Source organism: Somniosus microcephalus, chromosome 6 (genome assembly GCF_052327205.1).
Source record: "Somniosus microcephalus isolate GS21.2 chromosome 6, FLI_Smic_1.0, whole genome shotgun sequence".
Lineage (NCBI taxonomy): Eukaryota > Metazoa > Chordata > Chondrichthyes > Squaliformes > Somniosidae > Somniosus > Somniosus microcephalus.
Genome location: NC_140992.1, coordinates 205,899,484 through 206,043,662, shown reverse-complemented (window position 1 = coordinate 206,043,662; position 144,179 = coordinate 205,899,484). Strand labels below are relative to the sequence as shown.

General features: G+C 44.4%; 2 protein-coding genes across 6 annotated transcripts in view; both read left to right on the top strand.

Annotated features, from left to right (window-relative positions):
• The first annotated feature begins 51,846 nt into the window (after positions 1 to 51,846).
• On the top strand, positions 51,847 to 106,074 carry LOC147116395 (leucine-rich repeat-containing protein 36-like). 2 transcript variants are annotated; one of them, XR_015078803.1, is made up of 15 exons: positions 51,847 to 52,214; positions 59,932 to 60,059; positions 62,096 to 62,288; positions 71,031 to 71,130; positions 73,515 to 73,615; positions 75,925 to 76,082; positions 78,450 to 78,498; positions 78,992 to 79,432; positions 81,179 to 81,543; positions 87,255 to 87,435; positions 89,171 to 89,358; positions 98,077 to 98,185; positions 100,497 to 100,611; positions 101,416 to 101,580; positions 102,794 to 102,929. XR_015078803.1 is itself a non-coding variant. In XM_085991281.1 (14 exons), the coding sequence occupies exons 1-14, from the start codon at positions 52,142 to 52,144 to the stop codon at positions 102,981 to 102,983; spliced, it is 2,391 nt and encodes a 796-aa protein (XP_085847407.1). In that variant the 5' UTR covers positions 51,851 to 52,141; the 3' UTR covers positions 102,984 to 106,074. The 2 variants fall into 2 exon arrangements, 1 of the variants encoding a protein (XP_085847407.1); XM_085991281.1 differs by lacking the exon at positions 101,416 to 101,580 and having other exon boundaries at positions 51,851 to 52,214; positions 102,794 to 106,074.
• Positions 106,075 to 119,808: 13,734 nt separating this feature from the next.
• LOC147116394 (BTB/POZ domain-containing protein KCTD19-like) overlaps positions 119,809 to 144,179 on the top strand; it is a 188,987-nt gene continuing 164,616 nt past the window's right edge. Inside the window, exons 1-4 of one of the 4 annotated variants that reach the window (XM_085991280.1) lie at positions 119,809 to 120,028; positions 125,025 to 125,092; positions 130,922 to 131,069; positions 133,085 to 133,276. In XM_085991280.1, the coding sequence (XP_085847406.1) occupies positions 125,048 to 125,092; positions 130,922 to 131,069; positions 133,085 to 133,276 (385 nt within the window). In that variant the 5' untranslated portion in view covers positions 119,809 to 120,028; positions 125,025 to 125,047. Of the gene's footprint in view, positions 120,029 to 125,021; positions 125,339 to 130,921; positions 131,070 to 133,084; positions 133,277 to 144,179 lie in introns of all 4 variants that reach the window. The other 3 variants (XM_085991278.1, XM_085991279.1, XM_085991277.1) reach the window with 3 other exon arrangements.

The following is a 144,179-nucleotide window of genomic DNA, read 5'->3' as shown; positions in this document are numbered from 1 at the left end:
TCCAAACAGTAAGGCGAAGGTTGGGGATGGCATTAAAAGTGAAATTAATGAAGCGTGCAATAAGGGCACAGCAGTCATCATGGGTGACTTTAATCGATTGGGCCAACCAAATTAGTAACAATACTGTGGAGGAGGAATTCCTGGAGTGTTTACGGGATGGTTTCCTGGACCAATATGTCGAGGAACCAACCAGAGATCAGGCCATCTTAGACTGGGTATTATGTAACGAGAAAGGATTAATTAGCAATCTTGTTGTACGAGGCCCCTTGGGTCGGAGCGATCATAATATGATCGAATTCTTCATTAAGATGGAGAATGAAGTAGTTGACTCAGAGCGAGTTGGGTAGGATTGATTGGGGAATGGCACTCAAAGGGTTGACAGTGGATAGGCAATGGCAAACATTCAAAGACCGAATGGATGAGCTACAGAATTTGTTCATCCCAGTTTGGCATAAAAATAAAACAAAAAAGGTGACTCAACCGTGGCTAACAAGGGAAATTAGGGATAGCATAAGATCCAAGGAGAGGACATATAAATTGGCTAGAAAAAGCAATAATCCTGAGGATTGGGAGCAGTTTAGGAGTCAACAAAGGAGGACAAAGGGATTAATTAAGAAAGGGAAAATAGAATATGAGAGTAAGCCGGGGAACATAGGGTCTGATGAAAGGGAGGAACTGAAAGAAATCAGTATTTGTAGGGAAATGGTGTTAGGAAAATTGATGGGACTGAAGGCCTATAAATCCCCAGGGCCTGATGGTCTACATCCCAGGGTACTTAAGGAAGTGGCCCTAGAGATAGTAGATGCATTGCTGGTCATCTTCCAGAACTCGATAGACTCTGGAACGGTACCCATGGATTGGAGGGTAGCAAATGTTACCCCACTATTCAAAAAAGGTGGTAGAGAAAAAGTGGGGAATTATAGACCGGTAAGCCTGACATCGGTAGTGGGGAAAATGCTAGAGCCTATTATAAAAGATGTAATAGCAGAGCACTTGGAAAGCAGTGACAGGATCGGACAAAGTCAACATGGATTTACAAAAGGTAAATCATGCTTGACTAATCTACTGGAATTTTTTGAGGATGTAACTGGTAAAATAGATAAGGGAGAACCAGTGGATGTGGTGTATTTGGACTTTCAGAAGGCTTTCGATAAGGTCCCACATAAGAGATTAGCGTGCAAAATTAAGGCACATGGGATTGGGGGCAAGGTATTGACTTGGATAGAGAACTGGTTGGTGGACAGAAAGCAAAGAGTTGGAATAAACGGGTCGTTTTCCGAGTGGCAGGCAGTGACTAGTGGGGTACCGCAAGGATCGGTCCTAGGACCCCAGCTGTTCACAATATATATTAATGATCTGGACGAGGGAATTGGATGTAATATCTCCAAATTTGCAGATGACACAAAGCTGGGTGGGAGGGTAAGCTGTGAGGAGGATGTCGTGAAACTCCAGTACAATTTGGACAGGTTGGGTGATTGGGCAGAAACATGGCAAATGCACTATAATATGGATAAATGTGAGGTTATCCACTTTGGTGGCTAAAACAGGAAGGCAGATTATTATTTGAATGGCAATAGATTGGGAGAAGGGGAAGTGCAAAGAGACCTGGGTGTCCTTGTGCACCAGTCGCTGAAGGTAAGCATGCAGGTGCAGCAGGTGGTTAAGAAGGCAAATGGTATTGTAAGGATCGGAACTCGGTGGACCCAACTGCAGTAAGGCAAACTGAGGCAGAGGTAAGGTTGCAAAATAAAGGTAGACTTTACTTGACATAAACAAAATAACAATAGTACAGAATACAGGCAAGCAGACCAGCACACAGTCTCTCCAGGCAGTGCAACTCAAGACTGAGCAAAGAACATAAAGTGAACACCACTTAAATAGTAGGCATCTAACAATGCACAGGTGAATACAATAATGAATAAAGAAGGACACAATTAAGAGAGTTCATGGAGCCCTCTGGTGGCGAGGCGAGGCAGAGTCTGGGTCATTCCTTACAGGACCCCGCCCCCCTAGGAACGGCCCCTGACGTTCCCCCAGAAGGTCCATGGTGACGACGAAAAAAATTCCGTACTAAATCGCGATCCAGGATGTCTCGGTCCGGGACCCAAGAGCGTTCCTCCGGACCATATCCCTCCCAGTCCACCAGGAACTGGAGGCCCCCGCGAACCCGGCGAGAGTCCATCAGGCGACGGACCGTGTAAGCAGGCTGGCCGTCGATGATGCGGGGAGCAGGAGGAGGCCTCGTGGCGGGCGCCAGGGAACTGCTGGCCACAGCCGGGAGACATGGAAGATAGGATGAATCCGCATGGAGCGGGGTAGCTGGAGATGGTAGGACACCGGGTTGACCTTTCTCAACACCATGAAGGGGCCGATGAAACGAGGCGCCAGCTTGCGGGACTCCACTCGCAGCGGGAGATCCTGCGTAGAAAGCCAGACCCTCTGACCAGGACGGAATGAAGGAGCCGGTCTGCGCCGCTTGTTGGCCTGGATCTGCCGTTGTCGAGAAGCTCGTTTCAAGGCCAGCCGTGCTCTCCTCCAGGTCCGCCGACAATGCTGGACAAACCTCTCCGCGGACGGAACCCCCACCTCGAGCTCCTGCTCCTGGAACAGTGGGGGTTGAAAACCGAACTGGCACTCGAACGGCGACAGTCCTGTGGGGGAGCAGCGCAACGTGTTGTGCGCGTACTCAGCCCAGACGATGTGACGACTCCAGGTCGCAGGGTTAGCGAACACGAGACACCTCAGGGTCGTCTCCAGGTCTTGGTTGATTCGTTCTGTTTGACCGTTCGACTGAGGGTGGAAACCCGAGGAAAGACTGACAGTAGCTCCAATGAGCTTGTAGAAGGCTTTCCAAAACCGGGAGGCGAATTGTGGACCACGGTCAGAAACGATGTCAAGGGGCAAACCGAATAACCTGAAAACATGCTGGACCATGAGCTCGGCTGTCTCTTGAGCTGAGGGAAGCTTGGGCAAGGGCAGAAAACGACAGGCTTTGGAGAAGCGATCTACGATGACCAGAATGACCGTGTTGCCTTGAGATGGTGGAAGGCCTGTGATGAAATCCACCGAGAGGTGTGACCAGGGACAAGTGGGAATGGGGAGAGGATGCAGCAAACCCTGGGGGCGAGATCGAGGGTTCTTGTTTCGTGCACAAATGGCACAAGCTGCCACGAACGCCTTTACGTCCTTCTCCATGGTGGGCCACCAGAACCTTCTACGAAGAAACTCCAGCGTCCTGGATGCGCCTGGATGACCGGTGAGTCGCGACGAATGCCCCCACTGCAGGACTTGTGAGCGAGTCGTGTTGGGGACAAAAAGGCGACCTGGTGGGCCATTGCCAGGGTCTGCCTCCCTCTGTTGCGCCTTTCTGACCAGCGTCTTGATTCCCCAGCAAACCGGTGCTACAATTCGGGAAGTAGAAATAATAGGTTCTGGTTGTCTCTCCCGCTCGGGTGGATCAAATTGCCTGGAGAGAGCATCAGGCTTGAGATTCTTGGAACCTGGACGATATGATAGGACAAAGTCAAAACGATTAAAAAACAGTGCCCAGCGAGCTTGACGAGAGTTAAGTCGTTTGGCCTCCTGGATCTAGGCCAGATGCTTATGGTCAGTCCAGACAATGAACGGGTGTTTAGACCCCTCCAACCAATATCTCCACTCCTCCAGTGCCAACTTAACTGCCAGTAATTCCCTGTTCCCAATATCGTAGTTTCGTTCAGCGGGAGTGAGTCGGCGAGAGAAAAAGGCGCAAGGGTGCAGTTTGTTGTCGTTAGACCGTTGGGATAAAACGGCGCCCACTCCTATATCCGAGGCATCCACCTCGACAATGAAGGGGAGTGAGGGATCCGGAATAACGAGGACAGGAGCAGACGTGAAGCGCCGCTTGAGATCCTCGAAAGCCTGCGCAGCCTCAGCGGACCAACTGAACCGGGTAGAGGCGATCCTGGTGAGGGCGTTAAGAGGGGCAGCAATGGTGCCGAAGTTTCTGATGAACCTCCGATAGAAGTTAGCAAATCCCAAGAAACGTTGCACCTGTTTGAGAGAGGTGGGTGGTGGCCAATCTCGGACAGCTTGGGTCTTGCCAGGGTCCATTTGGATGTTACTGCTGGAGATGATGAAGCCCAGAAATGAAACTGTGGAAACGTGAAATTCACACTTCTCCGCCTTGACAAACAAGTGGTTGTTAAACAAAAGTTGCAGGACTTGTCTTACATGCTGGACATGATCGTGAAGAGTTTGAGAAAATGAGAATGTCATCCAGGTAGACAAAAACAAAGCGATTCAGCATGTCTCGGAGAACGTCGTTGATGAGCGCCTGGAACACAGCAGGGGCGTTGGTCAATCCAAAGGGCATAACCAGGTACTCATAGTGCCCAGTGGGTGTATTGAATGCCGTCTTCCACTCGTCCCCTTCGCGGACGCGGATGAGGTTATAGGCGTTGCGGAGGTCCAATTTAGTGAAGACCGTGGCTCCCTGAAGTAGCTCGAAAGCCGTCGACATGAGTGGAAGAGGATAACGGTTCTTTATAGTAATCCGGTTAAGGCCACGGTAGTCGATGCAGGGACGGAGACCTCCATCTTTCTTACTCACGAAGAAAAAACCGGCACCAGCAGGAGAGGTGGACAAACGGATGAAGCCAGCGGCGAGGGCGTCACGGATGTACTCCTCCATGGCGGCGGTCTCAGGAGCAGAAAGGGAAAAGATCCTACCCCTAGGTGGGCATGTCCCAGGCAGGAGTTCAACGGCACAGTCATATGGCCTATGAGGGGGAAGTGATGTGGCTCGAACCTTACTGAAGACCTCTTTTAGATCCTCATACTCGGGTGGCACTCGGGACAATTCAGGGCGTGATGGGAACTCCTGGGGCTGGGAAGGAGACTTGGCACGAAGACAGGTAGTATGGCAGGCGGAGCCCCATTCCGTAAGCCGGCCGGTGACCCAATCTAAGCGAGGATTATGGCAGGCCAACCAAGGGTAACCCAGAATTAATGGAAACTGGGAAGAGTGGATAAGGGAGAATTGGATGGTCTCAAAATGTTGTCCTTCCACGCCCAAACACAGAGGGGCAGTATAATGGTGAACGGTTCCAGAACCCAGGGGTCTTCCATCCAGGGCAACAACAGTGAGGGGGTGATCAGGATGGGTCAGGGGAATCTTGAGCTGTTTAGCTAACCCCAGATCTATGAAGTTACCATCAGACCCCGAATCCACCATGGCCTTAAGATCATATTGTTGATTGTCCCAGAAAAGGGAGGATGCCAGCAAAACCCTAGAAACAGTGGGGTCGGAAGGAATGGTTATGCTCATCTCAGGTCCCTCCGTCCTGGATGAGCCCTGGCTTTTCCCACCAAATCAGGACAGGAAGAGCGGAAGTGGCCAGCTTTCCCACAACAGAGACAAGATCCCTCTCTCATTCGGCGATCATGTTCGGGCTGCGAGAGGCGGGTTACTCCCACCTGCATGGGCTCCTCTGGATCGGTCAAAGACGAACTCGGGATGGCTCGGAGGTTCTCAGATGGCTTCGAAGCAGGAAAAGCTCTGGTCTCTGGAAACGGAGTGAAAAAGGAATGGCGTTCTCTTCGCCTCTCACGGAGCCGATTATCCACACGAACGGAGATATCAAAAAGAGATTCCAAATCACTCACCGGATCCCTGGAAGCCAGTTCGTCCTTGATCTCATCCGTGAGACCGTGGCGAAAGGTGGCGATGAGCGCCTCCGAATTCCATTGGCTTTCAGCAGCGAGAGTGCGAAACTCAATAGCGTAGTCCGCAACACTACGAACCCCCTGGCGAAGCCGAAGTAGTCTGTTAGATGCTTCTCTCCCACTGACAGGGTGATCAAAAACCCTTCTCATTTCTTCCGAGAAAAGTTGGTAGTTTGAACATACCGGCGTTTGCTGTTCCCAGACGGCTGTAGCCCAGGTAAGCGCCTTGCCGGTAAGTAGCGAAATGATGTAGGCCACTCGGGAACAGTCACTGGGAAATAATGAACCCTGCAGTTGGAAGACCAGGGAACACTGGATTAGGAAACCTCGACATCCTCCTGGGTTACCGTCGTAGCGCTCGGGTGCAGGTAATCGGGGTTCTCTCAGAGGAGAAGGCGAAACCGTAGGAGCGGGTAACGGTGCAGGAGCGGCTTGGATCACCTGACTCTGTTTCTGGCTCTGATGGAAAGTGATGACGAGGCCCTCCAGCAGATTCTGGTATCGGAAGACTGCCGTGGCGAGACACTGCAGTTCGTTCAAAATAAGTTGTAGCTGTTCAGAAACTTGTCTTGGCCATTGGTCCTTCTCTGCTGGGTCCATGTTTTGGCTCAGTCTTGCTGTAAGGATCGGAACTCGGTGGACCCAACTGCAGTAAGGCAAACTGAGGCAGAGGTAAGGTTGCAAAATAAAGGTAGACTTTACTTGACATAAACAAAATAACAATAGTACAGAATACAGGCAAGCAGACCAGCACACAGTCTCTCCAGGCAGTGCAACTCAAGACTGAGCAAAGAACATAAAGTGAACACCACTTAAATAGTAGGCATCTAACAATGCACAGGTGAATACAATAATGAATAAAGAAGGACACAATTAAGAGAGTTCATGGAGCCCTCTGGTGGCGAGGCGAGGCAGAGTCTGGGTCATTCCTTACAGGTATGTTGGCCTTCGTAGCAAGAGGGTTCGAGTACAGGAAAAAGGATGTCTTGCTACAGTTGTACAGGGCCTTGGTGAGACCACACCTTGAGTATTGTGTGCAGTTTTGGTCACCTTACCTGAGGAAGGACATTCTTGCCATGGAGGGAGTGCAGCGAAGATTCACCAGGCTGATACCTGGGATGGCAGGAATGACGTATGAGGAGAGATTGTGTCGATTGGGCTTATACTGACTGGAGTTTAGAAGATTGAGAGGGGATCTCATCGAAACCTATAAAATTCTGTCAGGTCTGGACAGACTAGATGCAGGAAGGATGTTTCTGATGGCCGGGGAGTCCAGAACCAGGGGTCATAGTCTAAGGATAAGGGGTAAGCCATTTAGGACTGAAATGAGGAGGAATTTCTTCACCCAGAGAGTGGTGAACCTGTGGAATTCTCTGCCACAGAGGGCGGTGGAGGCCAGTTCATTAAATATATTCAAGAAAGATTTGGATATATTTCCTGAGGCTAAAGGGATCAAGGGATATGGGGAGAAGGCAGGGACAGGGTACTGAATTTGGATGATCAGCCATGATCTCATTGAATGGCGGAGCAGGCTCGAAGGGCCGAATGGCCTACTCCTGCTCCTATCTTCTATGTTTCTATGTTTCTAAGACCACTTTGGTTTCTTAGGGAGTGAGATTTTGGTGCAACAAGTCCCATTTACATCTGTTTTATACAGGCATCTTGTTATAATTAGTAAAGCATCTTAATCTTATCATTCACCTGGTTCAAATCAGGAAGTTACATATAAATTTTTGGTGTGCAGATTTAGTTATGGATCTAAGAAATGGGAAGGGCAGCTATCCAATAGTTACCCCTTGTCAAGAAGCTGTAATTCATTACCAGGAGCAATGTGGTTGCCTGCTGCCTCCTGTCACCTGTATGTAGTAAATTCATTACTTGAAAGGTCAGCAAAAACTCTACAAAACAAACCCACCGTAATTTGTTAACACACTCATCCTGTAGTGTTTTAGTTCCTGGCCACGCACATTGTCGACCTGCTGGTACCTCAATGATCATTGCTTGGGCCTCAGCTATTCACAATCTATATCAATGATTTGGATGAGGGTACCAACAAACAGTATGTTCATGCCTACTTCTTCTCACATCCCACTTCTCCCTCAGCCCACAATCGTTTTGCACTTTCAAGCTACTCATGCTGTATGCATGCAATTCTGCCTTCCTGCCCCCTCCCCTCACCATAACTCGACTCTTGTGCCTTTCTGCTTTCAGATAATCAGCAAGCACCTGAGCAGCCTGTCCCTGAGGGCACTGCAGAGAGCAAGGCAGGAGAAGAGGAAGAAGACTGCATCACTGTGTGATGAAATATATGCCTTCATCAGCCCCTGTGTTTTACCTGCTTTGTATTGTGTGTACCGCCCCCTTTTTCCTATTGTGTGTATTGGCTACGCCCCTGTCTTTTGTCATATAAAGGTCTCAAGAGCTGTATGAGTCATTCTATCAGACGAACCCGGTGTGGAAAGACCTGCAATGTTCTTAGTGATTAAAAGCCTTTAGTTGAATCCTTTAAACTCCTTGTCTTTGAGTTATTGATGGCACATCAATTTTAATCACTAAAACACCAAGATGGATCGACTCCTGAAACCAGAGCGCTTGGATCTGGACCCCCATGCCTCAGACACTGGTTCCAATGCTTCGAATTTTTCATCGCAAACTCATCCACCGCCATAGCAGCCGCAACCGCCACCGGAGACGTGAAACTGGGAATCCTGCGAAACTGGGTGAGCCATCGGGTCTCCCCTCTCATCCAAGATGCCACCAGCTACGGGGATGCCTGCACCATTCTGAAGGCCCACTACGTGCGGCCAATAAACGAGGTGTACGCCAGGCATCTTCTGACTACTCGCACGCAGCGGCATGGTGAGTCACTAGAGGACTTCATGCTAAGCCTAAAAGTACTGGGCAGAGACTGTAACTGTAAGGCCGTGTCTGCCATTGTGTACACGGAGGAGCTGATCCGAGACTCCTTTATTGCGGGCCTCAGTTCAAATTACATTCGGCAGAAACTGTTTGAAAAGGAGGGACTGGACTTAAAACAGGCTATGGGTATAGCGCGATCACTGGATATGGCCCAGAGGAACTCTGAATCCTGTTCCTCAGGCCACGCGGCCCACTCCGCCTCGTGTGCGCCGTGGGGGCCGCCATCTTGGAAGCCATCTTCACCTCCCAGGTCTCAGGCCAGCCCAGCACCATCGGAGCCCCAGCCCCCACCCAGGAGCCCCACTACTGCCGCGATGCATCGGGGCCCGAAATGCTACTTCTGCGGCCAGGACAAACACTCCAGGCATCTGTGCCCAGCAAAGGGCACCACCTGTTTGAAATGCGGGAAAAAAGGACATTTCAGCAAAGTCTGCAGAGGGAACCCCGTCTCCAACTCCACCACCGCCGCGTGCGCGCCGTGGGGGCGGCCATCTTGGACGCCATCTTGTCCACCCTCATGGAGTCCACCATCTTGCCCCGACTACACGGACCTCCAGGACCCACTGGTGGCCTCGATCACAGTGGATCAATCCAGGCCGCATCCGTTGTCTAAATCGATGATGGACATAGAGGTAAACGGGAACAAGGTTAAATGCTTGATTGACTGCGGGAGCACCGAAAGCTTTATTCATCCTAGCCTGGTAAAATGACTTTCACTAACGATAGTCCCCACACAGGGCAAAATCGCCATGGCTGATAAGACTCATACCTCAAAAATTACATGTTTCTGCGCGGTTATGTTGTCGGTAAAAGGCACTGATTACAGAGATTTTAAACTATTGATAATGCCAGATCTCTGTGTGAGCGTGATCTTGGGTCTGGACTTCCAGTGCCACCACCAAAGTATCACGCTTACCTACGGTGGGTCCCAGCCGCCCCTCACAGTGTGCGGTCTGGCTACCCTGAAGGTCAAGCCGCCCTCTCTGTTCGCCAACCTCGCACCCAACTGTCGACCCATAGCGACCAAGAGTAGGCGGTACAGCTGGGAGGACAGACGGTTCATTGCGTCAGAAGTAGAAAGACTCAAGCGGGAGGGTATCATCGAATGCAGTACCAGCCCGTGGCGCGCCCAGGTAGTAGTAGTTAAGGGTAGCGAAAAGAAGCGGATGGTGATAGATTATAGCCAGACGGTTAATCTATACACCCAGCTAGACGCCTACCCTCTGCCCCGCATAGCGGATATGGTTAACCAAATTGCGCAATACCGGGTGTTTTCCACCATCGACCTAAAATCGGCATACCACCAGCTCCCCATTAGGCCGGAGGACCGTCCATACACCGCCTTCGAGGCGAACGGACGCCTGTACCACTTCCTCAGAGTCCCCTTTGGGGTAACGAATGGGGTCTCGGTCTTCCAGCGGGAGATGGACCGCATGGTCGATGAGAACCAGTTAACAGCCACCTACCCATACCTAGACAACGTCACCATCTGCAGCCACGACCAGCAAGACCACGACTCGAACCTCGCGAGATTTCTGAAAACCGCCCTCAGACTCAATCTCACCTACAATGAGGATAAGTGTGTCTTTAGCACCACGCGCCTCTGTATCCTGGGCTGCGTGGTGGAAAACGGGGAAATCGGTCCGGACCCCGACCGATTGCGCCCCCTACGGGAGCTACCCCTACCAAACACTCCCAAGGCCCTGAAAAGGTGCCTGGGGTTCTTCTCCTATTACGCCCAATGGGTCCCCAATTATTCCGACAAGGCCCATCCCCTCCTGAAATCAACGTCCTTCCCGCTCACGGCCGAGGCCCACGCCGCCTTCAACAGCATTAAACACGACATTGAGAAGGCCGCGCTGCAGGCAGTGGACGAAAACATCCCTTTCCAGGTCGAAAGCGATGCATCCGACTTCGCTTTAGCAGCCACCCTCAACCAGGATGGGCGGCCCGTAGCCTTTTTCTCAAGAACCCTCCAAGGGCCCGAGATCAGGCACTCCTCGGTAGAGAAGGAGGCCCAGGCCATAGTGGAGGCAATGCGGCACTGGAGGCACTACCTAGCCGGCAAACGCTTCACCCTGTTTACCGACCAGCGGTCGGTAGCCTTCATGTTTAACAACAAACAGAGGGGGAAGATCAAGAACGACAAAATTCTCAGGTGGCGGATCGAACTCTCCACATTTGAGTACGACATAATATATAGGCCAGGGGCCCTCAACGAATCCCCCGACGCCCTATCACGAGGGATGTGTGCCAGCATCCAGGGGGACAGGCTACAGGGCCTCCACAATGGCCTCTGCCACCCGGGGGGTCACCCGGCTATTCCACTTTATAAAATCCCGTAACCTGCCCTATTCCATCGAGGAAGTCCGGTCTATGACCAGGGACTGCCGCACCTGTGCGGAATGCAAGCCCCGTTTTTTCAGGCCCGACCGAGCCCACCTGATCAAAGCTACACGGCCATTCGAGCGCCTGAGCTTAGATTTCAAGGGACCACTCCCCTCCACCGACCGCAATGTGTACTTTCTCAACATTGTGGACGAGTACTCCCGCTTCCCATTCGCCTACCCCTGCCCAGACATGACCAGTGCCACGGTCATCAAGTGCCTCGGCAACCTGTTTTGCACGTTCGGCATGCCTAACTACATCCACACTGACAGGGGGGCGTCGTTCATGAGCGACGAACTACGCCAATACCTGCTGTCGAAGGGGATAGCCACGAGTCGGACCACTAGTTATAACCCCCGGGGTGATGGGCAAGTGGAGAGGGAGAACGCGACAGTGTGGAAGGCGGTCACCTTAGCACTAAGGTCTAAAGGCCTCCCCACCTCCCGCTGGCAAGAGGTCCTCCCAGACATATTCCACTCGATAAGGTCACTACTGTGTACTGCTACTAACGCCACTCCTCACGAGAAGATGTTTGTTTTTCCCCGCAAATCAACCTCAGGAGTGTCCCTACCCTTGTGGCTCTCCACCCCAGGGACAGTCCTATTACGGAAGCATGTGAGGGGCCACACAATGGATCCCCTCGTGGAGGCAGTACACCTACTCCACGCAAACCCACAGTACGCGTACGTCAAGCACGCCGACGGGCGTGAGGACACCGTGTCCATAAAGGACCTCACCTCGGCAGGAATTGTCGACGACCCATCACCACCACCCCCAGAAGAACCTCCACCATCCCCAGGCTCACCACCCCCAGAAGTACCTGCAACACCCCCAACACATGGGTATGCCCAGGAGGGCACCACGGACTCCCGGTCGGAACCCGAGGTACTGTTGCGACGTTCAGGAAGGACTATCACACCCCCGGACAGACTAAATCTGTAGAAGGGGTGAATGTGATGAAATATATGCCTTCATCAGCCCCTGTGTTTTACCTGCTTTGTATTGTATTGTGTGTACCGCCCCCTTTTTCCTATTGTGTGTATTGGTTACGCCCCTGTCTTTTGTCATATAAAGGTCTCAAGAGCTGTATGAGTCATTCTATCAGACGAACCCGGTGTGGAAAGACCTGCAATGTTCTTAGTGATTAAAAGCCTTTAGTTGAATCCTTTAAACCCCTTGTCTTTGAGTTATTGATGGCACATCACACTGCATCTCACCCGCAAACATCAGCTCAGATACTGGCATACATTCTTTAGAGGCTAGTGTAGAAGCAGGATCTGCACAGGGTGAGGCACTGGGCATGAGTGGGCTGCAGCAAGGCCGGGGGAAAGGGTAGCTCGGGGGCCAGCTCCCTGGAAGGTGAGTTCGGGCGGGAGTTCTGCTGCACAGGACTCAAATGAGGACGTCGATGAGGAGCCATTTAGAAGAAGGGTGATGGGCATGCACATGCGAATGTTAGGTGCAATGGCAAGGCTGCCAGAGAGCCTCTCAGCAACAGCAAGAAGCGTGGAGGAGTCCGCCTCCAACATTGCACAAGGCTCTGCGCAGGGCATGGAGCCTAGCATTTCCAGTCTGCAAAAGATGGTAGACTCCCAGACAAACCGTGGCAACCCAGACGTGATGATGCGCATGATGGGCGATTTTGCAGCTTCCATTGCAACAGAGGTGGAAGCGACCCAACGTGTTATTGGTGCAATGGAAGCTCAGATTGCTCTCATGCATTCTCAACGTGAGGCCACCCAAGCTCTGACTGCTGCCATCATGGCTGGGTCTACCACCTTTGACCGGGGCTTTCACGGTGTCACAGCAGGCCTGCAATTAGAATTATTAAAAGAAGTAAATGAGATGCTGTCTTGACTGCCTGGAGAATTGAAATTATGTCAGAAGCCTTCATTGTCTGGCATATGAACATAAGAACATAAGAAATAGGAGCAGGAGTAGGCCATTCGCCCCCTCGACCTTGCTCCACCATTCACTAAGATCATGACTGATCTTCTACCTCAACTCCACTTTCCTGCACGATCCCCATATCCCTTGATTCCCTTAATATCCAAAAATCTATCGATCTCTGTCTTGAATATACTCAACGACTGAGCCTCCACAGCCCTCTGGGGTAGAGAATTCCAAAGATTCACCACTCTCTGAGTGAAGAAATTTCTCCTCATCTTAGTCCTTAATGGCCGACCCTTTATTCTGAGACTGTGACCCCTGGTTCTAGACTCCCCAGCCAGAGGAAACATCCTTCCTGCATCTACCCTGTCAAGCCCTGTAAGAATTTTGAATGTTTCAATGAGATCGCCTCTCATTTTTCTAAACTCTAGAGAATACAGGCCTAATGTACTCAATCTTTCCTCATAGGACAATCCCCCCATCCCAGGAATCAGTCTGGAGAAACTTCGTTGCACTCCCTCTATGGCAAGTATATCCTTCCTTAGGTAAGGTGACCAAAACTGTACACAGTACTCCAGGTGTGGTCTCACCAGGGCCCTATATAATTGCAGTAAGACATTTTAAGGGGAAAATTGGCTCCCTTTGGGGAAATAACTTCGCCAGGGAGCTATTTTTAGCGTCCCGAAAAAGTTAGCACCCCGCGCCCGAAATTCAATGGTAGCGCCCCAAGCAGGAGGCGGGGCACTACTGGAAGCGATACCCCTCCCTCTTGGGGCACTCCCATTCAATATCGCGGTGCTATGTGCAGCAGCGCCACGTGCGCCGTCACGTAGCACCGCGGTACTGCAGGCCTCCCGCCCCTGATTAAAGGGGAGCTGCCTAGCACAGTGCACACCGGGGCCCTGCTGGACCACCGGGGAGCGGGGTGCCGGCAAAAGAGCATAAAAACATAGAAACATAGAAGATAGGAGCAGGAGTAGGCCATTCGGCCCCTCAAGCCTGTTCCGCCATTTAATGAGATCATGGCTGATCATCCAAATTCAGTACCCTGTCCCTGCTTTCTCCCCATATCCCTTGATCCCTTTAGCCTTAAGAAATAATGTTATGTCTGACATTTGATGATAGGTACTCGATTGCCTTGGCCTCAGCACATGGAGTTTGATAGTGCTGTGATCATTGTATTGTGTATAGGTATTCGATTGCTTGTGCCTGAAAGTGTGTGTGTGGCAGCCATATTAAAAGCAGCATGAACTGAACTCACTGACGGTCTCTGGATTATCTTTGCAAACGCAACAAATATATCTAACTCCTTCTTGAATATATTTAATGAATTGGCCTCAACTGCCTTCTGTGGTAGAGAATTCCACAGGTTCACCACTCTCTGGGTGAAGAAATTCCTCCTCATCTCTGTCCTAAATGGCTTACCCCTTATCCTTAGACTGTGACCCCTGGTTCTGAACTCCCCCACCATCGGGAACATCCCTCCTGCATCTAGTCTGTCTAGTCCTGTTAGAATTTTATAAGTTTCAATGAGATCCCTTCTCATTCTTCTAAACGCTAGCGAATATAAGCCTAATCGACCCAATCTCTCCTCATACGTCATTCCTGCCATCTCAGGTATCAGTCTGGTGAATCTTCGCTACACTCTCTCCATGGCAAGAACATCCTTCCTCAGATAAGGTGACCAAAACTGCACACAATACTCAAGGTGTGGTCTCACCAAGGCCCTGTACAACTGCAGCAAGGCATCCTTGCTCCTGTACTCGAATCCTCTCGCTATGAAGGCCAACATACCATTTGCCTTCTTAACCGCCTGCTGCACCTGCATGCTTACCTTCAGCGACTGGTGCACAAGGACACCCAGGTCTCGTTGCACTTCCCCTTTTCCCAATCTATTGCCGTTCGCAGCCGGCACCCTGCAGCAGGAGGCTAGAAGAGGCAGATTCTGGCAGGCGGCCCAAGAAAAAATGGCCGCCCGGCACCTGCCCTTTAATTAGTGCCGCCCCAGCCGCAAAAACGCCACCCTGACCCTGTCGGACATAGCGCTCGGCAGTAGGTCAAGGGGCGCGAGCCAAGTTTGCGGCCAGGGCATGAGTGGGGCGCAGGACACTGCAATGACGTCATCGCCAGAGTTGCAGCGCCGTGAGGCGCTACTGGCTACTGCTGCTGCTAACCTCCTGCTGAATTTCACGGGAGGCATTAGCGGCACTGCACCCAGGCGCTAGTTGCTTTGCGCCCATTCGGGACACTAACGGGAGGTGCAATGCAACTGAATTATACTCAAATCCTCTTGTAATAAAGGCCAACATACCATTTGTATTATTAATTGGCAGTCTGCGCAGAGCAGAATTAAACGGAGTACACTTAAACAGAGTGTTTCATTTGGGAATTTGGAAAGACTGGTGTAAAGTCTGTGGGTTGTGCAGTTAATTACGACACAGACTTCAGGAGTAACATACAACAGGACTTTACTATTCGAAGGTCAGGGCGAATCTGCCCTATAAATCATGCCACAGCACTTATATACCGGTGTGGTCACCGTCGGTATTACCGTATACAGAAGCCAAACAAGTAGTGCCACACCTAAAATAGTTCTCTTAAAGGTGAACGGTTACATACAATAGTCTCTTAAAGGTAGACGGTTACATACACTACAATCCTCCTTTTTTAGCTTACAACATACTATTTCTCATTAACATACATATATTCAACTTCAGATAAACAATTTACAGATATAGTCTCTGCGGGAAACAGTTCACAGGTTCAGTCTCTGTGGGAAACAGTTCACAGGTTCAGTCTCTGTGGGAACAGTGTATAGATTCAGTCTCTAGTCTTGACTCGGTCCGAACAACATCGCTGTGGTGTAGCCGGTTCACATTGCTAGCGTGACTCCTCCACTAGTCTTCCCCTTGATGTAACAGCTTGAACTTTCGTCCTGCTGAACCAGCAATGCTGACTTTTACAACAGCTGTATTGCCTTGGTAATTTTTCTTACTTTCCAACTGATTTATCTCCCTTTGTAGGGCCCACGTGCATGATCTGGTAGGAGTGATAATGAATTTTGATGGTTATCATCTTCTGCTTCTTCTTTTTCTTTTCTGCTTCTTGGAGACTCTCGGGGCTCCCTTATCAGCTGCCAGCTGTAGCGCCACCATCTCTCTATGTTCCTTAGACTTTAAGTGCTTCATCCTGATTTCTGCACTTTGGGAGTTTTCATCACAAGCTGGGCAGACCAGATCCTCGTAATATTCAGTGTCACTCAACAGGTCATGGTAATATTCGGGTTCGTCCTGAGTTAGGCCGACGAGAGGACCTTCTCCTTCCTCCTTACCCATCTGGACGTTAGCCGACTGTTGTTCCAACTGTTGTTCCCTCCCTAGACATCTTTCTTGAAGAGACTTCTTCATGCGTTCATATTCATCCCGCTCTTCCTGGGTTTCCTGCAAACCCTTCACTACTGACCTCATTTGTGATTTCAATACCTTCCCTTCCATCGGGGATTGATTGATCGGGCTATTCAATCCTTCTACTGAAGCAGCTGTTTCAACATTCTGTTGTTCACATAGACGTGATTCAGCGTACTTTTGGCATCCCAGTAAAGTCTGTGTTGCAACCTCAGCTATTTCCCTCACTTTTGAGAGCTCCGAACTCCTTTCCTTTGAAGATTGAAGCTCGTGTTCCGATTGTTCCCATTGCAGAGTCTTGTCCCTCAGCATATGAAGGAGTTGGCTGACCGTTAACTCTTCCACGGGAACACTGTGGATCAGAGTCTTCTCCATTTCATCCACCTTTTCCTCCAATGCTTTCACCTTCTTTTCCTCTTGTACTTTGGCTTCCAGCGCTCGGAGAAGTTGCGCCTTGATGCTCTCTAACTCATGTTCAGGGGCCATTCTTACAGTCTCTGTGTTTCTTACAGTTTCCTTTTCTTCAACTGAAAGGATTCCCAGTTGAATCTGTTCTGCAAGTTGTTGAACCTCGGTCATTGCCGCCTCATATTTGTCTTGGGTTTCCTTCACTATTTTTATGAGTTCTTGGACATCTTGTCTTTCATGTTCTGCCATGTCTTTCACCTCTAATTTCTCATCTATGGATGGAACTTCTACCGATGAGTCTGTCTTGGTCTTGAGCTCATCAAGAATTTCCTGCAGCCTTTGGACTTCTTGCTCATGTTCAACCTTTAGTTGCTCATATGCTTCTACTGAAACTAGCTTTTCGGAGGTTGCCGAGTTAACCCCCTCCAGAATTGTAGCCTGGGCCTGTTCATACTGTTCTTTCAACTTCTCACACTCTGCTTGTAAGGAGTCGTAGAGAAGAACTGGAATAAAATCCTGCTTCCTGAAGATTCCTCTTCATTTGCTTCTTTCGCAATTTTCTGTTGGAGTTCAGCCAAGGCTGCTATGCTATCCGCCTCTCGAAGTCTCACTGCCATCAAATCTTCTTTATTCTTGCGGTCTATCTCAGCCATTTTCCCTTTACTTTCATTTAACTGAGTGAGTAGTCCCTTATTCTGGGCTGAGAGATATTGCACCTTCTCTGCTCGACATAGCTGGTTACTGCTGATTTGGTTCTGTGTTTCAAGTTCCAACATCCTTTGCTTAGCTTCCTTGAGTTTCGCCCCTATAAGCTCCTCTTGCAACATGGCCACATTATTCTCACCAGGTAAAGAAGTGTTTCTCTTTTCTATGTCCAAGATTTTTTTCTGCATCTCTTTAAGTGCACACTGCGATTCCGCTTCTCTTAACCTTGCCTGCACTAGCTCCGTCTCCAATTGCAGAACAAAATCCTCAGTGTAGCGTGGTTTGCCTGTATGCTGTATCTCTAGATCATGCAGATATTCTAACTCCTGAACATCATAAGGGAGATGTGATCGGTAATTGGTCACGATGGCTCTATGGTCGCTCTCTGCTTGAGCCAGCAGGTTCTGTTGTCTTTCCAGACTCTCCCATTCGGTGTCGTAGAACTTTTTCATTGTTTTCATCTCTTGCACGAGACGGTAACTCAATTGTTCTAATTGTTGCCGTACTTTGAGATAACGTTGAGTTCGAGCCCGGTGTTCCTCCGTAATGCATATGTCTGTAACTTGAACAGACTCAGAATTCTCTGTCTTTATACACGCCATCGCTTTTCCAACCTTAGTCAGTGAGTTCATGTTAACCTTGTTTTTCATACTTGGGCTGGACTTATCGTCTTCCGGCTCAGAGTCTGAGCTGCTTGTCTGCACCGAGTCCTCACGCGTCAATGCTTGTAGGTAGGGCCATTCCCTGTCTATTTTCTTGATCCACTCCCGTCCTAGAAGTGGTGGTCCTCCCTCAGGTAGTACGTACAAGTTCATTCTAGGGTGTTCTTTACCCCTATCTCTCACCTTGACTCTTATCTTTCCCATGGGGTATACTTTATGCCCCGTGTATGTCTGCAATACGAACTTGGTATCTCTTAAGGGTATGTGAGAGAATAGCCGGTGGTAGTCCCTTTGATTTATGACTGATAGAGCTGATCCCGTGTCCAACTCCATTCTCACTTGGACTCCAGCTATTTTTAGTATGACCCAGATAGTTTGTAGGTCAGCTTCCTTACTCACATTATGAATTCTCAGACTACCCAGCTCCTGGCCGTTTGGGTCTGAGTCTGAATTCTTCTCAGCCACCTTGTGTACCTTGTTGTACTTTTCCTGTGATGGCTTCCTTTGGTTGTTGGTCTTCTTCCCTGACCGGCATACCTTAGCGATGTGACCCAGTTTGCCACATTTCCTACATTCTTGGTTCTTAAACCAGCATTGGTTCTGATCGTGTGTTGTCTTCCCACAGCGATAGCATTTGGTTGTACTCGAGGTAATTTGGTCCACCCCGAGTGCCGCTGCCTTTAGCTGCATTTCCGCAGTTCCTTTCGCTGTGGCTTCGTGCGATGCTGCTATAAGGACAGCCCTGTCAAGTGTAAGGTCGTTCTCTTCAAGTAGTCGCTTTTGCGTCCCTTCCTTGGACAATCCGCATACGAACTTGTCTCGCAATGCCTCTGTCAGATTCCCTTCAAACTGGCAGTATTTCGCTAGTCTACGCAGTTCGACCAAGTATTCTGCGTTGCTTTCGTCCTTCCGTTGCGTTCTCGCATAGAATTTGAATCGTTCAGCCAACATCAACGGTGTGGGGTTCAAGTGATCCTTCAGAACAGTCACAACCTCATCGAAAGTCTGATCCGCCGGTTTAGCTGGGGATAGTAGATGCTTCAAGAGCCCGTATGTCTTTGCCCCCATCGAGTTTAGCAAGGTGATAGCTTTGTCGTCTTCTTCTATTTTGTTGGCCTCACAATAGATCTCAATGCGTTCCACATACGTGGCCCAGTCTTCTATCTCCGAATTAAAATCGTTGATGTTACCACGCGTTGGCGGTTTTCCCGCGAAAATGGCGGTTTCCCGCTCTTATCTTCTCTCCCCGCCCACTTCAATGGCGGTTTCCCGCTTCTGTCTTCTTCCCCGCCTAATGGCGGCTTCCCGCGTTTCTTCCCTGGCGGGAGGGTACACTTTCCCCACGGGCGACGGCCGCTGGCTTTCAGGTTCACAGCCTGCGCGTCGGCTTCAAGGCTTTCCCTTTTTTTTTATGGCAGGGCGACCGGCTCTGGGTACCCCGTTGACGGCGAACAGGTTCAGCCGCTGGGCTGGCTCTCGCACAGTTCCCCTTGCTCGGCTCTGTCTCTCTCCCGCTCGCTCGGCTCTACCGGCGCTGGTTACACCCCGTTGACGGAGGACAGTTCAGCCGCTGGACTGGCTCTCGCGCAGTCTCTCTTGGTCGGCTCTGCCTCTCCCGCTCGCTCGGACCCCAATCGCGCCTCCCAGCCCTCTCGCAGTCCGGTGCTTCGCACCCCGGCTGCGGCTGAGTTTCTCTCTTCCCGCACCTACGCTCCCAGTCGCAGCGCTTCGTGGCTTCGGTCACCGCCCGGCTTTTCCCGCCGGTCGCGGTCTCTCACGACGCCGTTGGACCCGACTTTTTGTCCGGCTCCTTTTCCCCCTCGACCGTGGTCGAGTGCCCAGCCCTTATCCTCCGGCTATTCTTTTCACTTTCCCTTACTCACAGTCACCGTGGCAGAAGGGACAGTCAGTGCCTGTTGCTGATGGAAGTTTTTGTCGCTAAAGTCTTCCTCCTTTCTATTGCTGCAGCCTTGAGTTTTCTCCCAGCCGAATGACGAGGGCGGTTGCCTCTTTTCGACGCTCTTTCGTTGCTTTGAAAATATTGTTGCCGCAGGGTACGATCGGACTCGTCGCCACTGTAAAGTCTGTGGGTTGTGCAGTCAATTACGACACAGACTTCAGGAGTAACATACAACAGGACTTTACTATTCGAAGGTCAGGGCGAATCTGCCCTATAAATCATGCCACAGCACTTATAGACCGGTGTGGTCACCGTCGGTATTACCGTATACAGAAGCCAAACAAGTAGTGCCACACCTAAAATAGTTCTCTTAAAGGTGAACGGTTACATACAATAGTCTCTTAAAGGTAGACGGTTACATACACTACAACTGGGAATTCGGAAAAGAAGGGAAGGAGTTGCTGCTTTTTGCCTACACTACTTCTAGTGCTTTGTGTTACAGGTAGATATTTAACAGTCATTCAACTGTTGTTTACTCTACTCACAGATGATATGGAGAGTAGTTCTGGTAATACAGGTAGACTATCCTTTATCCGAAAACCTTGGGACCAGCTGTGTTTCGGTTTTCGGAAAATTTCGGATTTCAGAAGGTATTTTATAAGACTGGGAAATTTGTCGGGGGTGGGGGTCGGCGGGGGGTCGGGGTCGGCGGGGGGGTCGGCGGGGGTCGGGGGTGGGGGTGGGGGTCGGCGGGGGGTCGGGGTCGGCGGGGGGTCGGCGGGGGGTCGGGGTCGGCGGGGGGGTCGGCGGGGTGTCGGGGTGGGGGTCGGCGGGGGCTCGGGGGTGGGGGTCGGCGGGGGGTCGGCGGGGGGTCGGGGTGGGGGTCGGCGGGGGGTCGGGGGTCGGGGGGGAGAAAAGAATATCGGACAGGCCGCTGCAGCTATCGGACGGGCCGCTGTATTGTTGGGTTCACTCTCCCGGTACCTCCTTCACACTGCCCGGCTCGGCCTGCAATCTCCTACCCAGGAGGGAACTCTGTGACCCTCTGCCCTGCTCAGCGTAAGTTGTGCGCCACTCTGGTCATGTCGTGCGCACGACTTACGCTGAACGAAAAAACTTTCGGTTTTTAGAGGTTTTCGGTTTTTGGAAGTTCGGATAAAGGATAGTCTACCTGTAATAACATACAATTTACGGACAACATGAAGTATTGTGTAAAGGTGACCAGTGTAAGGGAGATTGATAATATTCACATGGATCTGGATCAATAAAATGGATGGGTGAAGTCATGGTAAAGGATTTAAATGTGGATAAACATAAAGTGCACATTGCTACATGAAATTTGGAACATGGATATACAATAAACATGAAAGGAAGAAGAGGACAAGGAATTTGTGTGTGATCATTTACTATTTATTGAAAGTATCCAATCAATGTGAATTTGTTATTAATACAGGTAGACTATCCTTTATCTGAACTTCCGAAAACCGAAAACCTCTAAAAACCGAAAGTTTTTTCGTTCAGCGTAAGTCGTGCGCACGACATGACCAGAGTGGCGCACGACTTACGCTGAGCAGGGCAGAGGGTCACAGAGTTCCCTCCTGGGTAGGAGATTGCAGGCCGAGCCGGGCAGTGTGAAGGAGGTACCGGGAGAGTGAACCCAACAATACAGCGGCCCGTCCGATAGCTGCAGCGGCCTGTCCAATATTCTTTTCTCCCCCCCACCACCCGACCCCCGGCCCGAACCGCGGCCCGTCCGATATTCTTTTCTCCCCCCTGACCCCCCCCCGCCAACCCCCCCGACCCGACCCCCCCCCCCGACCCGTCCGATATTCTTTTCTCACCCCCCCACCCGACCCCTGACCTGATTTGTGGGCCAGCTTAGTAGGAGTCAGCCGATATCTGGCTTTCCAGAGAAGCAGGAAGGGGAATGAGACATGGAATAGTCGCAAGAGGTAGCCTGAACTTTTAAAATTTATATTAAATACAAATTTCCCAGTCTTATAATAATACCTTCTGAAATCCAAAAAATTCCGAAAACCGAAACTCAGCTGGTCCCAAGGCTTTCGGATAAGGGATAGTGTACCTGTATGGCTAATCGTGCACCAGGTGCTTCTTAATGGATTTTAATTATAAGTTGAACTAGGTTATTTTAGCCCTGTATAACCCATTTATAAAACTATTTGGAATATTATATATAATTTTGGAAGTTCTATCTTCAAACAAATAGTGATGCATTGGATGTACCAAAGAAGAGTAATGAAGATTATTCTGGGACTAAGTTATGAAGAGACATTTGAAGAAATGAATTTGTTTTATTATAAAAGTAATGATTGGGCATGATTCAGGTCTTTAAACAATGAGATGCCAGGATAATGTAGAGGTAAGCAGGTTATTTGACAGACTATCATTACAGAATTAGAGCATATAAACATTAAATTAATATCAAACAATAAAGACCACTGGAAATGTTGTTTCTCCACCGAATAGTGTATATGTGGACAACACATTTTAGTGATATGTTGATGAACTAAGTTTGAAAAAAAGCTGGCTAGGTACTGGACAAAAAGAGGTCTGTATGTTTTAAGGATAACGGGAAATCAAAGAGTGCTGGGGTTATGGATGTGTCAGTTGTGTAATGTCACCGATCAGAGCTGTAAGTATAAGTTTGATTAATATCTGGAGTTTGCTTGATAACCTATAGGGGGAGGGGCAGGGTTAGGCAATGGCATTTCACAGAGCTTTTTCTTCTTGGAACTTTGCATCTGGTTGGTTGCCTTCCTTTGAAGATTAAAAGTCTAATTCTGCAATCCCACCACACTCCTTGCAAGAGCTGAGCTTGCAGGGGCCATAGGTAAAAAAAAAGGAATATATTATCATAACGCAGCCACAAAATTACCCTTTAAGTGAATTACACAGAGCATATGCTAAGGAAAATTGTACTTAGTTCATGGAAGAAATGGGCTTGAAGGGTCAAATGGCCTTTTCTTGGTTCCATGCGTTATGGTCTGAAAACCATCGTTGCCAATTTCTCCCATAAATATTGGCAGTCTTAATGTTAATCAACGGCATTCATGTCTATCCATTGCAGATTGAAAGCGAGGTCAGGGAAAATCATAATACTTTTCGAGTTGCTCCATAATTCGCCCTTCAAATAGAGGACCGTAACTTTACCATTAACTATTAAGAAGCAGAACAATATTGTTCTGGGGTGATTATTTCAGAGTGCTGCATGTGTGCACTTAGTGGCTTCTCATTGCAGTACCATCGTAGTTTTAATGTGCTCCTCCTCTTCTTACAACAGGATACAATCACCACTATAGATCTAATCACTATAGTATATTTATCTTTCTTAGCAAGAGAACATACACCTATGTATAGCTTATATATATAGGATAATAGATGTTCAGGTGAATCACAGCTGTGTATGGGATTGAGTTGGTTTAGAGCTAGTGTCTTGTACAGTCTCAAAACAACAACAACAACTTGTATTTATATAGTGCCTTTAACGTAGTAAAACGTCCCAAGGTGCTGCACAGGAGTATTAAAAGACAAAAAATTTGACACCGAGCTACATAAAGAGAAATTAGGGCAGGCGAAGGAGGTAGGTTTTAAGGAGCATCTTAAAGGTGGAAAGAGAGGTAGTGAGGCGGAGAGGTTTAGGCAGGGAATTCCCGAGCTTAGGGCCTAGGCAACAGAAGGCACGGCCACCAATGGGTGAACGATTATAATCAGGGATGCTCAAGAGGGCAGAATTAGAGGAGTGCAGATATCTCGAGGGGTTGTGGGGCTGGAGGAGATTACAGAGATATGGAGGGGCGAGGCCATGGAGGGATTTGAAAACAAGGATGAGAATTTTGAAATCGAGGCGCTGCTTAACTGGGAGCCAATGTAGGTCAGCGAGCACAGGGGAGATGGGCGAACAGGGCTTGGTGTGAGTTAGGACACAGGCAGCCGAGTTTTGGATGACCTCAAGTTTACTTAGGGTAGAACGTAAGAGCCCAGCCAGGAGTGCATTGGAATAGTCAAGTCTAGAGGTAACAAAGGCATGGATGAGGGTTTCAGCAGCAGATGAGTTGAGGCAAGGTCGGAGATGGGCAATGTTACGGAGGTGGAAATAGGCGGTCTTTGTTATGCTGCGGATATGTGGTCGGAAGCTCATTTCAGGGTCAAATATGACACCAAGGTTGCGAACAGTGTGGTTCAGCCTTAGACAGATGTTAGGGAGAGAGATGGAGTCAGTGGCTAGGGGACGGAGTTTGTGGCAGGGATCGAAAACAATGGCTTCGGTCTTCCCAATATTTAATTGGAGAAAATTTTTGGTCATCCATAACTGTATGTCGGACAAGCAGTCTGACAATTTAGAGACCATGGAGGGGTCGAGAGAAGAGGTAGTGAGATAGAGCTGGGTGTCGTCAGCGTACATGTGGAAACTGACGCTGTGTATTCAGATGATGTCACCAAAGGGCAACCTGTAGATGAGAAATAGGAAGGGGCCAAGGATAGATCCTTGGGGGACACTAGAGGTAACGATGTGGGAGCGGGAAGAGAAACTGTTGCAGGTGATTCTCTGGCTACGATTAGATAGATAAGAATGGAACCAGGCGATTGCAGTCCCACCCAGCTGGATGACGGTGGAGAGGCGCTGGAGAAGGATGGAGTGGTTAACCATGTCAAAGGCTGCAGACAAGTCAAGAAGGACGAGGAGGGATAGTTTACCTTTGTCACAGTCACAACAGATGCCATTTGTGACTTTCATGAGAGCCGTTTCGGTACTGTGGCAAGGGCGGAAACCTGATTGGAGGGGGATTCAAACATGGAATTGTGGGAAAGATGGGCAAGGATTTGGGAGGCGACAACACATTCAAGGACTTTGGAGAGGAAAGGGAGGTTGGAGATGGGGTGGTAGTTTGCAACGACGGAGGGATCAAGGGTGGGTTTTTTGAAGAGAGAGGTGATAACGGCAGATTTGAGGGAGAGAGGGCCAGTACCTGAGGAGAGAGAACCGTTAACAATGTCAGCTAATATGGGAGCCAGAAAAGGCAGTTGGGTGGCCAGCAGTTTAGTGGGAATAGTGTTGAGGGAGCAGGAGGTGGGTCTCATGGACAAGATGAGTGCAGAGAGGCCATGAGGGGAGATCGGAGAGAAACTGGAGAAAGATGTGAGTTCAGGGTTAGGGCAATGGGGAACCTTAGAGGAAGTTTGGCCCAGTGGGCTAGGGGAAGGAAGGGAAGTGGCAGAGGCAGCTGAATGGACTGTCTCAATCTTAGAGACAAAGAAGTCCATGAGCTCCTCACACTTGTCATTGGAGGTGAGGGTGGAGGAGACAGGGGAGAGGGGTTTAAGAAGACGGTTAGCAGTAGAGAATAGGAGCTGGGGTTTATCTTTGCATTCCAGAATGATCCTGGAATAGTGAGCAATTTTAGCAGACGAAAGCAGGACCCGATAATGCTTTATGTTGTCCAGCCAGATCTGGCGGTGAATGGCTAAACCAGTTGTCCGCCGAATCCGTTCAAGTCTGCGACCCTTGGACTTAAGGGAGCGAAGATGAGAGCCGTACCAGGGGTAACGGCCAGGATGAGAGAGGGTAATTGTTTTAGTAAGGACTAGGACATCAAAGGTGGTGGTGAGGATGTGGTTGAGCAGATCGGTAGCTACAGAAATGTCATGGTGAATGGAGGGCTAAAGGCTGGACAGTTGGGATTTCATAAGTGCAGTTGTAAAAGAGTTGGGAGAGAGTTGTTTCCGGGGGCAGACACAGAAGGACAGAAGGAAGTAGGATTGTGGGGGGGAGGGCGGAAGGGGGATGTGGGTGGAGAGTGCTGCGAGGAAATGGTCAGAGATGGCCTTATCTGCGATTGGCACGATGGGAGTAGCGAGGCCACAAGAGATGGCAAGGTCGAGGGGGTGGCCGTGAATATGGGTTGGGGAGCTGACATGGAGGGAGAGATTAAGGGAGGATAGGAGACTAGTGAACTCAGAGGATGGAGAGCATGATGAATTGAGATGGACTCACACTCAAAAAGGTACCGTCATACACATCTGGGATGTATCCCTGGTCCGACCACTGTTTCTTTTAGCACCTTTTTAAAAATTCATTCACAGGATGTTGACGTCGCTGGTAAGGCCAGCATTTATTGCCCATTCCTAATTGCCCTTCAGAAGGTGGTGGTGAGCTGTCTTCGTGGGCCGCTGCAGTCTGTGTAGTGAAGGTACTCCCACAGTGCTATTAGGGAGGTAGTTCCAGGATTTTGACTCCGCGACGATGAAGGAACGGCGATATATTTCCAAGTCAGGATGGTGTGTGACTTGGAGAGGAACTTGCAGGTGATGGTGTTCCCATGCACCTGCTGCCCTTGTCCTTCTAGGTGGTCGAGGTTTCGGGTTTGAGAGGTGCAGTCGAAGAAGCCTTGGTGAGTTGCTGCAGTGCTACTTGCAGATGGTACACATTGCAGCCACGGTATGCCGGTGGTGGAGGGAGTGAATGTTTAAGGAATGTTTCTTATTCTGTTCACAATAAATAGGTGGTAGGGTCTTCCGAAGGGACTATCGCTTCCCAGAAGCAGCCAATCAAGATCTGGAAATAGTGCTGTAGGTGCCAATCAACACCCCAATGCTCTACCTTGAACTAATGTCCCTGACATAAAGTGTAACACTACTGCCAGCACCATTAACTGCAATTTCTATCATGATTCACTTGGTAAATGTATTTTTCATGCATGCTCATATACTTCATAATCTGATGGTGTTTATGTTGAAACAGCTGAGGCACAAAGGCTGCCAAGATTACTGACATCATTCCCGGTGGGATAATACAATGGGTGTGTATAAGGCAAATGACAAAACAGGAGACAGATTTTGACAAATTAATTTTATTGTGAAAAGTGAATTATTGCTTCAACAGATACAAAACAAACTCTTTTCAGTTCAAAGCTTCGATGGCTGCATCTTTTGTTTCTACAAAAGATTTCCTGGCAACCAAAAAAAACGGAACTTGTCCCAATAATCACCTGTGTGAGCAAAATCCTGGTATATCCTCTTGCTCCATAACATTGACAATCTGTTAAATACAAACATACAAAATTGACGAGCAGGAAAAGAGCAGCTGGTCCATCAAGCCTGCCCCACACTCAAGATGGTTTGAGCATCATGACGAGGCACTTCCTACCTCCCCCGCCCCGTAGTTGTGTAATCTCCTGGGAGAGGCAAAAAAAAAGTTTCAAATGTTGTGAAAAAGAAAGTTCTCATCAAACCGTGTGTCTGCAGCTTCCCTATTGGTTCAATGTCTAAGTGTACTGCTTGGCAACCATGCAGAATAGTAGGTTCCCAAGTCTGATTCCTAGTCTGTGCTGGATTAGATCTCAGCTGCAACGAGGGTACGGGTGCTACATTTAGCCTCAGCGTCCTGTGCTAGGGAAGAGAAAATAGAAACAAAGAAACATAGAAGACAGGAGCAGGAGTAGGCCATTCGGCCCCTCGAGCCTGCTCCGCCATTTAATGAGATCATGGCTGATCATCCAAATTCAGTACCCTGTCCCTGCTTTCTCCCCATATCCCTTCATCCCTTTAGCCTTAAGAAATATATCCAACTCCTTTTTGAATATATTTAATGAATTGGCCTCCACTGCCTTCTGTGGTAGAGAATTCCACAGGTTCACCACTCTCTGGGTGAAGAAATTCCTCCTCATCTCAGACCTAATTGGCTTACTCCTTACCCTTAGACTGTGACCCCTAGTTCTGGACTCCCCGACCATCGGGAACATCCTTCCTGCATCTAGTCTGTCTAGTCATAAATACAGCCATGGTTCCCACTTGTGCTATCCAGTAGACTCTTGTCGATATTGGCTCAGGGCAGGATTGGTTTGCTTACTGATACTCATTGTCTAGGCTCACATGAGGAATGACCAGATAAGGAACAGGAAGATACCAAAGAACATAAGAACATAAGAAATAGGAGCAGGAGTAGGCCAATCGGCTGATCTGATCCTAACCGCCAATCCACTATCACAGAACCATCTCCTGAATCTAACAGAATTAGACACACGAAAAAAGAGCAGGATCAGGCTACACGGCCCCTGGGCCCGCTCCGCTACCCACAGGGCCATGACCGATCCGAACCTAGACTCATGTCCAAATTCCTGCCCGCTCCCCGTAACCCTTAATTCCCTTTACTTCTAGGAAACTGTCTATTTCTGTTTTAAATTTATGTAATGATGTAGCTTCTACAGCTTTTTGGGGCAGCATATTCCATGGACCTACCACCCTCTGAGTGAAGTATTTCCTCCTCATCTCAGTTTTGAAAGAGCAGCCCCTTATTCTAAGACTATGCCCCCTAGTTCTAGTTTCACCCATCATCGGGAACATCTTCCCCGCATCCACCCGATCCAACCCCTTCACAATCTTATATGTTTCAATAAGATCGTCTCTCATTCTTCTGAACTCCAATGAGTAGAGTCCCAACCTACTCAACCTCTCCTCATATGTCCATCCCCTCATCCCCGGGATTAACCGAGTGAACCTTCTTTGTACTGACTCGAGAGCAAGTATGTCCTTTCTTAAGTATGGACACCAAAAATGTACGCAGTATTCCAGGTGCGGTCTCACCAATACCTTGTACAACTGAAGCAATACCTCCCTATTTTTATATTCTATCCCCCTAGCAATGAAAGCCAACATTCCATTGGCCTTCTTAATCACTTGCTGCACCTGCATACTAACCTTTTGAGTTTCGTGCACCAGGACCCCCAGATCCCTTTGTACTTCAGTACTTTCCAGTTTCTTGCCATTAAGATAATAACTTGCTCTACGATTTTTCCTGCCAAAGTGCATAACCTCACACTTTCCAGTATTGTATTCCATCTGCCAAATCTCTGCCCACTTACTTAGCCTGTCTATGTCCCCTTGAAGGTTTTTTATGTCCTCCTCACTCACTACTTTCCCTCCCATCTTAGTATCATCTGCAAACTTTGATATGTTACACTCGGTCCCCTCCTCCAAATCGTTAATATAGATTGTAAAGAGTTGGGGACCCAGCACTGACCCCTGCGGAACACCACTGGTTACTGATTGCCAGTCTGAGAATGAACCATTTATCCCAACTCTCTGCCTTCTGTTAGATAGCCAATCCTCTGCCAATCCTCTATCCATGCCAGAATATTACCCCCAATCCCGTGATTTTTTATCTTAAGCAATAATCTTTTGTGTGGCACCTTGTCAAATGCCTTTTGGAAGTCTAAATACACTACGTCCACTGGTTCCCCTTTATCCACCCTATACGTTACTTCCTCAAAGAACTCCAGCAAATTTGTCAAACATGACTTCCCCTTCATAAAACCATGCTGACTTTGTCCTATTAAATTATGACTATCCAAATGTCCTGTTACTGTCTCCTTAATAATGGACTCCAATATTTTACCTACCACAGATGTTAGGCTAACCGGTCTATAGTTTCCAGCCTTCTGTCTACTGCCCTTTTTAAATAAGGGTGTTACATTAGCAGTTTTCCAGTCTGCCGGGACCTTTGCTGAGTCCAGGGAGTTTTGGAAAATTATTACCAATGCATCCACAATCCCTACCGCCACTTCCCTCAAGACCCTAGGATGTAAGCCATCAGGTCCAGGTGATTTATCCGCCTTGAGTCCCATTATTTTACCGAGTACCACTTCCTTAGTGATTTTGATCGTGTTTAGCTCCTCCCCCCCTTTAGCCCCCTGTTTGTCCAGTGTTGGGATATTCTTAGTGTCTTCTACTGTAAAGACTGATGTAAAATATTCATTCAGTGTTTTTGCCATCTCCATATTTCCCACCATTAATTTCCCGGTCTCATGCTCTAAGGGACCAACATTTACTTTAGCCACCCTTTTTCTTTTTATATAACTATAAAAACTCTTACTATCTGTTTTTATATTTTTTGCTAATTTACTTTCATAATCTATCTTCCCTTTCTTAATCAATCTTTTTGTTATTTTTTGCTGTCTTTTAAAGTTTTCCCAATCCTCTATCCTCCCACTAGATTTGGCTACCTTATATGCCCTTGTTTTTAGTCGAATACTATCCTTAATTTCTTTACTTAGCCATGGATGGCTGTCTTTTCTTTTACACCCTTTTCTTCTCAGTGGAATATATTTTTTTTGGAAGTTGTAAAATAACTCCTTAAATGTACACCACTGATCATGTATCGTCTTACCCTTTAATCTATTTTCCCAATCCACTCTACTCAATTCCACTCTCATACCTTCATAGTCTCCTTTATTCAAGCTTAGCACGCTTGTTTGAGATCCAACTTTCTCACCCTCTAATTGAATATGGAATTCAACCATGTTATGGTCACTCATTCCAAGGGGATCCTTTACTAGGACATTTTTAATTAATCCCATCTCGTTACACAGGACCAGATCTAAGGTTGCTTGCCCCCTGGTCGGTTCAGTTACATACTGCTCAAGAAACCCATCCCTAATACACTCAATGAACTCATCCTCAAGGCAGCCCTGCCCAATTTGATTTGTCCAATTAATATGATAGTTAAAATCCCCCATAATTATAGATGTTCCCTTATTACAAGCCTCAACTATTTCCTGAGAACAGCTGAAATCCATGAAACAGGAATCAACTATTTGGTGGGAAGTGGGGGCGGGGGGAGGGGGAGGAGGCAGGTGGTGGAGGGAGAAGTCAGAGGGGCAACTCAAAAAAACATTATGCATCCACTAATTTTGCATTATGAATTAGATTGGTTCGGTAATATTCACAAGGTGAAGACTAAAAGTGATATTTTGAGGTTTGTTAATCCTACCATTCTGATATTTTCCCAGTTTAATTTCCATTTCAGCAACACAGTCAATCTTTCAGTGTAGACATAGTTTTTAGTTTTAGGCACCAGAGTGAGGCTTTTCCAGCTATGTTCTCTACCGTTTCTGCCAACCTTTGTGGCTGTGACAAAGGTAAACTATCCCTTCTTGTCCTTCTCGACTTGTCTGCAGCCTTTGACATGGTTGACCACTCCATCCTCCTCCAATGTCTCTCCTCCGTCATCCAGCTGGGTGGGACTGCATTCGCTTGGTTCCAGTCTTACCTATCTAATCGTAGCCAGAGAATCACCTACAATGGCTTCCGCAGAGATACCACAAGGATCAGTGCTTGGGCCTCAGCTATTCACAATCTACATCAATGATTTGGATGAGGGGGACCAAATGTAAGATATCCAAGTTTGCTGATGATACAAAGCTGGGTGGGAATGTAAGTTGTGAGGAGGATGCAAGGAGGCTTCAAGGGGATATAGACAGGCTAAGTGAGTGAGCAAGAACATGGCAAATGGAATATAATGTGGAGAAATGTGAAGTTATCCACTTTGGTAGGAAAAATAGAAAAGCAGAGTATTTTTTAAATGGTGAGAGATTGGGAAATGTTGGGTGTTCAGAGGGACCTGGGTGTCCTTGTACATGAATCACTGAAAGTTAACATGCAGGTACAGCAAGCAATTAGGAAAGCAAATTGTTAAGTCTGTGAATTATTTAGTTAATTAAGACACAGACTAATGAGTAACAATAAAAACAGGTCTTTACTGGTTGGAGGTAGGGACTATACTGAATACAAGATTACTGCACAGTGCTTATATACCGGTGTGTTCACCCCCGGTATTACGTCTACAGCAGCCTGAGAAAGTCGTACATCTCTTAAGGTGGAACAGGCTTAAGCTCTCTTAAGGTGGAACAGGTTACATACACAACACTCCTCCCTTCTTAGCTTTATAGTCATCCCCCCCATTTAACATAACGTAATAACATATATACATATATAACTTCATGTTTAACGTAACATATCACAGATTCAGTCTCTGCGGAAAACAGTTCACAGATTCAATCTCTGTGGTGTAGTCGGTTCACGTTACTCATTCAATAGTCCTTTCATGGATTTAACAGCTTGAACTTCCGAACTGATTTGGCTCCGTTCGGAGGGACCACGTGTGTGATCTGGTAGAGGTGATAATGGTTCAGATGGGTCATCTTCTGTTTTTACTTTTCCTTTTCTGCTTCTTGGAGACTCTCTGGGCTCCATTGTCAGCTGCCACAGCTGCCAGCTGCATGCGCAGTTCCTCCTTCTCTTCCTCCTGTTTCCGTCGTAGAGCCAGCTTCTCCCGATGTTCCGTAGACTTTTGGTGCTCCTCCATGATTTCTGCACTTTGGGAGTCGAAGTTACAAGCTGGGCAGGACATCGTAATATTCGGTGTCGTCCACCAGGTCATGGTAATATTCGGTGTCGTCCTGAGCTAGACCAGTGAGAGGGTCGTCTATTTCCTCCATACCCAGCTGGACGTTAGCCAGCTCTTGTTCCAAATCCAGACATCTTTCCTGAAGAGACTTCTTCATGTGTACCTCTGCATCCAGCTTTTTCTGGGCTTTCAGCAAGTCGTTTACTAGTGACCTCATTTGTGATTTTAATACTTCAACTTCCTTTGGAGATTGATTGATCGGACTATGCAATCCCTCTACCGGAGCAGCTGTTTCAGCGGTCTGTTGTTCTACATTGACGTGAGTCAGCGTACTTTTGGCATCCAATGGCTGCTCTGTTGCAGTCGTTTCAGTCTGTGTCGTCACATCAGCCATCTCAATTACTTTTGAGAGCTCCGAACCCTTTTCCTTTGAAGATCGCAGCTCGTGTTCAAGTTTTTTCCATTTCAGAGTCTTGTCCCTCAGCATATGAAGGAGTTGGCTGACCGTTAACTCTTCTGACACCAGATTATGGCACGCACCTTCAGAACCTGAATCAGCTTTGATTCGTTCGGCCTCCTCGCGCAGATGGTTGGTGTGCTCCTGCTCCATTTTCTCCATCAGTTGCTTCTGTTGACTTTCCAGATTCTCCCACTCTGTAACAAAGAACTTTTTTATTTCATTCATCTCTTGCTCAAAACGGCGAATCATTTGTTCTAATTGCTGTTGTAGTTTGAAATGGAGTTGAGTTCGAGCCCAGTGTCCCTCAAAAATGTGCATATCAGTAGACTTGACAGACTCAGAATTCTCTGTTAAACTATGTTGTTGTTGCTCAGTGGAATTCTGTGCTGAAACTTTGTCTTTTGCACATGGGTTGGTCTTACCATCATCAGTTCTAGAGTCTGGGCTGATTATCTGCACCGAGTTCTCACTCTTTATGGCTTTTAGCGAATGCCAGTCCATATTTATGTTTCTAAACCACTCCCGGCCTAGTAGTGGTGGACCTCCCTCCGGTAGCACATATAAGTCCACTATTTGACTTCCTTCACCCTTGTTGGCCACTGCAACCTTTATTGTCCCGATGGGGTACACTCTCTGCCCCGTGTAGGTTGTCAATATAATCTCCGTATCCTGTAGGGGAATATGTTGGAATAACCTTCTGTAATCTTTCTTATTCATGACCGACAATGCCGATCCAGTGTCCAATTCCATTTTTACTTGGACTCCTTCTATCTGAAGAGTAACCCAAATTGTCTGGAGGTCTGCACCCTTACCAACGTTGAGTACCCTTAAGCTAGCCAGTTCAATACTGCTAGCGTCTGAATCGGACTCCTGTTCGGCCACCTTGTGTACCTTTGCGTATTTCCCTTGCGGTGACTTCTTGTTGCTGGTCTTCTTCCCTGACCTGCATACTCTAGCTATGTGTCCAAGCCTACCACAAGTTCTACATTCTTGGTTTTTAAACCAACACTGGTTCTGATCATGCGTTGTCTTTCCACAACGATAACATTTGCCAGAACTCACACCCAATTTGTGTGCACTGAGCTCCGGTGACCGTAGCTGCATTACTGCCATGCCTCTCGCTGCGGCTTCGTGTGCTGCTGCCATAGTGACCGCCTTCTCAAGCGTCAGCTCATTCTCCTCGAGCAGTCGCTTTTGTGTATCCTGTTTAAATAAACCACACACAAATTTGTCTCGTAGTGCATCTGTCAGTCCCGTTCCAAACTGGCAATATTTCGCTAATTTACGCAATTCCAGCAAATATTCAGCATTGCTTTCATGCTGTAGCTGCCTTCTGTCGTAAAATTTAAATCGTTCCGCTAGCATCAGCGGCGTGGGGTTTAGATGATCTTTCAGGACAGTAACAATCTCATCGAACGTCTTATCCGCCGTGGAATAACTGCCGCAGGGTAAGAACCTGACTCGTCGCCAGTGTTAAGTCTGTGAATTATTTAGTTAATTAAGACACAGACTAATGAGTAACAATAAAAACAGGTCTTTACTGGTTGGAGGTAGGGACTATACTGAATACAAGATTACTGCACAGTGCTTATATACCGGTGTGTTCACCCCCGGTATTACGTCTACAGCAGCCTGAGAAAGTCGTACATCTCTTAAGGTGGAACAGGCTTAAGCTCTCTTAAGGTGGAACAGGTTACATACACAACACAAATGGTATGTTGGGCTTTATCACAAGAGGATTTGAGTATAAGAGTAAAGACATCTTACTGCAATTATATAGGGCCCTGGTGAGACCACACCTGGAGTATTGTGTACAATTTTGGTCTCCTTACCTAAGGAAGGATATACTTGCCATAGAAGGAGTGCAATGAAGGTTCACCAGGCTTATTCCTGGAATGGGGGGGATTGTCCTATGAGGAGAGATTGAGTAGACTAGGCCTATATTCTCTAGAGTTTAGAAAAATGAGAGGTGATCTCATTGAAACATACAAAATTCTTACAGGGCTTGACAGGGTAGATACAGGGAGGATGTTTCCCCTGGCTGGGGAGTCTAGAACCAGGGGTCACAGTCTCAGAATAAGGGGTCGGCCATTTAGGACTGAGATAAGGAGAAATGTTTTCACTCAGAGGGTGGTGAATCTTTGGAATTCTCTACCCCAGAGGGCTGTGGCGGCTCAGTCATTGAGTATATTCAAGACAGAGATCGATAGATTTTTGAATATTAAGGGAATCAAGGGCTATGGGGATAGTGCAGGAAAGTGGAGATGAGGTAGAAGATCAGCCATGATCTCATTGAATGGCGGAGCAGGCTCGAAGGGCCAAATGGCCTACTCCTGCTCCTATTTCTTATGTTCTTATGTTTTTCCCGCTCCTGCATTGTTACCTCTGGTGTCCACCAAGACCCCCTCCTATTTCTCATCTACATGCTGCCCATTGGCGACATCATCCAAAAACACAGCGTCAGTTTCCACATGTATGCTGACGACACCCAGCTCTACCTCACCACCATTTCTCTTGATCCCTCCACGGTCTCTCAATTGTCAGACTGCTTGTCCGACATCCAGTACTGGATGAGCAGAAATTTTCTCCAGTTAAATATTGGGAAGACCAAAGCCATTGTTTTCGGTCCCCGCCACAAACTCCGTTCCCTAGCCACTGACCCCCTCCCTCTCCCTAACATCTGTCTGAGGCTGAACCACACTGTTTGCAACCTTGGTGTCATATTTGACCCTGAAATGAGCTTCTAACCACATATCCGCAGCATAACTAAGACCGCCTATTTCCACCTCAGTAACATCGTCCATCTCCGTCATTGCCTCAGCTCATCTGCTGCTGCAACTCTCATCCATGCCTTTGTTACCTCTAGACTTGATTATTCCAATGCACTCCTGGCTGGGCTCCCACATTCTACCCTATGTAAACTTGAGGTCATCCAAAACTTGGCTGCTCATGTCCTAACTCGCACCAAGTCCCGTTCACCCATCACCCCTGTGCTCGCTGACCTACATTGTCTCCCGGTTAAGCAACACCTCAATTTCAAAATTCTCATCCTTGTTTTCAAATCCCTCCATGGCCTCGCCCCTCACTATCTCTGTAATCTCCTCCAGCCCTCACAACCCCGCCGAGATATCTGCGCTCCTCTAATTCTGCCCTCTTGAGCATCCCTGATTATAATCGCTCAACCATTGGTGGCCGTGCCTTCTGTTGCCTAAGCTCTGGAATTCCCTCCCTAAACCTCTCCACCTCGTTACCTCGCTTTCCATTTTTAAGTCGCTCCTTAAAACCTACCTCTTTGATCATCTGCCCTAATTTCTCCTTATGTGGTTCGGTGTCAAATTTTTGTCTTATAATACTCATGTGAAGCACCTTGGGACGTTTTACCACATTAAAGGCGCTATATAAATATATGTTATTGTTGTTGTTGTTGTTGTTATGTCCTATGGTTTTATATGCCAGAGAAGTGAACCAACTGAAACCAGACTCTGCATTGATAAATGTAGAAAAATTGAAAATTTGGAAAAAGCTGCACTCCTACAATACCAATACTGAAAACTGCTGGCACTTTTTTCCCCAGAGTCCCTAATACCCTGTTGCACATTAATAAAACTTGGCAGATTTTCTGCTCCCATGCATAGAAGTGTGCACCAAATGCGGGAGATGGGTTGAGTCAGTACCAGAAATGTGCTACCTGGTATTTCACCCCCACTCCCCCCGCTCCCCGCCCCAGTGCCACTAAAGGTCTCAAAACCATGTAAATTGGGGTGGGCCCTGAATGGCCCACACTTCCCTCTAGTTTGTTCCTCCAGTGCGATATCATCGCTGTGCTCCTTAACAAAGCAGGTGCACTTGGAAATGGGCTTCCTGTCTGCAGAAGAAAAGTTCTCAAGACTGTGATGTCCCTTGTCGGAGAATTAGTATTTTTTGAACATTTGGCTTAGTCATATGCTGCATTTTGTGGGTTTCACTGTTCCTTTGTCCTTTTCTCAGTTTACTGCTGATATTGATATTTTCTGTGTGTCTGCACCTCCTGGTCAGGGGAATTACCCACTGCTAGAAACTGTCTGTCGTTTGGGAACTCTCATCTTGTCCTCAGAGAGCTGGAGGATAAGGAGATGGGAAAATGGCTGTTTGACTGAAGTTGAGTCATTCAATCAGGCAATGAAGAGTCTGTTCGCTTCTCAATTGGCATTGGGAAGGTGGGCCGCGAGGATAGACGTATTGGTGGACCAATGGAGGGGGCGGGGCAGTGGGAGACGGGAGGTCATGTGATGAAACCTCCAGGAATACGTCCAATCAGAGTCGCCAACCCTAACTATCTTGGTAGTACTACATGCGTGAGCAGAGGCTGGTGCACTTACATCGGAGGAGAGTTCAGCGGACGCACCCCTACCCAAGCAGTCAGGTGTACAGACAAGGGTACAATTACTTGGGCAGGTACAAGGAGCTTTGTCTTTGGCGCTTACACTTCACCAGGGAGGCAGTCTCACCACTGTGCCATCTTCTGAAGTCAGACTTCCATATTTTGTCCACAAGTGGGACTCCTCTGCCCATGGTGGAGAAAGCCACCACTGCCTTGAACTTCTATGTTGCTGGCTCCTTTCTAACTGCTTCAGGTGAGATCTATCAGATCAGCCAGTCTGCAGTGCACTGCTGCATACATCAACTCACTGATGATTAGTTGCCAAAGCAAAGGACCTCTTCAGCAGCAAGAGTGGCTGTCTTCCCAAAGGCGCAGAGTCCTTTCGTCAGCGTAGTAACTGTGATAAAAATGATAACATCCGGGAAGTTATGTCATCACTTCCTGTGAACTATGAACTATGAACTATGAACTGTGTACATACCTCACTTCCTGTAAATGTCACTTCCTGTTGGACTGGTATAAATACTGGTCTGTTCAGTATTGTAAGAGGCTTCTACCAGAGGCATGGTAAAGACCTCTCTTGTATATAGTGTGTTTATAAGTTACTTAAAGCTTACTTTAAAGTTACTTGATGGTAAGTCTCCTTTTTCTTACATCAATTTAAGTAACTTAGTATTTACACTGACAAATACTAGACCTTCAGACAAACTCGGAAGTTAAGGATCCAGGGAACCACCCATCATGGAGAAAATCCTTAGACCTATTCGTCTGGACTTGGACCCGAATACACCAGCAGCTGGCAGGGTATGGAAGCATTGGTATCGTACTTTTGAGAATTTTCTGGATGAATGTAAAGTGGATGCTCCTGCTAAATTGAAGATACTTGTCAATTATGTGACCCCAAAAGTGTTCGAATATGTTGATGACTGGGATAGTTACGAAGAGGTGATTCGGGCACTTAAGAAACTGTATGCGAAGACCCCAAATGAGGTCTATGCTAGACATCTACTGGCCACAGCCCGACAAGGGCCAGGGGAATCAATTGACGAATTCCTGCAAGAACTTCGCAGGCTCAGCGTAGATTGTAACTTTCAGGCAGCCTCAGCTGAACTGTACCGCCAAGAAATGATTCGTGATGCTTTCATCTGCGGGATTGCCTCTCCATTTATACGCCAGCGTCTACTAGAAAGTAAAACACTTGAGCTACAAAAAGCTTTTGACCTAGCTTGTTCACTGGATTTGGCAAAGAGAAATGCAGACCTCTATCAGCTGCCCAGATCTCGATCTGCTGCTGTAGCTGCAACCAGACAATTCAAGCGGTCTCAGGTGAACCCTATCATGGGGGAATCTAATTCTGATAATTCTGATGAAGAAGAGGAGGACGACCCCACTTTAGCAGCCTCTTGGCAATCTAGGAAGGAATGCTTCTTTTGTGGAGATGCTTTTCACCCTAGGAAAACCTGCCCTGCTCGCAATGCAATCTGCAGTTATTGCGGGAAAAAAGGACACTTTGCTAAAGTTTGCCTATCAAGGGCCTCTACGAGGGCCAATCCAGCTAAGGCCTACCGAACTGCCCCAATTAGGGCCTATCAAGATGCTCCAGCTAGGACCTATCAAGCTTCCTCTCGAGCTCTCTCCCGAAGAAGCACACCGAGAGTTTTAGCCACTCTCTGTGCAACGACACCAATTACAGCTGCTTGCCCACAGAACCTGTCTCAGGCAGCCACAAAAATTTCAATTAAAGGGCATACCTTAGATGCCTTAATTGACTCAGGAAGTACTGATAGTTTCATTAAGGAACAGATTGTTGCGAAATTGAAACTACATGTCTTCCCATCGGACCAGGCAATTGCGATGGCCCAGTCATCACTTAATACCAGAATCTCCGGCTTTTGTGTTGTTGATATGACACTTCATGGTCGTATGTATCCCTCCACCCGACTTTCGGTGCTCAAAGACTTATGTAGTGATCTCCTCTTAGGGCTGGACTTCCAAAAACAGCATAAGAAACTCACCATTGAGTTTGGTGGATCCAAACCCGGACTTACTATTTCTAATATACCATCTAAATTACCATTTTGTGCATTATCAGCAGCTTCACTTAATGAACCCTCATTATTTGCCAGTATTCCGCCTCAATGCCAACCGATAATAACGAAATCGCGGCGCTTTAATCAGGAAGACCAATCTTTTATTGCGGCTGAAATCTCTCGACTTCTAGCAGAGGATATCATTGAACCATGTTCGTCGCCCTGGCGGGCTCAAGTCGTCATTGTCAAGAACCCTCTAAAACCTCACAAACAGCGACTATGCATCGATTATTCGCAAACCATCAATCAATATACCGACTTGGACGCCTACCCATTGCCACGCATTGATGATATGGTTAATAAACTGGCCGAATACAAAGTGTTCTCAACTTACGATTTAAAAAGTGCCTATCATCAGTTACCCTTGAAGGTCTCAGATAAGCAGTACACAGCCTTTGAGGCTAATGGACGGCTGTACCAATTTCGTCGCCTCCCATTCGGGGTTACTAATGGAGTGGCTGTCTTTCAACGGGCAATGGATGGCCTGGTTAAGCAGGAAAACCTAAGGGACACTTTTCCCTATCTTGATAACATTACCATTGCAGGTCACGATCAACAGGAACACGACTCCAACCTCCAAAAATTTCGGGATGCCCTCCATCGCCGTAATTTGACCCTGAATGAATCCAAATCTGTTGAGTCGCAACCGACCATCAACATCCTTGGCTACTGCGTAGGCAATGGTATCATTAAGCCAGACCCAGAAAGACTTCGCCCGCTCCAAGAGCTCCCGTCACCTAAGAATCCGGCTTCTTTACGTCGGGCTCTCGGTCTGTTTGCATACTACGCTAAATGGATTCCTCATTTTTCGGACGAAATCCAACCCTTGCTGCATGCTAGATCATTTCCACTGGGAACAGCGGCTGTTGCAGCCTTTAACCTTCTCAAAAAACAGTTGGAGAAAGCGGCTCTTCACTCCATTGATGAGAATCTCCCTTTCGTGGTTGAATGTGATGCCTCGGAGGTGACGATCTCGGCTACTCTGAATCAGGAAGGTCGTCCTGTAGCATTTATGTCCAGGACCTTACAAGGTGCCGAGCTACATTATCCTCCGGTTGAGAAAGAAGCCACAGCCATCATAGAGGCAGTACGGAAGTGGAACCATTTTCTAGCTCGCCAGCACTTTACGTTGATCACGGACCAACGATCAGTCGCCTTCATGCTCGATAATCGAAAACGAACCAAAATTAAGAATAATAAAATACAACTTTGGAGGATGGAACTGGCCTCTTTTGGTTATACCATTCTCTATCGGCCTGGCAAGGAGAATGTGGCACCGGACACCCTCACACGGGCATTCTGCTCCACTATGTCATCCTCCACTCTCATGGATGTCCACAATGGTTTGTGTCATCCTGGCGTTACGCGCATGCTACATTTCGTACGATCACGGAATCTCCCTTTTTCCACTGGAGATGTAAAGAAAATATGCTCAGAATGCCGGCTTTGTGCGGAATTAAAACCTCAGTTCTTCCGCCCCTCAGATGGTATACTCATACATGCAACCCAACCGATGCAACGACTTAGCATCGATTTTAAGGGCCCAGTGCCCTCTTCAACTCGGAACACATATTTGCTCACCATGATCGACGAATATTCACGTTTTCCGTTTGCCTTCCCCTGCTCCAATATGCTGGCGTCCACAGTAATCTGCTGCCTTGAGCAGGTATTTTCTCTCTGTGGCATGCCGGCTTATATTCACTCAGATCGGGGTCCATCCTTTATGTCAAGGGAACTCAAGGACTACCTCTCAGAACGGGGAATTGCTACAAGCAAAACAACACCATACCATCCCATCGGAAATGGGCAGGTAGAGAGGTATAACGGTATCATCTGGAATTCCGTACGTCTCGCTTTAAGATCTCGGGGCCTACCAGACCAGCAATGGGAAACAGTGCTTCCGGATGCATTGCACTCTATACGGTCCCTGCTTTCTACAGCCACAAATACTACACCTCATGAGCGGTTCTTTGGATTCCAGTGTCGCTCATCTCATGGGACATCACTCCCATCATGGCTAACTACTCCTGGACCTGTATTACTCCGAAGATACGTTCGGACGTCTAAAAATGACCCTCTTGTAGATGAGGTCGAACTAACCGATGCCAACCCCACCTATGCAAACATACGATATTCCGACGGCCGAGAATCTACCGTATCATTACGGGATCTGGCTCCCTGCCCACCAGGACCTAGTGGGACATCAGGTGATGGCATTTCACCAGGAAACTCTTGGGACCTATCGGGTACCCCTCTCCAGGATCCTGATCGGACACCAACTAGCTTGGTGCCGGTAGAACCCCGTGCTCAAGGTTGCGACCCTCCCAGTACCGCGCATGAAAGTACTGATCCGCCACAGACCAGCTCTGCACCTCCCTCTGAACAGAGGCAGTCCGACTTTGAACCTATTGGGGCTCATACTCGAAGCCATGATCTCCCCGACCCTTCACAGGGCAATCCAGGCCACACAGACTCTGACCAATGGCCAACCGCATGTAAGCGGACCAGCGACCCTCTACGACGGGAATCCAAACGGGTGCGACTCTTCCTTGGTCGGCGGCTGCGGACCAAAAGGTAGACCACAGCCTCCTAATCCTGCAGGAGGGAAGAATGTGATAAAAATGATAACATCCGGGAAGTTATGTCATCACTTCCTGTGAACTATGAACTATGAACTGTGTACACACCTCACTTCCTGTAAATGTCACTTCCTGTTGGACTGGTATAAATACTGGTCTGTTCAGTATTGTAAGAGGCTTCTACCAGAGGCATGGTAAAGACCTCTCTTGTATATAGTGTGTTTATAAGTTACTTAAAGCTTACTTTAAAGTTACTTGATGGTAAGTCTCCTTTTTCTTACATCAGTAACATTTATGAATAGGAAGTACCTACATTCCATCAACAAGCATCAGAACTACATCATACAGGTGAATGCCAGATACCCTGGAAGCAGCTATGATGTATTTACTCTTCCTCAGTCAACAGTGCCATCATTATTTCAAAGCAGTTTTGCCCAAAATGGATATATGTTGGACGACCAGGAATACTCTGTTGAGCTGTAGTTGTTGAGACTAGTGTAGAATCCAAGAACTGAAGCAGGAAATCAAACATTAAAAGTGCAGTGGGACACAGGATTGTTACTATCTCTGAAACCTCCTCCAGGCCTACATTCTCGATTTTCAATGTCCCACCATTGGCGGCTGTGCCTTCAGCTGCCTAGGCCCTAAGTTCTAGAATTCCCTTCCTAAACCTCTCTGCCTCTCTCTACTCCTTTAAGACGCTTCTTCAAATCTACCTCTTTGACCAATCTTTTGGTCACCTGTCCTAATAAGAACATTAGAAATAGGAGCAGGAGTAGGCCATTTGGCCGTTTGATAAGATCGTGGCGCCTGTCCCTCCTCCTCCTTTTCCTCGTCCTCCTCCTGAGGTGGTCCCGCAATCCCTGGTGGCAAGGGCTACGCCCTCATAATGGCCAAGTTGCAGAGCATGCAGCAGACCACCACGAAATGGGACACCCACTCAGTCGGGTACTGGAGAGCTCCTCCCGAGCGGCAAAGGCAGCGGAACCATTGCTTCAGTCAGCCGATGGTCTGCTCGATGATGTTCCTGGTGGCAACATGGCTCTCATTATATGAGTGCTGGGCAGGAGTGTTGGGGTTGCGGAGGGGAGTCATGAGCCAGGTGGAAAGCAGATAGCCCTTGTCTCCGAGCTTGATGTGGTGGCTGGAAGAATGCTGGCACACCAGTCTGGTGCAGGAGAAGGCATCATGGCTGCTGCCAGGATAGCGAGCATTGACAGTGAGGAGTTGCTGTGTGTGGTCACACACCAACTACACATTAAGTGAGTGGTAGCCTTTGTGGTTACGGAAAATCTCAGGATTTTTATGCGGTGCCTGCAAAGCCACATGGGTGCAGTCAATGGCGCCCTGCACCACTGGGAATTCCGCTATCCTGGCAAAGCCTCATGCACGCTTGTCCTGCTTCTCTCTGGTGATGGGCAAGCCAATGTAGTCCCTTTTCCTACTGTAGAGAGCCTCAGTGACTTTGGATGCAGCAATGGATGACTAACTGCGAGATGTTAGCTATGTCTCCTGCTGCAGACTGGAAGGATCTGTTGGCAAAGAAATTGAGGGCCACGGTGACCTTGACTGCCACTGGGAGAATCGTGGTCGCCCTGGTCTGAGGCTGGAGGTCTGGTTGCAGGAGGTAGCAGAGTTTTGTGTCCACTTCCTTGGTAAAGCGGAGCCTTCTAGTACACTGCTCCTCACTTAATTGAAAGTCAGAGAAGTGCTCTTGGAAGACCCTAGTTGGGTAAGGTCTCCTGTTGAGAGCCCTGATGGCCCTCCTCCTCTCTCTCCGCACACATTCCCATCTTTCTCGCTGCCTCTGCTCCCTCCGCCATAGATCCTGGAGGGCGAGGTCAAATGCCAGTACAGCCCCCATTAATCTTAGCAGGTGTTGTAGTTTGAATCTTTCCAGAAATAATTATACAGTTTTGTACTTGCCAGAAGACTCCTGATACCAAAGAACCTTGAAATTACTAAAGAAAACTGTTGCAGTAGCAGGAACTAACACACAGCCACTCAAACTTCACAAACCTGTCAGGTGCAAATGATTGGTGATGATCCCTTTAAATAGCGTCACTGGAGCCGGCTTCCTGCTGCTGCACGCCCCCTCAACCTGTCGTTGTTAACTCCAGCCGGTAAGTCCATTGGCTATAAGTTGGGAGATTGGGCATTGCACACTCACTGACAGCACGAACTCCAGCCGGTAAGTCCATTGGCTATAAGGAAGTTGGGAGATTGGGCGTTGCACACTCACTGACAGCACGATCTCCATGATGGCGAGGTCCCTGGCAAGCGAGTTTAACGGCAGTGCTACCGGTAAGACCAATATGGCATGTGGCGCTGGAACTGGCATCAGATGTTGTTGCAGCTGTCAATGCCATTTTACCGCCATCTTGTGGCGCTAATGTGTGGCAGAAACCAAATGAATGTTTCCTCCAATGTGTTTTTTCTTTGAACACTTTTGTTTATTAGTCATAAAAAAGTCTGTTTGGTTGGGTGGGAGGTCATGTGATGAAACCTCCAAGAATGGCCCAGAAATTCAGGTCTCCACGGGTGAGTACACACGGGGTACTCACCCGTAGGCCCAATGGAACTGCCGGTTTCCTGCATGCACTGCGCATGCGCGGGAAACCGGCACTTCCGTTCCCTTAAAGGAAGGGGTTCAGAGTTCGAACACGTGCGCAGGAGAGGCTGCGCGTGCGCATCGAACTTAGTTTTTTTTTACAGGTTTTACCAGAAGGGTAAATCTCCAGAAGTTACACATATAAAAAGCAGGCGTAAGGCCTGCTTTTTACAAGGTAAGTGGTGAATTAATTAAAATTAAAATATTTTTTCCACAGGTTTATTATTTTTAAATACTTTAAAACAAGGTAAGTTTATTTTTAGCCCTGTTACAAAATAAAATTATTTTTTTCAAAAATGTAAATTATTGTTTAAAATAGTTATTTCATATAATTTATAGTTTATTTAAAAAATGTGATTTTTAAAAAAATGTATTTGAAGATTTAGTGATGTTTTGGGGCCCGTAGTATTTCTCTTCCTGTCAAACTGCTCCGATTGGCTCCCCATGGCCCACGTGATCCCAGGGGACGCATCGAACTAACTGCGCCCCTGGGATACGCAAGCACTGCGCGCCGGCAGCTGGAGCAGGCCCAGGATCGGAATTCCACGGGGGCCCACAGCTCAACGGCCGGCGCGCAAGGTAAGTGCAGGTCGGGGTCTTACACCCGCGGGAAGCCCCCGACCCGAATTTCTGGGCCAATACGTCTAACCAGGTTGGCAACCCTAGTTGGCATGCCTAAGTTCAATATTATGGTAATCTTGAGTCTGTTATTAACTGGGGGCATTAGGACCAAGGCTCAGAGTGGTTCTAGTATAATTACTGTATCTGTAAGGGCCCCAAACCGAACCTTTGCACAGGGGGTCCCGGCCCCCGCAAGACAAATACCAACAACAATTTGTATTTTATAGCATCTTTAAAAGTAGTAAAACATCCCAAGATGCTTCACAAGAGCGTAATGAGACAAAAAAAGACAGCCAGCCAAAGAAGTCAACATTAAGACAGGTGACCAAAAGGTTGGTCAAAGAGGTAGGTTTTAAGGAGCGACTTAAAAGAGGAGAGGTGGAGAGACAGCGAGGTTTAGGGAGGGAATTCCAGAGCTTAGGGCCTAAATGACTGAAAACACAGCCACCAATGGTGGGGAGAAGGAAGTGGAGGATGCACAAGAGGCCAGAGTTGGAGGAACGCAGAGTTCTCAGAGGGTTGTAGAGTTGGAGGAGATTACAGAGATAGGTAACGGCAAGGCCATGGAAAGATTTGAACACAAGGGTGAGAATTTTAAAATTGTGGTGTTGGTGTACCAGGAGCCAATGTAGGTCAGCAAGCACAGGGGTGATGGGTGACCAGGGCTTGGCACGGGTTAGGATTGATGTGCCTTCAATAACTCAAAGACAAGGGCCTAGAAATTGGGTATAGCCCCGCCAGCACGTTTGCGCCGAAAATTTTGCGCCCGCCACGGAGCCAGTTGTGCCCGCCCCATATTCACTTTCAGCGCCCCAAAGCGGAACCGGGCGCTGGTACAGGGTGTGTCCGCCCCGCTTGGGGCGCTGAAAGTGAATTTCAGCGCTCCCGGTCCCGCTGCGCCACCCGATGCGGTGCGGCAGGCTGCTGTACTGCAGGCCTCCCCCTTCTCTTAAGGGGGAGGTGCCTGCAACGGCCGGAGCCCCGATTGCAAGTGCCGGCAAAAGAGCCCGGCACAACGGAGAAGTGCCGGGCTCCACGGAAACCAGCCGGCAATGCCGCGGGGGGGGGGGGGTGGAGGAGGCCGGGGGAGGAGGTGCGGGCAGGCGGCCGCCGAAAAAGCGGCCGCCCCGCACCTCCACCTTAACTTGCGCCGCTAAGGCTGCAGTAAGGACCCGGTCTCCCGATGTTGTTAGCGCCCGCCACGGAAGAGGCGGCTGCTACTGAAGATGGGGATCGGCGTGGTTTCGGGCGGTACCGGGGCACTGCGCACACCGATGACGTCATCGGTGCCGGCGCAGCGCTACCGGCTAACGCCGATGTTAGGGCCCACCTAATTTCGGGCGCGACGCAACTTCCGGCGCAACCCACTCTTTCGCCCCTAATTGGGCGCAAACGCAACTGAATTTCTAGGCCAAGGAATTTAAAGGATTCAACTAAGGCTTTTAATCACTAAGAACATAGCAGCATTACAGGTCTTCCCACATCGGGCGTCTGGTAGGAATGACTCATACAGCTCCTGAGACCTTTATATGGCAAAAGACAGGGGCGTAGCCAATACACACAATAGGAACAAAAGGGGGCGGTTCACACAATACAAGCAGGTGAAACACACAGGTAAAACACATAGGCTGATGAAGGCATATATTTCATCACAAGGATGCGGGCAGCAGAGTTTTGGATGAGCTCAAGTTGGTGTTGCCGAGTCTGGTTGGTCTTATTCCTGGAGGTTTCATCACATGACCTCAGGACTCCCACCACCCCGCCCCAGTTTCCCACCATTAGTCGGCCAACATGTCCATTCTCACGGGGCTGTGCCTTCCCACGCCAATTGGGAAATGAACAGACTCTTCTTTATCTGATTGGATGATTCTTGACTCTCAGTCAAACAGCCATTTTCCCTAATAAGCGAAAGTGTTCAAAGAAAATGAAAAAAATAATGCCCGGATGATTTTTCTCCCTGGTTGCTCGCAGCAGTGTCCTGGAGGTTAATCTTCAATTCCTGGAGACCCACTATTTGGATAAACAAGTGAAGATGATCAAGAAGCTTGGAGATCACATCACCAACTTGAAGAGACTGGGACCCCTGCCTTGTAGGGAATGATGCCTTGTGACTTTGTACAAAGAGCTGAGACCTGGGGCTGGATTTTCATTCAGGAGTCGGGTAGGAGACGGGACTACAATTTTCGGGTTGTAGTCCCGCCTCCATCGAGATGTGGCCAATCCACGTGATTTTAACTTGATTGACCTTGTTGAGCCCGCCCAGCGGGCTCAGCAGGCCAATTAAGGGCCACCCAGCAACAGGTAACGTCACAGACTGAAATTTCATCTGTCAAGAGGTTTTGACAGATGAAATATCAGCGTTTCACAGTTTGAAGCTAAACACTGAAAGTCTTACTTCGTAATAAGGTGGATGAATTAGCTGCGCAAATAGAGGTAAACGGATATGATATGATTGCGATTACGGAAACATGGCTCCAGGGTGACCAAGGCTGGGAACTCAACATCCAGGGGTATTCAATATTCAGGAAAGATAGGCAAAAAGGAAAAGGAGGTGGGGTTGCATTGGCTGGTTAAAGAGGGGATTACCACAATTGAAAGGAAGGATATTAGCTCTGATGATGTGGAATCTGTATGATTAGAACTGAGAAATACCAAGGGGCAGAAAACGTTAGTGGGAGTGGTATACAGACCTCCAAACAGTAATGCGGAGGTTGGGGCTGGCATTAAACGGGAAATTAGAGACGCATGCAATAAGGGCACAGCAGTTATCATGGGTGACTTTAATCTACATATAGATTGGACTAACCAAATTAGTAACAATACTGTGGAGGAGGAATTACTGGAGTGTATATGGGATGGTTTCCTGGACCAATATGTCGAGAAACCAACTAGAAATCAGGCCATCTTAGACTGGGTATTATGTAATGAGAAAGGATTAATTAGCAATCTTGTTGTGCGAGGCCCCTTGAGTCGGAGCGATCATAATATGATAGAATTCTTCATTAAGATGGAGAGTGAAGTAGTTGACTCAGAGACTAGGGTCCTGAACTTAAATAAAGGAAACTACGATGATATGAGGCGCGAGTTGGGTAGGATTGATCGGGGAATGTTACTCAAAGGGTTGACGGTGGATAGGCAATGGCAAACAGTCAAAGATTGCATGGATGAACTACAGAATTTGTTCATCCCTGTTTGGCATAAAAATAAAACAAAAAAGGTGACTCAACCATGGCTAACAAGGGAAATTAGGGATAGCATAAGATCCAAGGAGAGGACATATAAATTGGCCAGAAAAAGCAGTAAACCCGAGGATTGGGAGCAGTTTAGGATTCAGCAAAGGAGGACAAAGGGATTAATTAAGAGGGGGGAAATAGAGTATGAGAGTAAGCTTGCAGGGAACATAAAAACTGACTGTAAAAGCTTTTATAGATATGTGAAGAGAAAAAGATTGGTGAAGACAAGCGTAGGTCCCTTGCAGTCAGAATCAGGGGAATTTATAATGGGGGACAAAGAAATGGCAGCCCAATTAAATACATAATTTGGTTCTGTCTTCACAAAGGAGGACACAAATAACCTCCCAGAGATGTCGGGGAACATTGGGTCTAATGAGAGGGAGGAACTGAAAGAAATCAGTATTTGTAGGGAAATTGTGTTAGGGAAATTGACGGGATTGAAGGCCAATAAATCCCCAGGGCCTGATAATCTACATCCTAGGGTACTTAGGAAGTGGCCCTAGAAATAGTAGATCAATTGCTGGTCATCTTCCAAAATTCTGGAACTCTGGAACAGTTCCCATGGATTGGAGGGTAGCTAATGTTACCCCACTATTCAAAAAAGGTGGTAGAGAGAAAACGGGAACTTATAGACCGGTAAGCCTGACATCGGTAGTGGGGAAAATGCTAGAGTCCATTATAAAAGATGTAATAGCAGAGCACTTGGAAAACAGGGACAGGAACAGACAAAGTCAACATGGATTTACAAAAGATAAATTGTGCTTGACTAATCTACTGGAATTTTTTGAGGATGTAACTGGTAGAATAGATAAGGGAGATCCAGTGGATGTGGTGTATTTGGATTTTCAGAAGGCTTTCGATAAGGTCCCGCATAAGAGATTAGCATGTAAAGTTAAGGCACATGCAGACAGGAAGCAAAGAGTTGGAATAAACGGGTCTTTTTCTGAGTGGCAGGCAGTGACTAGTGGGGTACCGCAGGGATCGGTCCTAGGACCCCAGCTATTCACAATATATTGTGAGCTATGGGGGCGGTTTACAGTGGATGGACGGTATGTGGCCACCAGATGGAGACAAAGTCCCCCTCTCACTCCAATTCAGGTGACGGCCACACCCACCTCCAACACACCTGAGGCAAATCTACCCATTAGCTCAGGAGTTCAAAAGGCAAACTAGTGCATCCCTTCAGGGCCAGTGCCTGAGGAGAGGGCCAGTACCTGAGGAGAAAGCCAAGCCAAGCCAAGCCAAGCCAAGCCAAGCCAAGCCTAGCCTAGCCTAGCCTAGCCTAGCCTAGGCTAGGCTAGGCTAGGCTGTTGAGGACCAGCTTACGGCTGCCACAGAGAGGTCTGCTATGGAACCCAGGTGGAATATTGTTTAGTTCTGGGAGCCTGATATGATCCCTGGACTGGCTGAGAAAGATCCAGTGGTAAAGTAACCCTGGCTTATTGTTTTTGGAGAAAATTGATTTAAGGACTGCCTTCCTAACCACCCGGGGCGGATGATTGTTTTGTTCTTCATTTGTCTTTTTGAACGTCATGTGTTTTTTGGATTTTTGCCAGACGTGAACCTTTTTTCCCTGTTTTCTAAAAATAAAACACAGCTAACTGCTGTTTTTCATTTACCAATCTTGTGACTGTCTTGTGTCCTCCACCCCCGCTTCAACACACCCTTCGGTCTAGGTGGTGATTACAATATATTAATGATCTAAATGAGTGAACTAGATGTAATATCTCCAAGTTTGCAGACGACACAAAGGTGGGTGGGTGTGTGTGCTGTGAGGAGGATGCTGAAACTCCAGTATGATTTGGACAGGTTGGGTGATTGGGCAGAAGCATAGCAGATGCAGTATAATGTGGATAAATGTGAGGTTATCCACTTTTGTAGCAAAAACAGGAAGGCAGATTATCTGAATGGCAATTGATTGGGAGAAGGAAGTGCAACGAGACCTGGGTGTCCTTGTGCACCAGTCGCTGAAGGTAAGCATGCAGGTGCAGCAGGCGGTTAAGAAGGCAAATGGTATGTTGGCCTTTGTAGCGAGAGGGTTTGAGTACAGGAACAAGGATGTCTTGCTGCAGTAGTACAGGGCCTTGGTGAGACCACACCTTGAGTATTGTGTGCAGTTTTGGTCGCCTTATCTGAGGAAGGATGTTCTTGCCATGGAGGGAGTGCAGCGAAGATTCACCAGGCTGATACCTGGGATGGCAGGAATGACGTATGAGGCGAGATTGGGTCGATTGGGCTTATACTCGCTGGAGTTTAGAAGAATGAGAGGGGATCTCATTGAAACTTATAAAATTCTAACAGGACTAGACAGACTAGATGCAGGAAGGATGTTCCTGATGGCTGGGGAGTCCAGAACCAGGGGTCACAGTCTAAGGATAAGGGGTAAGCCATTTAGGACAGAGATGAGGAGGAATTTCTTCACCTAGAGAGTGGTGAACCTGTGGAATTCTCTACCACAGAAGGCAGTAGAGGCCAATTCATTAAATATATTCAAGAAGGAGTTGGATATATTTCTTAAGGCTAAAGGGATATGGGGAGAAGGCAGGGACAGGGTACTGAATTTGGATGATCAGCCATGATCTCATTGAATGGCGGAGCAGGCTCGAGGGGCCAAATGGCTGCCTACTGCTCCTATCTTCTATGTTTCTAACCTGAGTCCTTCTCCACAGACTCAGTTAGAAATCTCTCCTGCACAGAAAGCTTAAGGCTGTCACCTTTGACAGTTCGCAGCCATTCTGCTTTCTGTGCCGGTGAGATGAGGGAGTTCCGAGACCGGAAGGAAGGCTGAAAAGGTAAAAGTAATTTAAACTTCTTTAGAGACACAAAACACACTTACCTTTGCACTCATGCACACATCACTCACCTGACCACCGACATCTCGCCCCCCTCCAAGTCCTTCAACCCGATGGCCCACCTCGCAAACTTGGCGTGGTTTGAAGCCGTCGGGAATCCCACACTTCAGCATTAAAATTAGGGATCAGGCTAATTAGTTAATTAGCACTAATCCCCTTCCTGCCTCGGGTAGGCGGGTCCCAGTGCAGGGCAGGTACCCACCTCCTTTGAAACGGGCATGGATGGGGTCGGGACCCCTGATTTTGAGATTTTAACCCCCCACACACCTTCAATCCTGACTCCACGGCCCAATGAAAATCCTGCCCCTGGGCTCTGTAAATGTCATCTAACTGTAAATAAATTGTTCAATTTAATAAAAAATAAATAAGTGTTCAAAGAAAAATAATGCCCGGATGATTTTTCTCCCTGGTTACTTGGAGCAGTGTCCTGGAGATTAATCTTCATTCCTGGAGACTCCAGGTCGATCCTGGAGGCTTTGCAATCCTAGCTCAAGTTTAGAGAGGATGGGAGGCCGTTGGAATAGTCGAGTCGGGAGGCATAGGTGAGGTTCTCAGCAGCAGGGGCTTTATACCTGATCACTTCAAAATAGCACAAGAGTAACGGGATTACTTCTACTTGTTGCTATCCTTGCGACCTTGAAATCCAAAACATTTTTTTCCCCTAATGATCCTGTAGTCTTCATTTAACGCAGGGCTGCCCTCCGCGGCAAGTGCGTTTAAAGCATTGTTTTGCTGCATATAAATATGACTTTTTTGCATTATTGGCGTCATAATATCCCGCTGGTTCAGTAAAGTGCAAAAGCTGCGGTTATTGCGCGCGCCGCCTGTCGGCAAGGAGTGTCCCTGCGGAGTGCGCTCTGCCCGATCTGTGCCCGGAGCTCAGCACAACTTCGTACTTCACTTCTCGCTGCTCACCTACAGAGGGCGCGGCCAGGCCAGGCGAGCTCAGTCGGTCGTACTTGGTTGGCCCCCGCAACGGGAAAGGCCTAGGAGATTTCATTCCCATACCGCGCCGTGGAGATGTTTGAGTGGGGAGCGCAGGCGCTGGTTTGAGGTGGTTGTTTGGAGAGACCAAAAAAAAGGAAAAAGTGTGTGTGTGAGAGAGAGTGCGAGAGAGAGAAGAATTTTAAAAAGGGGTTAGAGAAAGGAAAATGGCGGCGGTGGAGTTGGTGGCAACTGAAGAATGGATCAGGGAGAAGGCCCAAATGAGCAACCTCAGGCCGGGTAAGAGTTGGGGCTCGGTGCTGGCTTTCGGACTTGAGATCAAGGTGTCGATCTGTGTTAAAGTGCTTAAGATGAAAGAGCAGTTGTCACAGCTCCTTGGAAACCACCGTTATCCCAACTCACTTGGCCACTTTTTTGGCTTCCCACCATCACCTTTCAATGATGCCCCTTGTACTGGGATCACTCAGCTTTCATCTTTCCAGTTCCTCTTTCTAGTACAATAGGTGGAGCTAAAGAGGTAACAATTAGTTGGTGAGTTAGTTTACCAAATCAGGAATATGTGATATGATCACACAATAGATCCTCCCTCTTTTAATGTCTTTTTAATTTGAACTTTTATAAAATCTTATGTGATAAACTGTACTCCATGTATTTGCTGCAGTCCATTATTTCCCCGTTGAAAAGAGTGTTTTTGGATTACACAGCTTATGGCTGAGCCCCTCAGTGCCATAGTAGGCACCCACCTATTCTCAAATTGAATAGATACATGAGCTCTGAAAATTGCTTTGCTGATGATGAAAATGCACTGATAAGTTTACTGATGTTTCTGCATTGTGAGACACAGAGGAAGTGGGGGAACAAAATTTAAAAAGATGCTGGACTGTTTTTTATCCCAATGGCTTTTGAGGCAAAAATATTACATAATTTAAAAGGGAATAGGGTAAGTGAAGAAAGAACATAAGAGCAGGGAAATGGCATTGGAGTAGATAACTCCTGTTGAAGGGCTAACACTGGTGCAAGTGTGATTGGGTGAAAGGCCTCCTTTTGCACTAATTTCAATGTTTTATGAAAAGGATTCTGCTATCCCATTCATGCTAGAGAAACTAATTTAGCCAAGGACACTGTAAAGGGACATCATTGGGCATCAGGTTTTAAATCTGGAAATGTGCCCATTCTTGGTTCATAATATGCATTACTATAATTGACTTTCTATTGTGGTTATGATTACAATGAGGAAGAATGTGACTGACATATCATTTTTACAATTCAGAATGTGACTCATTATGGAATACACAAGTCTTCTAATTGTTAATGTTGAGAACATAATCCTAGAGCCATTCATGTTTTCCTTAGTTGATGCTTCCTTTGCACATCTTAATTCACTTTGTAACTTCCAATAGCAAATAGTCATTGCCCTAAACTTTGGAGATGGACTGTACCAGTGGCTGCTTTGTCACTGTTAAGCTGCTCAGAATCCAAGAAAGATTGTTAATCAAAAGAGAAAAATTAACTGGCATGTTAAGGCATTTGTGTTTTACTCAAACTAGCAAAACCCAGGGAGATCAGAGCAGTATTTCTTAATTGTCAGAGATAAGAAAAATAAACCTGTGAGTGCTAAAAATGGACAGCAGGTGATTCAGCATCTGAAATACAAAGATAGGTTAACATTTCAGGTAGGACCCGTACTCAGAATTGTATGGTCAGCAAGGGGAAGTTCCTTTTTATAGGACTGACCAAAACAGAGGGGAGAACGGGTAGTGGTCAAGAGTTGAAATGTATTACTTTTGCAGAAAGGCTACCAACCCACTGGTAATATTGTGATTCTGCTATCAATAGTTTGCTGAATACAAAACATAATTTAGTTACCAGAATAATAGCGTTCCTGCTACTTTTGCAGAGCCATGATTTTTGGTGCTGGCTGGCTGAGCAGATTGCAGTGTGTGTTCTTGGCCACTTGTAGCCTGACCCCCACAGCCTATTAGAGAGTGATGAATGCCTTCAGTAGGACCACTACGGCATCAGTTCTTTCAACTAACCTGCATGTGGGTGGGAGCAGCTGGGTTAGCAACTGTAATAAAATGAAATTTTAAACTATTTTCTTCACACTAAGAGTACACAGGAATGTTGCCATATTTTCTGGAACAGTTGATGAGATATTTTCAATGTAAAAATGTTTACAGGTACTCTTGAGTTGTGTTACATTTCCCGAATGAAGACTCATCAAAAATATCAGAGTTAAAAAGAAATGCGTTAACATTATTTTGCCCCTGTCTGTTTCTTCAGAGCACATAGCGTTGAATACGCTGCATAGACAGGGTTAAAGTGTCATTTCATTCACTGTTTTAATTCACTGTTCAGGGTGTTTTTTCTATTGTTTGTTGCTAAATAGTAATTTTCCCAAGAACAGATAAAAATTGTTGACCAGGACAATAAAGATTTCCATGTACTCTAAAACATAAACAGAAAGTTTGAAGATGCCAGATGATGTTTCTGGTTGCTGCGCAGAATGTGAAGATAGAGATGAAACTTTTGGTTATGTGATGTGGGCAATTTATGCTGTCCAAATTTATACTAAAACTACTAATATATTGTTTTGGTCTTAAGACTACTCTTTGTCTTTATATTTTCACAATTTGTTCACTATGAACAATGGGTTAACAGTATTTTTAAGAGGGGATATTCTTAGGGAAATCTACTGAAATTCTTTGCACCATATTATGTAAATTGTACTGTAAAGAGGTCTATGAACATAGGAACAGGAGTAGGGCATTGAGCCCCTCGAGCCTGTTCTGCCATTCAATGAGATCATGGCTGATCTGCAACCTAACTCATACCTGCCTTTGGCCAATATCCCTTAATACCATTAGTTAACAAAAAGCTATCAATCTCCGATTTCAAATTAACAATTGATCTAGCATCAATTGCCATTTGCGGAAGAGAGTGCCAATCTTCCACCACCCTTTGTGTGTAGAAGTGTTTCCTAATTTCACTCTTGAAAAGTCTGGCTCTAATTTTTAGACTGTGCCCCCTAGTCCTAGAATCCCCAACCAGCAGAAATAGTTTCTCTCTCTCTACCCCATCTGTTCCTCTTAATATCTTGAAAACATCGATCAGATCACCCCTTAACCTTCTAAATTCTAGGGAATACAACCCTAATTTGTGTAATCTCTCCTCGTAACTTAACCCTTGAAGTCCGGGTGTCATTCTGGTAAACCTACGCTGCACTCCCTCCAAGGCCAATATATCCTTCCTAAGGTGTGGTGCCCAGAACTGCTCAGAGTACTCCAGGTGTGGTCTAACCAGGGTTTTGTACAGCTGAAGCATAACCTCTACCCCTTGTACTCTAGTCCTCCAGATATAAAGGGCAGCATTCCATTAGCCTTTTTAATTATTTTCTGTACCTGTTCATGACATTTTAATGATCTATGTACCTGGACCCCCAAGTCTCTTTAGACCTCCACTGTTTTTAGTTTTTCACCATTTAGAATGTACCCTGTTCTCTCCTTTTTAGGTCCAAAGTGGATGACCTCACATTTGCCTGCATTGAAATCCATTTGCCACAGTTTTGCCCATTCACTTAATCTATCAATATCCCTTTGTAATTTTATGCTGTCATCTACACTGCCTACAATGCCGCCTATCTTTGTGTCATCACCAAATTTGGATATATGGCTTTCTATGCCATCATCTAAGTCGTTAATAAATACGTGAATAGTTGAGGCCCCAACACAGATCCCGCCGGGACACCACTAGTCACCTCCTGCCAATTTGAGTAACTACCCATTATACCTACTGCCTGTCTCCTGCCGCTCAGCCAATTTCCTAACCAGGTCAATAATTTGCCCTCAGTTCCGTGGGATTCTACCTTAGTTAATAGTCTCTTATGTGGGACTTTATCAAATGCCTTCTGAAAGTCCATATAAATAACATCCATAGACATTTCCCCTGTCCACTACTTTAAGTCACCTACTCAAAAAATTCAGTCAGGTTTGTCAGGCATGACCTACCTTTTACAAATCCATGCTGGCTCTCTGAACACCTCAAAAATTTTCAGTTGATCAGTCACCCTATCCTTAATTATAGACTAAATATGGTAAGGGATCCAAGAATTCTAGCATAACTATTAAACAGTAACTCTTGTTGAAGCTGACATTTTCATGCCTTGTGAGAGTCACTGCTGTTTTGTTTACATAGGGACATGGGGAATTTTTGGGGGGTCAGCGTTTGGTGGCGGGTCGGGTGGGAAAAAAAGATTTTTGACCGGGTCGGGAACCCACTGTCAACCCGCCGGGGGAGGCAATTTAGGTCATTATGACCTTATTAAGAGCCACTTATAAAGTATTTTGAGCTCACCTTTAAATTTTATGAGGTCGCCCACAGGGTCCCCGTTGCTCGGGGATCACCTCAGGTAAGGAAGTCGGAAGTTGTGTTACCATGAAATGATCTCTACTTGACAGCTGCAAATGTGCTATAAAAGCTCCCATTTCACAGCTGTTCACTTTCCAAGCTCAGATGCTGTTGCTTACTGCATTTGGAAGACAGATTGCGCTTTATGCAGGTTGCAAGTGTTTGGAGTAAACTCTGTATCCAGTGTCACCTCATTGGAACCACCTCTCTCGCCAATGACAGATCGCTTCTGTCATCTCAACTTCAGCTGCCATCTATTACATCAACATCGGTGCCCCTGAAACTATCTCACCTTGGTCCTCAGAATCCCACCACGCTTAGCCCCAACACCAGCAGCAGCACCAACAACAACACCAACCTTCTCCGCAATCAACTGATGCTGCACAGGACACAGGGCATCAGCACCTGACCACATTGCTGCCCGGGAGGCCAGGGATGACCTCAGCATGGCCAGATTCATTTCACTTGGTGCTGTACACCCTGGCTGCCACATGATGCACCAGGTTGGCACCACCCCACACCAACACCATAAAGCATTCCTACAATGCCCAAGCCATTCCTTTCACACTCATCGCCATTGCGGGGGGGGGGGGGGGGTACCATTATGTCTCACCATTCACTGCAACTCACTAAGTCACTTCCAAAGGTGCACAGAAATCCGTCCAAGAACGCAGTGTTGAAAATAAAGATTTCAATGTTTGACAGCACATTAACAGAAATTTCACATGAACATTGCATAAAACACACAAGTGCTTACCCTTGTGTGTTGTTAGGTTTTTTTTAGTTGGTATGATTGGACTAGGATGAGGGGGAGTGTGAAGGGTGGCTAGTGAGATGGGGAAGTGATAATGTAGAGAGAGGGATGGGTGGAGGTGCAAGGTAAGTTGGTGTGAGTAAGGATGTCAGGTAGGGAAGGCAGAGTGATGGGGATGTGATGACTGGCACAGCAAGATGAGGTCAAGTGTGGCTTTGCAGTAACGAAGATCATTGAAAGGTTTGCACCACTGCAGCCTGGTCCTCTTGACGACATCCCTGCTAGTGCGCTCCTGTGCAATGTGCAACCAGGCTGCTTTGGTCTCCAGGGGAGGTCTCTTCTGCCCATGGGAAGGGAAGAGAACCTCCCTGCGTGCTGTGACTCCCTCCATAAACATATGGAGGGAGTCATGGGAGAGCCTGGGTGCATCCGTGCACCTCTCTGCATTGCTTGTCGGTGTTTGCAGCACCTCAGTGCTGTAGAACACTGACAGCACAACTGTCAAACTAAATTTGCGCATGGTCCCTTTAAGGAAACTGGCTGATAATGCGTCATCGAATGACGTCATCAGACCCGCTTCCTTCAATTGGCCGGGAAACGCGCTGGGCGGGCTTCACAAGCCCAATCATCGTAAAATCATTTCACAGAGCGGACTGGAGCCAGCAGCGAGGTCGGGACCCGCCACCAACCCCGCCGCGGTAGGGGAAATTGCGACCAGAGGAACAGGAGTAGGCTATTCAGCTTTGCAAGCCTGTTCACCATTCAGTTAGATCAGGGCTGATCGGCACGTCAACTCCATTTACCTGCATTTACTCCATGTCCCTTGATATACTTACCTAACAAAAATCTATCTGTCTCAGTCTTGAAAGCTCTAATTGTCCCAGCGTCTATAGCCTTTTGTGGGTGAGTTCCAGATTTCTACTACCCTTTGTGTGGAAAAAGTGCTTCCTGATTTCATGCTTAGGTTTTGCTCGGTCCTGTAGTCATTCTTTAGCAATTTTAGAAGAAAATGATTGGAAAGTTACCATTAGGTTGCTCTGTTTCCTTCTCGCCAGCTAATGCATATTTCAGTTTACCCTGGTACACAATGCCTAATGTTTTCTTGCAATCTAATGATCAAAATATCACGCTCACTGTCGAGGCTCACACATGAATAATGACCACTTGGGTGAGGTACAACAGGTGCCCAATTCCCATGGAAGCGCACCCCAAGAAGGAGTCAACACCCATAAGAAAAGAGATGGGGACGAGATTGGAGAAAAAATATAGGGATATTAAAATATACATACAATATTGGAAAAAAAAGTATGTGGCTGGAATTTTCGCCAGGAGGACAGGGAGTCTCCGAGGTGGGCAGTGGAGGATTGACGATCACGGGGTGGGGTGGGGAGTGTTGGTCGGGGATCGGCCAGGGATCGGCAGGAGGGTAGAGAGGATCGGGGGATTGTGGCCAGCCTCAGCAGCATGGGGGGTGGGGAGGCCTCATGAGGGGGGTCTCCAATCACGGTGGGTAGGTTAGGTAGGGACCCTGGATCCAGGAGGTAGGTATAAAGCCACTTACCTCCTGAATGCAGCAGTCCCCGCCTCGGTTAACTGCCAGGTTTCAGAATTGTCTGAAATCCATCCACATGCAGTTAAATTCAAAATGGAGGTGAAAAAAGAGGTTTCCAGCCTCAGTATAATATTTAAATTGACGTGCCGCCTGAGAACGGTTTGGTCACCCACGCCCCGGGAATCCCGTTTTTAACAATTTAACTCGCTCCAAATCCACCCATTTTTTTAGGGGAAAATTCCAGCCTATGTCGCTCAAATATTTTGCCCATGGAGTTGCTGAAAGTGCGAGCTGATAATAGCGCGGCAAGGGCAGTGGGGCATCTGGGACCTTGGCAAATGATGGGACGAACAGTGTATCTCCTTAACCAATGAGATTAAAGGATTGCTAAAAAAACGGAGGAAGGACTGAGAAGGAGTGTGAATTAGAGTGGGTGAATTCAAAATCAAACCTGGTATAGAACGAGAAATAATGAGAGGGAAAGAGAGAAAAAGAGACGGAAAAGTTAATTTAAAAAAAAATTGACATTTTAAAAAAAAATCCCTAACAACAATTCACAACCTGAAGGAATGGGACTCCACATTTTTAATTGTTCATTTTCTGGGCCAGTGAGGTTGTTTGACGGTCATTAACAGTTATCATTAAAAGGGTACCTGCACTATTAATTACTAGACTTAACTTTCCATGAGGAGTTTAATGGGAAATTAATGTGCAAATGCAGCAACTTTATGAAACTCACTGGGAAGTTAAGGGTGAGGTGCCGTTTTCGCGATGCTAATGGTGGAGTGGATCAAATCATCCAACAACTTGTGGTGATTCGCAATTCACAGGGTATCTTCCTCGCCGCAAGTTGCTGGCCGATTTGCACATTAATAACGGCGTGCATTGTTCACACACCATTATTTTTTCCTCACCGGCAGATTTTGAGAGTATATTTGATGACTTTTCCAGTTCAGAGTTTTCAGTGAATAAATTGCAATAATGGTGTTTATACAGCAATGAAATAAACAGTCCATATTGTAACACAGAAATAGTATAGATGCACTTAAGGAGAGGCTGGACAAGCATATGAGGTAGGAGGGAATAGAGGGTTACACTGATAGATTTAGATGAGGAAAGACTGGAGGAGGCTCGAGTGGAGCATAAACGCCGGCATGGATTGGTTGGGCTGAATGGCCTGTTTCTGTGCTGTATATTCTATGTAATCTTATGTAATCCTATGAAATGCATAATTTGTAAATGAGTAAAGTGTGTTGCAATTGAACTTTTTGCTTGCTTCTTAGATGAAGTGGAGTCTCTCTCACTGCAGGGAACCTATAGTGACAAAATTGTGTCTCTTGGGGATGCTTTACTGAACTTCAAGAGATTGAAGTCTCTGGATTTGTCGAAAAATTCCATCGTCAGCCTGGGGGTGAGTCTCCTGTTCATTCTTAGTAAATAGGGTCCTCCAATTTCATATTTGAAATGTGGCTTTTTCATAATTTATAATAATCTACATAATTATTAATGGAGTTCAGTAGCGAACATTATGTGCATAGTTTTAGGGCAGATCAATATTCTATTTGGTTTAGCAGCATCAAGTTAATGGGCCAGTAATTCCTGTCCCAACGCGTGAGTACGGTCGGGGTACTCACGCGTCTGGCCGGAGGAAATGCCGGTTTTCAGCATGCGAGGAAAACCGGCATTTCCTGCCCTCTGAACGAAGGGGTTCAGAGGCAGAACGCGCGTGACTGCACAGGCAGCGCGTGCGCAGTAAAATTCCTTTTTTTTTTCAAAGTTGCGCGCGTGTAAAGGCCTCCGGTCTTTACGCGTGGAAAAACAAGACGCAAGTATTTAGTTTTTCAGGTAAGTGGGCTTTTAGTGCAATGTAGAATTTTTTTTTCCACAGGTTTGTTATTTTTAAAGAATTTACAGGATGGTAAGTTTAGTTTTAGACCCTATTTTTAAAAAATTTATTTTTTTCAAAAAATTGATTAATTGTTTAAAACATTTTTTTAAACTTATTTATAGTTATTATAATCAGTGGGATGTTTTTTAAAATTTTATTTAAAGTTAAAGTAGTGTTTTGGCAGCCCATACTTTTCATGAGTTTGACAGCTCTTACTGTCAAAACTCATGAATGAGTTTCCCCTCCCCTGATTGGCTGCACAGTGCTCACCTGATCCCAGCCGGCACATCGCACTAACTACGCCGCTGGATCAGGTTAGCACAGCGCGCCAACAGCTGAACCGGGCCTGTGAAAGGAAATGCAAGCAGGCCCGGGCTTCAGATGTCGGCGCGCAGGGTGAGTGCAGATCGGGGGCTTGCACGTGCGGCAAGCCCCCGATCTAATTTCAGGGCCATTGTCCAAGATGCACATAAAACGATAATTAAGGGAAAGTTAATTCCACTGAAATCTCTCAATCTTTAATATAGAGATATAAAAGAAGTCCCACCGTCAACTTCACAGGACAGCTAAAGATTGGCAATAAATTTGGCCTTGGCAGCATTGCCCACATCCCAAGAATAAATTTTAAAAATCTGTACTCTTACTTGTATCTCTGTTGGTTTGTGTTGCTGTGCTCTATATTTTGAAATTGCTTGTTGGAGATAGCTTGAGGAAACAAACTGTTTGAGTAGAAATTCCTGATTTGACAGATTTATATGTGTGGATATTCCGGAATTCGTCAACATCAACTTTTTTATTTCTTCACAGAAAGGGTTTTGGGTTTGGAGTTAAGTTTAAGGTTTCTGCTTTAAAACAAAGTGTATTTGCACAGATCTAGAATGGCTACAGGTACCAGACATTGAAAATGAATATTAAAGCCAGCCAAGCCAGTATGGGCGATGTCACAACTCCGAGTCTATTTCAGTCTGCGTCAACAAGGACCTATTGTCTCATCCCTGGCCCATTAACCAGGATGTCCAGAGACATTAAGTAGTTTGCCATTTCAAGAGGTGGCCAACCAATATTCACACCCATTGTGGTCAGGAAAATTCTATTTGTGTGAGCACAGCATGGGGTATGTGCGGAGGATGGGTAGTCGCTTTGTTTGACAAGCCTGCTGGAAAATCCCAGAAGAGGAAGGTGTGTAGGAGACATCACTTCTCGGCTTCCTTTAGCAAAAAAGAAAGGAAAAACCATGTTTGAGGGGTCAATCAAGTTTTGAATAAAAGGACTGCAAGACGCAGCTCTTGGCCCAGAGCTGAAAGCTAAAATTTAGGTAATCAGATCTTGCAATAAGAAGTTGTCATAACGTCTCTTTTCTCTTTAAAAAAGCTGACTGATCTGTTAGTATTTTCAGCATTTCTTAATTTACTTTTATTGCAGTTAATCTCAAATGTTAAGAGGAAAATAGCTGATTTTTGCTTGGGGGAAAATGTATAGAAGTACAATATTAGGCTCTAAGGCATCAATTCTTTTATGAATGACTACTTTGTCTTATACACTTATTTTTGATTTTGTAGGATTTGGAGTGTTTACATTCACTGGAAAAATTAAACTTGTACTATAATAATGTGCCATCTTCGAAAGAAATTTCCAGCTTGCGTCACCTAATCAACTTGAAAGAGCTTGACTTGCGGCTGAATCCCGTTACCAGGAATGAGGAGAACTACAGACTGTATATAATACGCCTACTACCAAACTTGAAGAAGTTGGGTAAGCATGAGCTAGTCAACATCAGCTTTCCTAATAAATAAAACAAAAAAAGACTTCTGAAATACTGCATACTACCATCTGTAATAACAGTACAGTTATACTACTGTTTGAGACTATACCAATCATAGAATGGTTACAGCACGGAAGAAGGCCATTCGGCCCGTCGAGCCCGAGCCGGCTCTCTGCAAGAGCACTTCAGCTAGTCCCACACCCCTGCCCTTTCCCCGTAGCCCTGCAAATTTCTTTCCTTCAGACACTTATCCAACTCCCTTTTGAAAGCCATGATTGAATCTGCCTCCACCACCCATTCTGGCAGTGCATTCCAGATCGTAACCACTCACTGCATTAAAAAGTTTTTTCTAACGTCGCCTTTGGTTCTTTTGCCAATCACCTTAAATCTGTCCCCTCTGGTTCTCGACCCTTCTGCCAATGGGAGCAGTTTCCCTATATTTACTCTGTCCAGACCCCTCATGATTTTGAACACCTCTATCAAATCTCCCCTCAATCTTCTCTGCTCCAAGGAGAACAACCCCAGCTTCTCCAGTCTATCAACGTAACTGAAGTCCCTCATTCCTGGAATCATTCTCGTAAATCTTTTCTGCACCCTCTCTAAGGCCTTCGCATCCTTCCTAAAGTGTGGTGCCCAGAATTGGACACAGTACTCCGGTTGGGACCGAACCAGTGTTTTATACAGGTTCATCATCATTGCCACACTTTTGTACTCTATGCCTCTTTATGAAGCCCAGGATCCCGTAAGCCTTTTTAACTGATTTCTCAACCTGGCCTGCCACATTCAACGATTTGTACACATATACCCCCAGGTCTCTCTGTTCACGCACCCCATTCAGGATTGTACCCTTTAGTTTATATTTCCTCTCATTCTTTCTACCAAAATGTATCACTTCACACTTTTCTGTTAAATTTCATCTGCCACGTGTCTGCCCATTTCACCAGCCTGTCTATGTCTTCCTGAAGTCTATCACTCTCCTCCTCACTGTTCACTACTTCCAAGTTTTGTGTCATCTGCACATTTTGAAATTGTGCCCTGTACACCCATGTCCAAGTCATTAATATATATCAAGAAAAGCAGTGGTCCTAGAACCGACCCCTGGGGAACACCACTGTATACCTTCCTCCAGTCCGAAAAACAGCCGTTCACCACTACTCTCTGTTTCCTATCACTTAGCCAATTCCGTATCCATGCTGCCACTGTCCCTTTTATTCCATGGGCTTCAACTTTGCTGGCAAGCCTATTATGTGGCACTCTGTCGAACGCCTTTTGGAAATCCATGTACACTATGTCAACTGCATTACCCTCATCAACCCTCTGTTATCTCATCAAAGAACTCAATCAAGTTAGTTAAACACGATTTGCCTTTAACAAATCCGTGCTGGCTTTCCTTCATTAATCTACACTTGTCCAAGTGACTGTTAATTTTGTCCCTGATTACTGTTCCCAAAAGCTTCCCCACTATCAAGGTCAAACTGACTGACTGGGTTTACCTTTACACCCTTTTTTGAACAATGGTGTAACATTTGCAATTCTTCAGTCCTCTGGCACCACCCCCCTATCTAAGGAGGATTGGAATATTATGACCAGTACCTCCGCGATTTCCTCCCTCAATTCCCTCAGCATCCTAGGATGCATCTCATCCGCTCCTGGTGATTTATCTACTTTAAGTTCAGCCAGCCTTTCTAATACCTCCTCTTTATCAATTTTTATCCTATCAAGTATCTCCACTACCTCCTCTACTATGTCTATGGCAGCATCCTCTTGGTGAAGACACATGCAAAGTACACGTTTAGTATCTCGGCCATATCCTCTGCCTCCATGCATAGGTCTCCTTTTTAGTCCCTAATTGGCCCCACCCCTCCTCTTACTACCTTATTACTATTTATATCCCTATAGAAGACTTTTGGATTACCTTTTATGTTGGCTGCCATTCTATTCTCATACCCTCTCTTTGCCCCTCTTATTTTCTTTTTCACTTCTCCTCTGAACTTTCTATATATAGCCTGATTCTCAGATGTATTTGCAACCTGACATCTGTCATATGCACGCTTTTTCTGCTTCATCATATTCTCTATCTCTTTCGTCCTCCAGGGAGCCCTGACTATAGTTGCCCTGCCTTTCCCCCTAGTGGGAATGTACCTAAACTGTACCTGAACTATTTCCTCTTTAAAGGCAGCCCATTGTTCCATTACAGTTTTGTCTGCCAATCTTTGATTCCAGTTTTCCCAGGCCAGATCTGTTCTCATCCCACTGAAATTAGCCTTCCCCCAGTTAAACATTTTTACTCTAGATTGCTCCCTGTCCTTTTCCATAACTAATCTAAACCTTATGATACTACGGTCACTGTTCCCTAAATGTTCACCTACTGACACTTGCTCCACTTGACCTACCTCATTCCCCAGAACCAGATCCTGCAATGCCTCCTCCCTCGTCTGGTTGGAAACATACTGATCAAGAAAGTTCTCCTGAACGCACTTCAGAAATTCATCCCCTTCTCTGCCCTTAACACTATTACAATCCCAGTCTATATGAGGATAGTTGAAGTCCCCCATTATTACTACTCTAGTTCTTTCACCTCTCTGTAATTTCTCTGCAAATTTGCTCCTCCATATCTTTCCCACTATTTTGTGGTCTATACAATACACCTAGTAGTGTAATGACACCTCTATTGTTTCTTAACTCTAGCCATATAGATTCTGTCCTTGACCCCGCCAGGATATCCTATCTTTCCTGAACACTTTATAACCAGGAACATTTAATAAACAATCCTGCCCTTTTTTGAGCCAGGTATCAGTTATTGCCACAACATCATATTCCCATGTGACTGTTTGTGCCTGCAGCTCACTTGCCTTGTTTACTACGCTTCGTGCGTTCACATACATACACTGTAAACCCGTCTTAGACCATCCTGTATTCTCTCTTAGTTTGACCCCACCTAATATCTTATTATTTCTTACTTTAGTGCTCTCTGCCTCTCCAAATGCTTTGAGCACTTTATTTCCCCTTTCTAATGTTACATTCTGGTGCCCATCCCCCTGCCAAATTAGTTTAAACTCTCCCCAACACCACTAGCAAACCTCCCCGCGAGGATATTGGTTCCAGCCCTGTTGAGGTGCAACCCGTCCGGCCTGTACAGGTCTCACCTCCCCTGGAACCAGTCCCAATGCTTCATGAATCTAAAACCCTCCCTCCTGCACCATCTCTCCAGCCACGCATTCACCTGTGCTATCCTCCTATTTCTATACTCGCTAGTGTGTGGCACCAGGTACCTTTTGAGGTCCTGCTTTTTAATCTCTTTCCTAGCTCCAGCGTGAATTGATGTTCAGCCAGCAGACCTGAGTTTAACTAACCTAGTTGAATAGATATCACTAAAAGCTAGTGGACAGGTACAAAAAAAATTAGCATCAATTCAACTTTGGTAGCTTTGTAACTTCATTGGTGCTGAATGGCCTCCTTCTGTGCTGTATGATTCTATGAAAAAGGCTAATGGAAAGTTGGCCTTTATCTCGAGGGGGCTGGAATACAAAGGGGTGGAAGTGATGTTACAGCTGTATAAAGCTCTGGTTAGAGTGCATCTGGAATACTGTGTTAAGGTCTAGGCACCATACCCCAGGATGGTATATTGGCCTTGGAAGGGGTGCAGTGCAATTTCACCAGAATAATACTGGGGCTAAAAGAGTTTAATAGTGCGGACCCGTTGCATAGATTAAGCTTGTATTCGATAAGGTGCCACACTAGAGGTTATTGCACAAAATTAGGACTCATGGAATTGGGGGTAATATATTAGCATGGATTGAGGTTTGGTTAATGGACAGAAAACAGAGAGTAGGAATAAACGGGTCTTTTTCGGGTTGGCAGGCTGTAACTAGCAGGGTACCGCAAGGATGAGTGCTTGGGCCTCTGCTATTCACAATCTATATTAATGACTTAGATGAAGGGACTGAGATGAAGGGACTGAGTGTAACGTTCCAAGTTTGCTGCTGATACAAAGATGGTGGGATAGTAAGCTGTGAGAGGACGCAAAGCGGCTGCAGAGAGATTTAGACAGGTTGACTGAGCGGGCAAGAACATGACAAATGGAATACAATGTGGGAAGTGGGAAGTTATCCACTTTGGTAGGAAAAATGAAAAAGCAGAATATTGTTTGAATGGTGAGCGATTGGGAAATGTTGGTGTTCAGAGGGACCTGGGTGTCCTTGTACATGAATCACAGAAAGTTAACATGCAGGTACAGCAAGCAATTAGGAAAGCAAATGGTATGTTAGCTTTTGTTACAAAGGGATTAGAGTATAAAAGAGTAAGGAAGTCTTGCTACAATTATACAGGGCATTGGTGAGGCCACACCTGGAGTACTGTGTACAGTTCTGGTCTCCTTACCTAAGGAAAAACATACTTGCCTTAGAGGGAGTGCAATAAAGGTTCACTAGACTGGTTCCTGGGATGAGGGGATTGCCCTATGAGGAGAGATTGAGTAGACTAGGCCTATATTCCCTAGGGTTTAGAAGAATGAGAGGTGATTTAATTGAAACATATAAAATTCTTACAGGGCTTGACAGGGTTAATGCTGAGAAAATGTTTCACCTGGCTGAGGATTCTAGAACACGGGGTCACAGTCTCGGAATAAGGGGTCGGCCATTTAAGAACCATAAGAAATAGGAGCAGGAATAGGCCATTCGGCCCCTCGAGCCTGCTCCGCCATTCAATAAGATCATGGCTGATCTTCTACCTCAACTCCACTTTCCTGCACTATTCTCATATCCCTTGATTCCCTTAATATCCAAAAATCTATCGATCTCTGTCTTGAATATTCTCAATGACTGAGCCTCTACAGCCCTCTGGGGTAGAGAATTCCAAAGATTCATCACCCTGAGTGAAGAAATTTCACTTCATCTCAGTTCTAAATGGCCGACCCCTTATTCTGAGACTGTTCTAGACTCCCCAGCCGGGGAAACATCCTCCCTGCATTTACCCTGTCAAGCCCTGTAAGAATTTTGTATGTTTCAATACCTCTCATTCTTCTAAACTCCAGAGAATATAGGCCTAGTCTACTCAATATTTAGGACTGAGATGAGGAGAAATTTCTTCACTCAAATGGTTGTGAATCTTTGGAATTCTCTACCCCAGAGAGCTGTGGATGCTCAGTCATTGATATATTCAAGGCAGGTCGATAAATTTTGGGGAATTAAGGGATATGAGGATAGTGCAGGAAGGTGGAGTTGAGGTAGACGATCAGCCAGGACCTTGTTGAATGGTGGAGCAGGCTCGAAGGGCCAAATCGCCTACTCCAGCTCCTATTTCCTATGTATTCCTTGAGTAAAGAAGATTAAGAGTGATCTAATTGAGGTACTTATAAGATCATTAAATGATTTGATAGGATAGATAAAGAGAAACTATTTCCTCTGGTGGGGCAGTTCGGAACAAGGGGCCATAACCTTAAAGTTAGAGCTAGGCCATTCAGGAGTGATGTCAGGAAGCACTTCTTCAGACAAAGGGTAGTGGAAATCTGGAACTCTCTCCCCCACATAGCTATTGAGGCTAGGTCAATTGGAGCTTTCGGGACTGAGTTTGATAGACTTTTGTTGGGTAAGAGTATTAAGGGATGTGGAACCAAGGTGGGTAAATGAAATTGAGGTGCAGATCAGCCATGATCTAATTGAATGGCAGAACAGGCCTTCTGTTCCTATGAGTTGTACTGGTTATCTGCTCTCGTGTAAGGGAAAACAAAGATCTACTCATCCATGCTGAACTGCCATTTACATTTTAATGTTATTGATCTACTGATGCTGTTGTGTCTCTGCTAATGTTAAAAAATAATGTTTAAAAGCTCCCAGAGATACCTAGCCACCACCAAAAATTGTTTTAACTCTTAACCATTTGCAGTTCTTTGGCAGCTGGTGTTGAGCCGGTGCAGTGTGACTTTACCTTCTAAAGGTACTGGTGCTCTTGCGTCTTTCACTAAACTCTGAAGTGCCACCAATTTAAGAATGCCACAAAATCTACTGTCTAGTTATGCTGTAGATTTTGTGGCATTGCAAAGTAGTTTCAGATTTGCATTGACGTAAACTATAGCTGATCTATAAGTAAATGTGGCTGTGGGTTAGCAATATTAATGTGATTAGTATTAAAGATAAAAATAAGCTGAAAATATTTTATAATTAAATCAGAAATTTTGCACAATGGGGCTGAATAGAAGTGATTTGGTACACCTGATTTTGGAGACCCAACAATGGTGGGTGGAACCCAGTATACATGCAAAATGATTGTATGTTTTCAGATTTTTTTCGATAAAATACATAAACTTGGAAAAGACATCATGATATAGAAACAGGATAGCGAACTTACAATATTTACCCCATTTATAGAATCATAGAAACTTACAGCACAGAAGGAGGCCGTTTGGCCCCTCATGCCTGTGCTGGCTCCTTGAAAGAGCAGTCGTGTTTAGTCCCACACCCCCGCTTTTTGTCCTCATCCTCAAGTACCTGCCCCACTCCTTTTAAAATGATTTATGGAATCGGCTTTCACCACCTTTTTAGGTCGAGTATTCCAGATCCCGACAACTCTCTGATTGAAACAGTTTCTCCTCAGCTCCCCTCTAGATCTTTTGGCAATGATTTTAAATGTAAGATCTCTGGTCTTTGACCCACTTGCCAGAGGGAATAGTTTTTCTCTATCTACCCTATCAAAACCTCGCATCATCTTGAAAGCCTCTATTCGGTCACCTCTTGACCTTCTCTGTTCCAAGGAGAACAGTCTGAACTTTTCCAACCTCCCTTCATAACTGAAGGCCCTCATCCCTGGTAACCTCCTGGTAAACATCCTCTGTACCCTTTCTAAGGCCTTTACATCTTTCCTGAAGTGTGGTGCCCAGGATTGTCCACAATACTCTAGCTGAGGTGAGTATTTGGGAGATGGTAGTTTGGAATCCATCTATCTAGGGAAGGAAAAGCCAAAGAGAGTGGAAATTTCTGTTCAAAGTACTGTACTCCTCTCATCCTGTCTTTCCAAGAGGAAATATCTTTGTTTATTACTATGTCGTTGAATTTGCTTTTCACAGATACCTAGCACTTTGGCTCTTCTTCCCTCCTTGGCTACAGTGTTAATGCAAACATTGCCTGCAGGTGATTAGGCCTCAGACTGTGCCCAGTGTTGGTCTCTATATATGGTGATGATTTTTGAGATTTGGAAAGGGTGCAGAGGAGCCACAAGATTAATTCCCAGTTTAAAACACCCTAGTTATCCAGATAGGCTCAACGAGCTGGGTCACTAAACTTTAGAGAAATGTAGACTTGGGGGTGTTTGATTGAAGTTTATAAAATAATGAAGAGACTAGATTGTGTTTATGTAGATCAACTAAATAGGTTAGGGAGGACCAGGGGTCATGCTTACAAGTCATGTAAGGGCAGAACTAGGTTGAATGTTGGGCAGTTCCTCTTTTCCCAGAGAATAGTGGGCCTGTGGAACAGGTTGCCGGCTCATTCAGTGAACGCTGTTTCACTGTATTCCTTCAAGACAGAGGTGGGGGAGTGTATGTATTGCGATGCATAAGGCATCACGGGTGTGTGGGACAAGCTGGATGGACCAGTGAGTCTTTTCCTGTCCATCATTTTTGTATGTGTTCCAGAATGGCTTCATTCACTTCACTGGAGGCTAGGACTTTAGACAAGTTGGGAGCTGATCTGGAGCTTCCTGATCTTGGAAAACACACTTCTGGCTGGATGTTGTTGCATGTTCAGCTGGTGGAGAGTTTTTGGACTGATTTTAGAGGGAGCAGAGTTGAAGTATTTCTGGTGTTAAATTTGCAGTTGATCGTGACTGACTCGTTTTGAAATAGATGAGGTGGAATGTGTATAACTGAGTTTACACACAAATGTGCACACTCCCTGTGTGTGTGTATGTGTGTGTATGAGTTTGGATTCTCTGTGGAGCAAATGCAATAAGTCAGAAAAGTTATTATTTAGAAATGTACAATTTACAGATTTTGCATGTTTTTCAATAATATCTTAGAAGATATCAAGATCTTTTGTTACTCAGGGATTGTTTCCACTTCTCCTTCCAAACCACAACTAAAGGGTTAACCATTTTTATGTATAAACAATGCCAGGTAAAGTTGCAGTACTGGGGGTAATATGTTTTAGAAATCTGTTGCGTACATTAAGTATATTGTTACATCAGCTTGCAGTAGCTCCAGGTCTGCAGTGCAAGAACTATGCCCTTTTCAAGTCCAAGCATGGCCCGTCAGATTGTTTTGTTTGTTTTGGTTCCACAATAAACATACCAGTGTAAATTAATCTTGCCAAGTAACTTGTTTTTCTGTTATTTTCTGTTTATTGAGATTAATCCCCCACAGCTTGGCTGGTAAATAATGTTGGTAGATTTCTGTGTTCAGCCTACTATGTGCAGATATGTGATCTCTGATATTGTTTAGATAGACAATTGAATAACTGTCAAAGCATCCTACATGATTGACTAAGGAATGGGAGATTTATGATGCAGTACTTGTATATTGCCAAGCTATACATGGCTTGTAATTTGACTTGATATAGTAGCTGTTGCTATGGTTACCTTGTGAGTAATCAACATTAGTGAGCACCACTAATTGTACCTCAGGGTACTTAAACGTTGTTCGATGGGCTCCTAATCAGGGAGGTTCCTTTCAGGTCCTGTTGTGTTTTTTTGCACTGTATTTATTAATTGAAATATGTCCCGATATTACTTGTCACCAACAGATGACAGACCTGTCCGGGAGAGTGAGCGAAAAACTGCCCAAATTCACTTCAGTTCCCAGGAGCAAAACGAGGCATCAGACCGAAATGAAAAAGAAGCGAGGTAGGGGAAATTCTGCTCTGTATATATACACATGCAGAGTTATCTAAATACACCTTGATGGGTAAGTTTTTATAGCTGCCTTTTTACAATGTGCAAAGGAAGGAAAGTTGGTCCGAATGATCTGGGAGTCATTCAAAGTGACAGTAACCATGTTATACCAGGAGATGCAGAACATACATTTAACTAGAAGGTTATACCTTTTTTCCCCAATGGTCTTAATACACCTGAATGCATGTTTGAATAATGGATAAAGTATTCAACTATTAAAATATTCAGTTGGTGCAGCACAGTGTAACTAATCATAATATTTTTTTTATTCGTTCTGGGACGTGGGCGTCACTGGCAAGGCCAGCAATTATTGCCCAATCTCTAATTGCCCTCGAGAAGGTGGTGGTGAGCTGCCTTCTTGAACCGCTGCAGTCTGTGTGGTGAAGGTGCTCCCACTGTGCTGTTAGTGAGGGAGTTCCAGGATTTTGACCCAGCAATGATGAAGGAATGGCGATATGCTTCTAAGTCAGGATGGTGTGTGACTTGGAGGGGAACTTGGAGGTGATGGTGTTCCCATGCACCTGCTGCCCTTGTCCTTCTAGGTGCTAGAGGTCGCAGGTTGGGAGGTGCTGCCGAAGAAGCCTTGGCGAGTTGCTGCAGCGTATCTTGTAGATGGTACACACTGCAGCCACGGTACGCCGGTGGTGGAGGGAATGAATGTTTAAGGTGGTGGATGGGGTGCCAATTAGGCGGGCTGCTTTGTCCTGGATGATGTCGTGCTTTTTATGTGTTGTTGGAGCTGCACTCATCCAGACAAGTGGACAGTATTCCATCACACTCAACGGTGTGTCGTTGTCGTGTCCGAAGCTGGTGCCTAGGTCTATGCCGGGTGGTCCATCCGGTTTTATTATTCTTATTGTTTCTCGTAGCAGTTTGTTACAACTGAGTGGTTTGCTAGGATATTTCAGAGGGCAGTTAAGAGTCAACCACATTGCTGTGGGTCTGGAGGCACATATTGGCCAGACCAGGAAAGGACAGCAGATTTCCTTCCCTAAAGGACAGCAGTTAATTCCACTGAGTAAAATGCTACAGAAATTGTTTTTATTGAATATGTTTAAATATCTATGAATAAGGAGTAGAAAATGCAGATAGGCAAGTGCCCAGAACCAGGGAGCTCCCAACCCAATGGATATGAGCTGTTCACAATTACTGAGACAGGCTAACAAATTGATTACTGTTTACAGTGATTGGCAAACCAATTTTAATGCAAAACCCATTAGCATTTCAACCACCTTTGTCTCGGTGCTTTTTCTAAAAAAAAATAACTTGTGTGAATGCACTTTGCTTTAAAACCCCACCATTTAAATGTAACTCTTTTCCAAATTCTTTCTCTGCAAAAATGGTCAAAAATCCCAAAACATTGGCACCCACCCAGACCAGATCCACTCTATGCACAATAATTGTAACAGTTGAGGCACTAAAGCTCACCACTTAGATCACTGCTCTGTGATCCTTGTTGTAGGGCTATATTGGTCTCAATTGCAATGCAGTTCGTGGTAAAATAACCTACCAAAATTCAGTGATTGCTTCATCAGTGTACACAACAACAACAACTTGCATTTATATAGCATCTTTAAAATAGTAAAACACCCCAAGAAAAAATCGTAGTAAAATGTGCGAGGGCCGCTGGTGCCTGTGGAACCGTATCTAGGTGCTTTCAGGATTACCGGAGGGGCTGATGAAATAAATAATATTTGGGGGCCTGAATTCCATGCAAATATTGCCATCTATATTGAAGTTGGTAGTCTATCTTGTCTGGAAAGTGGTGCTCACAAAGAGCAGGAGTATTAAAACAGCAGCTGTATTAAATTGCCTTTAAGACTATATTTTTATTTCATTTAAAAACTTTTATTTTAAACTTGTTTTATAAAGAGAATGCCCAATGGGAGTAGTGGAAAATGCAGTTTTACCTACTTTTTAGCTCTATTCATGAATTGTGAAGTGTTCCTCACATAAGATAGTGAGACTCTGAAATTGTAAGTACCACACACCTGAAAGAGAGAGGTCAATGTTCTCTGGTGTGACCCTTCACCAAAGAAGTTCTGATGAAAGAGCCCTCCTGATATGTGAGTTTTTGCCCTTCAGCTGCTGTGCATTTGCAGCATTTTTTCTGCATTTATTTCAGATAGCCAGCATTTGTGGGGTTTTTTGTAACCTCTTAATTTGTTTGTCGCAGAGGCTACCATTTGAGTCCACTGACATTTGTGTGATGAGATTCATCTGAATTGGACATTTTTAAATGCCTCCACAGTGGATAGTTGAATGCTTATTATAGCTGGAACCAGAGTGTAGCTGATTTCATTTTGCCTTTATTTCTGTCCCACTACTTTTTTCAGTGACCATGTAAAGAAGAACTTTGTATATGGCAAAGATGAGCAGGACTCTGTAGGTTCATCAATGAAATACAAGTGGGATGCTACATCAGATCTTAATACTGGTAAGAAGCTGTAGTCTTTTACACTGCACTACAGTGCTGCATATTTGACCATCAAACATGACCACCTCAGGTCTAACCTTACAATCTATTCCGTGTTTAGTTTCAATGCCTGCATTTTTATGCAGAACACCTGTAATACAAGATTGTATTGATTACACATAGTATAGTTAGTGTTTTACTCATTACTTTAATCAGCAGCAGTTGCTTTAGCATGATGTAGCAAATTTTTTCTAACCGTAAATTATAATTTCATATTGTTCAGTTATCTATCCTGGTCTTCTATCTGCTTCATATTTGGGTGCTGCTGAACAGGTGGTTGCATAGGCAGTGCTCCACTGTACAATGGAAACCAAAAGAAACAATATTATTCCAATTTTAGGGCAAACTGTTATACCTCCGTCTTTCTCCCAGGCCACACCCCAGCTGTGGCTGAGAGGACTGATGGACAACATGCTGCTGTACCTCAGCCAGTGACACTGCGAACCAGATGTGTGAGAGTGATCTATGAATAACCTCTGATTTTTGCTGCACTATGGTGAAAAACAACATTAAACTTTATTGGCTTCCTAGTGCAACAATTATATCAATACTGATATGATCAAAGTTTTACCCATTTAGAAACATAAACCAGTGTACAGTTTGGGGGAGGGGAGCTTTGAGTACCGTTATAGCCAATTTATTAAGATTGCTTTTTTAAAAATGTTGGATATTCAGCAGAAGAAAATTTAACAACTTGATAGTACCAAGGTTCCTCCTTGGGTCAGTATAGAGATCACTGTGGGGTTGTGGTAGCATCTGCTTTGGTTGCTTGGTAGGCTAATAATAAATAAGTGTTGCCATAGGGATCAGAGTAAGCACAGAATGATATTTCTGACAAAGCCTTTGGAATGTGCGTACATGCGTGTCATTGCAGCATTTTTATGCTGCTTAATTTCCACGAAAGCCTTTGTCACTAAAGATTTTCACAGGGAATCTGGATTAATACTCTCTCTACTCGGATGACACCTGGAAATCTTTTCTCTGCTTTGGGAGTGGTAGCACCAATCAGTCCTGAAGCATCCAGGATTGGGTCTATGGCACAAGACTGACTGAATAAAAAGCACCAATGGAGATTCTTGTTGCTAGATACATATCGCTACAACAATGTACTAACATTCAACCTTGAGAATCAGCATCATAACGACAATGAATGTGCAATTACAAAATTAGATAGAAATATCTAGACCTCAAAACCTCAGATCACAGTTAACAGAAACATAGAGGGGTGGGAATTTTAACCACCCAGGACAAGTGTGGGGTAGGCTATAATTTCAAAAATCTGAAAACCAACTCCAACCCGCCCACTTCTGGTTTTAATGGAGGCAGGTTGAGGGGTGGGCTACTGACCTGCTCTCAGGAAGCAGGTCAGTAATTTAAATGTTTTAATGAGCCTGCGTGCCTCAAATTTTACCAGAGTTTTACTTTTAACATCTGCGGTCTGGGTTTCCCAGCGTTCAGGAAACCTGGCAGCTGAAGGGAGGCGAGAACAGTGGGATCTAGCATGTAAGTGCTTTTCCAGCACTGCTCGTGTGCCAGGAGGAGCAGGAGTGCTTTCCTCCAGCCCCCCAAGCAAACCTGCCACGATCGGCCTCCCTCCCCGAATTGGCCTACCCATCCCTGTGCCTCCACGATCTCCCCACCCCCACCGGAGACAAAAAATTCAAATGAGGCCCTGCTGTTAAATTTGTAAGGACCTCCACATTACACGCATTTCCGGGTTTCTCAGCGGCAAGTTGAAAATCTGTCCCAATGTATGTGTTTAATCTCAGACATTTTTTTTTTGTATCTCAGACATTATTAGGTACTTTTTAAAACTGGCACACTATTACTTGGCAAAGAAGAATCAGTTCCTTTGCAAACCAGCTTGTTTAAAAATAACTGCTAGATCGCTGTCAAAAATTATGCACACAATGTAGTTCTTTACTGATTTTATATTTTTTTAAATATTCAGGTTGGTTATTCAATTTCTCTAATTGTTAACTAGATAGTAATAGTTCTTTGGATAATTCATGTTACTTTGCCTTCCTTAAGCTATTTGATAGAATGAACTTTAAATTGACATCACATGTTAGAACGTGACTCTCCTGTGGCGTGTTCCGCAGTTCAGTCTTGTCACTTGGAGTTGAATACACACTTATCTACAAATCACATATTCTAAAAGAGGTTTTATGGAACTTCATCTACTATACATAGTACAATAGCCTGAGCAATATTTAACATGACATATACCACCTGACCGCTTGTAATTTTCTCTCTTATGTTTTTACTAGATTTGAAAGAACGGTGGGCACCTCATGAGTTCCAGCTGATGAGCGAGCATCAAGACTCTTTGTGCAGTTGGCCTCCATTATCATCCCTTCATTCTGCTAGGGACATGAAGGAGACGAGAGAAATTGATATGTCAAGCAAGATGAGCATAGACCCTATGGTAGGATCGTTCGTTAATGGTGCTCTTTGCGCCATTTAACAGTAGTTCTTTTAGTATCCCATTTAAAGTAGTAATCTTTCTAAGCAATCAGTTAAATAAATATGTGATTATCATCAAGTATTTCTAACTCCAATAATCCATGAGTATTTTTGTCACCATTCAGAAATGATTGAATAAAAGGTACACTAAGCTTTTTTGATTTTTGCCGGTTTGTACTGTGTGTGTGGAAATAGAATTTAGTACAAAATCTGCACAGTGAATGAGAGAGAAGCCAAAAGTTATGTATTCAATAGAGGACCTTTTATAGAAATGTATCAGAACTTCTGATCATATATCAGAATAGATTTGTACATGGACTTGGGTAGTTGCATTAAATCTGGACAGCAAAAGGTTTATTGTAGAATTTTCAGATTTCTAGGTGAATGGGGCTCAATGGGTTGGCACATTATTCTTTCCATTTTGAGACTTCTGTTTGAATCTGTTTGAAAGATTTCTCTCTATGGTTAAACAGGAAGGAAACTGTAGAGAGAGTGACTTTTTTATTTCAAAATTACTACCCCATTTTATGTCAGAAAATAGCCTTAGCAGAGTTTTAACAATTTTTCATTTAACGTGATTTTCTTGCCTCCAAATCGACCCTGGATACAGGACTCCCTGTCGGGATATTTTGTGATGTCACAAATGGGATGCACTCAGAGAGGGTCCACATGAAAACAATAGGAGTTGCAACTTTAGACCTGGCCTGAGAGCAGCCTCATCTCAGGAAACCAGTAAAAGAGCAGGACAGCTAACTATAAACGTTGATAGGCCCACCTGAGATACTTTAATTTTAACATGTTTAAAAAGTTGATTTTGCATCTGTTTCAGTTATAAGGCAGATATTATAAGATTACCCTATTCAAGTGGTCCCACATTTGAAGCCAAAATCCAAATTAATGCTGGACTGGCTGACTTTATACTATGCTTTTCGTGTTGCTGCAAAGCCAGATGTGCAGTTTTCTTAGAGGTTCTGACTAATGGCTCTGTACGTGGAGCACTCAGAATTGAATCAATTTCTAATTTGACATGGATTGGAAGGAATGAATAGTGACCAGGTAGAGTTCTCAAATTGGAGGAATTTTTCACTAATATTAGAACCCAACCTTTCCTGATGGGTGCCGACCCTTGGACTTGCTCAGCAAACACCAGCCATGGATTCCATCAGTGGGGATAGCTTTTTTTTCCTATATGGTGACCCAAGGCAATCCTTGCACCTAACCTTAGCCCCAAATGGTCATCATTAAGTAATTAAGAATCAGAGCAGTACTGGTAATTTTTTATGTTTTTAAAATTATGTATTAAAATATTGGATCCAATATGAAACAGTCCTATTGATTTCCATAGTAATGGGACTTGGGATTTGTTCTGCTCTCTTTGGTTTTTTTAATACATGAAAGACACTTGCTTTTGTAAAGTGAGTTGGTTATGGGTTGCATATAACAATTGCAATGTACCACAGGAGTGCAAGTGATACTTTAACGTGTGCAATATTTTTTGTATCATGATACATTGAGAATTTCTGTTGCTACATAGTAAATGGCAATAATGAGTTGCTCGCTTAATTGATGTGTTCATTAGTCCTTAGGCTGAAGTGTAAGTAAACTAAAGGCAACAAAGCAACTACAGGAAACTTCGCGATATCCGGCACCGACGGGACCAGCGTGATGCCGATCTATGAAAACTTCCAGACAGACCAGCGCTAATGTTGAAGGATACGGAGGTTTTCATCTCCGTATCTGACAACAAACACTGTTGCTTAGCAACAGCTTGTAAACAGTCAGCCCGTACCTTGGAAGCGTCTCTGTAGCTAAGCAACAGCTTCAGAGAGGCTTTCCAGAGACTGACTGTTTAAAAAAAAATGCTAGGAGAAGAAAAAAAAAAGGAAAAAAACCTAACAAAACGGCTGCTGATTTCTGCCGTTAGATCGAGGTTTCCGGACATACAACCTCTGGATAAATCAAAGTTTCCTGTATCTCAAAAGTTTTTATAAACACATGGGGGTGAAAAAAATGAGCGACGACCTGAAGGCCCATCAATGCACAATATATCCAATAGAGGGAGCTACCTCATACACTGCCCTCCCTAAGCATTAGCTATGCTAACTTCTGGAAGAGAAAAAAAAATCAAAGAAAAACATTGGTTTTAGCTGGTCTTATGCTGATCTGAAATGTATTTGAACAGTTTAGAACAATGTGTAGAGTAAATTAGTTTATTCTTGTACTCTTAAGAATGGAGTTGTAACACTTACCTATGTACAGTCGAAGAATGATCATTCTTAACTCGCTATATCTGAACTATACATTTAAAACAAAAAAACTTTATTTATAGGAAATTGAACAATCAAGAAGTGGACAATATCACAGTTACTACAATGAAGGTAAAGCCTTGCTGAAAGGTAGCATTTGGGTGAAAGCTACATTATTTATTTACTGGTAATACACTCTTAAAGCATTGGTTTTTACATTTATTTTTTACCACATTTGTTCATTCAAGGCAAGTAGCACACATCACATCTTTGTTTATGGGTTCAAGCTCAAGGAGTGATGATCCTGAATTCATGAATCTCATGCCTGTGGTGAACTAAAATTGTTTTCAAGTCTTTAATTTTAGTTTTGGACTAATATACTAAAGCTATTCCCGATGTTTGCGTAACTTCATTACGATAATAGTATTTTTTCTCAGTATCCATATATGATCAGAAAAAAACCAAAATCAGTCAGCTGAGGGAACTGGGAGTTTTCCCTGAAGCTACTGATAGTCTAAGGTTAAGTCTTCAGCAATGCATTCTAGAAATATAAAGGTAATAGGTAATTGAACAATTTTAGTTTTATAACGGTTAAAGGTTTTATTGTAATGCATTTGTCTTTCAGACGATTATAAAAACTATCAATCACCAGCCCGTTCCTCTCTACGTTCTCTTGGGAAGAGTGTTTGCAATCGATCCAGGGAAGGATTCAGAGTAACATTTGCAGATAAAAAGCTGGATTTGTGTACAGATGAGAACAATATACAGAAAAGTTCTATTAATTCAGATTTACAGTATGACCATTCTTCAGCGTATAGTAAGAAGGAAAGCTTGCTTCAGACCAGAGAGAGAAATCTTATAGACTACACAGATACTTCTGTAATGAAAGATTCTTCTACAAACATTGACACAAACAGTACATTATTACATGATTATCACAAGCAACCGTACACAGATACAAAGACCTATCAGTCCACTCTGGAGCCTCAGAGTTCTTATTTAAACCATCAGACAGATAAAGCAACCATTGGAATGAGCAGTGACAGATTGTTTAAATTGAATTCAGGTAGTACTGGTGCTAACATTTGTAGTTTTGTTCCTTTACCAGTTCATTGTTTGTTGTGCTGTTTTTACTTTTCCTGCAGTCTACTTTATTTTAATACATCAATTGTGTTTTAATAAGCTTTATGTATTTCTGTAGTTTGTATTAATACACTGATATGTACAGTTGAGGCCATGTTTATCTGTAAGAGTTAAGATTGTTACCAGCTTTAGTCTTAGCAGGCTTTTTGATCAATATTTCTCTTTTTTGAGAGAAGAGGGCCTGTCTACATCTTGTAGTAATCCAGTATTTTTTGTTTTATCTACTCTCAATATAATATTATGCTCTTTTTGGGGGGGTAGTGGGGGGTGGGTGTAATTTCTTTAATATACCGCATTGGTAGCACCAATACTGGGGGGGGGAAATATCTCAACAGAATCCTGTGTTTTGTGATGATTGAAAAATATTGAAGCAAAAGTCAAAGTGCCTCAAATAGTATTGTGGTCGCAGAAATTCTAATATTTCATGCATCAATGCAATTCACCTTCCCATAAAATACATATTTAAGAAAGGACAACAGAGGAATATAGGCTGGAATTTTAATTTGGAGGCGAGTAGGGAGCAGGGGGTGGTGGAAAGCGGTCAGGAAATCCAGGAGAACGGGTTTCCCACAGGCACTGCCAAATTTAATGGCAGGGCCTGATTAGCATTTACTGTTTCCCACCTGCAGCCAGCCAAATAGAGAGGCTGTCGGGCGGATAGGCCTGCTGCACTGGGCCGCAGAGAGGAGGAAGAGAGGGATTGGCGGGGGTTGCAGTAGGGGTAAGGCCGGAGGAGGATTGGGGCCGGAAGGTGAGGTCGGAAGGCTGAGCAGGCGATAGGGGGAAGGTCAGAAAGCCAGGAAGGCGATAGGGGGCCGGAGGTCGGAAGGCTGGGAAGGCGATCGGGAGCCAGAAGTGGGAGGTCAGAAGGCTGGGAAGGCGATAGGGGACCAGAGGGGGGCGACGTCAGAAGGCTGGGAAGTTGATAGGGAGCCGGAGGGGGAGGTTGGAAAGCCGGGAAGGCTATGGGGGGGGGGAGGTGGGGGGCAGTTGAAAGGCTGGGAAGGCGATCGGAGGGGGGAGGTCGGAAGGCCGGAGGGTGATAGGGGGCTGGGAAAGCGATCGGGGCTGGAGGGGCGAGGTTGGAGGGTAATCGGGGGCCTGAGGGGGGAGATCCGAGGCCGGAGGGGGGATCGGGGGCCGAAGATCGAAGGCCGGAGGGGGGGTCGGAGGTCCAAAGCCTCGTGGGGAAGATCAGAGGACCGGGGTGGGGGGGAGGTCTGGGGGAGATCGGAAGGGTTGGGTGGGGGTGAGGGGGTTGGCAAGGCAGGAACGATGGATCCAGCAGGTAAATGGAAAGGCACTTACCTCCTGGATCCAGCTGTCCTTGCCTCCCTTTAGCTGGCGGGTACCCCAAGGCCTGGGAAACCCAGCCAGCCAGAATTAAATTTGAAATGGTGGATCATCATGAGGCATGGCGCCTCCACCTCCTGCGAGCGGGTTGGCTGCTCGACCCTTGCCCCGCCTCCATTAAAACTGGAAGTGTGCAGGTCGGGTTCAGTTTTTTAACCTCCCACTGCCCGCAACCTACCCGTTTTTTGGGGTTAAAATTCCCCCCCATAGTGTTTATTAGGGTAAACTGAATATCCCATTGTAAGTATTGAGCAATAAATTGAATTCATATGAAGGAAGCTACTGATCATTTCCCCCTTTTTTTTAATCTGTCCAGACTTGAAAACAAGTAGCACATATGGAAGCAGAAAAAGTACCTATGTAGATGATGGTGCTAGCAGTCAGAGATCAAGAATGACTTCTAGTGCCTTAATGCCACATCATGGAACTTCATCTTCTGACCACATGCTAGAGCGGCAAAGTTTGATATCACCCTGCAGCTCTTTTACATCCCTTTATTCCAATAGTTCAAAGAGAGGCTTTACTGAGCCTATGAATACAGAACCTATGGCCAGCAAGAGCTCAGAGAGACGATCGCAACTAACTACAGCCAACATGGAAAATTTTGATTCTAAATTAGAACCGAAGAAAACAAGCAGTTTAAGTTCACTATTGTATGTGCAGCCAAGTTATGATAGAAAGGTAACAAACCCTGCTTATTAGCCTCAAAGTAAATTTTTCCAAGGAGCACTTGTCTCCAACGTATACAATCGAGGTTTTCTCCAGTATTAGGGGATTGATGTAGGATTGTGTAGACTGGAAACATATAAAATATATTAGCTGACTTTGTTCTTAAACCCCAACTCACAACGTCTACCACTATGTTTCTCATCATTGACCTTGCTATGACCTGGAAGTTTTGCCACCAGGAGATGGGAACCTGTGTAGAGAACACAGCCCAGACCTCAGGTAAGACTAATTCTAGTGGTTTCCCTAAATTGCAACAGTGACTACACTTCAAAATAATTAATTGACTATGAAATGTGTTGGCACGTTTTGAGGTCATGATAAGTGCTCTTTAAATTAACTTCCTTAGACTCCTTGCTATATATATCCTAAAACACAAAATGTTGAAAGTGCACAGCATAGGTTGGTCAGTATCCATAAAGAGAACACAGATTAACATTTTGAGTATAACTCTTCGTCAGAACTGTTGTATATGATTGGTCAGCTTCTAGACAGGAATTTTATTTATCTAATATTTTTGATGTACCATTTTGTTATTTCTTGTTCATATTAATTCCTTATTATTGTTGTATGTACTAATTGTCATTCATACTATCCTGTGCCTTTCTTAAAGTACACTTTTTTTTAAACTAAGCACATTTTCTTTTTAAACGTTTAGTCAAGTGTTAGAGAGCCTAATTTCTGTGTTGGATCTCCTGTATACTGGCAAAAATCTGAATAATGCCAGAACCTGCAGAAATGTGTTTTTACTAATTAATAGTGGGGAAAGAATTGCTCTGGTTGCTGCGTATCAGCCATGGCTCAGTGGGTAGCACTCTCGCCTCTGAGTTAGAAGGTCGTGGGTCCAAGTCCCACTCCAGAGACTTGAACGCAAAAATCTAGGCTGACACTCCAGTGCAGTACTGAGTGCTGCACTGTTGAAGGTGCCGTATTTCGGATGAGATGTTAAACTGAGGCCAGTCTCCTCTCTCAGGTGGACGTAAAATATCCCATGGCAATATTTCAAAGAAGAGCCAGAGGAGTTATCCCCGGTGTTTTGGCCAATATTTATCACTCCATCAACGTCACAAAAACATTATCTGGATCGCATTGCTGTTTGTGGGAGCTTGCTGTGCGCAAATTGCTGCCGCATTTCCTACATTACAACAGTGACTACACTTCAAAAGCACTTCATTGGCTGTAAAGCATTTGGGACGTCCTGAGGTTGTGAAAGGCGCTGTATAAATGCAAATCTTTCTTATTTTTGTTCAATATCATAAATGCATTCAAAGGACCATGGATGCTATGTCACTACACAAAATGACTAGAGGAGTTTTTCCCCAGTGAGTGAAGGAGCCAGTGACCACTAAATGAGAATAATTCAGTATGTTGAGATGAAAAATGTTCAATGCTTTAATGACTAAAATGATTTGAAGCACAAGTATAACATGTCAGAAATATTTGCTGTATCTGTCACATGCTGATGCAACTCATAATGCTCCAATACCCAATTGATTTTAGGGATTAGTGCACTGCATGCTTAAGTTTTACTTCTAATTGAACGAATAGCTAGTATCTCCTCATTTCATTGTGCAGATGGTAGCTTGATGCAGCTACATACTAAGGTTAAATTATAGGGAGCTAATTATGCCTTGCCTTCCCTTTTGAAAGTTACTATGGAAGCAGATTCCACCACCCTTTCAGGCAGTGCATTCCAGATCACAACAACTCGCTGCATTAAAAAAGATGCTCCTCATGTCAACAACAACTTGCATTTCTATAGTGCCTTTAACGTAGTAAAACGTCCTAAGGCGCTTCACAGGAGTGTTATCAAACAAAATGTGACACCGAGCTACATAAGGAGATATTAGGACAGATGACCAAAAGCTTGGTCAAAGAGGTAGGTTTTAAGGAACATCTTAAAGGAGGAGAAGTTTAGGGAGGGAATTCCTGAGCTTGGGGCCTAGGCAGCTGAAGGCATGGCCGTTAATGGTGAAGTGATTAAAATTGGGGATGCGCAAGAAGACAGATTTGTCGCCTCTAGTTCTTTTACCTTTAACTTTATCACTTTAAATCTGTGTCCTCTGGTTACTGACCCTTTTGCCACTGGAAACCATTTCTCCTTATTTACTCTATCAAAACCGTTCATGATTTTGAATACCTCTATCAAATCTCTTATTAACCTCTACTCTAAGGAGAACAATCCCAGCTTCTCCAGTCTCTCCACATAACTGAAGTCCCTCATCCTTGGTACCATTCTAGTAAATCTCTTCGGCACCCTCTGTAAGACTTGACATCCTTCCTAAAGTGTGCTGCCTAGAATTGAACACTGTACTCCAGCTGCCTTGCTTTTGTACTCTATGCCTCTATTAATAAAGCCAAGGATCCCATCTGCTTTTTTTAACAGCCTTCTCGACTTGTCTTGCCACCTTCAAAAATTTGTGTATGTACACCCCCAGGTCTCTTTGTTCCTGCACCCCCTCTCATTTTCACCAGTCTGTCTATGTCTTCCCGAAGTCTGTAACTATCCTCCTCATTGTTTACTGCATTTCCGAGTTTCATGTCATCTGCAAACTTTGAAATTATGCTCTGTATACCCAAGTCCAGGTCATTAATTAATACATATAAAAAAGAACAGTGATCCTAATAGCGACCCCTGGAAACACCATTGGATACTTCCCCCAGTCTGAGAAACAACCATTCACCGCTACTCTCTGCCTCTTTGCCAATTTCGTATCAACATAGCCATTGGCCCTTTAATCCCGTCAACTTTAATTTTGCTTTCAAGCCTATTATGTGGTACTTTATCAAACGCCTTTTGATAGTCCATATACACATTATCAACCCTCTCCGTTACTTCATCAAAGAACTCAATCAAGCTAGTCAAACATGATTTGCTTTTAACAAATCCGTACTGACTTTCATTTTATTAGTCCATAATTTTCCAAATACCAATTCATTTTTTTCCGGACATTGTCTTCAAAAGTTTCCTCACCACCGACATTAGGCTGACTGGCCTGTAATTGTCGGGTTTATCCCGCTCCCCTTTTTTTGAATGGGGTGTGACATTTGCAATCCTCCAGTCCTCTGGCTCCACCCCCATATCTAAGAAGGATTGGAAGATTGTGGCCAGAGCCTCTGCAATTTCCGCCCTTCTCTTAATAACCTAGGACAACTTTTAAGTACCTTCTCTATTTTTATCCTATCCAATATCGCTACTACCCAGTCCTTTACTGGTACAATGACAGCACCCTCTTCTCCAGTGAAGACAGATGCAAAGTACTCATTTAGCTCCTCAGCCATGTCCTCTGCCTCCTTTTTAGTCCCTAATCTGCCCCACTCTTCCTTTGACTACCCTTTTTACTATTTATATGCTTATAAAAGATTTTTGGGTTTGATTTACTGTTAGCCGCTAATCCATTCTCATACTCAGATTATCTGGTCATTTATCACATTGTGGGACTTTACTGTGCGCAAATTGGCTGCTGTGTTTCCTACATTACAACAGTGACTACACTTCAAAAAAGTGCTTAATTGGCTGTAAAGTGCTTTGGGATGTCCTGAGGTCATGAAAGGCATATAAATGCAAGTCTTTCTTTTACTTTCCCTTTGCCCCTCTTATTCCCTTTTTTATATCTCCTCTGTACTTTCTGTATTCAGCTTGGTTCTTTAATGTATTAGTAACCTTACATTTGTCATAAGCCTCCTTTTTCTGTTTCATTTTAATCTCTATATCTTTAGTCATCATGGGAACTCTAGCTTTGGATGCCCTTCCTTTCCCCCTCAAAGGAATGTGTCTACTCTGTACCTGAACTATCTGCTCTTTGAAGGCCTCCCATTGTTCAATTACTGCTTTGCCTACCAATTTTTGATTCCAATCCACCTGGGCCAGATCCCTTTTTAACTCACTGAAATTAGCCTTCCTCCAGTTAAGTATTTTTACGCTTGATTGTACCTTGTCCTTTTCCATAACTATTTTAAACCTGATATTATGATCACTGTTCACCAAATGCTCCCCCACTAAAACATGGTCCACTTGCTCCACTTCATTCCCCAGAACTAGATCCAGCACTGCTTCCTTTCTCGTTAGGCTGGAAACACACTGATCAAGAAAGTTCTCGTACACATTTCAGGAATTTGTCCCCCTCTTTGCCCTTTACACTGTTACTATCCCAGTCTATATTAGGATAATTGAAGTCCCCCATTATCACTACTTTATAGTTCTTGCATCTTTCTGTAATTTGCCTGAAAATCTGCTCCCTATCTCCTTCCCACTATTTGGTGGTCTATAGTATGCACCAAGTAACATAATAGCGTAATATTTGTTAATTCTAACCAAATAGGTTCTGTCTTTGACCCCTCAACTACATCATCCCTTTCTAGCACTATAATAGTTTCTTTGATCAAAACTGCCAACCCACCCCCTCCTTTTTTCCTTCCCTATCTTTCCTGAATGCCCTGTAGCCAGGAATATTTAGTTTCCAATCCTCCCCTTTGAGCCAGGTCTCTGTTATTGACACTATATCATAGTCCTATGTGGTGACTTGTGCCTGCAGCTCACCAAATCCTATTTACCACACTATGTGCATTTATGCACATGCACTTCAAACCCATCTTAGACTGCCTCACATTTGCACCCCCCCCCCCCCCGGGTCTGATCCCTCCTATTTCTGAGCTATTCTTTACTCTAGTGCTATTTGTCTCTCCAAGTCCTGAGTTTTTCCCCTCAAATGTTTCATCCTGGTGCCCATCACTCTTGCCAAATTAGTTTAAACCCTTCCCTACAGCACTAGTTAACCTTTTTGCGAGGACCTTGGTCCCAGCTCTGTTGAGATGCAATCCATTAATCTTGAGCAGGTCCCTCCAACCCAGAACAGGTCTCAATGCCCTAAAAATCTGAAGCCCTCCTGCACCATTTCTCCAGCTACGTGTTAACCTGTTTTATCCTACTAATGGCATGATCAGTGTTGATTACTCTTTGATGCTGAAAATTAACTATTAGAAGTGTGGAGTCTCATTCCTTCAGCATTTAATTATTGTTGGAGATTTTTTTAAATTCAAAAATTACTTTTTATTTCTGCCTCCCTCTCTCTGAATCCAATCTTTCTTTCCCTCTCCATTTCTCTTTCTGTACCTGTTATGCTAACTACCATTTCCTGGTTCAGACTCTGCATTGTTCTATAACAATTCTTCAATCTGATTGGTTAAGGAGATACACAGTTGCTTTCCCTATTCACACAGATTTCAAATGCCCTGTAGAGGGTGCCGTGCCGTTTCCATTTCCCATTTGCAGCAACTTCCAGTGTAAGATCTCATGGAAATTAAATGGGCATGGGCAAGTCTAACGGCAGACGCCTTCATTCACCGTAAATTCTGGCCCATGTTTTGAAATTGATATATTCAAATAAATATGGCAACCTGACTTTATATTTCAAATTTGAGCAGACATTTTATGATGGCCCATGCAATTGTGCTGAAGTTGGATTTGAACTGGTAACCACCTTTGTTAAGAGGCAGGCCTGCCCACTGTGTGTATTTGGACTGTTTATATAAGCAAAAAATAGATGCCCAAATCATCCCATATCCAAAATTAGAATTGGTGATTTTAAATGCACTCAGTCAGAAGATGGTAAATGCAAATGTTAACACAAATTGTAAAATGTGCATTTCTGTATTGCTCCCTTCAGCACACAAGTCTGGATAAATTGCTTGAAGTAGAAGAATGTGGTGATTATCGTGCACGAACTCCAACTGGGCTCAACTCTGGTATCTCTGCAAGTGTTTCCTCCCTCTTGCAGAACCTACTTGATCTGGTGGACCGATACTGGAATGGTTCGAGATCCCTTCACACAAACCAGAGGTTTCTTAGTAAGTTGTCTACCATGATTCCTTTTTACTATATGTACTCATGTGGTTTTAAATTCAATTGGCAAAATAGTTTGAACTACATGAGCTTTTTAACCTTCAGTTATTTTTCTGCAAATATATTTTAGGGGAAAATGGTTCTGAAAGTATGGTGAGGTTTCCACCTCTAGGTAATTATCATCGGGGAATTGACTTTGCAGAATTTTTTTAATGTTGTATAGCGTAAATGTTAGCACATAAACTTAGGACAACATTTTGGGATTTTTTGGTTTTTGGCCACACAAGGAATTTGGCATAATTTATATTAAAATAATATTGAGTCAAATTTAGCTCTGAAGAGATTAAATTCACAGATCAGCAATACTGAGAGATACAGATTAGAATTCAGATGAAGCATCTATCCAGATTTCTTGAGACAATGGAATTTTGATTAGACATTCAAAGACCATGCACACCTATTATTGATGGGATGATCCTATTCATTTTAGTACAGCAGGCGATAATTGTCTCAAGAATTTTGTGCCACAAACAGCCCTCACTCATACAACTCCTGGCACAAAAAAGGCCCCTGCTGTAGGCTGTGAACTGACAATATTATCTTAATGTGGTGCCTCCATAATCAAGAAGGGAGATACTTTCTTCTGCCTTTTATCTAGAGATCATGTAGATCTGACTCAAATCTTAAGTGAATCTCTGAGACATACATGCTCAGCACCTCAAGTGGAAGAACTGGCAGCAAAGCCCTCAGCAGAGATAAAGTGAAAACACAGAAATTAACCCTCCGTTTGGCGTTGGCTAATCTCATTTTTGACAGGGGAAGCTATCATACATAGACCTCCCTGAGCTAGAGGAAGCACGGTTTCTGTTGTAGGTTTCAGGACAGCAGAGCAGTGGCGCCAGATTGATCTCTTAGCAAGAAAGCCTCTTGTATATTTTACCACTCGACTGTTTGCTTTCATATCATGAAATGCAGTATTCCGGTGAAGGCAATATCTTCATCCTTTACTGGCAGAAGAAGATGGGACGAATAGCCTTCCTCATTCATAGCTATCTTGTGGGGTTTTATATTCCGTATGTGGGGGTTGAATTAATTAATGAAGATTGGTATACAATAGGTATGACCTTCCTCATTCTTTAAACTTCTCACAGAACTTTCTCCTGACCTCTTTTTCTATCTCGGTGTAGTTTGGAGCTGCTCTATTTTTACTGTGGATAGTTCAGTTTTCAATTTGTTACATGGGCTTTCAAGGTTAACTGCAGTCCAAACAATATATTATGAATGACCAAGTGGGAGAAGGTCAAAAGGAAAACTATTGTTTTAAAATGACAATGCTCCTAGGTAATATATTTTCCTTCCATAAGATGATAGGAGATGAAACATTTTTTAATGAAATATGGTATTCTACAATAGGTAATTAACATTTTATTAATTGTTGCAGAACTGTTTTCAGCTTAAATTCATTGCTGTAAGTTTTATTTGTATTGCTGTAGTTTTACAACATAATCGCACCTTTCCACTTTCTATTATTCTAAAGCTTACCCGTCACCTTATAAACATTTACTGATTATATTGAATGAAAGCTGAAGTGCCATGTTATTGTTTCCTAAAGCCATGAAGTTATGTTCGACCTGAATGTTCAATTATTTTTTTTTTACATTCATTGCATTATACTTGCTAAATTATGTATTGTTTCAAATAGTCTACCATTTCTTATTACCACCCTTTTCTTTACTATAGCTCCAGCTCATGAACTGCTGTCCAATCTGGTCACTTCAATGCCCATTCCAAAATTTGAAAGCCTAGAAAGAAAAGTTAAAGCATTGACTGAAGAAAACAAATCTTTGCTGACCAGAACAGGCTTTGGCCTGGACACTGCAGAGTTGCATAGTGTAAAGCATCAGTTAACTCAGAAACAAGATGATCTGGTAAGTACCATTTTAAACTTGTTTATTACAGCTCCTGTTGTCTGAAAGCAGTTTGACTCTCCATTTGAAAATTTGATTTGAAACTACAGAAAGTCCTCAGCTGGCCATATGAAAACTATTCTTGCAAACAAATGCTCAACAGGTCAAAAAGTGGTTATGTTGGGGAACTGGACAATCAGATTATTTTCCCCCCCACTGGTTGCCATTACTAATTAACACTTCCCTCCATTTAACCTCATTCTGGTAGCACGAAAAAAAATTAAAGGACTCATGACTCAGCGAGTTTAATGGCCAAAAATTGTAATCCTTCAATAGTCCAAGTGACCATAAATATCCCACATGCCAGCAATTTCTGATTAGATAATGAGTAATATAAGCAATAGGAGCAGGAGTAGGCCATTCGCCCCTCAAGCCTGCCCCGCTATTCATTAAGATCATAGCTGATCTTCTACCTCATCTCCACTTTCCTGCACTATCCACATATCCCTTGATTCCCTTAATTTTCAAAAATCTATCGATCTCTGTGTTGAATATACTCAACGACCGAGCCGCCACAGCCCTCTGGGTTAGAGAATTCCAAAGATTCACCACCCTCTGAGTGAAAAAAATTTCTTCTCATCTCAGTCCTAATTGGCCGACCCCTTATTCTGAGACTGTGACCCCTGGTTCTAGACTCCCCAGCCAGGGGAAACATCCTCCCTGCATCTACCCTGTCAAGCCCTGGAAGAATTTTATATGTTTCAATGAGATCACCCCTCATTCTTCTAAACTCTAGAGAATATAGCCCTAGTCTACTCAATCTCTCCTCATAGGACAATCCCCCCATCCCAGGAACCAGTCTGGTGAACCTTCATTGCACTCCCTCTATGGCAAGTATATCCTTCCTTAGGTAAGGAGACCAAAACTGTACACAATACTCCAGGTGTGGTCTCACCAGGGCCCTATATAATTGCAGTAAGACGTCTTATCTCTTATACTCAAATCCTCTTGTAATAAAGGCCGACATACCTTTTGCTTTCCTAATTGTTTGCTGTACCTGCATATTAACTTTGTGATTCATGTACAAGGACACCCAGGCCCCTCTGAACACCAACATTTCCCAATCTCTCACCATTTAAAAAATACTCTGCTTTTCATACGAAAGTGCACAACTTTACATTTCTCCACATTATATTCCATTTGCCATGTTCTTGCCCACTCACTTAACCTGTCTATATTCCCTTGAAGCCTCTTTGCATCCTCCTTGCAACTTACACTCCCACCTAGCTTTGTATCATTAGCAAATTTGGATATCTTGTATTTGGTCCCCTCATTCAAATCATTGATATAAATTGTGACTAGCTGAGGCCCAAGCACTGATGTAGAGATTCACGTATCTCTGGTAAACAGGATCGAGGGTATATTGGCCTAGAAATTCAGTTGGGCGCGCCAGCCGTTAGCGCCTTAGGAGGAGTAGATCTCGAGCGCTAGGCGCTTAGCGCCCGGGCGCAGCGCGATCTGCGCCTCGCCCCAACTTCAGTACACATTTAGCGCCGGCGCAAAGTCTTAGCGCGCGCCCTGCTGCGCGCGCAGATCATGACGTCATTTACTAGTGCAACGCCCTTTGTGCGCCCCGAACCGGAACTTCACTCGCGCCGGGCCATTGTGCGCCGGGCGGCCCTAACGACTGTGAAGTGGAACGGTACACAGCCGAGGCGGGCCGCGGGGAGCGCTAATTAAAGGGCACTTACCCTGCCATTTTGCAGCATTCACTCTTGTGCAGCGGTTTTTTGGAGAGAGACCAAGGAGGAGAGCTTACTGGTTTGGACCAACACTAGGACAGGTATTTTTGGCTCAGGCCAGAGCTTAGCAATTATCTTTGCCTTCATTGAGAGCTCAGTGTTTGCCAGCATATAATGGGGGCTGCATTGGGTGCCAATGCTGACTTTCAGCCTTATGCCAGAAGGGCTTACAGACGCCGTGAGAGAGTGGCAGCCCTGGCTAGACGCAGAGGGGGCAACAGGCGTCGCCAACTGAGGCCTTACCCACCCAGGGTATACCGCCAGCAGTCCTCCTATCTGACCATGTCTGCCGCGATGTGTGTTAGGAGGCTGCGATTCAGAAGGGAGGTGGTTGCAGACATCTGCCAGCTGCTTCAGAGATCTGCAGCCACAGCTGATGCGCAGGACGTCTCTGTCGGTGGCAGCGAAGGTGACGGTGGCTCTCAACTTCTATGCCACCGGCTCCTTCCAATCCGCTGCTGGGGACATCGCTAACATCTCCCAGTTCGCCGTGCATTGCTGCATCCGCCAGGTGACCGAAGCCCTTTTCAGAAGGAGACATCAATTCATCTCCTTCCCCATGACCCTGGACCAGCAGCAGCAGCGTGCAGTGGGATTTGCAAGAATAGCGGGCTTCCCCATGGTGCAGGGCGCCATTGACTGCATGCATGTGGCTTTGCGGGCACCTCTGGAGCATGCCGAGGATTACCGCAACCGGAAGGGCTACCATTCCCTCAACGTACAGCTGGTGTGTGACCACAGGCAGCGCATCCTAGCTGTCAATGCCCGCTTTCCAGGCAGCAGCCACGATGCCTTTATCCTGCGACAGACAACTGTGGCTGACATGTTCCAGGCACAGCCTCACCCAAGAGGATGGCTTATCGGAGACAAAGGCTATCCTTTGTGTACCTGGCTCATGACCCCGCTCCGCGCGCCCACGACCCCTGCTGAAGAGGCATACAACGAGAGCCATCAAGCGACTAGGAACATCATAGAACAAACAATCGGCGTCCTCAAGCAACGGTTCCGCTGTCTCGATCGCTCCAGGGGAGCCCTCCAGTATTCGCAGGAGCGAGTCTCCCAATTCGTCGTCGTTTGCTGCATGCTGCACAACCTGGCTATCCGCAGGACTCGGGCACTGCCACCTCACGTTGGACCCCCACTTCAGGAGGAGGAGCATGAGGAGGAGGAGGACGAGGAGTACCAGCCCAGGAGGGAGGCAGAAGGTCCAAGGGCCGCCCGTCGGCGGCTTATTGAACGTCACTTCTAGGCCCCCTGTCAGGGAATGGCTTGTGTCAATGAAAGAACATGATTGCAGCCGCTCCGCAAGCCCTCAGCCAGTTAAGGCAACAAACACTTCAAAGATCAAACATGGACAATGTTAATAAATAAAATGCTTTATTGTACAAACTCAGGGCCCTTCCCACATGAAAACCAAAAACAGACGAAACCCCCAAAAAACACTCAAACACATTACTCGCTCCCACAACCTGGAGAGGATTAACAAAACAGTGCAACTAAAATGGCCGTCATCCTCGGCCTTCGTAAAAAACAAACATCACATCCTCGGCCTTCAAAAAACAAACATCCAATTCTCGGCCTCAAAAAACAAACATCCAATTCTCGGCCTCAAAAAACAAACATCCAATTCTCGGCCTCAAAAAACAAACACAACTGGCCACACATTCGACTTTTTGGCCCGCTAGGGCGATGCCTTGGCCATCTTTGTGTGGCCCCTGCCCGCCCTGCTGCTCCTCCTCAAAGTAAGGCCATTGGCTGCTGCGAGGCTGGGGGCAGGCTCCAGAGGGGCACATGTCGTGACGGCAGATGCCCTTGGGGGTCGGCCTAGTCGAGGTCTGGCCGTCGAGCGGGCGGCTGCAGCTGTGGCTGGCCAGCATCAGTCGCTGCAGCAGCTCCTGGCAGCTCCACTGGGGGAGTGGCAGTGGCGGCTGGAGGAATGGGGGCAAGCTGGCGGATGGCAGGCGCTCGCTGGTCGCCTGAGACACTGGCACTCGCCCGGGCCAGCACTGCAGCATGCGCACCAATCTGCCGAGGGACAGACCGCTGTGCTGCTGCAGCACGCCGGGTGCCCTGGCGATGCCTGGCTGACACAGCGAGTGTGGCAGCAGTGAGTGCCCGTGTTGACCTGTTCAGTGACCTCATCAGAGCACCCAGTGACTGCACGGCACCACTGATCAGCTGCCCACTCGCTGCCCCGAATGCCGCCCGACTCACTGCCTGCTCTGCCCCGAATTCCGCCAAACTGATGGCCTGTGAGGCCCCGACGTCGGTGACACTCCGAGAGAGGGACTCGATGGCCTCAGGCAACCGTGCCACTACCCCCATGAGCTCCGTGTGCCGGCGCTCCGAGTCCGCGGACAAGTCCTCGAGGCGTTCCATCTCCTCGGCGAAGACCATCTCCGGACTGGAGGCCGGACTCTCCCTCTGGGGAGAAGGCCGCCGAGCTGGCCGACCCTTCCTGCGTTGCTGGACGCCGCTGGGCCCAGCAATTGGACTCCCCTCCGACCCTTCCCCCCCCTCTGGGGAGAAGGCCGCTGAGCTTCCACCCCCCTCCCACGTTTCTGCAGGCCGCAGGTCCCATGAGCTCCCCTCCCCTCCGACACTTCCGCCACGCTCCCCTCCAGGGAAGACGTGTCCCCTACATTCACATGGTTGCCGCGGATGAGGGTTCCCCTGATGGGCCGCCTTCCTCTTGCTCCTCCTCCTCCTCCTCTTCTGAGGGGCTGTCACTGGCAAGTTCAGGGACCTCCTCCTCACCATCTGAAAGCAGGAAGGCACAAGAGTAGCTTTAGAGTGAGGAGAGGGCGTCAGCGAGGGATGCATGAGTGGTGGCATTCAGCGCATTGGTCGGACAGTGGCAAAGGATGTAGATCTGATGCGCAAGTGGGACGAGAGAGGTCCAAACGTTGATGTCCTTACCATTGGTGCCCAGAACAGGGTCGGCATCTCCACATGCAACGGGGCCAATCACCCGGCCACCCATGATGCGCTCCACGCGATGTTGCAGCTCGGTGAGCGGCTGGATCTGGGGTCGGCCTCCCCCGGTCGCAGTCCGGCTCTTCCTATTATTGGCCAGCTTGGCCTGCAAGAGAAAGGACGGCCTCTAAGTACAGTGTGTAGCCCTGATCTTGTGTGCACTGCCTCCCATGGTGGAATAGCCTGGCCAGTGTGTAGCCCTGATCTTGTGTGCACTGCCTCCCATGGTGGAATAGCTTGGCCAGTGTGTAGCCCTGATCTTGTGTGCACTGCCTCCCATGGTGGAATAGCTTGGCCAGTGTGTTAAGTGCAGAATGTGCAATTGATGTTCATGCCTGTCCCATAGCTGCTGGATGAGGGCTGGCCATTAGGGCTTTCAGGTCCCTTTGCCCATAATGTGAGGTGCACATGCAAGGATGAGGAGGACACTGGAAAGGGTACTCACCCTGACAATCCGAGTGAGGTCATTAAACTTTTTGCGGCATTGGACACCGGTCCTGGGGACCTCGCTGTTGGCTGACACCTTGCTGGCGACATGCCTCCAGGCTCTCCGGTAGACGCGGACCGGCGCCTTCCTGCCATTGTCCGGGTACAAAAGATGGCGCCTCTTCTCCACACCACCAACCAGCACACTCAGATCACGCTCTGAGAAGCGCTGCGCTCGTTCACGGGCCTTCTGCATGGCTTCAGGCGCTATTTGGGTCCAGCAGCAGTGTTCAGGCCTAGCTGGAGGGCTCCACTATCCAGGGCGTGGCAGCAGACCAAATCGACCCTTCCCCCTTAAGAGTTGGCCGGCGCCAGGGTGTCTGCTGTCAATCACGAGATGGCCGCACCTGCGCTGCGCCCGGCCTCGGCGCTCTCGCTCAGCACCTCCGGCTTAGCGCCTAAAGAGAGGCGTCCAGCGCCAGTTTTAGCGCTCAAGCAAACTCTTAGGGCGAAGCTAATGAATATCGGAGAAGTGGCCTCGATTTGGCGGCGGGCGCAAACTTTAGCGCCCCAAAAGTGGCTACAATGAATTTCTAGGCCATTGTGTTTAATCAGAGTTTAGGATGGAATATAACACACTAGTAATACAGCAAAAATCTCTCTTTCTCTCTCTCTTTCTTTCTCTCTTTCTCTCTTCTTCGATAGTGAGCATGGGATCACTCTTAAAAGAGTGTTCGACCAGCTGTTCGGCTCTCCCTTCCGGAGTCTGTGTGAAAGCCCTTGGGGTGTCACTTTTTATTCTCTTTTTAGGGGTGGGCCTGAGGCCAAGTTATTGACAAGATCATTTAACCTATAGAGGTTCCTCCAAAACTTCATCAACCAATGACAGCTTAAGTTCTTTGTCTTGGTATTTGGATGAAAGCCCTCCCCAAAAGAAGGTCTCATTACTTCATCCTTGTTTTTACATTTTGAAGGTTCCTCCATTGGAATCCATCTTATCTCTTTTTACTCTCTCCCCCTTAACCCAGCAAGTACAAGGCCCCAGTCAAAGCTGTCACACATTAACCAGTCGCTATCTCACCATTCTGACCTTCACAAGTAAAGTCTATGGCTTACTCCCTTTTTCTACTGTGAACTTTTCTCTCAGAACCTTTACATTCCCATGAATTATGGTTTTGCGCTGCTTTCAGTGTTCAATAGCTGTTGCTTTATACTTTTTTTTTCCCCTTTCAAAAATATATAACTTGCAGCTGCTTGGGCTATGTACATTTTTAGGCACCCCTAGTTTCTAACACTGATCCTTGTGGTACCCCACTAGTTACAGGCTGCCAACCTGAAAATGACTCGTTTATTCCGACTCTCTGTTTTCTGTCCATTAACCAATCCTCAATCCATCCATGCTAGTATATTACCCCCAATCCCATGAGCCCTAATTTTGTTTAATAACCTCTTGTGTGGCACCTTATTGAATGCCTTCTTAAAATCCAAATACACAACATCCACTGGTTTCCCCCTTATCTATTCTGCTAGTTACAACCTCAAAAAACTCTTAACAGATTTGTCAAACATGATTTCCCCTTTCATAAATCCGTGTTGACTCTGCCCAATCCTATTATTATTTTCTAAGTGCCCTGTTACCATGTCCTTAATAATAGATTCTAACATTTTCCCTACTACTGATGTCAGGCTAACTGGTCTATAGTTCCCCGTTTTCTCTCTCCCTCCTTCTTAAATAGTGGGGTTACATTTGCTACCTTCCAATCGCGGGAACCGTTCTAGAATCTATGGAATTTTGGAAGTTGACAACCAATGCATCCACTATCTCTATAGCCACTTCTTTTAAAACCCTGGGATGTAGGCCATCAGGTCATGGGGATTTATCAGCTTTCAATCCATTAATTTCTCCAGTACTTTTTTTTACTAATACTAATTTCTTTCAGTTCCTCATTCTCGCTAGAGCCTTTTTCTCCACTATTTCCGGAAGGTTTTTTGCGTCTTCTTCCGTGAAGACAGACACAAAGTATTTGTTTAATTTCTCTGCCATTTCCTTATTGTGAGGGGGATGCAAAGAGTAATCTTAGTCAGATGAGTACTTGATTTCCAAATCTCATGTTTTTAAATGTTATGTTCCGATGATGTAAATAGGACCACATAATGTTTCAGTATGGATGAATAAACTAAAGTGTTGTAAACTTATATACACTTCTGTAATGCTACCCAAGTTTTCCAAGGATTAGTTAGAAATGCAGTATTTAACTATATAAAATACAGTGCAAATGGCCACCAGTTCAAACAGTTGGAGTGTTACTCCGTGCAGCTATATTATGACTGTATTTAAGAAAAAAAATTCTAATGGCAATATTGTATTCTTTGCAAGTTAAATCTGTAAAAGAGTTAGCATAGCAGTAGATTAATCTACGTAGAGATGAATACAAGGTGTCTGTAATTCCCTATCTCTGTAACCTCCTCCAGCTCTACAACCAATGTTCCCACTAATTTTTTGTTTGGGTGCGCGGCCCCTTTAAGGGGCTGCATGGCCCATTCAAATGCGTGGTTTTTTTCCATTGGAAAGCCAGTAAGCGGCTTGCGCAGGACCTCGCGGCCGCGCAGCTTAACAGGAACATTGCCTACAATCCTCCAAAATCTCTCTGCTCCTCCAATTCTGGCCTCTTGCGCATCCCCTATTCTATTTGCTCCACCATTGGCAGCCACGCCTTCAGCTGCCTAGGCCCTACACTCTGGAATTCCCTCCCTAAGCCTGTCCGCCGCCTCCTTTAAAACGCTCCTTAAAACCTACCTCTCTGACCAAGCTTTTAGTCACCAGTTCTGATATTTATCTAATAGCTCGGTGTCAAATTTTGTTTGATAACACTTCTGTGAAGCGCCTTGGGACGTTTTACTACGTTAAAGGCGTTTCAGAAATGCAAATTGTTGTAATCAATTTTTAACTATATTAGCTTGAAATAACTTTTTTCCTTATAATAAAAGCTTAAACTTCATAAGAACCATACATACCTTTGATCTTGTATAGGAAGTCTCCTTTACAATATTATATTGCTGACCCAAATTATATACAAAATATACTGTCAAACACTATGATCTGTTACCTATTTAAAATATTTTCAAAGTATGAATCTTAGAGGAAAGAATGAAAATTTAGTAGTGTTCTGTTCTATCAGCAGGTAAAAATGTTTTCCTCTTCCTCAGCCCTCCCCCACCAAACTAGAAAAACTGGCACTGACTGTTACAGACTCATTGTCAATTGATACTATCCCCATGTTGTAATTATGAAATGACATTCTCAGTCATATCAATAGTGACCTTCCAAAATGGGAGCTGTAACAAATCTGCACGAGTAATCATTTGTTCCCTTTGATATGTTGGTGGATGGCAGACAATGGTATAAGGAAGTAAACAACATCAGGAGGAAAACATTTTACCTAATACTGTAGCAGTATTTTGTGCTGTAGTAAGGGAGAGGTAAAACAAGTGATGACTGAACTGACAGTAACATTTTGCTTCAATGCCTTTGAAGGAATCTTTAAAAGGAAGGCTAGCAAAAGTGTTGGATGAAAACAATAAGCTGCACTCTCAACTAACGAGTTTGGAACTTGCTAATTGTGCTGGAAATCAACTACGGAACAGTAGGCCACTTTCTTTTACATTTAAAGCTTTTTGCAGTTATAATGGGATATAATTTGGTTTGTAGATTATTTCGTATAATCTCAATTTTTAGTTCAGTGAATTAAAACAACTAATTAGTAACCTTACAGAAGAAACTCATTTGAAGCATGTTAGTTGATTATTAACTCCTCCTAATTTACAATTGGATTGCCAGTATGTGTATCCAAAAGTGAAATTGTTTAGAACTGTTTTGTGTAGCCTGTCATGTTTTGCACACTTTGTACAAAAATAATAACTTGCAGGACAACGGAGTATTACAGTTTAAACTCTTTTATTAAGCATTAGGTCTGTGATCTTACTCACACAGCACCTTGGGGGAAAAGCCTGGCATTAGGACCCCTAGCCTGGGTCTTCAAAACAATGGTAGTCCTTACAGATGCCTGCAGGCCAGTGACAACTCAGCATGTGATCACATGTGAATATAATAGGTATTCCTTACAGATGCCTGCGGGCCAATGATAATTCAATATGCAAATGTTACATAGCCCCCTGCTTGTGTCACTCCTCTGGCTGAGACAGGTAAGAGTAAGTGACATTTAAAACGAATCCGTTCTAGGTGGAAGTCCCAATATTCTGAGCGTCAGAAAAAATATTCTTGGTGTCCCCCTTACCTCGCCCAACCCCCTTCAGTGTCTTTTTTAATGTATTTTCTTTCTATTTATTTATTTTTTCTCCTCCAATCTTCCTTAACCAGACTTTTCTGAAGACAGTGACTCATGCCACTCTATGGTACAACAGGTGATGGACCCATACTGCAGCGTGGTATTGTGCCCAAGTGGCCATTCTTAACGATGAGCATGAAGAATGAGGGCTAACAGGTCATTCCATTATGAGAGCCTCACGACCTGGCCTTATGCAACATTCATGTTTGCGCTTCCAACAGGGATTGCTGGATGGCAATCAGGAGGAAGAACTATGATTTTTCTTTTCTTTAATTGTACTACCCTAGCCCAGGAATGCTAGGGCCAGTTATACTATCCCATCGTTTCCTTTGGGGAAAAAATCCCTTTGTGTATTTGTAGTATCATAGAATCTTACAGCACATAAGGAGGCCATTTGGCCCGTCCTGCCTGTGACAGCTCTTTGAAAAAGCTGTCCAATTTAGTCCCATACACCAGTTTTTTTCCCCATAACCCTGCAAATTAGTCCTCTTCAAGGACATGTCCAATTGCCGTTGAAAATTTCTATGGAATCTGATTCCACCACTCTTTCAGGTAGTGCATTCCAGACCTTAACAATCCTCTGTGTGAAATGATTTATCCTCATTTCCCCTCTAGTTTTTTTGTCAGTTATTTTAAATCTGTGACCTCTGGTTACTGACTCACAATTACTCTCTACTTGCTCGATCAAAACCCCTCAGAATTTTGAACACCTCTATTAGCTCTCCCCTTAACCTTCTCTGCTCTAAGGAGAACAATCCCAGTTTCTCCAATCTTTCCACATAACTGAAGTCCCTCATCCCTGGTATAATCCTAGTAAATTGCCTCTGTACCCGCTCCAAGGCATTGACATCCTTCCTAAAGTGTGATGCCCGGAATTGTATACAATACTCGAGCTGAGGCCTGACCAGTGATTTGTAAAGGCTTAGCATGACTTCCTTGTTTTTGTATTCAGTGCCCCTATTTACAAAGCAAGGTATCCATTACACTTTCTTAACCACCTTGTCTACTTAGCAGAAGAAAAAAATCAGGAAATTTGTAAAAGATTGAGAATTTTAAAACAATGTAGTTATGTAAAAGTGCAGCTGTAAGAGAATAAATAGCACCTGCACATTTAAAAAAGTGTTCCACCCATATTACTCAGTTATTTTAATTTTCACCCACCAAGTCCACCCCTTTGTTTTGGGTCCTCCTCACCCCCCCCCCCCCCTTTCCTTTTGTTTCTCTCTCTCACCTGGCAGCTGTCCTTATCCTGCCAGTACACTTCACACCTAATCTCAGCTGCCTTTTGTCTCCACGGGCCCATTACCATCTCATCTGGCTTCTAATACCTTTTATTGTCTCCTTTTCTTCTTTTGTTCGATCGCAGCTTTGCCTTCGATCTTTTTATTTTCTTTCCAGTTTTGAAGAAGGGTTTCAACCCGAAACGTCAACTCAAATTTCTCTCCACGGATGTTGCCTGACCTGCTGAGTTTTTCCAGCATTCTCTGTTGTTAATAAGGATGACTTATTTTGCAGAACTAGGACCTAAATATAAACTGAGTTGGAAAAATATGTTCTTTGAAAAGCTTTTGTTTGAAGTTTTTGCTATCATTTTGCCGTGTTTTCTTAGAGGACTTGCAGAAAGACAATGAGAGACTAAATTTGGAGGTGGAATACCTGAATCAGCAAATTAAACAATACAACAAATTACAAGAAACTGTCACCATGTTACAGGAGAGTCACAGGTAATAAAAAGATGAACAATTTCGTGATAAGGTTTTAGTCCACTATCAACCAAATCATATAAATATGGAAAAAAAATAGAAATGATGTAAAAAAAAAAGTGATATCTTTCTACAGAATCTGAGGTGTTAAAATTGGTAACAAACAGCTCCCATAATACCTGTTACAAGTTGGGAATAAAATGTGATACTGCATAAGGTCAAAAGTTATTCAGACTTACCACAGAAAGATAATAACAACAACTTGTATTTATATAGCACCTTTAATGTAGTAAAACATCCCAAGGTGCTTCGCAGGAGTATTATAAGACACAAAATTTGACACTGAGCCACATAATGAGAAATTAGGGCAGGTGCTTGGTCAAAGAGGTAGGTTTTAAGGAGCATCTTAAAGGAAGAAAGAGAGGCGAAGAGATTTAGGCAGGGAATTCCAGAGCTTAGGACCTAGGCAGCAGAAGGCACGGCCACCAATGGTTGAGCGATTATAATCGAGGATGCTCAAGAGGGCAGAATTAGAGGAGCGCAGATATCTCGTGTGGGGGGGGGGGGGGTGTTGTAGGGCTGAAGGAGATTACAGAGATAGGGAGGGGCGAGGCCATGGAGGGATTTGAAAACAAGGATGAGAATTTTGAAATCGAGGTGTTGCTCAACCAGGAGATAATTCAACATACATTTTAATTACTGTAGCTTTTTTCTTATACAGTATATCTGCTACTTAAATAAATGTCATGGCTTCACCTTAAAACTACTCAAATTACAATATTTTAACATTTCTGGTAACTTTTTTTTTCTTCTTTTGGTCTGCAGTACTGTGAAAAATTACTTAAAACATTTTTTACAATTTAGTAAAAAACCATTCCATCTGGAAAACCATTCCATAATTGAATTGTGATAAAGACAATAATAATACAACAGGATGGTTGCACAAATGAAAGATATCTGGTAAAAGATCTCTTTGTATCATCACTGCAGGTTAAGTTTTTTCTGATCATTCACTTTTATTACAGTTCATTTGCATGTAAAGTATCTGTTCTTGCTACAGAAGGCCACATACACTAATTTTTGCTTTCAGTATTCTTATTGTTTGGAAGTAACTATTGGAGGGGAGATGGCTTTATATCAACACATCGTACCATAGAGTGGTAGGATGCAGGTTGTTACCTGCAGTTTCCCCAGGCAGAGAATTGCTGATTTCAGGCCTTTGATAGGCGCTGATGAGCAAGGACCAGGTGTTTCCCCACAAGAAGAAAAACATAAAAGAGGATTCACTGCAGACGTGAGCCTCCTAGCAATTGGTCATTGATTGGCACGAGGCAGTGGTCTGTCAGCTGGAGATGAAAGAACGCACAATTGGAAATGATTATTAAAGAACAATCACTTAACACCAAGAAATGTAATCAAATAAAAATTATTTTTACCATATGATCCAAAAAGGTCTTAATCGCTAATTACGCCTATAAAAAAAGAAGTCGTCGAGTAGGAAGTTAATAGTATAAAGTTACTGCTGCTTTTAAAATCTCATTAGTCGTTCTGGTTTTTTTTGTTCACCTCCTCCTTTCTCCTCTTCTGAAGACGTTGACTCCTTGGTGGGCTACAGTTCCACCAGAGTGTGGTTCAATTCCACCGGAGCTGGGTATCCTCTGGCACTTTGTTCAAGTGGAAATTATTTGTGTGTCAGCCTTGACAACAAATATCAGCAGGCTAAACTCAATTCTATCTTCACCCAGTATTCACACACATGCACTTCCAGCAAGGATCGCTGGATATTGAACAGGAGCAGCTCTGACTGATTTTTTTCCCCCCTCCTTAACACAAGGGCTCTGAAGCCAATTGCATTACTTCTTCTCCTACCCCAGAGGCTGAAATCACTTAACTCAGCACAGACGAGGGATTGAATATGTGTCTTTCCTCTTCTGTGACTCCACCATTTACTCACTGGCTAAACTCACTGAGTTGTCAGGGGAACCGAGAAGTGTAATATTTTAATGCTGTGAATTGATATCACCAGGCCAGAAAGAATAATGGCACCTTACTATGCTTTTATTGATTCTGTTTTTCACTTTCAGTTGTCATTCAAATACATTTTATTTTGCAAGGAGGCGGGTTGTAAATTTTATTTTTAATACCAGTGAAACACAAGATTATTTCTGCTTTGGTAACCTACTAGTTTTTGTCTTGTTCCTAGATCTCTGGTTACTACCAATAATTACCTACAGCAGCAGCTGAGCATAAATGGTGCTGGTCAAAATACAGACACATCACATCATCTTGGTTCTCATCGGACAAAAGCATGGAGCAAACTCCCACCTTCAGGAATCACAGAATTGCCCTTATCATCCAAGCGTAGCCATCATAGTAACACAGATATACTGTAATGAAAATGCTGTATATTACAGTAACTAAAATCAAAATGCCTAATTCTAATTAAATTAGTGTCTGTTGGAAATTGTACATGTGCTAATCTTGTGTTATTTTTAGTCTATTAGCCTCATTTAGTCAAAATTTGGAATTGAACTATAAATATGCTGTGTTAATGCTAGACTACTTGGAAATAAGCAATCTATACAGTAGTGCTATACATGTAAGGTTAACTTTGTAATGCATTTGTTATGGTGAAGTGATTACAACCGATGCATTCAGTATATGAACTGCACATGTTCAAAACCTAATACAGGTAGACTATCCTTTATCCGAACTTCTAAAAACCGAAAGTTTTTTCGTTCAGCGTAAGTCGTGCGCACGACATGACCAGAGTGGCGCACGACTTACACTGAGCAGGGCAGAGGGTCACAGAGTTCCCTCCTGGGTAGGAGATTGCAGGCCGAGCCGGGCAGTGTGAAGGAGGTACCGGGAGAGTGAACCCAACAATACAGCGGCCCGTCCGATATTCTTTTCTCCCCCCCCCCCCCCCCCCCCCCCGCCGACCCGAACCGCGGCCCATCCGATATTCTTTTCTCCGACCCGAACCGCGGCCCGTCCGATATTCTTTTCTCCCCCTCCCCCCGACCTGAACCGCGGCCCGTCCGATATTCTTTTCTCCCCCCACCCGACCCCCGACCTGATTTGCGGGCCAGCTTAGTAGGAGTCAGCCGATATCCGGCTTTCCAGAGAAGCAGGAAGGGGAATGAGACACGGAACAGTCGCAAGAGGTAGCCTGAACTTTTAAAAATTTATATTAAATACAAATTTCCCAGTCTTATAATAATACCTTCTGAAATCCGAAAACCGAAACTCAGCTGGTCCCAAGGCTTTCGGATAAGGGATAGTGTACCTGTAGTTGGGTAGCATTTTTTTATCCACAATAATTATCATGAGTGACTTTCTGCACCAATCCCAATATTTATATTTCAGCTGAATTTATTGTTTGTGATATTTGTAACTGATTTCATGTCTAGCAGTTGCATAATGGTGTTTTAACTTTGCAACACACTAGAAATGAGAAATATTTAATGAGCTACGCCAAGTATAGAAGTTTATTTGTACTTGTTTGATGGAATGTCATGAAAATAATTTGATTTAATTATCTTTACACTGCTAAGACCTCAATACTGTATTTTGGGTTCAAATTTGTTGGTGATGGGTAGCAATTTGCAGTCAAATTTCAACATTGTAATAGTTGTGCAATACTTTCATCTGGTTTTCAAAAAATAGACTTTATAATGCACCATTACTTATGAACAAACCTGCAAACTAGTTACCGATTGTTTCAAGTGCTTTACAATATATGATAGAGTAGGTGGTGATTTACACCTAATTGTATTCCACACATTTATTTTGTTCAACAGTCTATCGGTTTAAAAACTAACATTATCACTGGAACCTTACAAGTGATGGCACCACATTTGTTGTGCAAACCACAGCAATTATTGAGTAAAATAAAAACAGAAAATGCTGGAATCACATGGCAGGTCAGGCAGCATTTGTGGAGAGAGGAAGGTAGGGTCATTGACCTGAAACATTAACCCTACCTTCCCCGCTCCACAGTTGCTGCCTGACCTGCTAAGTGTTTACAGCATTTTCTGTTTTATTTCAGATTTCCAGCATCTGCAGTATTTTGCTCTTTATAATTTGTGTCTATTTAGCAGGATATGTGTAAATCATGTTGAGACTGCTTTACATTCAACCTTTAATCATATTTATGCCTTAGTTGAGCAAGTCTATACACTTGGGTTGACAGCCAAGATGATAATGGAATGTGTTTGGAACATTATGCATTGTGATGAATTTGCATTTAATTTATTAATCCGTTTGGTGAAATAGTGCTGGTTGCAAAACACCTTTTCACAAAAAGTGTATGTTTTTATATTTTATATATTATTTAACTTTATATTCCTTTCCATTCCAATTTCACAGCATATTAATCATATTCTAATATGAATACTGCAGAGAAAGCTCAAATATTTTTGAGCCTAACCACAGTTTTTGCATTGCATTGAAACTGAACCTCCCTTTGTTACTTTAGTTGTCCTTGTACCAGTGGCTGAACTGCTTATTGTGTGGTTGTTGCAGTCTTGTGCTAGTTTTCAGAGTACTATGCTATCGAAACACTGTGGATACCTGTTTCCTTGACTTTAGTGCTGAGTAAGCTGCTTAAAGTAATATTTTAATAATAAATTGCCCTCTCAGCAGACAGTCCAGTTACACTTTTTATCTTATCCTGAAAATGAGAGGCATGCTCCTACAATGCTCGTATAGATCCTGATTAGTGGACCAAGGAAAACTAAAATAATACAAGTGAGTTTTTACAGAATTAACTTGCAATTATTGGAGTTAGTTTCAAGATATAATTTCATTTTTCCTTTTTGTTTTTTCTGGAGTACCTTTGTTTTGATTTGCAGTACAATGCAGATCACAAACATGTTTTTATCTTGTTTTTTGGTAAATTTTTGCATTAATTAATGTGAAGGATATTAGCACTGAGAAATAGCCATGTCAGCCTCAAGAACTCCAAGGTCAGGTGGATCATGCTTCGATGTAATGTAATGATCCCTCTACTCTGTCTCCAGAACATGCCTCAGTCCCAACCTTAATTTAGCATCTCCTATTGCAGTAGTGTAGCATTTTCCTAACCACCCATCCTGTTACCTGAATGAGTGAGGTGCCAATTTTGCCAAATTAGTAGTGGTTTTTTCTATGGGCTCAAGTGCCCTAGGAACTGAGTTGAGACTGCCTCACACTCTTAGCTAGCAGAGATCTGCAACCCATCAGTTCAATTTTACACTTGAACATTGTTCCCAAACAATTTCAAACATATTTTACTTGTGCTGTTTAATCATATCAAAATGTTTAAATATGAAATACTGTGCACTTGTGCAATAGATGTAAATACATTTATTTATATTTTTATTAGCATGTAAATTTCCTGTGCATTATAATTTTGATATTTATCTATTGTCTTGCTGATGACAAGAAAATCAAAAGCATTTGTAGATTTGAAGATATTTTACAATAAAATATTTTCTATTATGTTTGTTTCAATTTTGTGCCCCTCTTGTACTCCAAGTTCTTTTGCGATTACTGAGAATTGTATTATCCTATTTAGATGGTCTCCACAACACAACAAAATTGATATTGCAGCTTTAATTGGCTTTTAAAAAAATACTATTTACTATGCACATAAATTAATGCAGTTTGGATCTTTAATAAACCTACTATTGGTCTTTCAGGAACCTAGTAATAGCCAATGTTCCCCATTGAGCAGAGGTTTAATATCATTTTACTGCTTGACTTAAAAGAAATCCAATTTTGGACTATTTGGAGAGATCTCAAACTTAACCATTCCTAAGATGTTATCAATTTATTGGTTTTAAATTAGGAATGTTGCTGTCTTTGCAAGGGAAGGATGAATGAACGGGATACAAATTTCAAAAGGAGGTTCCCGGAACTCCGGTTGTCAAAATTCAGGAACAAATTGGAATTTCATTCATATGTACTGTAAATAGAACTGAAAACTAAACTCTGGCCAAACTTTCCCCTCATGTACGACAGGCCTTCTCTTCAAACCCAGGCCAGGTGATCCCACCCTCAACCCCCACCACCCCATCCCCTCAAAACCCATGGTAGGCTTTTGCCTCACAATCAGTAAGGTAGGCCTTTGCCTTATATTGTGCTGTCTGTGGTTACCCCACCTGCATGGGTGTCCATTTAATTGGAAACACAATTACTAGTTAAGCTTTAATGAAACTGTATCTCTCCTCAATCTTTGAAGGCTGCCTGGGTCATGGGCAGAGTTCGCTAAAAACTCTTTTCATACCTACAGACCTCGATGTCGGAATGTTTTTAAAGAAACATTCGTGCGGGGGGGGGGGGAGCGCACAAGCTTACAGAAATAGATTTATGATCCTAAATCCCATCACTAATGACTTCTGATGTAAAACTAAGTTGAGCTTTATCTCTTGTGATTCCAGTTCTTTCTGTTCTATGTTCTGGGCCTGTGCTACCAATGAAGTCTTGTAGTCCTGATTTTCAGAATCCTAGGCCCCTTAAGGAGAGATAAAGTGGAGCCTGCTAGACCAGAGTCCCTGGCTTCCTTGGCATAAACATTGAATGACCTGATGAACTAAAGTTGTGTTCCTGTGACTGAGCGGGTAAATACGTCACCCATGGTGGTACTAGATCACATAGACCAGAAAATCGCGGGTTCGATTTTCACTCTGCTGGGTCACCTGATCCCAAGTTGGAGCAGCAAATGGAGCAATTAATTGATCTCCATGTCCCAAAACAAGGAAGGAAAACAATTCGACAAAGTCCCCAGTCTTGATCTTGCAAGAAAGTTTGAGTGTGTGGATGGCAGAGAGGACAAAATTGAACTGTTATGTTCTCCAATATCAAATAGCCTGCCGACAATCACATTCCAGGCTCATGCATGATGAATGGTTATTGAGGGGAGATACTACAGGGTGGCTCGTGCCTGTAGAAACCAAACCCCAGGAACAGGCAGAAGAGGAGGGGAAATAATTCAAATCAGATGTTGCATTAAAAGAAGTACTCTCATTTAATTTAGCACATTCTCACAACCATGTAGCATTGTCAGAAGTTCCTGGGCAGTACAAACCTGAATTTATGATTTGCACTTCCAATGAGCAAGGGTCCCATCAACTGCACAGACTCATAAAATGACCCCTACTGATTTACTTTGAAGTGCAGTGACTGTTGGTATGTAGGCAAATGCAACAGCCATTTTGCACCAGTACAGTATCAACTCGCAAACAGTAATGAAATGAATGATCAATTGCTATTTTGGTGGTTAGCTGAAAGAAGAATGTTGTCCAGGACCCCGGGAAGTCCCAGCGGGCTTGGCTTAGGCCAGTTAAGGGGAAGTCGGTTACAGAGAACGTCAGCGTATGACGTTTCATCTGTCAAAAACTTGACAGATGAATTGTCATCGTTTTGGCAGCTCGTGAAGCTGTCAAACACTGACATTCTATGTTGGTTGATGAGTCCTTGTATTCAAGACTCACCAAATCTCTTTTGTGAGCAGAAATTAGATGGTTGTAGCATCGGAGAATGCAGCAGCCATCTGTCATCTCTGCTGGTGAGATGCGAGACTCTCCGCATTCCCAACTGTTGAAGCCTGCAGGAAGAAACAATGGTAAGTAAACATTTTCTATCACTTTTCATTCACCTCACATAGTTACCTCTCCACACTTCCACCCATCATTTACCTTCACAGCGCACTTTTGCACACCTCTGAACCCCGCAAGACCCACTGGTCACCTCAGTGACCCTGGCGTGGTTTCCCGAAGTCGGGAAGCCCGTGCCTCTGTTGGAAAAATGGGGATAATTCTCTTAACTGCCTGTTAACTACCTGTTAACAGGCAGTTAAGTGGCTGTAATCCCCTTCCCGCCTCTAGGAGATGGGACCCGGCGCGGATCGGCAACCTGCCTCCTGGGAAGATGGCATGGAGGCGGGTTGGGGGCGGATGGGCACCCACCCCCAGATTCTGCCATTTTCTTGGTAGTCCTGCCTCCATACCCACCTCCCCAGGATTGGCAAGATCATGCCCTAAGAGTCAAAATCAAAATCTTCTGGGGTGGGGGCATTCCACCAGATCCTTATAGAAAATAAATATTTTGCCTTCAGTGCTTGCATATTCAGTAATTTCTAAATTCACCACTGCTGTAAACTGTGCTTTTATGTGCCTTAGGTTTTCTCCCTTATAGAAGTGATTGAATGTGGGGTATACCTGCAACTTAATTCATGAATAGTCTGTGTCCCATTGCACTTTCAGTGTAACTTGTGTTTATGTGTCATAAGGACCATATTCAGGACTGATTTGAGTTGTCGACTCCTTTAAGGCTTTTATGATCCTATTGGTCAGTTTCTTAGGTTAGCTTGTATGAATCAGAAGGGTTGAAGCCCCATTTCAGAACTTCATTACTTACCCTGGGATGATACTCTAGCGCAATACTCACAGTTGCCAACCACTCATGTTCTGAGCAAGAGTCAGCGGTTTTGGCCTCTGTTCACACAACTTGAGTGGTGCATCTACTGTTTTGAATTTCACGTTATTTAAAACTGCCCTGCAACATGTTGCACATTAGCTTCTGTGCATGTATGTTGTTTCTGTGCATGCATGATGTTTCACTGCATATGCAAAAAAGATGGCGTGCAATGTGTTGTGATGTGATGTGCGTTCATCGTTCTCCAGAATTGTTGGCAGGTATGCATTCCTAATTATTGGAGTATCTCACAGCTTGGCTTTTTTACTTAGTACTTCTGTACATATATAAGCATTTCACATGGCTTTGAGTGTACAATCAAGACTTTTTATCATCAAACTGTAAGGTTGTAAAACTTGTAACCAAGGTATTCTTGTAATTCAGCAGTAATGAACATGAAAGGTTAGTTATTGAAGATTTATCGTGGATTTTATTACACATCTGCTTAAAATTTATTTTATTTGTTCTCTGGATGTGAGGCCAGCTTTATTGCCCATCCCTAGTTTCCCTGTGATAGTGGTGGTGGGTCGCCTTGAACCATTACAGTCTTTATGATGATGGTCTACCCATAATGGTGTTAGGTTGGGAATACCAAGATGTTGATGCAATGGCAAAGAAAGAAAAGTGATTTAAGTCCAGGTTGGGATGGTGTGTGATATGGTGACTTTGGGATGATGGTGTTTCTATCATCTTTCTGCTCTTCCCTTTCTCAGTGGTAGAAGTTTCAAGGGATAAGGGTGATGTTGGTAATCTCACTCCAAGGGCGAAATGGGGAAGGCGGATTGGCGGCGGGGTGGGGGGCTCCAAGGCAATCGGGAAACCTGGGAGTAGGGGATCCCAGAAAAGATCCTTTTGGAACTTGCCTGGTAATTAATCCTAGGCAGAGCATTTATGTTTAGTACCATTCTCTGTCTTCTGTTGACAAGCCCATTCTCGATCCACCTAGACAACTTAATCATAATAGTTTACAGTACAGAAGAAGACATTCGGCCCATCAAGCCGCTACTGGTTCTTTGCTAATTTGTCCACTATTGCATGAGCCTTAAGCAGCAGTGACCGAGATCTCGGAGCAGATCACTTGCTTGACTTCTCAGATCTGGAAAAGTGTGATGGTGTGGATGAAAAAAGGTGAGGAAGGGAAAAATTTAAATTTCTTAAATTACAAGAGATTGCTGGCAGAAATATTTTATGAGAATAGACAGAAATATGTATTGTGACTAATAAATTTTATAAGATGTATTGATTTGCACCTTATTTTAATAGGCTTTGGATAATATGAAAGAAAGTAAGCATCATTTGCGTATACGACTAGTCACTAAAAGAGCAAGCAGGAATTATTGGAGAACAAGATGTAACAGTAAACCTTCAGAGTTCCAAATTAAAAGTACAGCATTCACAGCTAGTCAAAGCTTCATAAAGATATTGGCCCATAACTTGCTGAAGGAGCTTACCCTTACCAATTAGAGGCAGAATTAAGATTTAGAAACCACTGTTCCAATCATTCCTACTTTGCGGGACACCTGGCTGGGTGAATTTGTGACAAGAAAGGCATGACACACTTGCCATTGAAAACTCCTATCACAGTTCAACGGAAACATAGAAACACAGAAAATAGGAGCAGGAGTAGGCCATTCGGCCCCTCGAGCCTCTTCCGCCATTTAATGAGATTGTGGCTGATCATCCAAATTCAGTACCCTGTCCCTGCTTTCTCCCCATATCCCTTGATCCCTTTAGCCTTAAGAAATATATCTAACTCCTTCTTGAATATATTTAATGAATTGGCATCAACTGCCTTCTGTGGTAGAGAATTCCACAGGTTCACCACTCACTGGGTGAAGAAATTCCTCCTCATCTCTGTCCTAAATGGCTTACCCCTTATCATTAGACTGTGACCCCTGGTTCTGGACTCCCCACCATCGGGAACATCCTTCCTGCATCTAGTCTGTCTAGTCCTGTTAGAATTTTATAAGTTTCAATGAGATCCCCTCTCATTCTTCTAAACTCTAGTGAATATAAGCCTAATCGACCCAATCTCTCCTCATACATCATTCATGGCATCCCAGGTATCAGTCTGGTGAATCTTCGCTGCACTCCCTCCATGGCAAAAACATCCTTCCTCCGATAAGGCGACCAAAACTGCATACAATACTCAAGGTGTGGTCTCACCAAGGTCCTGTACAACTGCAGCAAGACATCCTTGCTCCTGTACTCGAATCCTCTCACTATGAAGGCCAACATACCATTTGCCTTCTTAACCGCCTGCTGCACCTGCATGCTTACTTTCAGCGACTGGTGCACAAGGACACCCAGGTCTCGTTGCACTTGCCCTTTTCCCAATCTATTGCCGTTCAGTTAATAATCTGTCTTCCTGTTTTTGCCACCGAAGTGGATAACCTCGCATTTATCCACATTATACTGCATCTGTCATGCATCTGCCCAATAACCCAACCTGTCCAAATCATACTGGAGTTTCTCGGCATCCTCCTCACAGCACACACACCCACCCAGCTTTGTGTCATCTGCAAACTTGGAGATATTACATCTAGTTCCCTCGTCTAGATCATTAATATATATTGTGAATAAGGAGACTATGAAGGTATGAGAGTAGAATTGACTAAAGTGGACTGGGAAAACAGATTAAAGTGTAAGACGGTACAAGAGCAGTGGTCTACATTCAAGGAGATATTTCACATCTTTCAAGATAAATATATTCCACTGAGGAAAAAGGGGAGTAAAAGAAAAGACAGCCATCCGTGGCTTAGTAAAGAATAAAGGATAGTATCCGACTGAAAACAAGGGCATATAAAGTAGCCAAATCTAGTGGGAGGATAGAAGATTGGGAAGCATTTAAAAGCCAGCAAACAATAACTAAAAGATTAATTAAGAAAGGGAAGATAGATTATGAAAGTAAACTAGCAAAAAATATAAAAACAGATAGCAAGAGTTTCTACAGCTATATAAAAAGAAAAAGGGTGGCTGAAGTAAACGTTGGTCCCTTAGAGGATGGGACCGGGAAACTAGTGGTGGGGAACATGGAGATGGCAAAGACGCTGAACAAATATTTTGTATCAGTCTTTACAGTAGAGGACACTAAAAATATCCCAACACTGGACAAACAGGGGGCAATGAGGGGGGGGGTGGAGGAGCTAAAGACGATTAAAATCACTAAGGAGATGGTACTCAGTAAAATAATGGGACTTAAGGCGGATAAATCCCCCAGACCTGATGGCCTACATCCTAGGGTCTTGAGAGAAGTGGCGGTAGGGATTGTGGATGCATTGGTGATTATTTTCCAGAACTCCCTGGACTCAGGAAAGGTCCCGGCAGATTGGAAAACTGCTAATGTAACACCCTTATTTAAGAAGGGAAGTAGACAAAAGGCTGGAAACTATAGACCAGTTAGCCTAACATCTGTGGTTGGCAAAATGTTGGAGTCCATTATTAAGGAAACAGTAACAGAGCATTTGGATAAACATAATTTAATAGGACAGAGTCAGCATGGTTTTATGAAGGGGAAGTCATGTTTGACAAATTTGCTCGAATTCTTTGAGGATGTAACATACAGGGTGGATAAAGGGGAACCAGTGGATGTAGTGTATTTGGACTTCCAAAAGGCATTTGACAAGGTTCCACACAAAAGATTACTGATCAAGATAAGAAATCACGGGATTGGGGGTAATATACTGGCATGGGTGGAAGATTGGTTATCTAACAGAAAACAAAGAGTTGGGATAAATGGTTCATTCTCAGGCTGGCAATCAGTAACTAGTGGTGTTCCGCAGGGGTCAGTGCTGGGACCCCAACTCTTTACAATCTATATTAACGATTTGGAGGAAGGGACCGAGTGCAACATATCCAAGTTTGCCGACGATACAAAGATGGGAGGGAAAGCAGTGAGTGAGAAGGACATAAAAAACCTGCAAAAGGACATAGACAGGCTAAGTGAGTGGGCAGAGATTTGGCAGATGCAATATAATGTTGGAAAGTGTGAGGTTATGCACTTTGGCAGAAAAAATCAAAGAGCAAGTTATTATCTAAATGGAGAGAAACTGCAAAGTGCTACAGTACAAAGGGATCTGGGGGTCCTGGTGCATGAAACACAAAAAGTTAGTATGTAGGTGCAGCAGGTGATCAGGAAGGCCAATGGAATCTTGGCTTTTATTGCAAGGGGGATGGAGTATAAAAACAGGGAAGTCTTGCTGCAGTTATACAGGGTATTGGTGAGGCCACACCTGGAATACTGCGTGCAGTTTTGGTTTCCATATTTAAGAAAAGATATACTTGCTCTCGAGGCGATTCAGAGAAGGTTCACTCGGTTGATTCCGGAGATGAGGGGGTTGACGTATGAGGAAAGGTTGAGTAGGTTGGGACTCTACTCATTGGAGTTCAGAAGAATGAGAGGCGATCTTATCGAAACATATAAGATTGTGAGGGGGCTTGATCGGGTGGATGCGGGGAGGATGTTTCCACTGATGGGTGAGACTAGAACTAGGGGGCATAATCTAAGAATAAGGGGCTGCGCTTTGAAAACTGAGATGAGGAGAAACTTCTTCACTCAGAGGGTAGTAAATCTATGGAATTTGCTACCCCAGAGAGCTGTGGAAGCTGCAACATTAAATAAATTTAAAATGGAGATAGACAGTTTCCTAGCAGATAAGGGAATTAGGGGTTACGGGGAGAGGGCAGGGAAGTGGATGTGAGTCTAGATTCGGATCAGCCATGATCCTATTGAATGGCGGAGCAGGCCTGAGGGGCCGTATGGCCTACTCCTGCTCCTACTTCTTATGTTCTTATGTAACTGGGGTTCTAGCATCGATCCTGTTGGATCCGTGGTTCAGTGGATATGCTGTTATTAAATAATCACACGGATGCTGTACATTAACAATAAACAGATCTTTACTGGAGGAGGGTAGTCTCAAGACTGGGGGTACAGAGGCATGCGCAAAGCTTATATACAAGTGTGGTCACTGCCAGTACTACAGTATACAGGAGCTGTAAAAGTAGTTCTGACTTAAAGGCACATACACTACAATTCCTCCCCTTTTAGATTAGTAGTACCCCTAATATTCAAATAACAATTAACATTTCAACATGTACATTAAACAACAAAAGTCCATTTATAGATTCAGTCTTGGGGCGGCTTCCTGACCCTTTCGGGATAGCGCCTTTCCGGAGGTTCTTGTTCTTGGTGCAGAGGCGATTCTGACCCCTTTTCATCGGGTAGTTCATCGGGTTCCACTGCTACTGGGTCTGAGGTAGATGCTACCGGTATGTCGGGTTCATCCCCAGGTACTCGAGACATGGGGTTGACGCGTTCCTGTGACGCTAAGATCTGATCGACGTGGCGTCTCACAATGTTCTCCCCGACATCCACTGTGTACATTAATGGCCCCTGCCTTGTACATATCGCTCCGGGTTGCCATTTCTCTGTTCGATAGTCACAGGCCAAGACTGGTTGCCCTACATTGAAGCTCCTTGTCGGCTTCTCGTTGATGTGCTGGAATTGTTTGTCCTCAACATTTCTTCGCACATTTGGTCTGAGCAAGTCCAGATGAGATCTCAACCTTCGGTTAAAGAACATCATGGCCGGGGTCTGGTTGGTAACTGCATGTGTCGTGTTTCGGTAGGCTAATAAGAAATTGTCCATCTTATGCTGTAGTGGAATTTCATCGTCGCACATGGCCTTTATCGCCTTCTTAAAGGTTTGTACGAACCTCTCAGCCAATCCATTTGTGGCTGGATGATACGGGGCGGATGTGTATCATCCAGCCACAACTCGTCGGACACAAACTGTGGTCCATTATCAGAGCAAATCTGCTCTGGCAAACCACTTCTGGCAAATATGGTCCGTAGGACTGCAATCGTTTTCTCTGTACTGGTTGAAGACATTTTTATCACCTCAGGCCACTTTGAATGAGCATCCACTGCTATTAAGAACATTGAGTCCATGAATGGACCAGCAAAATCAATATGCACCCGTTGCCATGGAGAGGAGGGCCACTCCCATGGGTTTAGAGGGGCATGTGGTGGTGCATTTTGGACCTTCTGGCATCCTAAGCAGCTCTTAGTTAGGTCTTCGATTTGTTGATCGATTCCCAGCCACCACACATAAGCCCTAGCAAGGCTTTTCATTTTCACTCCCCTCAGATGGCCTTCATGTAGCTCATTTAGCACTCTCTCCCTTAACTTGGGTGGAATCACCCCTCTGGATCCACACATCACTGTCCCCTGGCATACTGACAGCTGTTCTCTTCTGGATGAGAATGCTGGCAACAGTGAGTCGCCATGAGTTGGCCATCCCCTCACCGTCAATTCATATACCCGAGACAGCGTCGGATCATTGCGGGTCTCCTTCTCTATATCCGCGTTCGTTACTGGCAATCGTTCAATTATTGACGAATAAAATATCTCGATAGGGTCCACTGCTGGTGCTTCCTCCATAGTAGGCAGTGGCAGGCGCGATAGCCCATCAGCGTTCCCATGCTGTTTCGTGCCTTTATATTCTATTTCATATTGATTCGCCCCTAGAAACAGGGACCATCTTTGTAACCGCTGTGCAGTCATCACTGGAACGCCCTTCTTAGGATTAAAGATGGAGACAAGTGGTTGGTGGTCAGTCAGCAAGGTGAACTTCTGCCCATGCAGATAGTGGTTGAATTTTTTTACTCCCCATACTAGGCTGAGGGCCTCCCTGTCAATCTGGGCATAGTTGCGCTCGGCTGAGGTTAGTGACCGAGACGCAAAGGCTACTGGCCTCTCCAACCCGTCAGGGAATTTGTGCGACAGCACCGCTCCAATACCATAGGGTGATGCATCACATGCCAAACGAATTGGTAGTGCTGGGTTGAAATGGGCCAACACCTCTTTTGATGTGATCAATTCTTTACACTTCTGGAAAGCTCATCTACGTTCGTCATCCCACTTCCATGGTACCCCTGTTTGCAGTAGGGTGTTCAGTGGGTGTAATACCGTAGACAAATTTGGTAAGAACTTGTGGTAGTAGTTTACCAGCCCGAGGAATGACCTCAGTTGTGACACATTTTCCGGTGCTGGAGCCTTGACTACTGCCTCAATCTTGTCAGGGGACTTAGGTAACCCCTCTTCATCGATGATGTGGCCACAATACAAGATCTGTTTCTGGAAAAACTCGCACTTGTGGTGATTAGCTCGTAGCCCATACTCCTTTAATCTGGTGAGCACCTTCTCCAAGTTGGCGAGGTGATCACCGTCATTTTCGCCCGTGACCAAGACGTCGTCCAAATAACACTGGGTCCCTGGAATCCCTTGCAGGACCTGATCCATCGCCCTTTGCCAGATAGCCGGAGCCGAGGCTACTCCAAACACCAGCCGGTTGTATTGAGACCTTTATGAGTGTTGATCGTAAGGTATTGTTTCGAAGCTTCTTCTACCTCCATTTGCAAGTACGCCTGGGCTAGATCAATTTTGGTGAAGCGTTTACCTCCAGATAGCGAGGCGAAAATATCCTCAATTCGTGGAAGTGGATATTGTACCGTGTGAAGGACTGGGTTCACTGTCACCTTAAAATCCCCACAGATGCGGACCTTCTTTGGTTCCCCAGGCGTATTACTCAACGACCTCTTCATTACAGGAACGATGGGTGTAGCCCACTCGCTCCAGTCCACTTTGGACAGTACTCCTGAACGTTCCAACCCTTCCAGCTCTGCTTCAACAGCTGGTCTGATCGCATAAGGCACTGGTCTGGCCTTCAGAAACTTTGGGCTTGCATTTTCCTCTATTTTAATCGTTGCTGTTATTCCTTTTAGTGTTCCTAGTCCCTCCTGGAACACTTCTTTTGCGTCAGTTAGCATTTTTGACAGTCGTCCAGGTGTGACGTCGTCATCCTTTTTGGCCTCAACCTTCAGTGCCTGTATGGAATGCCAATCTAATTGTATCTTCCGGATCCATTCACGTCCTAGCAGTGGTGGTCCTCCATCTGGCAATACATATATATCCATTTTAGGTATTTCCTGGCCTTTATATGTCACTTTCACCCTTATTTTTCCTTTGGGGTAGACTTTTTTGCCCCGTATACGTCTTCAAGACAATCTCTGTAGCTTTCAAGGGTATGCGTGAAAATAGCCGCTTGTAGTCTCTTTGATTTATGACTGTTAGCGCTGACCCTGTGTCCAATTCCATTTTCACTTGGACTCTGTCTATCTTGAGTGTAACCCAGATAGTCTGGTGATCCTCCATTTCTGTTACCTTATGTAGTTTCAGACAACCCAGCTCCTTGATTCCGGAGTCTGCGTCACTTTTCTGTTCGTCTGAACCACTGTCCATCACCTGGTGTACCTTTTTGTACTTCTCCTGTGGAGATTTCTTACTGTTGGTTTTCTTCCCAGACCTGCAGACTCTTGCTATGTGTCCTGCTTTCCCACACTCTCTGCACACTTGGTCCTTGAACCAACAATCTTTCTGGTCATGTGTTGTTCTGCCGCAGCGATAGCACTTCCCTGTTCCATAGGACATTTCATTGGTGCCATATTCTTGCGGTCTCCGTTGTATCTCTGCAGCGCCCCTTGCGGCTGCTTCGTGTGATACTGCCATACTGAAAGCTTTGTCCAGCGTAAGGTCCTTTTCTGATAGAAGCTGTTTCTGGGTTCCTTCACTTTGTAGCCCACACACAAACTTGTCCCTTAACGTATCTGCTAGTTCTGCTCCAAACTGGCAGTGTTTCGATAGCTTGCGCAGTTCCGTTAGGTACTCAGCATTGCTTTCGTCTTTGTGTTGGTTCCTTTTATGGAACTTAAATCGTTCTGCTATCAGCAGCGGTGTGGGGTTTAAGTGGTCCTGTAGGATTTCTACTATGCTTTCAAAATTCTTGTTTACCAGCTTCTCTGGGGTTATTAGATTTCGCAGTAACCCATAAGTTTTTGCACCCATGGAATTTAACAGAACCAGTGCTTTATTAGCATCTGGCACTTCATTCGCCCTGCAGTACACCTCAATACGTTCCACATATGTCGCCCAATCTTCGACTTCATTGTCGAACGTAGAGATACTGCCACTCTTCGGCATCCTTGGGTGTGAGTTAACTGTCAAAAATGGCGCCTCCCGCGCTTCCCCTTCTTCTCCGCTGGCACAAAATGGCGTCTCCCACGCTTTCCTTCCTTCCCGCGATCGCATTTCTTCTCCACTGCGGCTTCTAAAAATGGCGTCTCCCGCGCTCTTTCTTCTTCTCCGCGGCTCAATGGCATCTCCCGCGCTCCCCTTTCTTCGCCCCGTGGACCCTGTTCAGCCCGTGAGCACCGCGGTGCTGTGCTCTGCGCGTTCTTGTTTTTATATTTTTCGACGCCGCTCAGTCTAGAACCCGGCTGTTTCTCTACCCTCTCTCTCTCCGGTTTGTTTTCTTTTTCTCGACGCCGCTCGGTGTTCAACTCCCGGCTGCCCCCTGCGCTCTTCACCCTCTGTCTTACCCCGTCGACGCTGCTCGGCTTTCTCTCCGCCGTCGGTTGGCTCCAGCCGCCGCTGCTCGGGAAGGGTCTGCGCTGGACCTGTCGTCGGTCTCTTGCTGCTCGTCGTGGCTGGGGAACCAAGCCCGGCTCTCCACAACCTCCCCTGCAAAGTTCAATCTCTGCCTGACTGCTGGGTGGTTGCTCGTGGTCGACGCCTGTGTTCCTGGCCCCGACTATTTTTTTTAATGTTGCAGGTAGATTCGAATCGACACTCGTCGCCACTGTTGGATCCGTCGTTCAGTGGATATGCTGTTATTAAATAATCACATGGATGCTGTACATTAACAATAAACAGGTCTTTACTGGAGGAGGGTAGTCTCAAGACTGGGGGTACAGAGGCATGCGCAAAGCTTATATACAGGTGTGGTCACTGCCGGTACTACAGTATACAGGAGCTGTAAAAGTAGTTCTGACTTAAAGGCACATACACTACAGATCCCTGCAGTACCCCACTAGTCACTGCCTGCCACTCGGAAAAAGACCCGTTTATTCCAACTCTTTGCTTCCTGTCTGCCAACCAGTTCTCTATCCAAGTCAGTACCTTACCCCCCAATCCCATGTGCTTAAACTTTGCATGCTAATCTCTTATGCGGGAACTTATCGAAAGCCTTCTGAAAGTCCAAATACACCACATCCACTGGTTCGCCCTTATCTATTCTACCAGTTATATCCTCAAAAAATTCCAGTAGATTAGTCAAGCATGATTTACCTTTTGTAAATCCATGTTGACTTTGTCCGATCCTGTCACTGTTTTCCAAGTGCTCTGCTATTACATCTTTTATAATGGACTCTAGCATTTTCCCCACTACCGATGTCAGGCTTACCGGTAACTTGTACTAGAGGCAGTATAACGGGGTTGCCCATAGGGGCAAGATTGCCATGGAAGTTTTTAATGAAACCTGCAACCCAAATTTAATATATATTTTAATATATATATATATGTATGTATATGTGTGTGTATATATTACACATATAGAATCATACATCACAGAAGGAGGTAATTCGTCTCATCTTGCCAGTGCTGGCTGCTCTTTCCCCATAGCCCTGCAAATGTTTCCTTTTCAAGTATATTTCCAATTCCCTTTTTTGAAAGTTACGATTGAATCTGCTTCCACTACCCTTTCAGGCAATGCATATATATCACTATTAAAAAGGGAACCTGAAGCCAGAGCTTCTGAAAAAGTCTGATTTTGGACTGACAGAAGGGCCATTTATTTACTTTTTTTTTTAAATTACTTGATAATAATCAACAAACTGGAAGCAAGGGTTGCTGACACGTGCGTCCTGTGTATTGCTGGTGCGGATTGTACAGCTGCGCGCGCGGGCCGGAGTGGGGGTTCCGAAATCTCCGCGAGCCGCCGGGGACGGTTTTGTTCAAAATGTCTGGAGGGGTCTCGGGAGGGGAGAACAAACGGACACAAACCGATAACAGCACTTTTCAAACTAAACGTGAACCAACACGCGCTACAGTAACTGGGACGGAGAATTCATTCGAGATTGAGGTAAACTCAGCGGCACAATTGGATGTCACAAAAATGATATTATGGATTTATTGTGGTTTAAAATATATATATATATATATGTTTTATTATTTTGTACGCGATGGTGAAAAGCACGAGTTGCTGCATTATTGCGCGACGCCGCAAACACCCAGACAGGTGTTCAGGGTGAAGAAGCTATTTGGGAAATGGGTCCATGACACCGTGGACGTCAAACAGCGCCAGCAAATCTCTGGCACATCCCTTGGAAATCCAGCCAACTCCAGCACCCTCACCTAATGGGATAGGTATTTTATAATAGCAAAATACTGCGGATGCTGGAAATCTGAAATAACAACAGAAAATGCTGGAAATACTCAGCAGGCCAGGCAGCATCCGTGGAGATATTTTGTTCCTCGGGCAAAAGGGACCAAGCAAAGTGAGCAGTGTGGAGAGTGGAATAGAACAAGCTCTCTGCAACTGCCCCACTCCATCTCACAAAGTTGCACAGGGATGGCTCCTGTTTTGGATCTGATTGGAAGGGAAAGTTGCATCCAATGATTTCACTACTGGTGGAAAGTTTGACAAAGGAATATATCCGAAATTATTTCCTAGACATTGGAAATTGTTCACTAGGGTACTATGGGTGGACTGGTGTGAACTCGTTAGGTTCCAGTTTTCAGTCTCAACAGTTTATAGAGGATGGTTTCTTTTGAGGGCAAATTAAGTTTTGTTGATATTTTTCTCTAAGAAAAAGTGCAGATTTCTTCTTTTGCACAGCAAACAAAAAAAGACACATTTAGTGATCACGGTAGTTATCAATAGCGATATATGTAGTCATTGCAGAGGTAACTGCACAGATGTCAGCTCAGATCTCCATGAATATCCCCATCCTCAATGATGGTGGAGCCCAGTATGTGAGTGCAAAAGACAAGGCGCTTGCAACAATGTTCAGCCAGAAGTGCCGAGTGGATGATCCATCGCAGCCTCCTCCTGTGGTCTCCACCATCAAAGAAGCCAGTCTTCAGCCAATTCGATTCACTCCACGTGATATCAAGAAATGGCTGTGGGCCCCGACAACATCCTGGCTGTCATGCTGAAGACTTGTGCTCCAGAACTAGCTGTGCCTCTAGCCAAGCTGTTCCACTGAAGCTACAACACTGGCATCAACCCGACAATGTGGAAAACTGCCCAGGTATGTCCTGTCCACAAAAAGCAGGATAAATCCAATCCGGCCAATTACAGCCCCATCTGTCTACTCTTAGTTATCAGCAAAGTGATGGAAGGTGTGGTTGACAGTGCTATCAAGCGGCAGTTACTCACCAATAACCTGCTTACTGATGCTCAGTTTGTGTTCTGCCAGGACCACTCTGCACCTGACCTCATTACAGCCTTGGTCCAAACATGGACAAAAGAGCTGAATTCCAGAAGTGAGGTGAGAGTGATTGCCCTTGACATCAAGGCAGCATTTGGTCGAGTGTGGCATCAAAGAGCCCTGGTAAAATTGAAGTCAATTGGAATCGGGGGGGAAAACGCTCCACTGGCAGGTGTCATACCTAGCACAACAGAAGGTGGTTGTTGGAGGCTAATCATCTCAGCCCCAGGACATCGCTGCAGGAGTTCCTTGGGCAGTGTCCTAGGCCCAACTATCTGCAGCTACTTCATCAATGACGTTCTCTGCATCATAAGGTCAGAAATGGGAATGTTTGCTGATGATTGCACAGTGTTCAGTTCCATTTGCAACTCTTCAGATAATGAATCAGTCCATGCCCGCATGCAGCAAGACCTGGACGACATTCAGGCTTGGGTTGATAAGTGGCAAGTAACATTCACGCCACACAAGTGCCAGGCAATGACCATCTCCAACAAGCGAGAGTCTAATCACTACCTCTTGACATTCAACGGCTTTACCATTGTCGAATCCCCCACCATCAACATCCTGGAGGGTCACCATTGACCAGAAACTTAACTGGGCCAGCCACATAAATACTGTGGCGACAAGAGCAGGTCAGAGGCTGGGTATTCTGTAGTGAGTGTCTTACCTCCTGCCTCCCCAAAGCCTTTCCACCATCTACAAGGCACAAGTCAGGAGTGTGATGGCATACTCCACTTGCCTGGATGAGTGCAGCTCCAACAGCATTCAAGAAGCTCAACACCATCCTGGCCAAAGCAGCCCACTTGATTGGCACCCCATCCACCACCTTAAACATTTACTCCCTCCACCACCGGTGCACTGTGGCTGCAGTGTGTACCCTCTACAAGATGCACTGCAGCAACTCGCCAAGGCTTCTTAGACAGAACCTCCCAAAGCCTCGACCTCTACCACCTAGAAGGAGAAGGGCAGCAGGTGTGTGGGAACACCATCGCCTACAAGTTCCCCTCCAAGTCACACACAAATCAAATCAAATCAAATCAACTTTTATTGTCATTGTTAGTGCACAAGTGCAGTACAACGAAATGTAGGCTTGCGGCTCCCGAGAGTGTACATTTGGATTAAGACATTTAAACATTCAACATACATTTGGCTTGTAGTATATTAACATAAATATAACCATAATAAAGTGCATTGGCAGATGTGCAGGCTTTAGAGTTTATTTGTGGAGTTCAGTAGGATGACAGCCCTGGGAAAGAAGCTGTTCCTAACTGGAAATCCTGACTTGGAAATATATCGCTGTTCCTTCATCGTCGCTGGGTCAAAATCCTGGAACTCCCTAACAGCACTGTGGGAGTTCTTTCACCACACAGACTGCAACGGTTCAAGAAGGTAGCTCATCACCACCTTCTCGAGGGCAATTTGGGATGGGCATTAAATGCTGGCCTTGCCAGCGACGCCCACATCCCAGGAACGAATAAAAAACTCGCACAATGCATAGCGCTAACAATCCGCATATATCCAAAATCCTGAACGCTAACTTTAACCCTAAACTTCAATTCTAACCCTACCCTGCGATATCACTGGTCATTGCAACCACATCGCGGATGCAGGACGGCTGCGGTGTTGATAGTTACTCCAAACAAAACATGCGTTTTTCCCATCTTTATTTTAAAAAAATGTTCTTTTGTAAGTTGCCAGCTCCAAGTGTTACGTTTGCTTGTCTCGAACATCATTGAACTGACAATTGGAGGATTATCTCTAGCTATGTTGGTGTACTTTGTACATAAATTGATTAATAGAAAGATAGGACAGATTACTTATTAAAGGTGTAGACTTCTTAATTTTCTCAATGAAGTAGGTTCCACAGAAAGCCTCTTTGGTATCTAGCTTGATGTGGATGGAAATGTTATTTAAAAATGAAATACAAAATGGTGATCTGGATGGTGCAGTGGGTTAGATAGTGGCCTTTCAACTCTGGGACTTAAGTTCAAATCCAGTCCAGATTGATGAGATAAAAATCTCTGTTGGGGTCCTATGTAAAATGGGTTTGGACAGCCTCAATCCAGTGTACATGGCCTACAGCACAAAACTGTCCCTAATTTAGCACTGATTTGTAATCTCACTCAAAGACGTGGCTGGTGTGGTAAGTGGAAAAAATGGCATACGGGTACTCTTTTAGGGGGTGCTCACCTAAGATTGTTGGGGCAGAGTAAAAGGAGTTTCATTTTGCATCTTGCTGGAAGTGCTTAATGCTAATAATGGGCTTCTGAAATGGAAGAGTTCTTTTCCCTTGATGAACAGAAAAATAAAAATGAACAAATGTTGTATATTCACACTCCTCCCTTGGAGAATAGTGTGAAGTAGTGGAAGGATTCACAGGCTGATCGGCTGCAATGTGAATGCTCATTTCATGGCCGTAACCATCTTTATACCAGCTCATAGAGTGGGTTTAATGGATTTCCACAGCCCATATGATGATGCGGGGGGAGGTCAACCACACCTACCAGACAGGAGTGTCCTGCTGGATGTCAACACAGAATTCAGAGCCAGAGCTACAATCTCCACTGACCAGGACTGTCTGGAGTGGGGTTTGAACCTTCTGACTCAGAGGCAGGAATGGTACGACTAAACCATAGGCTTGCTCTCCCAAAATATGTTGTACTGCTTATTAAATGCACATATCTTGTTACCCCATAAATGGTAGGATACTGAGAAATGTAGAGGAACAGAGGGACCTTGGCGTGCATGTCCACAGATCCCTGAAGGTAACAGGACAGATAGATAAGGTGGTTAAGAAGGCATACGGGATACTTTCCTTTATTAGCCGAGGCGTAGAATATAAGAGCAGACAGGTTATGCTAGAACTGTATAAAACTCTTGTTAGGTCACAGCTAGAGTACTGCGTACAGTTCTGGTCACCACGTTACAGGAAAGATGTGATTGCACGAGAGAGGGTACAGAGGAGATTTACGAGGAGGTTGCCAGGACTGGAGAATTTTAGCTATGAGGAACAATTGGATAGACTGGGGTTGTTTTTTGGAACAGAGGAGGCTGAGGGGAGACTTAATTGAGGTGTATAAAATTATGAGGGGCCTAGATTAATTGGTAGCAGGATCAGAGGGGAATTGCGGAGAAATGTTTTCACCCAGAGGGCGGTGGGGGTCTGGCAGGGTGGTAGAGGCAGAAACCCTCATCGCATTAAAAAAAATTCTTGGACATGCACTTGAAGTGCCGTAACCTGCAAGGCTACGTACCAAGAGCAAAAAAGTGGGATTAGGCTGGATAGCTCTTTTTCGACTGGCGCAGACATGATGGGCTGAATGGCCTTCTGTGCCATAAATGTCTATGATTCTAAATGGGGGAGAGTCACTAGGTATGAGTGGAAGTCTTAAAGGATTACTGTCCCTGCAAGGATGTGGGAACTACCTTGTTTGTAGGTGGGCATTGTACTTCATTGAGAGAAGGAGGAAAACTTCTTCCATATACAGTGAGTAATCTATCACAATGTTCTGTTTGTCTAATAAAGAATATATTTGGTGCAAAATCTTCTAAATAAAACGAATTATAAATTGTGCATACTTAAGAGCCAACTGTAATCCATTTCAGAAGAATAACTGAACTTTTTTTTTTTAAATTTTTAAGCAGTTCCACAAAAGGGAAGAAATATAATGGCATCAGAAGACTACCAGGAAGAGGATGCTTTTTGTTTCAATGTAGGAGGCTGGTTCTTTTCAATTCCAAAGTCAAAACTTTTACAGTTCCGTGGCTCAGTGTTATGGCAAGAAGCTTCCAGCCTTGTTCATTCTGAAGATGCCAGACTTTTCATTGACCGAGATGGATATACTTTCCGTCATGTTCATTATTATTTGCATACATCAAAGCTATCTTTTTCCTGCCTCTCAGAAATTAGTTTGTTGTATGAGCAAGCAACAGCAATGTGTCTGACAACTTTGCAACAGGTATTGGCCATGGATAATATGTAGAGCAGGGCAAGATTACAAAGCTGTAATCTAAGTCAGCAGACCATTATGACAGTATTTGCTTCCTTGTGGAGAGTGACTTTTCAATACTTCGTCCTGTGCTTTATTGCATGCGGTAATCAAAAGAAAACACTCTCAACATAGAGACAAATACCTAAATGTACACTGTCTAGCAAACATCCAACATGATCATCAACATGGAGAGCATGATATTAGAATTTAAATCTGTAAATGTGACCCAAAAATTGAACTTTGAATGAGCAGACTTGAAGAGAATGCAAAATGAATTTAAAAAGGTTAATTGGAACACTAATTGTGGTGAGATTTATAATAGAGAAGGTGTTCAAGCCAGAATTTAGACTAATAATGATAATTGCTAAAAATACTTGCGTAGAAATGGAAAGGTTGAGTGTGTAAATTCCTGGCACGTTTCTGCTGGTTTAGAGTAGCTTTGAGTTCGGAAATTGCTCAGGAGTAATTTGACAATTTATAGTAAACTTTTAAGTGAACCTGAAAAAGTTTAAAATCTTACTGATTTCAGAGGTTAGATTAATGTTGAAATCATTTCATTTTATATATTATTTATAATGTACTGTATTCTGCACAGTTTTAATGAAAATGGTTAAAGTTGTTAGTATTACTGTTTTGATATTGGACCCGTGCCTGGAAGTCGTGCATGTTTGTTGGTGCCTTTTCATTCACATTTTTAAAAAATGTTCTCTTGTTTAGCAGCAGAGATATCGGTTTGTTTTGTGCTATAATCTTTTGAGTTCATTGCCACTTTCAGATTCCTGTGGCAAATGGTGTTCAGCATGATTTTTATAGAAGAGTGTTAAATATGTTTGTGACAAGTCTGGAGGTTTAAAATAAAAAGTATGGTTGACATATAAAGTAGATTTGAACAAGCAAGGATAAAGGTTCACAGGTCTGCTTTTCCATACTTTTGTTCTCTCTTTCCTATCTGTTCATAACTTAAATACACTGTGAATGAACAGTATCATACACTGTTTTACAAGCTCTGACATGTATATTACTCTGATAAAACCAGCAGATGTTATATTTTCTATAGTGCAAAAGATCTGGATATTCTATTTTGCCTCAAGGTATGATATACCATACATATGGAATTAATGTGAATTTAACCTGTTACTACAGCAGGATGAAATCTGCATCAGCCACTTTTCAAATGATTTTTGATGTTTTGCAACAAAAAGTATTTTTCACATTTGTATTGTCTTAAGGTGTTTTCTCAACCATATGCATTATAAATGTGTTTTCGTTTATACTTTTATATATAGTAGAAAGCTAAAAATTGAAGCATATGCTATGAAAATGAAGTGTTTATTCAGGTACCTAGATGTAGCTTTACTGTTGGCTAGATTAAAGAACTTATTTTATTTGAAAATATTGTGAACACATAGGAATACTATCTAATTATTTACTGATCAACATAGAAGAACCAGATCAAATGTTAACTTTTGGTGTGGTAAGCAACAGCACATTTGTAATACTGAAAATTAAGATTCAGTTTAACAGTACTAACAGTTTGATTTAAAACATTAAAACTTTATTTGTAAAATAAGTTAATTTTGCAGTACAATTTAAAAAAAAAAAAAAAAAAAAATTGTAAGAAAAATATATACTGTGTAATTAGTCTGTAGACTGTTATCTTTTTCTGCCATGTTCATATGTTGTTAGTCTCTGTGCTGAAAACCTACCCTTCGGCATCTTTGAAGTTAGATTGTAATGCAGGTAGTATGAATTTTACTGAATCAATATATTTAAGTTTTAGCGCTGTAAGGAAATTAAACTTGTATTCCACCCTTCGAGCCTTCGCCGCCATTCAATAAGATCATGGTTGATCTTCTATCTCAACTCTGGTTACCACATTACAGGAAAGATGTAATTGCACTAGAGAGGGTACAGAGGAGATTTACAAGGATGTTGCCAGGACTTGAGAATTTTAACTATAAGGAAAGATTGGATAGGCTGGGGTTGCTTCTTTGGAACAGAGGAGACGGAGGGAGGCTTAATTGAGGCGTATAAAATTATGAGGAGCCTAGATAGAGGGGACAGGAAGGACCTATTTCCCTTAGCAGAGAGGTCAATAACCAGAGGGCACAGATTTAAAGTAATTGGTAGAAGGATTAGAGGGGAGTTGATGAGAACTTTTTTTATCCAGTGTGGTGGAGGTCGGGAACTCACTGCCTGAAAGGGTGGTAGAGGCAGAAACCCTCATCACATTTAAAAAGTACTTGGATATGCACTTGAAGTGCAGTAACCTACAAGGCTACGGACCAAGAGCTGGAAAGTGGAATTAGGCTGGATAGCTCTTTGTCGGCCGGCACAGACAGGATGGGCCGAATGGCCTCCTTCTGTGCCGTAAATTTCTGTTTCTCTGATTCTATGAACGTCACCTTCCCGCACTATCCCCATATCCCATGATTCCCTTAATATCCAAAAATCTATCGCTCTCTGTCTTGAATATACTCAACGACTGAGCATCCGCAGCTCTCTGAGGTAGAGAATTCACTTGAGTGAAGAAATTTCCTCTCATCTCAGTCCTACATGGTTGACCCTTTATTCTGAGACTGTGGCCCTTGGTTCTAGACTCCCCAGCTAGGGGAAACATCCTCCCAGCATCAACCTTGTCAAGTCCCTTAAGAATTTTATATGTTTCAATGAGATCACCTCTTATTCTTTTAAACTCTAGAGAATATAGGCCTAGTCTACGCAATCTCTCCTCATAGGACAATTCCCTCATCCCGTATAAATGTATTTTTATTATGTGAAACATTAGAGCTAAATATTCATACAAATGTTGTGAGTCAGTGGTAACTCAAATTCTATTTAGTGTTGAGACATTCTTTTGAATTTAATAGCCCCTCCTGTTAAGTGATTTTCAAAAGCAAGATTGGTTACTTCTGAAGAAAGCTGAGCTGCTGCTGATGTGATGTAATGAGAAGTATTAAAATGTCCTTTGTGCTCACAAATCTTGATTCAGATTAACAAGATTTAAAAAGAACAGAAAATTATTTCTAAAGTATTTAAATTTTCAATTTAAGTAGAATAGGCCTGCTGTAAAATATTATTTATACTTATACTTACAAAGCTGACCTTAATTCATTGTTGTCCAAGAGAAATAGCTTGTTCCCTCTCATCTATTATTTATTATTTTAAAGACTTTTATCATGTCTTCCCTCTTCTTTTCTCTAGCAGAAATAAGTTTAGTTGCATGAGCCTTTCTTAATAACCGAGTCCCCACAGAGTCACTGTTCCCTGAATCCATTCTAATGCATTTATAACCTTTTCCAAAAGTGCATGCCGTAATCCAGAATAAGCCTGATCTGTACAATGTCAGTATTATTTGTTCTAATGTAGTCCAATGCCCTCTAGGTGTATCCTAATACCTCATTTGCCTTCTTAATAGCTGCCTCGTACCAACCAGATGCTTTCAAAGTATACCAAATTATCACTTCCAAATCTTTTTCCTTTTCAACCTCTGCCAATGGCAACTCTTTCATGTTATACACGTTTTTGCTATTATCTTTTCCTATATGCATTACGCTACATTTATCCATCTGTTATATTTCAGCTTATCTACATAATTGGTCAAAGTGTCTCTGAAGATAGTCAATCCCTCTTCTACTCATTTTCTGCCCACAGACCTTGAGCTCATCAGCAAATAATACTACTACAGAAACCCTGTTGAACATCATTATAAATATTATAAGTAGCAGGAATCTCAGAACAGATGCTTTTGAAACGCGGCTGGTAATTTATTCCAGGCAGAGCATTTACAGCTTAGCCCCATCTCTCTCTTCTGTTGCCAAACTAGCTCTCAAGCCACCTGGACATTTTAACCGTATAACTATAATATTTTACAGTACAGAAGAAGGCATTCGGCCATCATGCCTGTACTCACTCTTTGTTAATTTGTCAACTTTTGCATGAGTGTTGGCCCTCCTCCTAGCTTTACGTGAGGAGATGTCCAAAGATTGGCCAAAGGAGACAGATAGAGAATTATTCATACTTGCTCTCGAGTCAGTACAAAGAAGGTTCACTCGGTTAATCCCGGGGATGAGGGGGTGGTCATATGAGGAGAGGTTGAGTAGATTGGGACTCTACTCATTGGAGTTCAGAAGAATGAGAGGCGATCTTATTGAAACATATAAGATTGTGAAGGGGCTTGATCGGGTGGATGCGGTGAGGATGTTCCCAATGATGGGTGAAACTAGAACTAGGGGGCATAATCTTAAAATAAGGGGCTGCTCTTTCAAAACTGAGATGAGGAGAAACTTCTTCACTCAGAGGGTGGTAGGTTTGTGGAATTTGCTGCCCCAGAAAGCTGTGGAAGCTACATCATTAAATAAATTTAAAACAGAAATAGATAGTTTCCCAGAAGTAAAGGGAATTAAGGGTTACGGGGAGCGGGCAGGAAATTGGACATGAGTCTAGGTTCGGAATGGTCATGGCCCTGTGGGTAGTGGAGTGGGCCCAGGGGCCGTGTAGCCTGGTTCTGCTCCTACTGTGTTCTAATTCTGTGTTAGATTTCAGGAGATGGTTTTATTCCTGTTCCTGGCTGGGGTGGAGATCGCCTTTACAGAAGGTAAGTACTGTAGAAAATATAGGGACAGAGTGATCTCCTGGAAGAATTTCGATCGCCTAGATGGGTCGGAGAGGAATTTCCCAGATTTTTTTCTCCCAAATTGGCCATTGGGTCTTTATCTGGTTTTTCGCCTCTCCCGGGAGATCACATGGGTTCGGGTGGATGCACAGTGATAGAAGATTTGAGGTTAGGATCAGATCAGCCATGATCTTATTGAATGGTGGAGCAGGCTCGAGGGGCTGATTGGCCTACTCCTGCTCCTATTTCTTATGTTCTTATTATTATAGGCAGTGTCAGTTTCTCTATCCCTGTGAATTGGAATGTGTGATATTGTGAGGAATTCTTGCATGTCGTGTAAAAATTGAACTAATTCATTGTAATTGTTGTAATATTAGGCTCATTTTTCTCCTTGCATCCAATGAGGATAATTTTCCAAGTATGTGTTGGTGGCAGGGGATCTTTCACGCTGGAATATGCTGCAGGGGGGTATGATTCCCTGCCACCAGCGTGTACTCAAAATTACTCCGAATGTCTCATATCCTCACTATTCGCAACACTTTACAGGTAAAGAAAACCACAAACACTAGGCTGTACAATGGTATTGAAGCAAAGCAACAATAGGACATGGCATTGCGCCTGTGATTTCCCACCTAGCAAGTTTCCAATCTTGTCTGGATTTTTGGGGATGTGGCGGAGAGGGAGCTAACTGAATTGCTTTGAGCTACTTGCATAGTTTTTAGCTTGTGATTACCGAGCAGCAGTGACATGGGAGCAGATCATTTGCTTGACTTCTCAGCTTTGGAAAGGTGTGGATGCAAAAGGTGAGGGAAGGAACATTTAACTATTAAATTACAAGAGATTATTGGTAAAACTATTTTATGAGAATATACAAAAATGTGTATTGTGACCAACAACTTTTATAAGATGTATTGATATACACTTTATTTTAATAGGCTTTGGATAGTATGAAAGAAAGTAAGCATCATTTGCGTATACGACCTGAAGAGGTACCAGTCACTAAAAGAGCAAGCAGGAATTATTGGAGAACAAGATGTAACAGTAAACCTTCAGAGTTCCAAATTAAAAGTCCAGCATTCACAGGTAGTTAAAGCTTCCATAAAGATACTTATTTCTAGAGATTTTTATTGTCAATGGTAGCACGGCAGTTTAAACAATAAAGTAGTTAGTTTATGTCTGGTGATTGTAAAGAAAGATCTTACATTTATATATCTTATGTTGATTAGCTTGTCTTAAAGTGCTTCACATAAAATGTATTACTTTTGAAGTGCACTGTTGTTATGTAGGTGGACAAGGTTTGAAATTAATAATCTGTTTTTGGTAGTGTTGATTGAGAGAAAAATATTGGCCATGAAAACTCCTGCTCTTCTCATTGGATCTTTCATGTCTACCTAAAGATAGAGATGGGTCCTCAGTTTAATGTCTCATCTGAAGGACAGCACCTCTGACAGTGAAATACTATCTCATACACTCCATGACTTGGTCAAATCCTAGAATGAAAATTGAACCCGAGGCGAGAGTGCTGCCAAGGTGACATTTATTTTGCCAAAGAAACCTATAATACTCTATTATGGCATGTGAGCAGAACTTTCATCTTTCCGACATTTTATTGGTATACCTGCATTCCTGAACAATCACAAGCACACATTCCCATGATTCTGAACCTTGTGGGTAACAGACGATGGTATGCACAATATTTATTATTTGGAAATGTGGGCATCATCTGAATAATGCAGGTGAGTTGGAAGATCTGTGAGAGCTATAGAATGTATATACCTTAATACTGCTTTGTGTCTGTTTTCCCCCTCATTTTATTATTGAAGTACTGTACACAGTTCTGGTCTCCGCATGACAAAAAGGATATAGAGGCACTGGAGAAGGTGCAAAAAGATTTACAAGGATGATATCAAAACTGAGAGGTTAAATATATCAGGAAAGATTGAACAGGGTGGAGCTCTTTTCTCTAGAAAAGGGGTGACCTAATAGAGGTCGTTAAGATTATGAAAGGGTTTGTTAGGGTAGACATGATGGAGAAAGGAATAGAAGGTTGTACTAATAGGGTTAGATCAGGTAGGGTGGGAGGAGGCTTGTGTGGAGCATAAACTTTAAAATTATGAATAGACCAGTTGGGCCAAATGGCCTGTTTCTGTGCTGTGGCATTTATATAATTCGATGTAGTTATTCTCTAGAACATTGACGGGGGGAAGAAATCAGGACATAGTTTTGACAGAAACTGAGAATTCTGTCTTAATTTTTTTTTGATATCTAGAATTCAAATGCAAGCTGTACTCCCTCACTAGGGTTCAAACTGGAGGACCATAGTGATCTATCTATGGGAAAATGGCAAATGTCTGTATTCAGAAACCAATTAAGGCTACTTTGATGACTAGAATTGCTTATTTGAAATAGGAATATAATATATATATACAGTATGTGTATTGATAGCTAATGCACACAACTATATTCTCTCTGATTATAGTTTACTAATAAAAAAAGTCATTATAAAATGTGAAACCCAGTCTAGAGGGAAATAAAGAAAAGGCAGCAGTTTCTAGCAATTAACACCTCAGCTTCCAATGTAATATTGTTAGCATCTCTCTTTTTTCACTTCAATTCAGACATAGTTGCTGTAACATGAAAAGAAGTTTCATGACATAAGACCACATAAGTACAAGATCACAATTGCAGCCATGTTGACCTCTCCCTTACCATGTCAAATAAAACCAATTCTAGTGGCCACTCTTCAGTTCTGACTAAACTTTAAAATATTGTAATAAGTCACATTAGTATCCCATCAACTTTGTGTTTTGCTGGCAGAGCCTTCATTGAGCCATTCAGTCTGCTTAGAATTATCTTGCTGGTTTTACAAGGAGTAAGCAAATCAGTAGCTGAGATCAACAAACTCAGCACAACAAGGGGTCCAACCTGGGACTTTGCTGGCCTCTGTGGCTTAGTACCACAATCCTGTGGTACATTCAACCATTAAAGCCACAGGGAAGCTGTTTGAAGACTTCTAAAGTTTGTAAATATTTTGGAATGTGGTAAGGAAATACTATTTTGTTTCAAGAGAATTAAGACCATTTTTTGCTTTGTTTTAGGATTACCTGATAAAGCTCCATTAGGACTGATAGACACACCACTGTTGGATACTGAAGAAGAGGTGCTCTGGTATTTTCTTCCTTTAGACTTAGTGAAGAAATACCCTACTTTAATCAGTGATGATAATCTGCTGTGGCTATGTGAGGGAGTTGTCCTCATAGAAATTGGATGGAGTAATTTCCGATATATAGGTAGTTTAATTATCACCTATGATATACTGATACTGCATTGTAAACAAAAATAGACAACTTGTAAATATTATCTCTTTCACTTAATATTAGCTGTTACTAAAATTCTGAGTTAATTGAGTATTAACATTTCCTCCTTTAGAAAAGGAGCAGTTGTTTAAGAAAAGATATTAGTGGTGTCCTTCTTGTTAAAGACATTTGTTGATGTATCCTTGTGGGATTCGTTTTACTCAAGCTCACTCTTTATTCACCTATTCCAAAATATAAACCATAATCTTATGTACATGTTTTTATGTTTTGCCTCCTCATAGCCTAATATTACACTTATTCTCACTACAACCATCTGCCATTCCTTAGGCCATCGCTTAATTGGTCATCATAGTTTGTCATGAGCAAATTTCTGACTCACTATTTGCATCAGCTAGAAGTATATTACAGGATATAGAGAACAGATAGATTGTCTGAAGATGTTGCTGTATACAAAATTTGTTTGATTTAAGGTTTGTGCAGCTGTATGCAAAATGGAGACTGCAAAAACAGGCCTATGTGCGATTCCAGCACAGCAACAACAACTTGCATTTATATAGCGCCTTTAGCGTAGTAAAACGCCCCAAGGCACTGCACAGGAGTATTTTAAGACAAAAAATTTGACACCGATCCACATAAGGATAAATTGGGCAGATGACCAAAAGCTTGGTCAAAGAGGTAGGTTTTAAGGAGAGACCTGCTGGTAACCTGTTTCAGTACTTTAATAAACTGCTTTTGTTTTATTCAATCATGTCTAGTTCTGAACTTGATGGGCAGGTTATACTTGAGATATTAAGGCTGTGGGTCTATAGGGCCCTCATTATACCTACCCAATTACAGTTGGGCAAACTATCCATTTTTAGACCCAAAGCTAATTAAGAGATTCAGTGTTATCAGATATGGATTATTCAACTTTTAAACACTTCATAAAGGGTGAGATCATTCTCCTCATGACAGACAACATTATAACTGTCATTTATTTGAATTCTAACTTTTGTAACAGCACAGAAAATGCTGTGCACATATAAATTCCGCACCATGCTGAAAGCTACATTGGAAGTGATATAAAACATGTTTTATTTATTTAAATTTTAGAAACTCATTAATTGTTGAGGCATTTAAAAGGAGCTGACAAAAACAAAATAAGTCCAGAGTTAAGCTGTTAAGAGTTTAGCCTTCAAAGTTGTGGCCCCTACAGTAAAGTTTCTTGGTAGTGTTCATCCAGCTCTTGGTATAGGGAGGAATGATCTTTTCTTATTATTACATATTGTAATTGTGTTAACTATGATTTACTTGAACAAATAAGGAATCACAGAATTCTTAGTCCTCTGCAAGCTACCAATACAAATTCTACATTGGACCTTTAAGAGGAATACAACGCAATAGTTTAGCAAATTCCAGCAGGTGGAAATCAGTCTTTACAATTGCACTGTCAGCACATATTTGCTGCTCCAGATCTTCCAAAAATGTTAACATCTAGAAATCTGTTTGCTTCTTGAATTGTCAAATTCTGCACCAGAACTTCCCAGCAGGGCTGTGAGTATGTAAATACCCTATATCAACACTGATATTAGCAACTATTCTATGTGCTTTTCTCCTCCACTTCTGATTTATCAAATTCTAAGAAAGATAAAGAAGGAAGAAGTGAAATGTGACCTTATCTTGACTTGGATTATTCCCTACTGACAGATTTTTTTTTTGTTTCAGGCCACCTGCTCTTACCTCTGTCTAATGGGTTGGCCATTCAGAGAGATGTGCTCAGATTAACAACAATAAATTGCATTTTATTGCACCTTTAATGTAGAACGACATACCAAGCGATTTTTTACAAAGGCATCAGGAAAAAAGCAGATGCTAAGCCAAAGAAAGCTATTAGGAGGGGTTACCAAAAGCTTGATCGAGGAGGTGGTTTTTAAGAAAGGTCTTGGAGAAAAGGGGTGAAAAAGCAGAGGGGTTTAGTGAGATAAATCTAGGGAGTGACTAAAGGTATGACCACCAATGCTGGAGCAAAGGGGTGGGGGGGGTGGTGCGGTTGGTTGCTGAAGAGGCCAGGATCAGAAGGATAAAGTGTTCAGGAGGGGGGCTGTAGGTCTGCAAGAAGTTACAGAGATAGGGAGGGACAGACCATGGAGGGATTTCAACTCAAGCATGAGAATTTTACATTTTGAGGCATTGGGGATGCCCGATGTAGGTCAGCGAGCAAGAGGGTGCTGGGCGAGCACGACTTGGTATGGCATAGGATATGGGCAGCATAGTTTAGGATGAGCTGACATTTATGGAGGATGGAGCATGGGAGTAATTGAGTCTGCAGGTGCAGGTGAGGATTTCCGCAGCAGATGGGCAGAGGAGGTTGAAGTAGATAGTCTTTGTGAAAGAGAGGATGTAGGGTTGGAAGCGTGGTTCAGGGTCAGACAAGATCCTGAGGTTTTGAGCAGCCTAGTTCAGCCTGAGACAGTGCCCAGGGAGGGCAAATTAAGGAGAATTGATCAAGGAGAATGTTACAGTGCTGGAGAGAGAGGATGTCCTGGAGGGATCAAGGACAGAATCTATTTGGTTAGAGTTAAGAAACAACAGAGGTGCCATTACACTACTAGGTGTATTCTTTTGGTCACCAACTAGTGGGAAGGATATAGAGGAGCAAATTTACAGGGAAATCACAGAGAGGTGCAAGAACTATAGAGTAGTGCTAATGGGGGACTTCAACTATCCTAATATAGACTGGGATAGTAATAGTGTAAAGGGCAGAGAGGGGGAAGAATTTCTGAAGTGTGTTCAGGAGAACTGTCTTGATCCGTACATATCTGGCCCAACGAGGAAGGAGGCATTGCTGGATCTGGTTCTGGGGAATGAGATGGGTCAACTGAAGCAAGTGTCAGTAGGTGAACATTTAGGGAACAGTGATCATAGTATCACGAGGTCTAGATTAGCTATGGAAAAGGACAGGGAGCAATCTAGAGTAAAAATACTTAATTGGAGGAAAGCCAATTTCAGTGGGTTGACAGTGGATCTGGCCTAGGTAAATTGGAATCAAAGATTGGCAGGCAAAACTGTAATCGAACAATGGGCTGCCTTTAAAGAGGAGATGGTTTGGGTACAGTCGAGGTACTTTCCCACGAGGGCACCCAAAGTCAGAGCACCCTGGATGATGAAAGAGATAGAGAGTAAGATGATGTAGAAAAAGGGGGTGTATGACAGATGTCAGGTCGACAATACAAGTGAGAACCAGGCTGAATATAGAAAATTCAGAGGGGAAGTGAAGAAGGAAATAAGAGGGGCAGAGAACGAGCATAAGAATAGATTGGTAGCTAACATAAAAGGGAATTCAAAAGTCATCTTAAGGCATATAAATAGTAAATGGGTAGTAAGAGGAGGGGTGGGCCCACTTAGGGACCAAAAAGAAGACCTACACATGGAGGCAGAGGGCATGGCCAAGGTACTAAATGAGTACTTTGTATCTGTCTTTACCAAGGAAGAAGATGCTGCCAAAGTCATAGTGAAAGAGGAGGTAGTGGAGTTACTGGATGGGATAAAAATTGATGAAGAGGTATTAGAAAGGCAGGCTGTACTTAAAGTAGATATGTCACCAGGACATAATGAGATGCATCCTAGGATGCTGAGGGAAGTAAAGATGGAAATTGCAGAGGTTTTGGCTATAATCTTCCAATCCTCCTTAGATATGGGGGTGGTGCCATAGGACTGGAGAATTGCAAATGTTATACCCTTGTTCAAAAAAAGGGTGTAAGGATAAACCCAGCAACTACAGGCCAGTCAATTTAACCTCGGTAGTGGGGAAGCTTTTAGAAACGATAATCAGGGACATTAACAGTCACTTGGACAAGTGTGGATTAATTAAGGAAAGTCAGTTAAAGGCAAATCATGTTTAACTAACATGATTGAGTTTTTTGATGAGGTAACAGAGAAGGTTGATGAGTGCAATGCAGTTGATGTGGTGTACATGGACTTCCAAAAGGCGTTTGATAAAGTGCCACATAATAGGCTTGCCATCAAAGTTGAAGCCCATGGAATAAAAGGGACAGTGGCAGCATGGATACGAAATTGGCTAAGTGACAGGAAACAGAGAGTAGTGGTGAACGGTAGTTTTTCAGACTGGAGGAAGGTATACAGTGGTGTTCCCCAGGGGTTGGTACTAGGACCACTGCTCCTCTTGATATATATTAATGAATTGGACTTGGGTGTACAGGGCACAATTTCAAAATTTGCAGATGACATAAAACCTGGAAGTATAGTGAACAATGAGGAGGATAGTGATAGACTTCAAGAGGACGTGGAATAGGCGGACATGTGGCAGATGAAATTTAACACAGAAAAGTGTGAAATGATACATTTTGGTAAGAAGAACGAGGAGTGGCAATATAAACTAAAGGGTACAATTCTAAAGGGGGTGCATGAACAGAGAGACCTGGGGGTATATGTGCACAAATCATTGAAGGTGGCAGGGCAGGTTGAGAAAGCCGTTTAAAAAAGCATACAGGATCCTGGGCTTCATAAATAGAGGCATAGAGTACAAAAGCAAGGAAGTTATGATGAACCTTTATAACACACTGGTTTGGCATCAACTGAAATATTGTGTCCAATTCTGGGCACCGCACTTTAGGAAGGATGTGAAGGCCTTCGAGAAGGTGCAGAAAAGTATGGTTCTAGGGATGAGGGACTTCAGTTACTTTGATAGACTGGAGAAGCTGGAGTTGTTCTCCTTAGAGCAGAGAAGGTTGAGAGGAGATTTGATAGAGGTGTTCAAAATCATGAGGGGTCTAGACAGAGTAGATAGAGAGAAACTGTTCCCATTGGCGGACGGGTCGAGAACCAGACAACACAGATTTAAGGATATTAGCAGAAGAACCAAAGGCGACATGAGGAAAATCTTTTTACGCAGCGAGTGGTTAGGATCTGGAATGCACTGCCTGTAAGAGTGGTGGAGGCAGATTCAACCGTGGCTTTCAAAAGGGAATTGGATAAGTACCTGAAGGAAAAAAATGTGCAAGTCTATAGGGAAAGGGTGGGGGAGTGGATCTAGCTGAAGTGCTCTTGCAGAGAGCCGGCACGGACTCGATGGGCCTAAAGGCCTCCTCCTGTGCTGTAACTATTCTATGATTCTATGAACCTAGTTGGTAGGTAAAATTTTGGAGTCCATTATTAAGGAGACAGTAACAGGACATTTGGATAATCATAATTTAATAAGACAAAGTCAGCATGGTTTTATGAAGGGGAAGTCATGTTTGACAAATTTGCTGGAGTTCTTTGAGGAAGTAACATATAGGGTGGATAAAGGGGAACCAGTGGACGTAGTGTATTTAGACTTCCAAAAGGCATTTGACAAGGTGCCACACAAAAGATTATTGCTTAAGATAAAAAATCACGGGATTGGGGGTAATATTCTGGCATGGATAGAGGATTGGCTATCTAACAGAAGGCAGAGAGTTGGGATAAATGGTTCATATTCAGACTGGCAATCAGTAACCAGTGGTGTTCCGCAGGGGTCAGTGCTGGGTCCCCAACTCTTTACAATCTATATTAACGATTTGGAGGAGGGGACCGAGTGTAACACATCAAAGTTTGCAGATGATACTAAGATGGGAGGGAAAGTAGTGAGGAGGACATAAAAAACCTGCAAGGGGACATCGACAGGCTAAGTAAGTGGGCAGAGATTTGGCAGATGGAATACAATACTGGAAAGTGTGAGGTTATGCACTTTGGCAGGAAAAATCGTAGAGCAAGTTATTATCTTAATGGCAAGAAACTTGAAAGTACTGAAGTACAAAGGGAACTGGGGGTCCTGGTGCACGAAACTCAAAAGGTTAGTATGCAGGTGCAGCAAGTGATTAAGAAGGCCAATGGAATGTTGGCTTTCATTGCTAGGGGGATAGAATATAAAAATAGGGAGGTATTGCTTCAGTTGTACAAGGTATTGGTGAGACCGCACCTGGAATACTGCATACAGTTTTGGTGTCCATACTTAAGAAAGGACATACTTGCTCTCGAGTCAGTACAAAGAAGGTTCACTCGATTAATCCCGGGGATGAGGGGATGGATATATGAGGAGAGGTTGAGTAGATTGGGACTCTACTCATTGGAGTTCAGAAGAATGAGAGGCGATCTTATTGAAACATATAAGATTATGAAGGGGTTGGATCGGGTGGATGCAGGGAGGATGTTCCAGATGATGGGTGAAACTAGAACTAGGGGGCATAGTCTTAGAATAAGGGGCTGCTCTTTCAAAACTGAGATGAGGAGGAACTACTTCACTCAGAGGGTGGTAGGTCCATGGAATATGCTGCCCCAAAAAGCTGTCGAAGCTACATCATTACATAAATTTAAAACAGAAATAGACAGTTTCCTAGTAGAAAAGGGAATTAAGGGTTACGGGGAGCGGGCAGGAATTTGGACATGAGTCTAGGTTCGGATAGGTCATGGCCCTGTGGGTAGCGGAGCAGGCCCAGGGGCCGTGTAGCCTGATCCTGCTCCTGTTTTTCGTGTGTCTAATGCTGTTAGATTCAGGAGATAGTCCTGTCATAGTGGATTGGCGGTTAGGATCAGATCAGCCATGATCTTATTGAATGGCGGAGCAGGCTCGAGGGGCCAATTGGCCTACTCCTGCTCCTATTTCTTATGTTCTTATGTTCTTATGTTCTGAGGGTATAAAGTTTGTGCTAGGGGCTGAAAACAATGACTTCAGTTTTCATAACGTTGAGTTGGGGGAAGATGCAGATCAGCCAAGACTCTATGTTGGACAAGCAGCTTGACAGCACAGAGGCAGTGGAGGGCTTGAGAGAGGTGGTACAGAGGTAGAGCTAGGTGTCATTTGCATAGATGTGGAAGCTGACCTTATGTCTGTGGAAGGTGCAGCATAGAGATGAAAAAAAAGAGGGTCTCCGGATGGATCCTTGGGGGACTCCTGGGGTGATGATATGGGGGTGGGAAGTAAAGCCATTGGTCGAGATGCTCTGACTACAATTGGATAGATGAGTGCAACCAAGTGAGGGCTGTGCCATGGAGCTGGACTGCAGGAAAAAGGCATTAGAGGAAGATGGTGTGGTCAGCCATGTCGAAGGCTGCAGAGAGGATAACAAAGGATAATACACAACGGTTAGTCACAAAATGTTGTTTGTGACTTTGGTCAGGACCATTTTGATGCAGTGGAAGTGGAGGAATCATGTTTGAAGGGATTCAAACGGAGTTGTGGGAATAATGTGTACGGATCTAGAAGGTTGCAATACGTTCAAGGTCCTTGGAAAGCAAAAGAAAGTTGGAGTTGGGGCAGTAGTTAGTGAAGACAAGGGTTGAGAGTGGGCATTTTGAGGAAGGGAGTGATGATGGTGGTTTTGAATACAAGGGACAGTGCTCGAGAGGGAAACATTTACAATATTAGCTATCATTTGGGGGGTCAGGTTGGATAGTCAGGAGTTCAGTGGGATTGGGGTTGTGGAAGCAGCAGGTGGGTCTCATGGCTGAGATAAACTTGCAGAGAGCAGAGGGAATGAAAGAGAGAGAGGGCTTCAGGGCTACAGTGGGAGGTGGACAGTGAAAGGTTTGGCTTAGTGGAAGTGGGGAAGCAGCAAAGCCAGCTGAACGATGGTCTCTATCTTGGTGACGAGGGTGGAGTGGCCAAGGGAGACGGTTTTAAGGAAAGAGTTGGTAGTAGAGAAAAGGAGCGTGAGCTTATCCTTGCTCTCCTGGATGAATCTAGAGTAGTGGATGGTTTTAGCAGATGAAACCAGGCCCAATGGAGCTTTATGTGGTCAAGCTAGATCTAGCGCCAAGCAATGTTCCCTCTACGGTGCGCGGACGTGCACCAATTGTGAGGTCCCGCTCAGGCCGCTCACCAATGTTGCCGCTGGAAGAGATACCGTGCATGCGCGGTCGTGCAGCAAATTTAAAGGGCCCATGCAGTGCAAAAAAATTAGAGGGAACATTGGCGCCAAGTATGCTCAAATTTTTACCAATTAAACTTAAGGGAGCAAAGTTGCTGGAGATGAGGGCTTGAAGCTGGAAATGAAGGAGTGGCTGAGTAAATCAGCAGTTACGGAGGTATCGCGAGGAATGGAGAGTCAAAGGTTAGGTAGTTTGGGAGCTTGAAAGTGCAGTTGTAAGCAACTTGGGAGAGCTTTTTTTTCCAGGGGCAGATCAGTTAGTTTCTACACAACACTATGGCCTTCTTATATTTTACCTTTTCAACAAAAACAAAGTGGGGAATTTTTTTTTAAATGGCTGCCGTTGCATGGGGGCATTGGGGGTCAGAATACTTAATTGCTGTATGGGACAGGCTCAATAGATCAACTGTTTTTTTTCTTGTCCATCATTTTCATATGTTTGCACGTTCCTGATTGCACTCCTTGCGTGATCCATCATAAGTGATGTGATGATGCACATTCATTGCTGACATCACTTCTTTTGCTCCTGCCTTGCATTAATGCTCACCAACTATATTACTCCCAGTATTGTTAAAAATCTATGATCAAAGTCTTATTGTTCTTCTATTTTTTTTCTTTTTAAATTTTTCATCTGATTTACTCTCCTTACCCTTTCTCTCCTAAAAGGGATGACTTATCCTGGGATAGTTCTAAAGGTGGTGACCCCCCCTGACACCTTCCTTAAGTGGCTGTTCTTCATGCGTGTGAATCTAAACTGTGTGTCAATCTGGCTATTTTATCATGGGGATCATCAGAGCCAGGCATAGCTATTTTTATTTGGCATTCACAAATATGCACTTATAGCAGAGATCACTAAATACAGCAACATAAACCTCAAACCGTCTTTGCTCTTCTCTAGTATAGAGATGATGAGACTAATCTTAGCCCGGCATACTTCACTTCAGACCAAGGATTCAGCTTAGGATCTTCCTGGTTTACATAGTTCAGTTTTACACTTATTGGATTTAGTAACTGTCATTGAGGGAAGGGAAAAGCTATCTCATTTCTGTTTATCCTCTCTTTTTAATGTCAGATAACCATATGGTGTAATTACAAATGGAAATCACTCCATAATAGGATAGCAACAAAGGAAATAGCTAATTCTTTGATTTCTGAATTTTCTCTCAATTTTTCTATGCCCATTTTCTCTCTTCCCCCACCCCCTTCCTTTCTTGAAGATGTTGGCTTTCTTATTAGATTTTGGTTACAGCATCAGCAGTTGCACTCTCTTAGTTATTGGCCATCATTCATGTCTGAGTCTTGACTGTGAGTGTTGGCAGCCTATCTGACGGGAGGGCATCACAGCTGAGCCCAATTCTGCCCTCTGATGTCAACATATGTGCACTTCCAGCGGGGGCCACTGTGTAAATTATCATTAAGGGTATCCTGGCCAATTTTTTCTTTCACTGTGGACAACTAGAGAATCATACAGCATAGAAGGAGGCAATTTGACCCATCATGCCTGTGCCAGCTCTTTTAAAGAGCTTTCCAATTAGTTCCACTCCCCTGCTTTTTCTCCATAGCCCTGCATTTTTCCTTTTCATTCATATTACATTCTACCATGCCCCACTATCCTCCGTGAAATCTTATTACTCCAGGATTATCCTGGAGGAGAAGGACAATCCATGGCTCCTTTTCTCCAAGGTGAACCACTTCCTCGAAGCCTTTTTCTCTGCCCTCTCCATCCTCATTTCTAAAATCCATTGCAAAGAGCTCACCTCTGCCATCACCTCCTTCTCCTCTGTTGCTCTGCTCGTGACCACTCTTCCAGCCCCCCACTCACCTGACCCTAAATACACGTTCCAGTTCCTCTCTTATCTCCACCATTGATCCTCTGCAACCTCATGTCTTCTATATGTCCCATCTTTTGCTCCCTTGATCCTTTCCTTACCCAAATCCTGATCACTGATTACCTTTCCTGACCCTATTGTATGCCAACATTGCAAATAGCTGGCTATATAGGCAACATCCTTTCCCTTGGCCCATTCAACTTCTCCAAATACTACCTATCCCTAACCTCCCTTCTATAAGATACTTGAATGTGTCATCACCAATTCCATGCACCTCTCCCAAATTTCCTGTTTGAATCCCTTCAGTCTGGCTTCCACCTTACCAACATCACTGAGACCTCCCAGTCAAAGTTACAAACGACATCTTCTATGACTGCTACGTCAGTTATCCCTCCTTTTTCTCCTCAACCTCTTTGGGGCATTCAGCATGATGGACCAGGCCATCCTCCTCCATTGCCTCCCAATTGTTGTCTAACTTTGTGGGACTAATTTCGTGTGGTTCCACTCTTGTCTCAATGCAGTCAGTACATCTCTAGCAACTGTTCCTCTTCCTCCTCCCATGTAGACGCATCCAGAGATCTCCAAAAATCTATCCTTCTTTCCCTTTTCTTCCTCATTCACACACTGTCCCTCGAAGATAAATTCTGCAGGTCAACATTAATCTGTATGCTAACTGTAACGTCCGTGTGTAATTGAGACACGGACTGCAGAAGTTGGTTATAACAGGTGTTTACTGAATGGAGACAAAACTGGAACTACTATACAAAGTTACTACACAGGCTTATATACAGGGGTGGTCACTACTGGTACTGCAGTATACAGGGGCTGCAGAATATAGTTCCTTCTTCAAGGTACATACACTACAATTCCTCCCCTTTTAGCTAAACAGTACATAACATTCGATTAATAATTAAATAACATATTTACAATTACAGTTGCTATATACATTAGCTGAAGTTAATCAATTATAAATTCAGTCTTTGAGGAGGCTTCCTGATTCTGTCCGGATAACGCCTCTGGGGTATCAGGTTCTTCTGGCAAAGTTGATTCGGGATCAATGTCGTTGTTTGGTTCGTCTGCTTCCAATATCACCGATTCTGAGGTAGATGCAATTGGTACTTCGGTTTCATCACCAGGTGTATAGGATCGTGGTGTAGATTT

Excerpts from the sequence above, each read along its gene's own strand:
- LOC147116395 (XM_085991281.1), top strand. The coding sequence starts at position 52,142 with ATGGCGGCGGTGGAGTTGGTGGCAACTGAAGAATGGATCAGGGAGAAG. Across the intron at positions 71,131-73,514 it reads CGAAATGAAAAAGAAGCGAG|TGACCATGTAAAGAAGAACT; the intron begins GTAGGGGAAATT and ends TACTTTTTTCAG. Across the intron at positions 100,612-102,793 it reads ATGTTACAGGAGAGTCACAG|ATCTCTGGTTACTACCAATA; the intron begins GTAATAAAAAGA and ends TCTTGTTCCTAG.